The following is a 144179-nucleotide window of genomic DNA, read 5'->3' as shown; positions in this document are numbered from 1 at the left end:
TGAGGTCCCCAAGTGGGCAAAATATCCTTGGTTGGGCAGGAAAAATCGCTTTCAGTTCTGGCAAAAACTAAACAGTCTCTGCACAGAAAGTCCAAAATCCCCTCTCTTCCAAGAGGATGAAGACTCCAAGTGGGTGTCCTCAAAGGATTCTTGCTCACAGTTAATTGATATTCCTTTTTTCTCGTTCTTGTTCTCTCTCAATTGAATCCCTCATAGGTGGGGGTTCTCTCAGGAAATTAAAATTGGTTTTTACCTGCTAATTTTTGTTCCTGTAATACCACAGATCAGTCCAGAAAAGTGGGTTGTGCATCCCTACCAGCAGGTGGAGTCAGAGAACAATTAGAACTTTGGGCACTGCTACATAACGAGAGTGCCACCTGCAGTCACTCACTATTGACCTGTACCCAAGCCCATGCTAACTGAACTAAATAACGAAGGGTAGCACCCAACCAAATTTCCGGACTACCACTTCGTCGCTGGCAAAAACCAGACCAAACAACTGCTAAAAACTGCTCCATGAATCATGTCTGCAAAAAAGGAGCTTCAACAATAAAAAACTTAAGCAGGTATTGACCAAGACAGTCTTTCGGTATCTGAAGAAAGGGGTGGGCCTCTGGACTGATCTGTGGTATTACAGGAACGAAAATTAGCAGGAAAGAACCAATTTTCATTTCCTGAACATACCCAGATCAGTCCAGAAAAGTGGGATGTACACTGGGTGGAAACCCAAAAGACCCGCACGAAGCACACTCTCCCCGAAGGACGGTTCATCAGAAGCCTTAACGTCCAATCGGTAATGTTTCGTAAAAGTGAGAATAAATGACTACACCGCCGCCCTACAGATCTCCTGAGGCGACAGTAACTGACACTCTGCCCAGGAGGTAGCCTGAGCCCTAGTGGAATGAGCTCTGAGACCTAAAGGCACCTGATGCCCTCGGGCTATGTATGCCGCGCAAATGGCTTCCTTAATCCACCGAGATATGGTCGCTTTTGACACTTTGTCCCCCTTCTTTGGACCACCAAAGAGAATGAACAAATGATCAGAACGTCTGAAGACATTGGTAACCTCCAGATAACGCAATAAGGTGTGCCGCACATCCAAAAGATGAAGGTCACTGTTCTGAGAAGACTCCCGGGACCAGTTAGGGAACCCTGGAAGCTCCACAGTTTGATTGACGTGAAAGGCTCAAACCACCTTAGGGACAAAGGACGGAATCGTACGTACCCGATCGAGGTAAATCCGAAGAAAGGGATCCCAACAAGACAGCGCCTGAAACTCTGAGATCCGACGGGCCAAGCAAATGGCCACCAAAAACACCATTTTCAAAGTCAGATCTTTCAGGGAAACTCCACGAAGAGGCTCGAAAGGAGCACCACATAGAACTCGCTGGACTAAATTCAAACTCCAATCTGGACACACCGAATGGATGGGAGGGCGCAAATGTTTGACCCCCTTAAGAAACCGAGCAATATCTGGATGCACTGCCAGCGAACAGTCGTCAAAGTTTCCCCACAAGGCACCTAGAGCTGCAACTTGTACACGAAAGGAATTGAATGCCAAGCCCTTAGCGAGGCCCTGTTGCAGAATGTCAAGAACCCAAGGAACATGCACAGCTAAAGGGTCACATGAATGCTGATGACATCACGTTTTAAAAAGCTTCCAAACTCTCACATAGGCCATACAGGTGGCTGGACATCTCGCCTGTAGGAGGGTGGAAATGACTTGCTCTGAATAACCCCTCAAGCATAAATGTCGCCTCTTAAAAGCCAAGCCGCGAGAGAGAAGTGATCCTCCTGATCCGAAAATATGGACCCCTGACAGAGCAGATGCGTTAGATGAGCCAACTGAAGTGGACCCTCTAGAGCCAAGCGTACCAGATCCGCGAACCATGGATGACGAGGCCACTCCGGCGCCATCAAAATCACCCTTCCTAGGTGCCGCTCTATGCAACGGAGAAGCCGACCTATGAGGGGCCAGGGCGGGAAGGATTACAGCAGAATCCCCTTGGGCCAAGGACACATGAGAGCGTCTATACCCACCGAGCCCTGTTCTCAGCGACGGTTGAAAAAACAAACTGTTTTTCCGTTCGCCTGCGTTGTCATCAGATCCAGCTGAGGAGTTCCCCATCTGGCGCAAATGAGATTCCACGCCTCGAGAGTTAGTTCCCATTCCCCTGGGTCTAGTTGCTGATGGCTGAGATAATCGGCTTGCACATTTTCTACTCCTGCGACATGGGATGTGGCATTGCCCTCGAGATGGCGCTTCACCCAGGTGAACAGAAGACGAGCCTCCAGTGCTACGGCGGGACTTTGAGTCCCACCTTGTCGGTTGATGTATGCCACCGTTGTCGCATTGTCCGAGAAGACTCGCACCATTCTGCCCTGGATCCAGGGAAGAAACTGCCGCAGGGCCAGACATACAGCCCTGGTCTCGAGCTGGTTTATGTACCAGGATCTTTCCATCGCCGACCAGAGCCCTTGGGTGGACCTGTCTGCACACTGCCCCCAACCTGAGAGGCTGGCATCGGTGGAGATTATCAGCCAATTCGGAGTGTCCAAATCCACCCCCCGTTCCAGATTGTCCAGTGACAGCCACCATGACAGACTGGCTCTGGATTCCGGAAGTAGAGGCATTGATAGATGGAATTGCTCTGACACCGGGCTCCAGCGAGACAAAAGCACACGCTGTAAAGGTCTTAAGTGAGCAAACACCCAAGGAACCAAGTCCAAGGTTGAAGCCATGGAGCCCAGGACCTGAAGATGATGCCACACTGTGGGATTGTTCCTTCGAAGAAGGGAATGTATTTGTTCCTGCAACTTCCCTATTCGGTCTGCCGCTAGAAACACTTTGCCCAGCAAGGTATCGAACTGTGCTCTGAGATAAATCAACTTCTGAATGGGTTCCATGTGACTCTTCTGCACATTGATTACCCAACCTAGGGATCGCAATATGAACATCACCATGTGCACTAATCTCTTGCAGTCCTCCCGAGACTTCACACAAATCAACCAGTCGTCCAGGTACAGGTGGACAAAGATTCCCTCCTGACGAAGAAAGGCCGCCACCACTGCCCTCAGGGTTTCCATACGAAAGCGAGGAACCCGAAGGCAACGGTTTACCATCTGAAGATCGAGGATGGGCCAAAACGTGCCCTCCTTCTTGGGGACCACAAAGTACATGGAGTACCGACCTCGTCCCTGTTGAGCCTCCAGAACTGGGACAATAGCTTTGAGCTTGAGAAGTCGTTGTAGAGTCACCTGGACCGCCTCTTGCTTGACACTTCAGGCCATTCGGGACTCCACAAAAACCTCCCAGACTGGGCGCGAGAACTCCAGTGCATACCCGTCTTTGATCACTTCTAAGACCCAGCGGTCTGATGTAATCCTTGCCCATTCCGTGTAAAAATTGGATAATCTGCCTCTGACAGCTTCGACGACAGAATGGGTGCTCGTGGCATCATTGGGGGTTTTTATTACTTCCTGCACCAAGATGTCCCGAATCTCTTCCGGGCTGGCAACCCCCTCGAAAGGACTGCTGGCACCCTGAAGCAGGTTTAGAAGCAGGAGGTGCGGAGTATCTACTTGCTCTGAAGCGGTGAAAGTCCCGAAGCCTAGCTCGAGGAGGGAAGACTTTCTTAGAAGATCTTTTATCTTCCGGCAACCGATTGCCCTTGGATTTGGCAAGCAGCTTTACTAGCTGATCCAGATCCTCCCCAAAGAGAAGCTTGCCCTTAAAGGGTAGATTACAAAGCTGGGACTTGGAGGACAAATCCGCCGCCCAATTTTGCAGCCCAAGGAGACGCCACATTGACACCAAGGACACCATACCTCTCACTGAGGTCCTCACCAGATCATACGAAGCATCTGCAACATAAGTGATGCCTGCTTCTAGGTGAGCGGACTGCAGAGCCCCACTGTCGCCCGTACCGGCCCTGGCAGCCGACCCAACACAGACAGGCCTTCTGCATGAGACTAGCGCAAATCGCCGCCCGAAGGCTTAGCACTGCAACCTTGAATGCTCACTTCAACTGGATCTCCAGCTTGCGGTCCTGCATATCCTTAAGGGCAGCTGCCCCAGCAACCGGGATAGTGGTCTTTTTCATGACTGCCAAGACCGCGGCGTACACCTTTGGAATCGTCAGTAAATCCAAAACATCAGACGATAATGGGTACAGTTTCACTATAGCTATGCCCACCTTCAAGCCGGAATCTGGAGTCTCCCACTCCCAGGTCACTAGTTTGTGAACCTTCTTAGGCAGAGGAAAAGATGTTGTGGGACCGCTAATGCTGACGAGGTCTGGATTGATGCCCTCGTTTAAGTCCCAGAACTTCAAGGACCTGGGGAATAAGGGGTCTTAACTCATCACGCTTGAACAAACACACCTCGCTGGGGTCATCCCCCTCCACAGGAGGGTCATCGGGCTCATCCAGATCATCAGTATCCACATCAGCCGGATACGGCCGCGGATCCGGGTCTGCCGCCCCTACTACCCTAGAAGCCGGCGTCGCCCCAGACCCCGGGATCGGATCTCATGTACCCTGGGGAGAATCTCCTGTGGGGTGAGCCTGATCAGAGAGGTGCTGACAAGGATCCGTACCCAGAGCTCTTTTCTCAGGCGGGTCTGAACCTGCCCCCATGAGACCAGGCCGCTTTACCGCTGAGCGTTCCTTGCCAGGAAAGCCTGGTGCATAAGGAGGACAAATTCTGAGGAAAACCCCTCCGGGTCCCTCACCCCCACTGGAGAGTCGGCTGGGGTGATATCATCAGTTCCTCCGGTGAGGTCTTCCCTCACCGGGGCTAGAACAGATGGAGAATCCTCTTCCCGCGAAGCTGAAGGTGAGACAGATGTTCCCTCCCCGAGGGAGGAGGCAAGAAGCCCTGAAGAGCCCTCTAACCCCGGGGACCACGCTGCGCATAAGGAGGCCGCATCTAATGCCTGGCCGCGTGACCCATACGCGCGGCAGGCCTGCGATTCTGTTTTCGGTCCCATCGGCAGCAGCGCGCCGACAGTCTGAAGTGAAATAGAAAAGGGTGCGAATAAAAAAAGAAACGCTCGGAGCTATGAAGCGGAGAAAATTTCAGTCAGGCAGGACCAGAAAAAACAAACTTTTTGTGCTGTGGGCTAAGAAACTACCGGCTGAGGAGAAAAGAACCCCAAAAAAATGCGCGCAGCTGTGCCGAGGGAAAGGAGCCTATCTATAGTGAAATCTCAAGGCCCCCAGCAGGCAAGCGGCGAGTAAACGAGGCACACGGAGAAAAACTCACCCTTGCCCTCAGAAAACGACCTGGAGCCCCGGGAGCTGAGGGGAACACTGCTGACAGCTTCCCCGGCCGGCCTTAAAAGACCCGGTCCCTCCTGCACCTCTCCTTACCTCAGCACTGAAGACTGTCAGTCAGCCTCAATGAAAACAGCTCTTTTTTTTGTTTTTTTAAATTAAACTTTACCAAGACACAGAGAAAAGCTGTTGCAGGAGACAAGGGAGCAGCTGTAGCAGAGACAGTGGTGAGTATCCAGGAGCCCCGGTCATCAGACACTGAACTGTGGCGGGCGAAACCCTGACAGGAATATCCAATTCCCCGGACACCCAGCTTCTACTGAGGGATGGCCCACAAGGCGCCTAACACCTCAGGAAGTGACCGTAAACCAAAATTAAATTCAAACTAACTAAATAAAAAATATCACTAAAGACTGCAGGTGTGCATCTGTACCACCTGCTGGAGTCAGAGAAATGCTGAGTGACTGCAGGGGGCACTCTCATTATGTAGCAGTGCCCAAAGTTCTAATTGTTCTCTGACTCCACCTGCTGGTAGGGATACACAACCCACTTTTCTGGACTGATCTGGGTATGTTCAGGAACAGGCTGATCTCTGTGTTCCTTGGATGGGCAGGAAGAGGGGCAGTAAAACATTCCTCCCAGATCTTGAATCAAAATCTGATTCCCAAAACTGAGGCAAAACACCAGAAGGCCCTGTCCTTTGTCCTCAGTGAGATAGCAGAGGGGTGGGTCTTCCCTAGCCTGGGTCTTCCAGAGAGAGGGTTCCCCATGCCCCCCCCCCCCCCCAAGTAGTGCTCAGGGGATTCACTAGGCTTTGTACAATTTAAGTCTCTGATAAAAAGCCCCATTACAACCTGGATACAGTCTCTACTTACCAGGGAATGGATGGACAGAGCAGATCCCAACCTATTTCACTCCAGGTAGGGTTTGCCCGAGTCCTAAGAGAAGACTCTAAAAATTCCAAACTCAGTAAAGGCTCCAAACACCTTCTATATTGCCAAAAATCAACTACACTGCCCCCAGAGCTCTCATGAGAGAGCTGCTTATAAAACCCAGAGGGGGATGGCTCCCAGCGCCCTAAAAGGGAGAGGCTGTCAAGAATGGCACCTCCCTCACCATTCTAATCTCTACCATCCTACGCTAAAATGAACTTATCCAGGGGACTACTGGTAATGAGCCCAAGGGGCCATTATAATTGGAAGAATGCTTTGTTGTTGTTGTTGCTATTGATGTTGCTGCTAATCAATGCTGTGAACTCCGATTTATTCAATCTCTGACTCCTAGAAACACCAGAATTTTAAAAAAAGGACTTTGGCTGTTTGAAGATACATTTGGAATAAGACGTTCCTTTTTCCCAAGGTGTGGATTCGTAAGAGGAATCTTTCAGTGACAGAAGACTGAGGTTGAAGATTTTGGATTTAATGGGGTGCAGTCAAAGGGGCCACAAAGAGGAACAAATTTATTTTGCTTTTTATTTCCCTATTCAGGTTGAGAAATACAGCCCTTGCCTGTTCTAGGTTCACTACACCATCTATTCAACCATAGTTTTGTTTTGAACCCACAGACAAGTGCTTAGCTCCCAATAGGCATCACTCTCTCATTTTATGTATCTTAAAAGAGGGTTACCAAGCAAAATCCCCCAGTCTGATGATAATCAAATCAACTTCATACAGCCCAAAAAAAACTAATGATTGGGCCCCAGTTGCCACAATTGATTTCTAAGACACTCCACAATTATTAACTTGCATCATCCAACAGAAAACACAGGCACTCATGTAATCAAGTATGTCTGGCAGGATATATGCTGCTTGTGTTCATCTGATGAGGTGGACTGGTGGCAGCAGGGTTCAGTTGGGAAAAGTCACAGGAACCTGAAAGACCAAAATGCTCAGGTAACAGCTATACTGGTGTTGATGATTATTTGGACAATTGGACATGAGAAGCGATAGATACTTGCTGTGAACTAAAAAAGGGATCTTGCATGCTCAGTTATCCAGAAAGGTGGATTACAATGAAGAAAAATGACAAACACTGTCTTAGAAGTGTTATCCTGTTACACTCTGTATCTGAAAAATGGGATATATCCTTGGCAGTATCAACAGGAATAACTGGGCAGACGGGATGTATCTATTGTTCTTTTTTTGCTGTCATCCAAATAATTTCATACTTTAGATGTAGCAACAACTCCTCAAGAGAAAGTTCAGTCCACCAAAGCAACACAAACTGAGCTAGAACAGCACAAAGAAGGACCTGACAGATGGATAAAGGAAAATTAGTTTCTTACCTGATAATTTTCGTTCCTGTAGTACCAAGGATCAGTCCAGGACACCTGGGTTGTGACTCCGCACCAGTAGATGGAGACAGACTAAAACTTGTGGGCGGAGCCATATATGCCCCTGTGCCAGTCACAGCCCCTCAGTCATACGGAATGTCAAAGTAGAACATAACCAGAGAACCAAACTAGCTAGTAACCACACACAAAACGGGGAAGAACACCCCTTCTGGAAACAGACTCCCCAACCGAGAGAGCGAACCAGCGGAACAGAGTAAGTTAGAACAATGAGCGGACTCTCCATTACTTTAGCGCAGCACTGCGGGCGGGATCCTGGACTGATCCTTGGTACTACAGGAACGAAAATTATCAGGTAAGAAACTAATTTTCCTTTCCCTGTACGTACCAGGATCAGTCCAGGACACCTGGGATGTACCAGAGCAAACCTACTGAGGGTGGGAAGCAGAGAGTCCCGCTCGGAGTACCCTCTCTTCAAAACACCCGGGATCTGTAGCCCTGACATCCAACCCGCAATGCCTGAACAAGGTATGCAACGACTTCCAGGTAGCTGCCCCGCAAAGCTCTTGAGGCGACACCTGCGAAGCTTCTGCCCAAGACATTGCTTGAGATCGAGTCGAGTGAGCCCTCCGGCCCACAGGAAGTGGCTTTCCACGCATCAAGGAGGCCGAACCAATGGCCTCCCTGAGCCAACGGGCGATCGTAGTGCGAGACGCTGCGGCCCCTTTCCTTGGACCAGAGAACAGGACAAACAGATGACCCATGATCCGAAACGGATTAGTGACCTCCAGATACCAAAGGAGGGATCTCCGCACGTCTAGCTTCCGTAAGTCCCTTGCTTCTGGAACGGAGGTCGCCCCACCCGCGAAAGCGGGCAGTTCCACCGATTGATTCACCTGAAAAGACGACACAACTTTCGGAAGAAAGGAAGGAACCGTCCGCAGAGAAACACCGAAATCTGAAATACGCAAGAAAAGCTCCCTACAGGACAGGGCCTGTAGCCCGGAGACACGCCGCGCCGAGGCAATCGCCACCAAGAACGCCGTTTTTAAAGTGAGATCCTTAAGCGTTACGCGTTGCAAGGGCTCAAACGGTGCCGCACAGAGAGCGGAGAGAACCCAATTGAGGTTCCAAGCCGGACAAGGGAGCCGTATAGCCCCCCGAAGAAAACGAGAAACATCCGGGTGAAGCGCCAAGGACGCACCACGGACCTTACCTCGCCCATTCCTCAAGGACCACCCAGACACGGACATAAGCCAGAAACGTCGACTGTTTCCTGGAACGCAGCAACGTAGCCACCACCGCATCCGAGTAACCTTTACTCGTCAGGCGCCTCCTCTCAAAAATCATGCCGCGAGACAGAAGTGATCCGCCTCTTCCAAACAGACGTGGTCCTGGCGGAGAAGGCCCGCCATTCCTTGGAGCCGAAGGGGCGCCGTTACCGCCAGCTGGACGAAGTCTGCGAACCACGGCCGGCGCGGCCACTCCGGTGCCACCAAGAGCACCTTGGCCGGGTGCAACTCTATGCGCCGCAGAATCTTGCCGATCACCGGCCACGGGGAAACACGTAGAGCCACCCGTCCGTCGGCCAGGGAAGCACCAACGCATCGACGCCTTCTGCCCCCCGTTCTCGACGTCGGCTGTAAAATCGCGGAGCCTTCGCATTGTGCCATGTGGCCATCAGATCCAGGTGGGGCACACCCCACGTTTCGCAAATGAGAAGGAACGCTTCGTCCCCCAGCTCCCACTCTCCGGGATCTAGATGATGACGGCTGAGAAATCCGCCTGAACGTTGTCGACTCCCGCAATGTGAGATGCTGCTATGTTGCTGAGATGCAGCTCCGACCAGGCCATCAAGCGTTGAGCCTCCTCCACCACCTGGGGGTTCCTCGTTCCGCCCTGGCGGTTGACGTAAGCCACGGTGGTCGCATTGTCCAACAACACCCGGACTGCCCTTCCCCACAGCAACGGAAGGAAGTGTTGTAAGGCCAGACGGACCGCTCTGGTCTCTAGGCGATTGATAGACCCTTGGGTTTGCGACACCGATCATTGGCCTTGGACCGAACTCCGTAGGCAGACCGCTCCCCAACCAGAGAGGCTGGCATCCGTGGTTACCACTGTCCAGTCGAGTGCCGGAAGGGAGACTCCAGAAAACAGATGACTGGGATCCAGCCACAAAAGCAGGCTGGACCTCGCGTGACCCGCTAGAGGAAGCGGAAGGTGGAAGTCCTCCGAGCCCGGCTTCCAGTGGACCTCGCGTGACCCGCTAGAGGAAGCGGAAGGTGGAAGTCCTCCGAGCCCGGCTTCCAGCGGGCCCATAAAGAAGACTGTAATGGTCGCAGGTGAGCGAACGCCCAGGGGACCAGCGCCAGCGTGGAAGCCATAGATCCGAGGACCGTAAGGTAGTCGCAGACCCGCGGTCGACGGAGCGACAGTAAACGCTGTACCTGAGATAGCAGTTGGCATACCCGGTCGCGTGACAGGAACACCGTGCCTTGCTTCGTGTCGAACCCCGCTTCTAGATATTCAAAGGACCGCGTGGGTGCCAGATGACTTTTGCTGAAGTTGACCACCCCTCCTAGGGACTGCAGGAGATGGAGAACCCTGTCCACTGCCATTTGACACTGATTCCCGGACTTCGCCCGAATCAGCCAATCGTTCAGATAAGGATGGACCAGGAGACCTTCCCGGCGCAACTGCGCTGCCACCACTACCATCACCTTCGTGAATGTACGAGGAGCCGTTGCGAGCCCAAACGGGAGCGCCCGGAACTGGTAAAGCCGTCCTAGAATGCAGAACCTGAGGAAGCGTTGGCACGCCGGCTGAACGCCTATGTGAAGATACGCCTCCGTGAGATCCAGGGAGGCCAGGAACTCGCCGGTCCTACCGCGGCGATGACCGACCAAATCGCCTCCATTTTGAAGTGAGGAACGCGCAGGTATCGGTTTACCCCTTTGAGATCCAGGATTGGTCTGGACGAGCCGCCTTTCTTTGGGACGATGAAGTAAATGGAGTAACAGCCCCTGCCGTGTTGGCTGACCGGGACGGGGAAAATGGCTCCCAATGCTTCTAAGCGTCGAATGGTGCCTAGCACCGCCGCCCTCTTCTCGGGGGCCTTGCAGGGCGAGACAAGGAACTTGTCCGCTGGAGTGCGAGCAAAAATCTAACGCGTAGCCGTATAATATTACGCTGAGGACCCACTGGTCCGACGTTACACCGGCCCATCTCCCGAGAAGACATCAACCATGCCCCGACGTTGGCAACGGAGTGCTGGGGCTGCGGCGGGAGATGGGCCGACCACTCTTCATTGTGACGAGTTGGGCCCCGTATCGCCAGGGGGCCTCCTTGCCTCCCGAAGCGCTTTCCCCGAAAGGACTGCTGCTGCCACTGCGGAGTACGGGAGGAAGCAGACCTATATGCGTGCCCGGACGACCGTTGAGGACGCGACTTCCTGGGACCCCGAAAGCGGGACCTAGCTGAAAAAGAGACCGCGCCCTGGATCTATCCTCGGGCAGCCGAAAGCCCTGTTTTCCCCCAGGGAAACCATCAAGTCATCTAACTCCTTGGCAAACAGCAACTTGCCTTTGAACGGTAGCGCCCCGAGGTGAGCCTTGGAGGAGCCGTCTGCCGCCCAGTTGCGTAGCCACAGGAGTCTGCGCCGAAACAGCAGCACCATGGATCTCGCCGAAGTGCGCAGCAGATCGAGGAGCGCATCTGCGCCATATGGTATTGCTGCTTCCAACCTATCCGCCTGCGCTGCCTCGCCAGCAGAAAAATCCGCATTGGCCTGGAGAACTTGGGCCCAGCGCAAGCTAGCTCTCATAGCGAAATTCGTACGGATGGCGGCTCGAATACCCAGCGCGGACACCTCGAAAATCTTCTTAAGTTGCACTTCCAGCTTCGTGTCCTGAAGATCTCTGAGGGCTGTCGCAACTGTGACTGGAATAGTGGATCTCTTTGTTACCGCAGAGACCGCCAAATCCACCTTGGGGAGCTTAAGAAGGTCCAGCGCCTCCCCCGGGAGCGGGTAAAGCTTGTCCATGGCTTTGCTGACCTTCAGACCCAATTCCGGGGTGTCCCATTCTGTCCGTGGAAGAAAAATGAAACGGAAAAACCACTGCAGGGCCCGTGAGGCCTAACAGGACCGGATCCATGTTCGCCTCCTGCCGAACCGCTACCGGAGGTGCTTCTATTCCCAATTTCTGGAGGATGGCCGGAACTAGGGGAGGCAGTCCCTCCCTGCGGAAAAGCCGGACCACCCTGGGATCGTCTTCCTCCGCTGCTTGTGATGCCTTTCCTGCTCCGGATGGAGCGGATCCGTCCCCTGCCACCTCATCGGCCCCTGTAGGGGCTCTCCAGGGGAAGCAGTGTCCGCCCCCGTGGAGGAATCCGGGTCTGCCTCCTGTGGGACGCCACGCGGAGGCCGTTTCCCCCTGAAGCACTCGGGGGCACATCCGTAATCCCCGAGGGTCTGTTGGGGCTCTTCGGCGGTGGAGCCCTGCGGGACTCCCTCCGGCCGCGCTTGCTCTTACCTTTCTAACACCTCAGGACTTTGCGCAGCAAAAGCGCAAAATCCTAGAAAACGAGCTGGAAACAGAATCAGCCTCAGCTGGGCTCCCCGGGGACCCCGGGTCCCCCGAGGTACTCCCCCCCGCCGGGCCCCGCTGAGGAGACAGCGCGGGAGGCAAGGCCGCTGAGGAGACAGCGCGGGAGGCAAGGCCACAGGCCCTGCCGCTTCCTGCGCCATTTCGCGGCCCGTGGTTAAAATGGCCGCCACTCCCGCGCTGAGCGGGAAACAATCCTGGGGCCTCTCCATCGCGCCCCCCCGCTCGGCGGCGGTCGCGCGGGCCGTACTCGAGCCCCCCCGAGACGCCCCCGGACGACCCTTCAACGCCGGGATACCGGAAGCGCATAGGCCGTCGCGCGAGAGACGCGCGCGCGCCGAGCCACAGGCCCGGCAAGCGGAGCCGTGAGGCATGCCGGCGAATCGGCGCGAAGACGGCAGTGAAAGGAAAATCAAAAAGTAATAAAAATCGCGCGAACAGCCTCCCCCCTGTGAGCGGTGCCCCCCTGAGAGCAGCGACGCAGAAACAGAGAGCCGGCACAAACAAAAGACAACTTTTTTTTTTTTTTTAACAACAAAACGCCTGTCGCTGTCCGCGGTCCTGGAGCCCTAGTCCAGCAGGGGTGAGTGAACCGGGCTCCCCGGTGTCACCCCTGACGCTGCTACTTAGAGAAGCCGGGTCCTCGACCCTAGCAGCGGCCTCAACCGGGGGGGGGGGGTAGTCCCCTCAGGACCTCTCAACCCCCCCGGGAGGTAGGGCAGACAGACGTCAGCGACAATTTGGCAAACAATTCCAATTAAAAGACACTAAAGCCTAAACTGGCCTAAACCAAAAGAAAAACCAACCCTGACGGAGTACCAGAATCAGGGCAGGGAGGAGCTGTGACCGGACCTGCACCACCTACTGGAGACAGAGTAAGACTGAGGGGCTGTGACTGGCACAGGGGCATATATGGCTCCGCCCACAAGTTTTAGTCTGTCTCCATCTACTGGTGCGGAGTCACAACCCAGGTGTCCTGGACTGATCCTGGTACGTACAGGGAACTAATACATTTCACACTCGTTATAAAACAGTGTACAGCCCATCTGTTAGAAACATAGAAATGACGGCAGAAGAAGACCAAACGGCCCATCCAGTCGATTAACTTAGAAACAATAGGCATGTGCCTAGGGGCACCTGAAAAGTGAGTTAGTAAGCTTATTATAAAAACTACAAATCATTAATACTGGGAATCCTGGATAACTTTTGGGGGTACCATGGGTCAACATCATGTCACTCTTCTCCCTCATGATGGCAGGAGAGCTGCCACTGTGCACCTAACAGCATCACATCTTCAGATATTATTGTGGCAACCCCCAAGTCAGCTACTAGATGGCCCTAGATCCCTGCACTTAGGATTTAACAACAGAGAGGGAGATACCACACTGATGCAGCAACCCCCTAAGGATGTCTGTGATTGGTGATCTCTTAGTTACTTGGGGAGGCTAGTACTAGTGTGAACATTTTGGTTGAGCTCTCAAGGAGGAGCTGTTTTATTTTTGCCTTATGCTGAGTTAGGTCTACTGCCCTAACTTGGTGCTTTCTTTCAGAGGAGATCCTTTATCAGATCCTTTCCTGGGAGGGTCTGCTTCACTTTAGGAATCTCAGCTAGTTGATAAGGTTGATCTGGAATGAAAACCTTGGATCAATTCGGTGAAGGTCATCCCGAGATCTGTGAGCTATTCTTCTAATCCCTAGAAGGTGCAAGGCCAGTGACAGAATCACCCAGCATGTGAGAGGTTTTTGGCTTGAATGTATTTCCCCTTTTTTAAGAACATAAGAACATGCCATACTGGGTCAGACCAAGGGTCCATCAAGCCCAGCATCCTGTTTCCAACAGTGGCCAATCCAGGCCATAAGAACCTGGCAAGTTCCCAAAAACTAAGTCTATTCCATGTTACCTTTGCTAGTAATAGCAGTGGCTATTTTCTAAGGGGTAGATTTTAAAAGCCCTGCACCAGCACGCCTATTTTGCATAGGCCGCCGGCGTGCACAAAGTCCCGGGACGCGCGTATGTCCCGGGGCTTCATAAAAGGGGCGGGAGGGGGCATGTCCGGGGGCATGTCGGCAGGCTGGGGGTGTGTCCGGGGTCAGGGGGCGGTCCAGGGCGTGGTGGCGGTTCAGGGGCAGGCCGGGAAGGCGGTCCAGAGTCTCCCGGCACTGCAGCCTGGGCCGGAGGATGCCGAAGCGGCGCACGCAAGTTACGCCTGCCTCAAGCAGGCATAACTTGCACAACAAAGGTGGGGGGGATTTAGGTAGGGCTGGGGGGTGGGTTAGATAGGGGAAGGGAGGGGAAGGTAGGGGGACACGGAAGGAAAGTTCCCTCCGAGGACGCTCCGATTTCGGAGGCAGGCTGCGCAGCTCGGCGCGTGCAGGCTGCCAATTTTGCGCAGCCTTGTGCACGCCGACCCCGGATTTTATAAGATATGCGCAGCTACGCGCGTATCTTATAAAAATCCAGCGTACTTTTGTTTGCGCCGGTTGCGTGAACAAAAGTACGCGCGCGTGTACTTTTTTAAGATCTACCTCAGCGTCAACTTAATAGTAGGTAATGGACTTCTCCTGCAAGAACTTATCTAATCCTTTTTTAAACACAGCTATACTAACTGCTCTAACCACATCCTCTGGCAACAAATTCCAGAGTTTAATTGTGCGTTGAGTAAAAAAGAACTTTCTCCGATTTTGTTGAGAAGGCTTTTGATCCACTCCCTCCTCTCTGGGAGGCTGGGCTGGTATAGCCAGTTTCCAATTCTACATCAGATCTCTCCTCCAGAGAAGTCGTTTCATGAGATTGGAGATAATGACCATGATCTGGAGACCCGCAAACTGGATCTCCACCCTGAGGGACCAGGACACAGGCTGGGTACAAGAGATTGAACAACTGGATTCAGTTAGTATTTTTCCAGGATTAAGGGGATCCCCTTAAACATAGGATTTCCTTGTCCCATTGGGACAGTTTATGCACCCAGAGAAGTGGTAAGCTCCATCCCAGGACCCTAAGAGACAGGACATCTACCCATAGAAAGAGAAAGCAGTGTAAACTCTTGGAATCAGTATCAATCCATGATAACTCATAAAAGATATGGTTGCACTGGAAAAAGTGCAGAGCGACCAAAATGATAAGTGGCATGGAAAGACTGCCCTGTGAGGAAAGGCTAAAGAAATTAGGGATGTTCAGTTTGTAGAAGAGACTGTAAAGTTTTTGAATATAAGTATTGAGGTTTCTACCACTAGCAGAATTTAAAACCAGGGAATCCTGCTTAGATAAAAACCCCTCACTTCTATTCTCTTCCTTACCCTTTCTGCCTAGAGACAAAAAGTGTATTTTCAGAGGTGTGTGTTCATATCTACCACAGAACTTTATTCACCAATAATTCATGCAGCACAACATGCATTTAAAATAAACCAGTCAGTTTGTAGTAAAATATATTTTCTTTATTTCAGATAAAGAAAGGTATGAATAAAAATCTCTAAATGACTAAGAAACATTTTTATGTTCAAATCTTAACTTTACCAGAGTATATCCTACAATCAATGTGATAACCATTAATAAAGTAACCGAGATTATTAAAATCAGATAAATGTCAATCAATGTCATCTTTTGCTTAGTTAATCAATGCATTTCTAATACATCTGCCAATCTAGAAACAATAGCAATTTAAAGGTTCTCATATACTTGAATAAATGATTAAATGTTTACCAAATATCTGAAGCAGCCCGCTGTGGTCCCTCTATAATCACGTGCAAAGAAAATCAAAGTAGCACTCTTTCTTCCTTCTGACTGCTTCAAGTTTTTATACCCTATAAAATTCTTTGAATTCTTTGATCCAGAGTAACTGTATCTTTTCTGTCAATACATCTATCTTTTTAGCCTTTGAAGAACTTCAGTTCTAAAACCTTGAATGAGGTTCAAGCAATTTTTATCCATATCAGGATATTAAAAATTAGGAGTTATTCTTACCCTGTTTAAAGCTTTGCCCATTTTTCCGGTCTTTTATTTATCAATACTTTTGTTCCTTCTACTTCAGAGAGAAGAGACCAAGCACTCCCCTCTGTCCTAGGATTCACGCCTGAGTGACCACATGTTTAATGATGCCCAAGGCCATAAAATGCAGACTTCTTTCTTGCTTAGAGATAAGCATTAGGTGGAAAACAACTTTTCTCAAGGTCTGTAAAAGGGGGGTAGAGGAGGGTGCTGTTTGCTGGAGTTTTTCCAGCACAGGCCTTGACTAAAGCCATGGCTTTTAAAAGGTAAAGGCTTATGGGTATTAATGCTAACATGTCTCTTTATGGCTAATTGATTACTGACTTCACTAAATATAAGTAATTATCAATAAAGCACAAAATATTAAAATATTTTCTGACAAGACGATTGAGGGGGGATATGATAGAAGTCTACAAAATCATGAAAGGACTTGTTCAAGTTAATGTAAATTGGTTATTTACTCTCTCAGATAATAAAAGGACTAGGAGCATTCCATGAAGTTAGCAAGTAGCTCATTTAAAACAAATCAAAGAAAATATTTTTCACTTAGTGATAGTTAAGCTCTGGAATTCATTGCCAGAGGATATGGATACAGCAGTTAGTGTAACTGGGTTTAAAAAAGGTTTGGATAATATCCTAGAGGAAAAGCAAGTTTGCTTACCGTAAACGGTGTTTCCATAGATAGCAGGATGAATTAACCATGCTGTCATGGAATCTGTCAATCAGGTCCGGGAAGCGGAGCTTTACCAAAGCAGAGATTTAGATTTTAGCTCTCTGCGGCTGCGCATGTGTTCCCGCGCAGGAAAGTAACAGATTCTCCTCAGTCTGTGATTAAGCTGTAGTTTGGAAAGACGGTGACTGCCAGGGAGGAGGGTGGGTCAGCATGGCTAATTCATCCTGCTATCTACAGAAATACCGTTTACGGTAAGCAAACTTGCTTTTTCCTGTCGATAGCAGGGCTGAATTAGCCATGCTGTCATGGAAGTCCCAAGCTCCCGATCACGTTGTTTATGGTGTATATGTTTGTATGTGATCATGAACAGTGTGGCATTCACCGTGTACAAGAGGATAGAGATTGCAGGATTGCATGCCCTATCTTCGCATCAGTAGCTGCTTGTTGATCGAGGCAGTAGTGCGATGTGAAGGTATGGAGCGATGACCATGTAGCTGCCTTACAAATGTCAATAGGTTGCACATGTTTAAGGTGTGCCAAGGAAGCCGCCGCTGCTCTAACTTGGTGAGCTTTGGGAACAGAGTGCAGCTTTAGGTTTTGTTTGTCATAGCAGAACTTGATGCACTGTGCTATCCAACTGGAGATGGTGCGTTTAGCCACCGGTAGTCCAGGTGCTTTCGGGTCGAAAGAGACAAAGAGTTGAGAAACACGGGAGTCCGAGCTTGTTCTTTCTTTGTAATATGCTAACGCTCTTTTGCAGTCTAGCGTATGCAGTAATTTTTCCCTGTCATTTGCATGAGGTTTAAGGAAAAAGATGGGTAGTTCTATGGTCTGATTGAGATGGAATTGAGACACCACTTTTGGTAGGAAGGATGGGTGAGTTCGGAGAATCACTTTTTGGTGATGAAATTGTAAATATGGAGAATAATGGACCAAGGCCTGTAATTCACTGACTCGTTGTGCTGATGTTACTGCCACAAGGAATATCACCTTCCATGTGAGGTATTTAATGTGTGCCGAGTCCATGGGTTCAAACGGGAAAAGCATGAGGTGTTCAAGAACTATGTTCAGGTTCCATGGAACTGGAGGCTTAGAGATCATAGGGTGAAGGTGAGTTAACCCCTTGATGAAACGAGATAGTAAGGGGTGATTGGAAATAGGAATATTGTTAAGTGGTCTGTGATATGCTGCTATGGTACTGAGATGGACCCTGATGGATGAGGTTGCCAGACCAGCTGTGTACAGTGTATGTAGATAATCCATGAGTAATTCAGGTGAACAGTCTAAAGGTGGTACACCATTAGAAGTGCACCAGGTAGAGTAGCGTTTCCATTTATAGCTATAGTTTTTCCTCTTTGAGAGTTTCCTGGATTCAAACAAAATGGATTGTGCCGAAGTGGAAACTCCCTGTTCAGTTAAAAGGAGCCTCTCAATCTCCATGCTGTCAAATGAAGAGATGAGTGTAGTGGGTGTAGAAGCGTTCCTTGATCTTGGAAGAGAAGATCTGGGCGATTCGCTAATCGAATGGGGTCCATGATGGACAGTCGGAGAAGGAAACTGTACCATGGTTGCCTTGGCCAGGCTGGAGCTATGAGTATCAGTTGAGCCTTGTCTGCTATGCTATAACTTATATATATATATATATATGCTATGCTATAACTTATAGTTTTAAAATCATTATTATTGCTTTCTCTACCCATGACCCTTCCCCTACCCTTGACCCTTCCCCTGGTTTTTGTTTTCTCTGGTTATATGTAAGGGCTCCACCCAATAGTTAACTGTATATTTTCTGTTTTATGTAAGGGCTCCGCCTAAAAGTTCTTGTTTATTGTGAACCGATGAGATGTGCGAACGGACATCGCTATAGAAGAGACTTTAAATAAATAAATAAATAAAAATAAAATAAATATGCACTTCTGAAGTGTCCTAGTTATGAGTGGTATGGGACGAAAGGCATACAGGAGGCCTGTCATCCACAGAATGAGGAAGGCATCTTGGGCGATCCTGAACTGACTTAGTCTTATCGAGCAGTATTTGTGAACCTGAGTGTTGATCTCGGTTGCAAAGAGATCTATCGCAGGTGTCCCCCATTGAATGAAAATGTCTTGGGCTACCTCCAAATTGAGTGTCCATTCGTGAGGATGAAAGATGCGGCTTAGCCTGTCCGCTTTTGTATTTGCTACTCCTGGTAGATAAGTTGCTTGCAGATGTATGCAATGTTGGTGAGCATGTTTAAAGATTGTCAGGGTCTCCTTGCAAAGGGGCCATGAACCGGACCCTCCTTGCTTATTGATATAAAACATTGCCACTTGATTGTCTGTGTAGATCATGAATCTGCGGCCCTTTAAGTGATCTTGAAACACTTGTAGCACATTCCGAATTGCTCTGAGCTCTGATAGATTTATCTGTAGGGACTGCTCGGAGATTGTCCATAACCCTTGGGTTTCGTAAATCTCGAGATGTGCCCCCCATCCCTTGCGAGACGCATCTGTGGTTAAGACTGCGTTGTGAGGAGGAGGACTGAATACTGCTCCTTTTGACAGGGTGGAGTGTAGGAGCCACCATGTTATGTCCTGTTTCATCTCAGAAGTCAACGATAGCTTCTGTGTCAACAGTTGTGAGTGTTGTTTCCATTGACATTTTAGTCCCCATTGCAGGTGTCTCACGTGTCTTATCATTTTGGTAGCCCTTCTCTGTACCTTCTCCATCGCAATTATATCTTTTTTGAGATGCGGCGACCAGAATTGTACACAGTATTCAAGGTGCGGTCTCACCATGGAGCGATACAGAGGCATTATGACATTTTCCGTTTTATTCACAATTCCCTTTCTAATAATTCCCAACATTCTGCTTGCTTTTTTGACTGCCGCAGCACCCTGAACCGACAATTTCAATGTGTTATCCACTATGACGACTAGATCTCTTTCTTGGGTTGTAGCACCTAATATGGAACCTAACATTGTGTAACTATAGCATGGGTTATTTTTCCCTATATGCATCACCTTGCACTTATCCACATTAAATTTCATCTGCCATTTTGATGCCTAATTTTCCAGTTTCACAAGGTCTTCCTGCAATTTATCACAAACTGCTTGTGATTTAACTACTCTGAACAATTTTGTATCATCTGCAAATTTGATTATCTCACTCTTCTTATTTCTTTCCAGATCATTAATAAATATATTGAAAAGTAAGGGTCCCAATACAGATCCCTGAGGCACTCCACTGCCCACTCCCTTCCACTGAGAAAATTGTCCATTTAATCCTATTCTCTGTTTCCATTCTTTTAGCCAGTTTGCAATCCACGAAAGGACATTTTACTTTTCCTAGAAGCCTCTCATGAGGAACTTTGTCAAACGCCTTCTGAAAATCCAAGTATACTACATCTACCGGTTCACCTTTATCCACATGTTTATTAACTGCTTCAAAAAAGTGAAGCAGATTTGTGAGGCAAGACTTGCCCTGGGTAAAGCCATGCTGACTTTGTTCCATTAAACCATGTCTTTCTATATGTTCTGTGATTTTGATGTTTAGAACACTTTCCACTATTTTTCCTGGTACTGAAGTCAGGCTAACCAGTCTGTAGTTTCCCGGATCGCCCCTGGAGCCCTTTTTAAATATTGGGGTTACATTTGCTATCCTCCAGTCTTCAGGTACAATGGATGATTTTAATGATAGGTTACAAATTTTTACTAATAGGTCTGAAATTTCATTTTTTAGTTCCTTCAGAACTCTGGGGTGTATACCTTCCGGTCCGGGTGATTTACTACTCTTCAGTTTGTCAATCAGGCCTACCACATCTTCTAGGTTCACCGTGATTTGATTCAGTCCATCTGAATCATTACCCATGAAAACCTTCTCCGTTACGGGTACCTCTCCAACATCCTCTTCAGTAAACACTGAAGCAAAGAAATCATTTAATCTTTCCGCGATGGCCTTATCTTCTCTAAGTGCCCCTTTAACCCCTCGATCATCTAACGGTCCAGCTGACTCCCTCACAGGCTTTCTGCTTCGGATATATTTTAAAAAGTTTTTACTAGAATAACAATTGTTATTCTAAAATGTATTTTTAGTGTGCACTAACTCAAAATAGTGCACTTTAATTTGACCTATTGCTCATGAAATATTTCAAGTTAGTATGTGCTATTTTTGAATTAGTGCACATTAAAAATTAAAAGAATGAAAATTGTGGAGGGCTTTTGTAGTTTCTTATTAAATACGACATAAAACAACAATTTAGACAATGTTGTTTCAATCTCTACTATACATGAACGTCATTGTCCTTTATGGAAATGATTTTCAAAAGTACCTTCAATAATGAAAAGTCTGCTTTGCATCAGTTCTGAAACAGAAAATATGAACATACTTTCCCTTTCAAAAATGCCCCTGGAAAAAGGACCCTTAGCCATTTCCACATCATTTTTCTCTTGAAAAAAACACATGTAAATTTGAAAATTGATTCATGCACGTTATTTCTCTCCCCTGACATAAACGCGGCCCCACAGAAATCTACTTTGTCCCTGGCTAGGGGTTACATTTGCTATCCTCCAGTCTTCAGGTACAATGGATGATTTTAATGATAGGTTACAAATTTTTACTAATAAGTCTGAAATTTCATTTTTTAGTTCCTTCAGAACTCTGGGGTGTATACCATCCGGTCCGGGTGATTTACTACTCTTCAGTTTGTCAATCAGGTCTACTACATCTTCTAGGTTCACCGTGTATTGATTCAGTCCATCTGAATCATTACCCACGAAAATCTTCTCCAGTACGGGTACCTCCCCAACATCCTCTTCAGTAAACACCGAAGCAAAGAAATCATTTAATCTTTCCGCGATGGCCTTATCTTCTCTAAGTTCCCCTTTAACCCCTCGATCATCTAACGGTCCAACTGACTCTCTCACAGGCTTTCTGCTTCGGATATATTTTAAAAAGTTTCTACTGTGAGTTTTTGCCTCTACGGCCAACTTCTTTTCAAATTCTCTCCTAGCCTGTCTTATCAACGTCTTACATTTAACTTGCCAACGTTTATGCATTATCCTATTTTCTTCTGTTGGTATTTGTGACTTGAATTGGCCACTGTTGGAAACAGGATATTGGGCTTGATGGACTCTTGGTATGACCCAGTATGGCATATCTTATGTTCTTATGGAAAAGGTTACATGTTGAACCCAAAATAGACACAGTTAAGAAGCACAGTTCTGTTGTGCCAGCAAAAAGGAGGGGTGGGTGGGGGGAATATCCATATTTTATGAAAAGAACCAAGGTCAACTGTGTGTATGTACATGTGGAAGGTGAGGGTATTAAAATTCCTGTGCCTAGTATTTCCATAACCAGTGTGCCTTCAGACCAGCTCTGGTGTGCTACAGAAAAATTGCCATTTTCTAATGCTCAGATCCAGACCAGCACCTGGGCTCTGCACACAGCACTTCATATTAACAAGTCAACAGCAGTGGATCTTAAACATGTATAATTACACAATGTTGGGTTCCATATTAGGTGCTACAACCCAAGAAAGAGATCTAGGTGTCATAGTGGATAACACATTGAAATCGTCGGTTCAGTGTGCTGCGGCAGTCAAAAAAACATCAGAATGTTGGGAATTATTAGAAAGGGAATGGTGAATAAAACAGAAAATATCATAATGCCTCTGTATCGCTCCATGGTGAGACCGCACCTTGAATACTGTGTACAATTCTGGTCGCCGCATCTCAAAAAAGATATCCTTGTGATGGAGAAGGTATAGAGAAGGGCTACCAAAATGATAAGGGGAATGGAACAGCTCCCCTATGAGGAAAGACTAAAGAGGTTAGGACTTTTCAGCTTGGAGAAGAGACGACTGAGGGGGGATATGATAGAGGTGTTTAAAATCATGAGAGGTCTAGAACGGGTAGATGTGAATCAGTTATTTACTCTTTCGGATAGTAGAAAGACTAGGGGGCACTCCATGAAGTTAGCATGTGGCACATTTAAAACTAATCAGATAAAGTTCTTTTTTACTCAACGCACAATTAAACTCTGGAATTTGTTGCCAGAGGATGTGGTTAGTGCAGTTAGTATAGCTGTGTTTAAAAAAGGATTGGATAAGTTCTTGGAGGAGAAGTCCATTACCTGCTATTAAGTTCACTTAGAGAATAGCCACTGCCATTAGCAATGGTAACATAGAATAGACTTAGTTTTTGGGTACTTGCCAGGTTCTTATGGCCTGGATTGGCCACTGTTGGAAACAGGATGCTGGGCTTGATGGACCCTTGGTCTGACCCAGTATGGCATTTTCTTATGTTCTTAAGTTCCTTTCTGAAAACATGCCTTTTCTTCCTAGCTATACCAGGAGCCCCAGAATGTGTTAATTAATAGGCAGTATAAATAACATGGATAGCTGGGTTCTGCTTTTGTTAGTGTACACACACCTCCTCGTTGTCCCTCTCCGAGACCTTAGCTCTCTTATCCCTAAACTGAGTGAAACAGGGAGAGTGTACACTTAACCTTGAATGTGTCTCTAAGTAATGGGAGCAAAAGCAGTGGAGCTCTGGCAGTCACATGGCAGCTGGGTGCTCCATCATATCCCTTCTCCTGTAGTTGTATATAGAAGAAACTGGCCCACTGTGATAAGTTCATGTGTGTCTCTGCCCTCTCTCTCCATTTTTAAATTTGAAAGAGAAATTGGTGGAATTTTCAATGCATCTTTTCACTAAATGAGTCTTTTCCATGTCCACATTGCATGCCGCATATAATGTGCCACACATTTTTATTACAGTAGTTGTGCCTTGGGCTTGAAATGCTTGGGAAACAATGCCCTAGGGGCATGTCAAATTTAATCCAACCCTCTGCACATCCAAAAATGAACTTTACTATGAAGCAGGAGTCTAACATGGTAAAAAATAAATAAATAAAGCTAAAAGCGAGTGACAAATGCTAACCTTAAAAATAGTTTGATAGCCACAAACTGTATTTACCCCAGATAAGAATATTACAAACAAACAAAAATTACATGGCAGATTTTCACGAAATTTGTATTTTATTTTGGGATCCCACCGGGCACAGCCGAAAAAGAAAAATGGATTATACTGGGATTTTTTTCCCCCTCTCAAAAAAAAGTTAAAAAGACTGTTGCACAACTGTGCAGCGTTTAAGCCCTGGAAGCAGGAAGCGCTGGAGCAGGGCGGGAAGGCGGCACTGCAGCCGAGCACTACAAATCCTGCGAAAGCGAAAGAGGGCGCACCCAACTGCCCAAACCACTCCCCCCACCCCCAATGAATTTCTTCTTTCACTCAAATATCGCGGGGCTTTTCTGATCAGTACGGTGGATTGATCGCACGGAGTTTCATGTCGCTTCTTGTGCTTTTCTCCGTTTTCCTCCTCTGCCTCCCAGTTGGGGCCTCCCCTAAAAACGGCACGAAGGCGGTGGGGGACGACCCCTTCCCGCGCTTCCTCCGCAGCCACACCCGGCGCTACAGCCACGGCAGCCTGGAATTCGCGAGGAGGGAGCGTCTCTTTCGGGTAGGCGGGAAGTCTGGATGGGGGGAGGGGTGGAGTGTCGCTGCGGGAGGGGGAGGGGCGACTTGTGGGAGGAGGAGCAACAGCAGCAGTTCATCTCGCGAAACACATCTCTTTTTATTGCAAGCATAAACCTTTGAAAACTTATCCTTTTTTAAAATGTATTTTTCTCCCCCGGGGATGAGGGTCACCGTGCTTTGATGTGCCTACAAATACAACTGGGTTTCATTTCTATTATTTTTGCAAAACTAATAAGGTCTTTCTCTCTAGATCGTATACAATTCAGTTTTTATATTGAGGAAGATCAACAAATAATTTGTAGGTGAAGCCTGCTTATTGGACTAATTCAGACAATACTTTGGTTACTAGCTTTGGAGATTCATGCTTGGCTTATTTATTTACTTTGGAAATCTTTTACTTTGCTGTCTACGAAAATGCACAATGCCGTTTACATATTTGCATACACAATAAAAGGTCTCAAAGTTCATCTGATGAAGAGAGCATAGCTCCTGAAAGTTAAACTACTCAGAAAACACAAAGTATTGAGTTAATCCAATAAAACGATATCACAACTTGTTTGTTCAAGTGGTCTAATGTGGCAACCACAATACGGGGGGAGGGGGTTAGAATGAACCAGTGTGGCAAGTGTAGGTGCCAGCCAAGATTGGTGATACAAAACATATCCTAACTTATGACCTTATGCTGAAGTCTGTAAAACAAACTATGCTTAGGAGCTCCATTGTTTGCCAGTGTAGGCATATCTATATTAATAAAAATTTGTGGCCCATCAGCCTCCTTGGGGCATGCAACATGGACATGGAGAATACTCATTTGGTTAAAAGAAGAGCTTGGAAAACACGGAAAGGTCCACCAGGCTCTCAAATTTTAAAATGGAGAGAGAGAGCAGAGACACACATGAACTTATCACAGTGAGACAGTTCCTTCTATGTACAAATTCAGAAGAAGGGAGAATTTGATATTATGTGAGCAGCAGCTGCCATGTGGCTGGCTGCCAGAGCTCCACTGTTGCTCTGGTAGCCGGAGATGTGAATGAGTCACATCCAGTGTTCAGTGTGTGCTCTCTCTCTCTCTCTCTCTCTCTGTTTCACTCAACCTGGGGATAAGGACTCAGAGAAGAAGCCATGTGCACCGACAAAAGCAGAACCCTGCTCTCCATGTCCTATATGCTGCCTCTTAATTACCACACTCAGAGGCTCGTGCTGTAGCTAGGAAGAAGAGGCATGCATGATTACACATAGTCCCAGAAAGGAGCTCCTACATATTTTAGGAGCCTACGTTGGTGACTCTTGGTGTGAGGTGCTGAGAACAATGCTCAGGTGCTGGTCTGGGTCTGAGCATCAGGCAATGGTGTCTGAAGACACACTAGTTGGGGAAACACAGTCCCCAACTGAACTAGAATATTTGCTGCTCCTGGGCTCTGCTACATGAAATCCAAAAAGGATTCCGGATGACAAGTCAGAATATTACTGACCTTTGGGATGGACAGTAGTGTAATTTTTAAAATTGATTCTACAGTAGATGTTTCCATCATTACTGGTCTACATACCATTCCTTAAGAGTGAAATTGTGGAGGAATCCAGAGATCTGAGCCCATTATAATCCCATGGGAAAATAAAAAGCCAGATCCCTGTGAAAGTTTACGGGACCATTCCAGGATTGTCTAATGGAATTTTATTTTGGATCGTTTTAGCACTGGCAGATGGAGAAAATCTGTTTGGAAATTCAGCAGCAAGATTGGGCTTGTTGAGGAAGCCAGCGAAAATGTATTTAGTTGAATTATGCCTGCCCATATAGCATTTCAACAGTCTGCAGAGTTTCTATTTTTTTATTACCCAAAGTGAAAAGGAGCTGCAAAATGGAAAAGTTGGGGGAATCATCACTGAAGTGACAAAGCCTACAGAATAATGTGCCCCCATGGTGCCAGTAACCAAAAGAAATGGGAAAGCATGTATTTATGTAGCGCTGAATGGAATGTAAAGTGAGAAAAATACATATCACCCACACTAGATGACCAAGTAGCATGCGGTACCATCCTCTGTGGCCTAGATGTTGCTACTGGATCTTGCCTTATACCCATTTGAAAGGGAAAGTGGGGAAAGCTATTATTTTAGAGGTTGTCATTTGGGATTACATCAGCTTTTAAAATCTACAGTGCATATATCAAACATAAAGAAAATTGTAAACAGCCAGCCTTACGGAGTTCAACCCCCCCCCCCCCCCCCCCCCCCCCCCCCCCCCCCCCCCCACTTTCCATCAAACAAAAATTGCTGTATTCTTAAGAGGTAGGACAGTTAAAACATGAGACTCAAAAGTTGTTTGCTGACTTGCTTCCTCCTCTTTGGTCTTCAAAGGTTTCACAGCATTCATTACTGCAGTTTCCTCTCAGCCACTCTGCCATTCTTGTGTATACTGCTACTCTTTAAGAACATAAGAACATAAGAATATGCCATACTGGGTCAGACCAAGGGTCCATCAAGCCCAGCATCCTGTTTCCAACAGTGGCCAATCCAGGCCATAAGAACCTGGCAAGTACCCAAAAACTAAGTCTATTCCATGTTACCATTGCTAATGGCAGTGGCTATTATCTAAGTGAACTTAATAGCAGGTAATGGACTTCTCCTCCAAGAACTTATCCAATCCTTTTTTAAACACAGCTATACTAACTGCACGAATCACATTCTCTGGCAACAAATTCCAGAGTTTAATTGTGCGTTGAGTAAAAAAGAACTTTCTCCGATTAGTTTTAAATGTGCCCCATGCTAACTTCATGGAGTGCCCCCTAGTCTTTCTACTATCCGAAAGAGTACATAACCGATTCACATCTACCCGTTCTAGACCTCTCATGATTTTAAACACCTCTATCATATCCCCCCTCAGTCGTCTCTTCTCCAAGCTGAAAAGTCCTAACCTCTTTAGTCTTTCCTCATAGGGGAGCTGTTCCATTCCCCTTATCATTTTGGTAGCCCTTCTCTGTACCTTCTCCATCGCAATTATATCTTTTTTGAGATGCGGCGACCAGAATTGTACACAGTATTCAAGGTGCGGTCTCACCATGGAGCGATACAGAGGCATTATGACATTTTCCGTTTTATTCATCATTCCTTTTCTAATAATTCCCAACATTCTGTTTGCTTTTTTGACTGCCGCAGCACACTGAACCGACGATTTCAATGTGTTATCCACTATGACACCTAGATCTCTTTCTTGGGTTGTAGCACCTAATATGGAACCCAACATCGTGTAATTATAGCATGGGTTATTTTTCCCTATATGCATCACCTTGCACTTATCCACATTAAATTTCATCTGCCATTTGGATGCCCAATTTTCCAGTCTCACAAGGTCTTCCTGCAATTTATCGCAATCTGCTTGTGATTTAACTACTCTGAACAATTTTGTGTCATCTGCAAATTTGATTATCTCACTCGTCGTATGTCTTTCCAGATCATTTATAAATATATTGAACAGTAAGGGTCCCAATACAAATCCCTGAGGCACTCCACTGTCCACTCCCTTCCACTGAGAAAATTGCCCATTTAATCCTACTCTCTGTTTCCTGTCTTTTAGCCAGTTTGCAATCCACGAAAGGACATCGCCACCTATCCCATGACTTTTTACTTTTCCTAGAAGCCTCTCATGAGGAACTTTAGTTAATTAAGGGCATCCACGATCATCTAGAAATCCCTGACTGGACTTTATGCAAAGTCAGCTGTCTTCTGTAACTTGTGGCTCTCCTACCTTCCCAGGATAACTTTGTTCCAGTGTGTTTCTGCTTCTCCGTTGCCATTAAACTGTAGCTTCTTTATTGGTTATGACATATTTATATTGGGCAAGTAGGAGAACTATCCAGGAATGTAAATGAACTCTTGAGACCACAGAGGCCCCTTCTACATATACATGACATGGTGTGTATTAAATGATTTCAGTTCTACTCCTTGTGTACCAAAGGCGTGGTGAATGCCTTGTTTTTGAGTGCACGGGTTGTACACATTTCCACTCAGTTGTCTGTTTCTACTTAAACAGAAGTGAGGCATTTGGGCCATGCCCAACAGTTCTTAGTTGTGTGCAAACGGCTATCGGTGTAGAAGAAACTCCAAATAAATAAATAAATAAATAAATATTATGGTGCCAGGTTGACATTATCATAACATAATTCTGCTTTATAAAGAAACAGGCACCTAAGCACCTGCATTTTGGCACCTTGTACTGGCAACCAAAAGGTTTTGGTGATCAAGATTTCTAAATATTTTGCAGCCCTTAGTATATATGAGGAATACATTATGGTTCAGTGAATTAGGTGAAAATAATGCTGCTTAAACTAAAAGCAGGCTTTAAAATAGCAAAATATGACTTTTTTTTTTACTTGTGAATTTTAAAAGTCACTGCAACAATTTTTTTGTGTCCTTGTTTTAGGAAAGTATACAGAGGCATATTTATCTGAATTCTGTTTTCTCATCATATGAAAACAACAGTGCTATTTATGGAATAAATCAGTTTTCTGATTTATCACCAGAAGAGTTCAAAGGTAAGATAAATTATTCTAATAATCCATTCATGTTTGCATATTTCTTTTCTTCTTTGCACTTTTGCTTCTAAATGTTTCAGTAAATGTGAATTGGTTCTTTACTCTTTCAGATAATTCAAGGACTAAGGGGCACTTCATGAAGTTAGCAAGTAGCACATTTAAAACAAATTGGAGAATGCAGAATTAAGCTCTGTAATTCATTGCTAGAGGATGTGGTTAAGGTAGTTAGCTTAGGACAAATTACTGGAGGAGAAGTCCATAAAATGCTATTTATCAAATTGTCTTAGGGAATAGCCACTACTTATTACCGGGATTAGTAGCTTGGGATCTGTTTAACATTTGGGAGCTTCCCAGGTACTTGATTCCTGGATTGGCCACTGTTAGAAACAGAATGCTGGGCTTGATAGACTGTCAGTGTGACTCAGCTTCTTATATTCTTAGTAGCACTGCAGTTTTTGTACTGTGGGCTTTATTTAGCAGAACAGACCGATAGTGGCCTCCAACCCAGTCCTAGAGGAGCCCCATACCGTATGGTTTTCAGGAAATCCACAATGAATATGTATGTATGTATGAGTTAGATTTGCATCCACTTCCTCAATTTTCAAACTATAAATGCATAATTCGCCCACGTTTCTCAGCTTTGCAAGGGCAAAGTATGCAGTTAATGTCTTTTATAAACTTTGTTAACACATGCACAGGTACAAAAGTTCCTGCGTATCTTATTTATTTATTTATTAACTTTTCTATACCGATGTTCCTGTAAAGTATACATATCGCACCGGTTTACATCAAAACTGAATGGTCACTTGGAGGATAACTTTTAAACAACTATGCATGGCGGTATATATGTGCATATATGGCCAAATGTAGATTTATGATAGTATAGTCTAACCGACCTGTTTCATTTACTCATGCATTATAAAATGTGTATCTCTACCCTGCAACATACACGTGCATGTAAACTTACATGTAAATACATGCAATGCATTGAAAGTGCATATTTTCCTACCTATTTTTAAAAATATGCACATTTATTTATTTAAAAATTCTTATATACCGCCTATACAAATGAATTATAGATCTAAGCGTTTACAAAAATGTCCATACATAAATTCATAAACATCAAATAGGAGTGAATGCTGCTCTCCACAATCAATGTCTAAATCACCACGGAGAAACAGAAAAATTAATTCAGTCTCGAAGCATCCAAATTTTTGATTAATTGAATGTTTTTATTCATTGAGTCGGCAACTCCATTGCTCAAAAGTACAGAATTTACTCAACACCGGGTCCCGGGTCCGGGACCCGGTGTTGAGTAAATTCTGTACTTTTGAGCAATGGAGTTGCCGACTCAATGAATAAAAACATTCAATTAATCAAAAATTTGGATGCTTCGAGACTGAATTAATTTAATCATACATAAATTCAAACATCACAAACAAATTAAAAACCGAAAATTAAAAGGAGATAAAAATAAATATGCAAGTGTAAATAAACATGGAGAGTTATAAGAGTTGGACATTTAGTTAAGAATTTATAGATTAAAAAAGAGAAGTTTTAGGATGCTTTAGGCTTACTGAACGTGAGGATGCATAAATGTGTTTTGAGTACTTTCTTAAATTCTCTTGAGTTTGAAATAAGATGGATATAATCTGGAAGTGAGTTCCATAATATTGGGCCTGCGATTGAAAATGCACGCCTATGGGTCAAGTCTAGCCTAGCCATATTTTTCATGCCAAAATAAAGTAGGACCTATTCGCATAAATTGGTATATTTTAAAACATGCTCGCATAATTGACATTGTAAACTACTAGGGAAAAAACCCTGGTGAATTGTCTTAAATCCATCCTCAAATATCTTATCCTCAGCTAATTTGGTGTAAGACTAACCTAATAAACTTCCATTGTTTATTTCAAAGCCCCACCATACACCAAATACAACAAAAATAACCACACTATTGAACACAAAAAAAAATAAGAATTCACCCAGATTGACTGATAAAGTTCCCTAACAATAAACAAAATATGTTTCAAAATAGCAGTCAAGATAGATCGTCACAGGTCTTTATGACAAATTTTCAGGGATCTCCAGTTTGATTTTAAAAACCTTATCGCTGGTGTATTAATGTAAGGTGACAGACATGTACGGGAAGGCCCCATGTATATGTGAAAAGTATGATCAGAAGTAGTTATAAGATATGATAAAACTATGTTCTTAAAATGGTGAATGAAGATGTGAGAGACAGACATTATGGCGCCGGCACTAAATTGTTAGAGGGTACTGCATATATTTGCTAAGAAAAGATAACACTGACATACAGTACTGTATAAAGAAAATACAGGCTTGTGGGATGTTAGGCAACGTTCCTCCTCCCTCCCCCTTATTAGAGGTAGCTTGGAATACTCTACAGCTTCACCCTCCCTTCCTCCCCCAGTATCCTTCCCTTTCTCTACCTTGAAGTCTGCAAGCTTCAACGTCAGGATAGATACTGAGCACAAAATGGAAATATGGCTTAATTAAAAGCATAAGATAACTACTTATTTAAAGCCAGCTAGCAGATTAAGAGTTAAACATAGCTTAATACGGAGCTTTGCAGGGACTGAAAGCCGAAACATCTAGCAATTGCCCAGCATAAACTGGACATAAGTTTTATGGAACTTTTGAGATACACATTCTTTTAACAGTAATGATTACCTGTTACCTGAAACATGACATCAACGATTATACATATGCTGATTTTTCTTTAGACTTTTAGGGTTAGAGAAAGTACATAGCTAGTGGTCACAATATGGCGAAGTAGTGGATAAAGACCAGAAATCCACCATCTTAGAGAACATACGCAGTAAGGGGTAGATTTTATAAATGTACGCGCAAGCGTACTTTTGTTCGTGCACCAGGCGCGAACAAAAGTACGCTGGATTTTGTAAGATACGCGCGTATCTTATAAAATCCGGGGTCGGCGCGTTCAAGGGGGTGCACATTTGTGCAACATGCGTGTGCCGAGCCCAGCGCGCACTGCCTGTTCCCTCCGAGGCCGCTCTGAAATCAGAGCGGCCTCGGAGGGAACTTTCCTTCCGCCTACCCTCACCTTCCCCTCCCTTCCCCTACCTAACCCACCCCCCGGCCCTATCTAAACCCCCCCCTACCTTTGTTGGCAGATTTACGACTGTGGAAAGCAGGTGTAAATCTGTGCGTGCCAGCGGGCTGCTGGTGCGCCATCACCCGACCCGGGGGCTGCTCCGGAGGCCTCGACCACGTCCCCGGGTCGGCGCCACGCCCCCGGGCCCGCCCCCGAAACGCCGCGTCACTTGCGGCAAGCCCCTCGACACGCCCCTCCATGGAAGCCCCGGGACTTACGCGCGTCCTGGGGCTTGCGCGCGCCGCCGAGCCTATGCAAAATAGGCTCGGCGCGCGCAGGGGGGGTTTGGCGTAGGTTTTCGGGGGGTACGCGCGTATCCCTTTGAAAATCTACCCCTAAGTTTTTCCTTATCAGTAGCTTGCCAATATTTCAGGAAAATGAGACAAAGATATCCCTTCTGAGCATGTGTCATTCAAAAGGTATATAACCCCAGAACACAGTAAAACTTATAAAATCCTGCTAGGAGCTACACAGGTTAGCACGACAAGCTTGGCAGAGACCCAGAGTTCCCTGCGCAGTACAGTCTTCTACAAGAGAATCGCTTGATTACGAATAACTGAGAAGTTTTGGAAGGCACTTTTCAGGAAGGTGGAAACTTTTGCTAGGCCTTTGTATATAATTCTACCCTACTAGCTGGGGAAGTTACTCTTGCTTATTGTGCAGATGTATTGTATATAGTCTGTTTTGTTATTTGTTTCAGGTGTTCTCATAAGCACCTGTTTTATATTATACAGAAAAATATAGCTTTTCAGTATTTCACATATGACATGGTAAGTGTTATTTTCTTTGTCTGTCTGTGTGATAGAGACCAAAGAGCAATTATCCCATACAAATGGCGATGAGGCTGGGGTAGTATTCCTTTTTTGTTTTAGAGTGTGAAGGCCAGATTTGTGTGCTTTGATGTCATGTATTTTGTGTTACTGATTTTTCTAGTAATCTGCATAATATAGGATAGACCCTAAGAAAATATTTTGAGTACAGACTTTTGTGTGTATTTAAATGGTGAGGCCTCACCTGGAGTACTGTGTTCAGTTCTGGAGACCGTATCTCCAAAGAGACAGAGGCAAGATGGAAGCGGTCCAGAGAAGGGCGACCAAAAAGGTGGAAGGTCTTCATCGAATGACTTATGAGGAGAGATTGAAGAATCTAAATATGTACACCCTGCAGGAAAGGAGGAGCAGAGGTGATATGATACAGACTTTCAGATACTTGAAAGGTTTTAACGATCCAAAGACAACGACAAACCTTTTCCGTCGGAAAAAAGTCAGCAGAACCAGGGGTCACGATTTGAAGCTCCAGGGAGGAAGACTCAGAACTAATGTCAGGAAGTATTTCTTCATGGAGAGGTTGGTGGATGCCTGGAATGCCCTTCCAGAGGAAGTGGTGAAGACCAGAACTGTGAAGGACTTCAAAGGGGCGTGAGATAAACACTGTGGATCCATAAAGTCTAGAGGACGTGAATGAAGAGTGGGTGGCTCGCGGGAATGACGGTTACTGCCTGGAGATAATACCCTTATTCAATAAACATACACATGGTTAATGCGACTCCAACATTGCTCCAAGCTTTAACGGCAAGAGGAAATGTGGAAAAAGATTTTCATTCACAAAAAACGGGGAGTAGCTTGCTTGTTACGGCGGCTACTACCCCAAACCAAAATAAGCCTGATACTTCACTTTCAATGCATAACCAGCATAGCTCTCTGCTTCAACGGCAGGGGAGAAAGTGTGATACTACGTGCATATCCAGCATAGCTCTCTGCATCAACGGCAGGGGAGAAAGTCTGGTACTTCGTGCATATCCAGCATAGCTCTCTGCTTCAACGGCAGGGGGAATGAAGAAAAGTGGATCTATATACAGACAACAACCAACAAGGACTGAATCACATAGTCTGGGTAAACAAGCATGGGTGTAGCTTGCTTATTGCGGCGGGTACTACCCCTAACTAAGCTAGATATTTCAACCCCTAACTAAGCTAGATATTTCACTTAGATGCAGCTCCAACACTGCTCTTTGCATTAATGGTGGGGGTGGAAGGGAAATAGAACCAAAGGATTACTAAGAGCCAAGAGTAACAGATAAGTATGAGAAAAAAAAAGTGCGAAGCTTGCTGGGCAGACTGGATGGGCCGTATGGTCTTCTTCTGCCATCATTTCTATGTTTCTATATCTTATAGTCTCAGAGTCATTTGTGAAGAGTCCAAAAAAATAGTAAGGTAGTACAAGCAGAACCACAGGGAAATACCTTTTGGAGATTGCCACAGCATGTGGGAAAAACCCATTGGGTCCTAATGTCACGCTACAATTAAATTCTTTTGATGATCTGGTGAATACTTTTTCTCAACTCCACATTGGTCAGTAGAAATAAAAAAACAACAGAGTTCAGCTGCTAGAAAGTGTGACAGCATGGGCCAAATGTCTCATTGATTTATCTCCTGTCCCGATAGCAGATGACAGGCAGTGGAATGAGAAGCATGGGGCTGATTTTCTTCTGAAGCTAAAGTGCTAGTGCCCTGAATAAGATGTTACAGTGTGAAAATGAACAGTTTCTTACCTAGCATGAGTCTTTAAAGTCTGAAATTTCCCATTTACTTGAACAGTTGCTTTATAAAGATATACACCTACATTCTCCTCTGATGCTGAGGATACAAGAGATAAGAATGAAGATACCACTGGGGAGAGTGGAAAAAGTAATCCAGCAGAAAGGGGAAGTGAAGATGTCACCACTGTTTGCATTCCTGACAAGATTTTTAAACTGTAGCCTTGCATTTAATCAGGAATCTCAGTCTGCCCCTAAGAAGTTTCACTGTATTTGCTTTTGATGTAAAAGGAAGGGCCATATAGCTAGGGATTGTTACAGTACAGGCTCCCAGTATTTGGTTTCCCCCCCTCCTGACAGGCTTGGGGATTATTCCCAGATAGAAGATGGAGTTGGCTGATGCCATTCCTTCTACACTCTATGTGGCAAACTCAGTGTTTCCTGAAACAGTATGGTATCTGGCCTCAGTTTATAACTTGAAATGGAAACCCAGTCAATTTTCGGAGTACCTTGATTTTTGAACAAAGCAGATATGTGTTCTTTTTGTATGTGCCAACATGATTGTTGTGAGACTAAGTTATAGAAATAAGGGATGAGATAAGGTTACTTACTTTTCTGCTTCCTAATTGAGAAATTACAGAGAGCTTTCTTTTTCCTTTTCAACTGTGTAAATTAATTGATGTGGGTGTTTCGTACTTTGTTTAGAAATGACGATGTTTCTAGTTAGCTAAGTTGTTTACAGCTATTCTTGTCTTGTGATGTGATTTGATTTTAAAGATAGGTTAATTGAGTCTTTAAAATCATTCTTCATATGTGGTGTTCTGTCCCCATTAAATGGGTACATATTGCTTTAGATCGATCCAGACCGGGGGCATTCACGGCTAATCCTCCAGGACAAATCCCGTCTCTGTCGATGATGGGGAGTGTCCTCTGGGTATTGACTGGTTGAGGATATATCAGAGGGGCATGTAATCTCCATTCTTCCCTGAGGGGGCAGATGAGTATCACTGGATGGTCCGAAGGAGGCTTTAACTTCCCCTGTTGGTTGAAATCTCAGTGTGGTCTTTAGTTTACACAGCAGGTCCCGTCCGATACTACTATTAAGTTCCTGGTTGCAGGGACGGCCCTTTTCTTCTCTTCCTGATCCCTGTTCCCATACACCTCAAAATATGATGAAAAGATCACAGTCCATCTGGAAATTGAATAGGTGACCTGCGCCTGGAGGCAAATCAGTTCTGACGATGCTGAGAAGCTGCAAAACATTGCTTCCTACATACTTGTAAGTTTGGCATTGGGTTAATTCAGTAAAGTCACAGGCAAGGATCCAGGGGCGCATCGAGCCCTGACTGCTGTAACCAGCCCCCACCAGTGGTAAAAGAACATAATTGCAGTATATATATATGTGTGGGGGGGCCACTACTTTGTCATTTGGGCCCGAATCATATTTGATCTTGTTCCTGATCTTGCATAGTGGCCCCTCCTCTTGCCCACAACTTCCAATAATCCTTATCTTGCGCCTGCCACTGAATCAAAATTTTTAATATTAAGTCTTTTCTCTGTGTTTTTACAAACGGCATCCTGTAATTCCCACAGTCAGAACTGCATGCTTGGCTGTCTTATCTTGCCAGTTCGGCATATTTAAATACTGCTAGCCCAAGAGGCAACAAGAATTTGACAGACATAAGATTGGACATTTTATAGCAGCAAGTTAATTATTACAGTACAAAAATGTAATTATAAAATGGCAGTACGTTCCACTGCGTGTCAGTACGTCAGTACATAGTGCATTCCAGTGCGTGTCAGATATTAGTGCATTCAATATGGCTGTGCGTTTCAATGCTGGCGTTGTTAATCAGAAGTTTTCAGTTTTCTCACATTCAACGATTGTTCATAGGAATCTGAGCTAGTAAAGCTTTAACAAAGGACCCATTCTTAATCATTTCTCCTCTCATTTTCCCAGAGACAGCTTCAAAATAAACTGCGTCAGCAAAAGAGAGTTTATACTTTATCATGCGTTCCAATGTAACTGCCTGAGTGCATTATTATCATTATTATTGTTTTTGGTTTTTTTTTATATATACCGATCAATGCAGAACTTTTAAATAACAGATAATATATAGGAAACAAGTAAGAACAATAATTAACATGGTATTAGAGAATATTCCTATTGTACAGGTGCTTTGCAATAGGCTGATGAAAAAAAACAATAAATAATTGACTAACCTGTGGATGTATCGAGTAAATAGGCAAGGGAGCAAGAGAAGGATAAAGCTTAGTGAGGACACTGGGATGGAAGAAGGAGGAGGGTTTAATAGGGAGGGTAATAGAGCTAAGCAGAACATATTTGCAGATCATCTTGTGAGTAATCAAGGAAATGCAAAACGCAATATCTTACTTATAATTGACACATTCGAAGTTTACCTTTTAATATAATGAATGCAGGAAACACATCTCTACTTTAATAACAAACTAAAATATCTTAACTCTCTGGAATAAGTAATGAAGGATCTTGTGCGGCATCTGTAAACCAAAAATCTCTTCCTATTAGGGTTTAAAACAATTAAAAACAATTAAAAAAATCCCTGGTACATGTGCTTGCAATTCACAGATAGCAGCTACATACATCACAATCCTTAATTAATAATTTGAAAACCCAAACTTACCAGAGAAATGTTTTAGGGGTTAAATTGTTACACTGAGAAGCAGACTCTTCATTCTTCAGACCCATAAATCAATTACCCTGCCAAACTAGTTAACTCTGCAACTCCCAGTGCTCTTTGTGCATAACAATTGTAATGCATTATACTACAGCAGAAACCGGACATAAATAAAAAAACAGATTGCAAGCTACACGTTCAGCCTAAATAATTCACAATCCCTTTTAATAAGTTTTCCTTAAGTAAAAATAGTCTGCAATGGGCATCACCAGAGTAGATCAAAAGAAATAATGCATTTGACCACAAAAAGAAATTTCTCTAACCGATCTACCACAGCAGAAATTCTGTTTAACTGCTATAATTTTTCTAAAGGTACCTTCAGATGAAAATGCAGTGATTCTTTGTCTGATTACCGCTCTTGCGGACACATCTGCCCAGTTGCCCCCCTGTTTCAGGCGGTTCTCTGAACTGGCAGCAATTCTGTGTCTGATTACAGACAGACACTCTCCTTCACACAACAAGAAACCAATACCTCCCAAGCCGCTGTGGGGTTTCAGAACCTAGAATCTTCTGATTCCTACTCGGCCACTTGGCAGGGCTTGATCAGGGCCCCCTTCGATCCGTTAAGGGATCGGAATAAAATTCCCAATACTTGCCTGCAGGGTTCCAGATCCCGGGTCGTCAAGAAAGCCTTCTTTCCGGATCACCAATCCCAGAGGTCTCCGAGGATCTCCGTGGAATGACCCCCTCAGAAACCTGATCACTGAACTCAGCAGTGGCCACTCACCAGGCAAGTCTGGGGGATCACTCCGCCACAAAAACTCCCGGACCGATTGGGGGGCCAAATGTGGCGTCCCCAGGGCCCCGGTCCCATCTGGGTCGCCAAATGTTACCGTCAGAAAAGAGGCCCCAGACAACTGGTCCGAAAAGAAAGACCTTTATTGCATGCAAGACACAGCTGAGAACAATGGCTCAGAAATCTGTGTGCCCCTCCCCTTCAGGAGCTAGCTTTTATACATTCCACATTTCTTATCTTTTACACATGCGTTCTACGCATTGCTGAGCAAGCATATCCTGGCTGAGGGGCTATACTGACCCCCTCCCTAAACACCCTGGAACTTTCGTGAAACTTCTCCCATTCTGCAGGAGAGGCTGCCGGGACTTGCAGTTCTGGAAAGGAATACTGTCCTGCACATAATACATTCATTGTTCTAATCTAGCAGACTTGACAGGCAGTGAAATAAGAATAGCGAAGCCAAAAATGAAAACGTGCTGACAGATTTTCTCAATGTCCTAACTACAGCTGTATTGCAGACTGTAAGTAAACCCGTCATGAAGCAGGGAATTCTGGTACATGAAGTCCTGCTGGTAGGAATTTCAGGTTGTCCTCTGTCAGGGTGGAGTCTCCGCCCACTACACTTCCCCTGCCTTCTCCAGCTGCAAGGATCTCTGTCTATGTCACAGAAGTTGGAAGCATCTCTTGTAAGTAGTTATGAATTAGTTTTACAATAAAGATTTTCAAACATAAGGATCTTTGTGTGAGGACTGATTAGGTGGAACGTTGGCTGCTTTGAATGAGGGAACTTAGAAGTTTCTGTGAAACAAAGCTGTACAAAGAAAAGCTGTGCAGTTCGCTACTGTACAGTAAAAAGCTGCTCTCTAAAGAGATACCAGTAAAAAGCTACTCTACAAAGAGTTATCAGTAAAAAATGGTTTCTACAGAGGGTTACAAGCAAAAGCTAGTCTGCTTTAACAAAGAATATTACTGGGAGCTGCAGAGAAATCTCAGATCACACAGAAGGTAACAAAAGTAAAGCTGCTTGGAGAAAAGCAAGGAAGGAACTCAGTTAAATTCACTTGTACAATCTGTGAAACTTTGAACTGAAAGCCTTTCAGGGAACCTGTGTGCAGTAGTAGGAAAAAGGAATTTGTCTGCCACAGAAGGTATACACTGAACAGGAGAAAGTTGGCTTTCTGTCTGCAGAGATGAGGCGGGAAGTTTCTAAGCTGAGGAACTCACCCTTCCCCCTTGCAATTGCTACAAGCAGAAGAGCAGTCAGTTACCATAGAAACCAAAGCACAAGTCCTTCTGTTACAGGGACTAGAGAGAACAGAAGCCACCGTAAGCAGGTAAGATAGAAGTTATTCTAACCCTCCACACATCCCTGTGTTACACTTTACTGCTATAAATTCCTCACCCTTTTTCACTACGCTCTGACTGGCTAGCAAAATAAACTTTTGTAGTGTCAATTAAGAGAAAATCAGCCTGAACAGATATAATTACAGAGATCATCATGACTGAAACTGCAGAACAGCTGGTCAAAGCCATCACAGTACAAAGTGACACACAACAGGGGAAGGAAGGCAGACAAGAGAAAGATGAAAGCAGGGATTCAAAGAGATTGTGTGCGCTTACAGAAAGAGCTGCACAGAGATATGAGGAAAAGAAGCTGAAATATGAAGACAAGCTAGAGATGGAATGGTATATTATTACTAAGAAAAAAGAAAAGATCTTAGAAAACCCCACCAATATTCAGTATCACATAGAGCAGCTGAGGCTTTATGTTCAAACTTATCAGCTTAACACAGAAGAGTATCTAGGGTTCTTAACACGGATTAATACTGCAGAAAGCCTTGAAGAAAAGGACCGCCAACAGAGTTTACACCAAATACGCCAGAGAATGGTAACAGACACTATTAACAGTGCAGAAGCAGGTGACATAATAGATGAGACCATCTCTCAGCACTCTTACACCTCTAGGTGTACAACAAGATCTGTTAGGTCACAAGGGTCAAGATACTCGAGCCACTCTCAACTCAGCTCTATCATCCTCCAAAAGAGAGCAGAGTCCCCAGCGGCTATAGCGTGCATACAGTATGCTGAACAAGCAGCAGCCCTCAAGATAGAAGGGCTCAAAATAGAAGAACAACAGAAAGCCGACGCCACAGCAGCTGCCGCCACAGCTGCCGCCGAGGAGCGCAGAAAGGCTGAGCTAGAGATCGCCTTAGACCTGTTGCAGCAAAAGGGAGAAGCAGCAGCCCTTGAAGCCCAAATTAAAGTACTAAATGCGCCCCTGGATCAGGACAGTGAGGAGGACCTACTCAAATACACAGCCCAACAAGAACCAGTCTGACGGACGCTAGAGTACGTCATAACTCACCCTTTAACTCACGCCATCGCGTCACCTCTTCCAGAGCAACCCACACATCGGGAAGGAGCACACCTCTTTTCACAAATAGAGACCTCAAACAGAGAAATCAAACCTGAAGCACAAATGACCATGAGTACCCAACCTCATGGCAGCAGTCCACCGGTTCTAAATCATGCAAATGTAAGGCAGCCACACACAGGAAGTGTTCCAGCCGAACACCTCGAGCCAACGCACAACAGGAGAGATGTGCACAGTCAACCACAGGATATCAATCCAGCGAGGCCCGTCACCTTTCAGGAGGAGCCTTCAGAAAGAAGACTTATCAAGGTACATGTCTCGCCGAGAACTCATAACCACTAGCCTCTATGTGTTCAACGATCAGCCCAAAGACTATAGGGCATGGAAAGCTAGTTTCCAAAATGTTGTGAAGGATATGGAGTTGGGATCGTCAGAAGTAGTGAACCTGATGATGAAATGGTTAGGACGTGAATCTGCAGAACACGTGAGCAGATTGAGAAACGCCCACCTAAAAAATCCCTCTGCAGCATTAAAGGAAATGTGGGAAAGACTCGAGCAATACTATGGAAACCCAGTCACCATAGAAAATGCATGGTTCGAAGAACTGGAAAACTTTCTAGAAATATTCAGAGAAGATAACCGAAAGCTATTAGAATTGGGAGATCTTCTCCAAGAGGTGGAGACAGCGAAAGCCGAACTAATTTACCCGAGTCTTAGCATCTTAGACACACCACGGGGCATGAATACCATTATAAATAAACTGCCAAGCGATATACAAGACAAATGGGCATCTCACGGTGCACAGTACAAAGAGGACAACAACATGCACCCACCATTCCATGTCCTCACAAAATTCATACGTGACTTGGCAAAGCACAGGAACGACCCTAGTTTCCAGCTCAACACGCGTGAGACACACCGAATCAGCTACCGAGTGGGTGAAAAGCCAGTCAAAGAGTATGGCAGCAACAGGAGGCCCATTTCGGTGCACAAAACGGAAGTCTCACCCAAGACATCTACACAAGATGAACTTCCTGAAATGAGTGGGGTTGAGGATCCAGAACGGCAGTGCCTCATACACAAAAACCTCAACACTCAGAAAGTGCCGAGGATTCAAAGGGAAACCCTTGAAAGAACGCAAAGAACTGTTGAAAAAGTACAGAATTTGCTACAGGTGCTGCTCTTCGTCTAGCCACATGGCTAAAGACTGTAACACAATCATCAAGTGTTCAGAGTGTGGGAGCGACCGACATAATAGCGCTCTACACCCTGATAAAGCAAAACTTCATCCTTCAAGAACTTCACACCCCTGTTCAAACCACGGCGGGGAGGAGAAGGATGAACAAACGCCAGAACCTGAAGTGGTCCCAAAATGTACACAGGTGTGCGGGAGAAATAGCAAAGGAAAATCCTGCACAAAAATATGCCTGACCAAAGTGTACCCCAAGGGGCGGCCTGAACAAGCAGTCAAAATGTACGCCATTATAGATGAGCAGAGCAGCAGGTCCCTGGCAAGACCGGAATTCTTTGACTTGTTTGATATCCACGATCACTATTCGCCGTACAGCCTTAAAACCTGTTCAGGAGTTGTCCAAAGGACGGGGAGGAGGGCAAGCGAATATGTAATAGAAGCGATAGATGGCAACTACAAGTCAAACTTACCCATGCTCATAGAGTGCGACCAGATACCTGACAACAGAGACGAAATTCCTACACCAGAAGCTGCTCAACACCATTCTCATCTGAGATCTATAATGCATTGGCTTCCACCGCTAGATCTGGAAGCAGAAATCCTACTGTTACTGGGCAGGGACGCACCGGAGTTGGTCAAGTCCCTGGAGATGCGTGATGGTCCACCAACCACACCCTACACCTATCGACTCGCCTTGGGATGGGTGATAGTCGGCAATGTCTGTGTTAATCGGACAAGGAAACCGAACATTCAGACATACGCTACGAGTGTCTTGGACAATGGACGTCCCACCCTGTTTGAACCATGCCCTAACCACCTAAGCACCAAGGAGATCCTAAGTTGCGAAGAACCAATTCTCAGTTCAGCTACCAGCAGGATCAAACCCCCATCAGATGCAGAGGAACATCTAGGGGAATCTGTGTTTCAAGTCACCAAAGATGATGACAAAATTACTCTCTCTGTAGAAGACAGAGAATTCTTAAGAATTATGAAAGAAGGGTTCTTTATGGATGAATCAAACAGCTGGGTGGCCCCCCTACCATTTCGGACACCCAGATCTCGACTCCCCAACAATAGAGAACAAGCAGTCTCACGACTTAGGTCGTTGCGGAAGACTTTAGAAAGGAAACCGGAAATGAAACAGCATTTCACTAGCTTCATGAAGGAAATGTTAGATAAGGGCCATGCAGAGCTCGCTCCACCTTTGAAGAATGGCGAAGAATGTTGGTACTTGCCTACCTTTGGTGTATATCATCCGCAGAAGCCAGGCCAGATCCGAATCGTCTTTGATTCCAGTGCGCAGTTTCGTGGGATCTCACTCAACAGTGTGCTTCTCACGGGACCTGATATGATCAACAACCTGTTAGAAGTGGTGATCCGCTTCAGGAAAGAAGCAGTCGCTGTGATAGTCGACATCCAACAAATGTTCTACTGTTTTGTCGTGCACCAAGACTACAGAAATTATCTGAGATTCCTGTGGTACCGCGACAACGACATCAACAAGGAGATTGTGGAATACCGGATGCGAGTGCACGTTTTCGGCAACAGTCCATCGCTTGCAGTAGCCACATACGGGCTCAGAAGGACAACCCAAGAAGGAGAAAAAGAGTATGGTACAGAGGCCAGACGCTTTGTGGAGAAGGACTTCTACGTAGATGACAGATTAAAGTCCTTACCTACCGCAAGGGAAGCGATTAAGTTAATAAAGGCAGAGGGGGCGCTCTAGCGCAGCGATCAAAATGGCCGCCTAAGCGAGTAACTCCGCTCCAGCCTATCTAATAAACTGGAAGAAATCCACTTTACAATACCCTCCAGCGCATGATTTTGGACTCTGTCGCTCCCTAATCGCCTCTATCCTCGATGGCAGCAAGCAAAGCCAGGAAAATTGAAACAGCCTTTGCGGCGGCGGCCGGAACAAAAAGATCAAAGACTGCTCCTCCGTCACCCGACAAGGCCCCGCCGGCGAAAGTCATGGCGTCCGCAGATGTTGTCTTAACGGAGCTGCGGCAACTTAAGGACCTGATTAATATTAATATAGATGCCACTAACGCGATACGGGGCGAACTGCAAGCGGTATCCAACCAGCTTGAAAAATATCGGGCCCGTTTAGACGATGTGGAAACTCAAGTTTCTTCGCTTTTACTTACGGCCACCTCCGTTCCTCAAATGACGAACGATCTGGAACGCTTACAGAATTCTTTGGAGGACTTATCTAATCGGAATCACCGAAATAACATACGAATCCTCGGGATCGCAGAAGGCGAAGAAGGTAATGACATTAGCGGATTTATTAGTAAACTGCTTACCTCCAGTCTCCATCTTGAATTTCAATATCCTATAGAGATTGAAAGGGCCCACAGAGTGCCTGCCAGACCTCTTCAAAATTCTAAATATCCGCGGCCTATTATTTTTAAACTGCTGCGTCATCCGCAAGTTCTTCAAATTCTGGCGGCTGCCAGATCTCAAGCGCCTGTTCAACATAAGGGCCACAATGTGCTTTTTGTTCCCGATTTTGCTAAAGATACTGCTGCGAAACGAAAAGCCTTCTTGGCTTTGCGACCGAGTCTGCAACGAATTGGAGCGAAATATGGTCTCCTATACCCCGCACAAATGCGGGTTACCCACTTGAATCATACGAAAATCTATCAACAACCCCAAGAACTTGAGGCTTTTATCCAGTCTGTGAATAATGGACAAAGTATGGTTACTTGAACTGAAGATAGCTGGGCTCATCTAACCAACACGATTTGATGGTTTCTAGCTTGCTCCAATGAAAGTGGACCAGTCACTTTTTCTTTTTTTTTTAGCTGGAATTACTACAACGCTATTTTGAGACTATTTCTTTTTATGAGTGGTTTTTTATTACCCATCAATGGAGCGGACTGGATCGCTAGGTACGGTCAGTGATCCACCTAGACACCCATCACAGGTCCCTTAGGGGACTCGCCCAGTAGCACGGTTAGTGCTAATTGTTCTTGACATTCTCTGATTTTTATTTTTTTTTTCCTCTCTTCACTTCTTTTTCTTAACTTATCTTACTTTTACTTTCCTTTTCTTCCCCTTTCTTGCTACTCTCAATTTAATTTTTCCTCTTTTTCTTTTCTCCTTTTTCTTTTTCCTTTTCCTCTCTTCATATCCTTCCTTTTTCTCTTTCTTCATCTGGTGAGATTTCTTTTGTTTTCTTTTTTCTTCTCTTTCTCTTCTTCTTTTACTTTTTATCATTTGACCAAGAGGTTTTTACTAGCTTCTCCTCTATTGCTTTTTATACTTACCTCCCTAATGACCACTGCTAAAACCTCATTCACTATGGTTTCCTTGAATGTTCAAGGTCTCTCGCATCCTATCAAAAGGAAAAAGGTTCTTACCTATTTGAACTCTTTACACACGGACATTGCCCTCCTACAAGAAACCCGTCTGACACCTCATTAATCTCTCAAACTCAGGAGACAATGGGTGGGCCAACTCTCTTTTAGCTCTGCAGTCCACAAAAAAAGAGGAACAGCTACTCTCATTAATAAAAACTTGGATGCAACGATCATTCAGCAATCGGCAGACCTGGATGGTAGATGGAATTTTCTTCAAGTATCTATAAATCAGGTGATCTACAACATTCTTAATCTCTACGCTCCAAACCAAGATGACCCTACATTTTTTCATGACACTTTTTCCCATCTTCTTGTACACGATTCTACCCAGATTATCATCGGAGGTGACTTCAACCAGACCCTAGATCCCTTCATGGATCGGAAGTCCACGGCTCGCCTCTCTATTTCAAAATCAAGCAAAGCTCTCAACCATCTTCTGTCGACCTTGGGGTTATCGGATCCCTGGCGTCTTCTCCATCCTGGAGAAAAGGAATACACTTTTTTTTCTGCTCCACATTCTTCCTATTCTCGTATAGACTTTTTTTTAACGTCGAATAGTTTAATTCCACAGATATCCTTTACGGACATTGCTCCTATCCTGGTCTCGGACCATGCTGCAGTAATCCTTCAGTGCAACTTACACTCCCCAATCATTACGGACAAAATGTGGAGATTCAATTCTTCGCTGTTAGCAGACTCAGCCTTTGTAGAATACATTCGGACTCATACTAACGATTATTTTTCTATCAATGCTACTCCTGACATTTCCTTGTCTACCTTATGGGAGGCCTATAAAGCCACCATTAGAGGCAATATCATCAGCTACTCAGCACATCAGCGGAAGCTTAAGCAAGCGGATATGGTCCGCCTGCAAGGATCGATTGCCTTATTGGAATCTGAACACATTCAGAAGCCGACCAGTGCTTCCCTAGCAGCTGTTTTGAAAGCTAAATTCCAATACAACCAGCTCCTTAGTGCTTCAGTTCGCCTTTATACTTTTCACACTAATGCTACGTATTATGCTGAAAACAACAAATGTGGTCATCTCCTGGCAACTTATTTAAAGAAGAGGAAGGAGAAACAGCGAATCACTAAAATAATATCTCCCGCTAACCAGGTTCTCATGCAAGACGTGGATATTCTACAAGAATTTCGAGACTTTTATGCCAAGTTGTATCAGAACGAAGTTCAAGCGTCGGAAGAAGACCTTCAGTCCTTTTTCTCCACTTTTTCTCATCCATCCCTATCGACACAACAACTTCAAGAGCTTGAATCCCCAATAACTTTACAAGAAATAGAATCCGCAATACAGGCTCTCCCTGGTGGGAAAGCCCCAGGGCCAGATGGTTTTACTACGGACTTCTATAGAATGTTTAGCAAAGAACTTGCGCCTTACTTACAGCAATATTACTTGATAGCACCGAATCAACCAAATCTCTTCTCCTCTTTCTCAACAGCGTGTATTGTTGTTATTCCAAAGCCAGGTAGAGATGCAGCCGAAGTTGGCAATTACAGGCCCATATCCCTTCTGAATACTGACTATAAAATCTTTACTAAGATTCTAGCCACCCGACTATCTCATATTATGCCTACCTTAATTCATCCAGATCAATCTGGCTTCATTAAGAACAGGCTTATCGCAAACAACTCCAGACTCTTTTTTCACATCCATGAAACGGTTTTTTCTGCCCCCTACCCGGTCATTGCTGTTTCTCTCGATGCTGAGAAAGCTTTTGACCGTGTAGAGTGGTCTTTTCTTTTTTCTACTCTACGGAGATTTGGTTTTGGCCCCAATTTTCTCTCATGGATTAACCTCTTATATTCTTCTCCCACAGCCTTTTTGTATCTAAATAACCGCCGGTCCTCTCTCTTTCCCTTACATAGAGGAACTCGCCAGGGATGTCCACTTTCCCCTCTGCTCTTCAACCTGGCTTTGGAACCCCTTCTCCTTGCTATTAGACAAAATACGCTTATCAAAGGTGTACAGATTGGCTCTGATGTATATAAACTATCAGCTTATGCAGATGATGTTTTACTCTTTCTATCTCAGCCTGACCTCTCTCTCCCACATTTACTCCAACAAATCAACGCCTATTCTGCTCTATCGGGATATAAGATAAATTGGCATAAAACTGAACTACTCCCTCTTAATGCTCTCGGCTCTTTGGTGAATCTCACTGACTCTGTTATAAAAAAAGTTCCTGCAAATATCAAATATTTAGGTATTTCTTTTTATTCTGACCCTCATTTAACAGTTGCTACTGCTGAAACCCATATTATCCAAGGGATTAAAGATCTTACTATTCATTGGTCGCCCCTCCACCTTACCTGGTGGGGAAGATTGGATTCTATTAAAATGGTGATTGCCCCTAAAATTACTTATGTTCTCTCGATGATTCCCATTTTTTTCTCTTGCGCTTTCTATAAGCAGATTGATCGGATACTCTCCTCCTTTCTATGGCGGAATAAGACTCCTCGGATTGCTTTGGCCAAACTTAAACTTGTTAAAGCGGAAGGAGGGGTGAGTTTCCCTAATTTTTTTGCATACCATCAAGCTTTCATGCTTCAACAGGCCCACCACCATTTTTTTCCTACCACCCAATTGGGAGGCAGGCCCAGATGGTTAGATCTGGAATGTTCCCTATTGTCTCCTTTTCCACTTACATATCTTCCTGGGATGCAACTATCTAAGCAGTTTGCGACTAACCCTATACTTCGCTCCTTACATAAGGCATACTCCCTTTTTGACTCAACCCGCCCTAAACATATGTGTTCTTGGACTTCCTCTAACATGACCCCTATATGGCGAAACTCGAACTTGACCTGTGATAATCACCCTCTCAGCTGGCCGTTATGGCAGACTAAAGGCATTTGGTTCTTAGCCTCCATACTGGAAGATGCTAAGTTGTGCTCATTTGCTCAGCTTAGGGAGAGATACGGGTTACCATCTTCCCAATTCTTCGCATGGCTTCAATTACGTAACGTTATTGCTGCCTCCACATACTCCTCCATATCGCTCACTGACTCTCCCTATCTAGTACAGGTCTACCAGGAACATGGCCCTAAGGGACATTTAGCATCAAAACTATATAAGATACTAGTTTCTGCAGAGCCTACTGTTCTTCGAAATGGGCTTTACTCTATTTGGGCCAAAGAGATTGACACCCCTATTAGTCTAGCAGTATGGAAGCATCTCTGGACTGTCACCACCCGTATTACGTTATCTTCCAGCTTGACTCAGTCTTCCTTTTTCCTGCTACATAGAGCCCTATGGACGCCTTGGCGCCTACATAGGGCTGGCCTTCTACCTACGCATAACTGCTGGTCTTGTTCCGCCCCCCGAGCGACTCTTGAACATATGCTTTTTTCATGTCCCTATGTACACACATTTTGGCTTCAAGTTTGGTCTACGATTACTTCCATTCTTTCCCTCTCACATCCACTCACCTATGCTATGCTGTTCTTTCGAGGCTCAAATCCCTCCGTTTCCTTATCTCTGCCTCATAGAAAATTATTGGATTTCTTATTTACCATTGCTATTCATACCATACTGTCTAACTGGAAACGCAGTGATTTACTATCGCAGGTCTGGTGGTGGAACTCTGTTTGTATGTATTACAAATATGAAAAAGCTATGGCTATTAAGTGTAATCGTCTCGCCTCATGGGCTCAGGTTTGGAAACCACTCGAAGAGTACATTACCTCTCTCCCCTGATAGCTTAATGCTTCTTTGGTTCTTCTTCCTTTTTCCTCTCGATTTTCCTTTCTTCTATTCTACCTAGTTTCTTTTTTTATCCCTCTTTTCTTTCCCTTTTCCTTTTTATGTTTCTCTTTCTTTACTTCCCTTCTTTCTCTTCTCTGCTCCTTTTTCTCTTTTCTCTTCACTTCTCTCTTAGTTCCTGGTAAGGTGATATTTCAGTAAGAATTACTCGATGTATGGATATATTGTTACTACTACTGTAGGATTGGCTTTATTTCTTTTCTTATTGGTTATTGTACTTTTTCTTTTCTCATACCCGACTATTTAAATGTATCATATAATGTCGGTGATTAGCCAGATTGTAGATTGGCTGATTTATGTTTACCCTTCTTACTGAAATTTCCTTTCTTTGTTTTTGTATCTTTTCAAAAATGTTCAATAAAAATGTTTAAACATAAAAAAAAAAAAAAGTTAATAAAGGCAACACAAGCAATGCTAGCAAGCGCAAATCTGAGACTCCACAAAATAGCCTCAAATAGTCCTGAAGTAATGAAAGCATTCTCTTCATACGATCGCGCCAAAGACTTGAAGAACTTAGACCTGAGAGTGGACATACCCCCTCTCCAACGAAGTCTTGGGTTAAGTTGGGATGTAAAGAAGGATGTCTTTACATTCCAAGTTTCAATCCGAGATAAACCATACACTCGCCGAGGTGTCTTAGCTACAGTCAACAGTCTGTATGATCCGCTGGGATTTGAAGCTCCAGTCACAATACAAGGAAGAGCCTTGTTAAGAGAACTCTCATCCAGCACTACCGAATGGGACGCCCCATTGCCACAAGCAAAGAAATTAGAATGGGAAAAATGGAAGAACTCCCTGAAAGTGCTCGAACAGCTCCACATACCACGTACATACGTTCCTATATCACTTAGTACACCCAGCCATAAAGAGATCTGCATTTTCTCCGATGCATCGGTCAAAGCCATAGCTGCGGTAGCCTTTTTGAGAGTAACAGATGCAAAAGGGACAGTACACGTGGGCTTCATCTTCGGCAAGGCATAATTAGCACCACAACCCGACCACACCATATCACGCCTAGAATTGTATGGAGCGGTGCTAGCAGTGGAAATAATGGAGCTGATAACAGCCGAGATAGACACGCAAATTGACGCTATTCACTTCTACACGGATAGCAAAGTAGTACTAGGTTACATTTACAACCAGACAAGAAGATTCCATGTGTATGTTAGCAACAGAGTTGAACGTATACGCAAATCAACGCACCCAGAACAATGGCATTATGTGCCCACCGATCAGAATCCAGCAGATCACGCGACAAGAAGTGTGCCAGCATCCCATTTAATGGAAACGATGTGGCTGTCGGGACCAGAATTTCTCCGAAAACCAGAACACAGGTCTCCCGAATGCTTATTCGATCTCGTAGACCCCGACGATGATTCGGAGATTCGCCCAGTCACAACTACTCTCCTCACCGGTATTGTTCCCAGGAGCGGTCTGGGAGCTCACCGTTTCCTGCGCTTTTCAAGCTGGACGACACTGAGAAGAGCGATGGCGCTTCTCATCCATATAGCACTGTCAAGACACCTACCAGCTGACGATAGGCGAAACACCTGTTGTCGATGGCACCTCTACACAGAATCCTTCTCGGTGAACGAGCTCATCCGAGCGGAGAACACCATCTTACGCTGTGTACAACGGGAAATGTACGCAGAAGAATGGAAACGCATCAGCAGAGGTGCGGGCTTGCCCAAAGACAGCCCCCTCCAAAAGTTAAATCCTTTCATTGAGAAAAACGGCCTGCTGCGAATTGGTGGCCGTCTCACCCAAGCAGAACTGGCCATGGGAGAGAAGAACCCCATCGTTGTTCCTGGTCAGCATCACATAGCTGTCCTGCTTGCACGACACTACCATGAAGTGGTACTCCTCATGCCACGTGAAGAAACCTGAACTTCGTGGACCATTGTCCACCCCAAAGACACTCTCTCTCTCTCTCTCTCTCTCTCTCTCTCTGTGTTGTCTGTCTTTCATTTCAGCCTGGTGAAACTCCTTGAGAAAGACATCATCCACCGCCTAGATGACTGGATGACCGAGACAACTATGAACTTCTCTGAACGTCGAGAAGATCCAGTTATATGTACTTTACATTGTTGTATTTTAATATGAAAATTGATGATGTGGTATCATGTGATACTAGACGGGGAGTGTTCTGTCCCCATTAAATGGGTACATATTGTGTTTCTGTAGTGCAGCTCACCTGTGTTTGCCACAGCCCCTTCCTTCCTAGTAATGTGACACCTTATGTAACCCAGCTCAGAAGTCTGAGAGCCCTGCTTTAAAAAGGGAGTATGCCTTTAACAAATGCCCCCTCCCTTCAGGTTCCCTCCTGAGTCAATGGGTCCAGGGCTTTCTGCTATTGGTTCACGCCCTTAGCTCAGCCTGAGGAGAATTTCTCCGTACTCATTACTATTACGGTGGTTTAGTTCCAGCCAAGCCAGCAGCAGACATACATGCCTGTAACCGGTATACAAGAACAGCTTTTTACGTTCTGCCCACTGCTTCATCAGAAGACTAATCAGCCTCAATCCCACATTCTCTTTCCCTGCGTCCCTCAAATCTACACCCTCCTTCCCCTGCCTTCTCCAGCTGCAAGGATCTCTGTCTGTGTCACAGAAGTTTGAAGCATCTCTTGTAAGTAGTTATGAATTAGCTTTACAATAAAGATTTTCAAACATAAGGATCTTTGTGTGAGGACTGATTAGGTGGAACGTTGGCTGCTTTGAATGAGGGAACTTAGAAGTTTCTGTGAAACAAAACAGTAACAAAGCTGTACAAAGGCTGTGCAGTTCACTACTGTACATGTGGTCTTTAAAATCATTCTTCATATGTGATATTTTTAGTTGTTTTAAATTGACAAAGATGAAGCCTGCTCTACCGAAGAGAGTGCAGTACCTAAAAGATTTATTTTTTTTCCCTCTTATTTTTGCTTTTTTGAACAGATTTGGTTAACAAATTCTGAATTTTTGTTTTGTTTAATTTTTGATTCAAATACTTTTTTTTTTGCTTTCTTTTGAAGGCCTACTTTTTGAGCGCAAATGTTTGATAACTGTTTACTATTTGTAGTTTTTCACTATATATTGTGTTTGTGTGTTATATGTTATGCATATTACATTGTGTACAGATGAAGAAAGCAGAGTTTGCCAAGAAAAATGACTGTTTTTTAACTATAGCTTGTGCAGTCAGTTCAGTGACATGGATGGTGTGTGTTGTGGTCTTCCATGTAGAGTCTGAATGAATAAGCACCTAGATCACTTGTCTCTTTGAATATTGTATGTTAACTTATAGTAAAACGGGAGATATAAATAAGTGATTGAACATTATACAGATATTAATAGTGTACATAAGGATTACTAGATACAAGAAATTGACATTTATCATAGTTTCTTTATTACTTAATTTTGAATTTTTGATCATCTTATATCCGGTATTAATCCATAAACACAAACTTCTGAGTTAAGGATAGAAGTGCAGAAGCTGTTCTTCAATGACAGCTTCGAGAGTGCAGTGCTGAGTAAACTGTACATATCATTTGTCAGTGACCCTATAACTCAGTAGAGGCAAACATCACACCCTTTTCAACAGAAGGACCCCTTCAACCTTTCATTTTATAGAGTGAGGTGCTTAGAAATTATGCATAAGCTCTGCCTTCATGTTTTCTTGCTCTGTAGGTGTAGTCTTACTTAGATATATTGCTTCGTAAAACAAATAAAAACCTGTCTGAAGTGTAATAACTGATTATCATGATGACATATTATGATACATAGGGGCGGATTTTAAAAGGCCCGCACGCTGGCGCGCCTAAAGCCCCAAGACGCGCGTAAGTCCCGGGGCTTTCAAAAAGGGGCGTGAGGGGGCGTGGTGTTTCGGGGGCGGGCCCGGGGGCGTGGCGCCGGCCCGGGGGCGTAGTTGAGGCCTCCGGACCAGCCCCCGGGACCAGAGGACGGAGCGGGGCTGCCGGTGACGTGCGCAAAGTTACGCCTGCTGAAAGATGGGGGCGGGGGGGTTAGATAGGGCCGGGGGGGTGGGTTAGGGAGGGCGAAGGAAAGTTCCCTCCGAGGCCGCTCCGAAATTGGAGCGGCCTCGGAGGGAACAGGCAGCGCGCGCTGGGCTCGGCTCGCGCAGTTTGCACAAATGTGCACCCCCTTGCGCGCGCCGACCCCGGATTTTATAAGATACGCGCGGCTACATGCGTATCTTATAAAATCCAGCGTACCTTTGTTCGCGCCTGGTGCACGAACAAAAGTACGTGATCATGCAAGTATTTAAAATCTACCCCATAGTTAATTAATATCTAGTTACTGTTATACTGGTATTTTGTGGATCCTTGGTTCAGCTGATCAATATGAATTGATCAGTTGATAGGCAGTTCAAAACAGGAAACAGTTCAGTTATAGATGAATTTAATATCACTTGTACACAAAGTTAAAACAGAACAGTCAGATGGGGTACAAATGATTAAAAACAAATCAAGAATCTGACTGCAGTCTTTAGTTGTCAAAGAAAAATACTTGCTTCAGAAAAAAAAGTATATTCATATATATATTATACTAATTACTAAAATATTTAACAAGCAAAACTCTTAAAATTCAGAGAATAACATATTAACTTGTATTCAAAATAATTGAATTAAAATAACAAAAGCAACAGACAAGGAGCACAAAAGAATACCAGCCTTACTCCATTGAAGTCTGTTGCCAAGGCAACCTGAACGCCACAACGAAGCTGTTTATATTCCTCAGCTGTTCCTCAGCTGTTAAAGCTAACAGCTGAGGGATATTTTCTGTCCCACGCTGAATCTCCCCACCAATCAGCACAGGAAACTGTCTAGTGCCTCAAAACCCCCTCGGCATGCGAGTACACGCGCAATGACGTCACTGACGCATGAGCATGTAAAAATAAACACAGGAATGAGGAAAGTCCCAGCAAAGGACTAATGTGTGCGCGTGCGCCCCGTGACATCACTGACGCCCGCGCACGTGCAAGGCCAGTGACGCCGGTCCCGGTCAAGCCGACTCCGAGACCGACGCGCCACAAGCCCCGAGGCAGCCAGACTAAACCCCCGAGAGAAGGAAAGAGGTAAAGAACCCCTAACAGTTACTTACGTGCAGATTCTACTATTTTGATCTCACATAGACACTCTGAATTGATGCAATTTTATTGGTCATTAGTTGCTTCTCTCTGTGTTTATGGTTTAGCAGAATATGCTATCTGCATGTCCATCTGGCACCCAGATAGTATTTTTTTTTCTTTTTAGAAAGATCTAGAGTAGATTTTTGAAAAACGGGGGTGGGTTTGGTTTTTTTTTTTTTTTTTTCACTTCTTGCACCACTAGTGGGTGGAGGGGTTAGGTATTACACTTAACTCTTGCAAATACCTAAAAAATAATTAGCAGGCTGTGCACGGCCAGTGTGGGATTCTCATGAGCAAGGAACAGCGACCATAATTCATATTGCAGGGTGGCGAGGCATCCAAATAACTGCACATGTGGAACTTTTGTTAAGCAGGCCATGGTGAGCACAATAAGCCTGACATTGAACAATCCAGGATAGGTGGCCTATACACTGATGAGCCAGGTGTCCCCTGAAGTCAGAGAGGCTAACCATATATACAACTACCAAAATGGAGATTGCAACGCATGACAGAAGATACTGACACCAATTGCCGTGGACGTTCCTGGCATCTCAAGAGATATGCTTTGTTAAGGATTTTAAATTGGGCAGACTTCTGTGTCAAACTCCAAGGGCACCTGAGCTTAGATGTGACTTAGGTATTCTTGATGAGTGAGCAATGGGCTAATGGAATTTCTTTCCCTCTTTAGTGAAAGTATTTTGTATGTTGCAGACTGAGTTATAGAATGTAGAACTGCTTAGAAGATTCCTGGAGAAAACCATAGAGAGAGATTAATACTAGTTGAAGAGAAAATAGTACATAGAAACTGATAGTATTAAAAGTTTGGACTTTTGGTGATTAAATAACTTGTGTATGATACTTCTCTTTTTTTTAGTATTTTTCTCTCATATTTTGGGGGATCAAATATAGTAGTTCTGGTTTTGTGTGTAATTTTGGCCTTTATGAGATAAATATTGTCATATAGTTAAAGCATAGGCCCACTGTACTCTTTGCTGCAGTTACTGGAGAAATTTAGTGGTAATATCTGATCATCTTTCCCAGAAAAGACCCAATATATGTGAAAAGTATGATCAGAAGTTAGTCAGAGAGATGATGGTAAAAGTTATGTTCTTAAAATAGTGAATAAGGATGTGAGAGGCAGACATTATTGTGCCACCACATAACTTGTTAGGGAATACTGCATATTTTTGCTAAAAAAAGATAACACTGTCACGCAGTATTGCATAAAGAAAATACATGCTTGTGGGATGTTGGGCAACTTTACCCCTTCCTTCCCCTTATTAGAAGTAGCCTGGAATACTCTACAGCTTCACCTTCCCTTCTTCCCCCAGTAGCCCTTCCTTTCTCTGACTTGAGGTCTGCAGGCTTCAAGGTCATGATAGTTACGGAGCACAAAATGGAGACATGACTTACTTAAAAACATAAGATCACTACTAGTAGATTAAGAGTTAAGCATAGCATATCTAATCCCACTCCTCCGAAATATGTTAGTGAATTTCCCGCAGTGTAGATGTGGTTACCGGTGTGTAAGAGGTTTCATTTGTTATTCAAGGAGTCACTATGTATAAACCTCAAGAGGGGGAAAATAGAAGAAAAAGGTAAACCTCTCCCCACTGGGTCTCCTGTATAATGGAAAAAGGGGTCCGGAACCCACACAGTAAGTCTCCCAGGGGTAGGGAAGGAAGGCAATATCCAATTAAATAAAATAAATTTTGTTATAATAATTAACAGATGAAATCACTTTAAGCAATGTAATCACTGCAGAAAGGATATATTTTTATTAAATAAAAAATGTTATTGAACTTTCTTTAAGTAATAATATAACACAACTTAATAAATATATTAGCTGTAAACTAATAAGAGCTCTCTTATATTTATTATAGTTTAAAAACTATTAGAACCGGTTCTGACTAAATATATATTGTCAGCTAGTCCTTTCCTGGTGTTGATGTGACCAATTGTAGTAATTTTGATCATGCATTGTGATGATACTGAATCTCATAGTATATTTGTTTTGTCTCCTGGTATTTCATTCTGCTATTGTCTAGACTTTAGTCTTATATCTTATTTTTGTTTACTGTTTCTCTTTATCTGTGTGTCTCTCTGCTATTTTTGTTGCATGTGATAGTCTTTCCTCTCCTCTCCTCTTTATCCACTGTAAGAATTAATGGTTGCACAACTAGCTAGTTTTGTGGTAGTTTTAGTGTTGCGTACTTATCTGTATTTTTCTGAGATAAATCTGGAATATGATTAATTGTGGTCCAGATGTTCTGTTCTTCATCCTCTCACCGCAGCTAGGGTTCAAATGATAGGGGGCGTCGTTAGCATATGCAGCTTGATTAACTGAGAGGCTTCATTGGCTTCTGTCTCAGGAATTTTCTGTACGTACTCAGGGATGATTTTATCCTAGCTTTACTTTAAATATAAAAATAGGACTCCAAGTTACTCTAACGTGATAAAGTCTTCCGCAATATATACTATAGTGTAAACTCAGTGTGGTCCAGGATGCTTGGTGACACTTTGGGGCTAACTAGGGCTTAAAAAAAAATTAAACTTCCCTACAGCACTAAAATGATGAAAGGAACTCTAGCTGGCAGCTACTGCTAGTATTGGCTCAGAACTCATACAGTTCCAGACACTATGGGCCTCATTTTCCAATATCGCAGCAGTAACGCATGAGGGGGCGTGTCCTATGCAAATAAGGCATTTGTCGTGCAGTGGGGAAACATCGCCGCACGCGATGTTTTCGCCATTCGCGGAACTGGAGTCACAAATTGCGAAAACATCGTGCACCGCGATGATTCATTGGTTGTGTTATCGCGGTGCACGATGTTGTCAGGAAAGTGTCCAGCCAGGAGTATCGCGGTCCACGATATTCCCAGCAGCCCGTTTCAGAGAGAGAGAGAGAGAGAGAGAGACAGACTTCCTATAATGCCTATGCCCTAGACAAGTATTTGTATCCCTATGGGAGGGCCACCTAGTAACTCGAGGTGGGGATTAGGTATGAGCGTCGGGGGTTGGGGGCCACTTTCGCATTCCACATGAGACGTACGGAAAGAACAGTGGTCTCTAGTGAAGATTTGCTGGCCGTCGGAGTGAGGAAACTCACTCCAAGAGGAGATTTGGGCAACGTTCTCTCCACCTAGCTTGTTGTTGCCCAGGTAGAGTGTCCATCAAGCTAGGTGGAGAGAACGTTGCCCAAATCTCCTCTCTCTCTCTCTCTCTCTCTCTCTCTCTCTCTCTCTCTCTCTCTCTCTCTCTCTGCAACAGGCTGTCTGGACATATCGTGGACCGCGATAACCCTTTACTGGCCCGTAACGCAAATCAAAGGGTTGTAGTTATTAGCCGCGCTAGCACTGCGGCTGTTTCGCCGCACACGATAACCTGGTTCCCGCTTTACATATGCTCCGCCCCCTGAATACCAAATTACTAATTTGCATTTGCAAATCGCGTTAACGGCTGTTAGCGCGAATTTATCGCACGCGGTAAACTGCTTGGAAAATGAGGCCCTATGACAGCGTTCAATCTCACTGTTAATGTAGAGACTCAGATAACATTTTCACAATATATGAATTCCACTGTGTCAGCTGTTATTGCTTATACAAGTGCAGCTTTACTATGTTGAGAGGCTTCTGCACTCTAGCGCTGCTGTTCTCCTGCACTGCATTCTTATGTTATGTATTGTGTCCTTTACCCACACCCACAACAGAGGTAAACTCTGTGTGACTTTTCTGGTAGGTTGTTCAGTATATGATAACTCCTTTCTGTCTCCAGGTAGATTTCTTTTACCAAAGTGATGGTTTTAGGATTTATACAATCACTGTTATTCTTGTTTTTTAAAATAACAGAGTTATAGCTTCACTTTTTATAAATGTCAACCCTGTTTTTCACTTCCAGGCTAACTGATTTACACTGTTTTATTCCACTCAGCAGATGGATTTTTTTTAAATCTACGACTGTAATATAAAAACAGTATCTTTCTCAAATACTATATTCCTTTCGGAGAAATTTTATCTGTCCTGGTCCTTCAGGATGGTATAAGGGCTTCAATATCTCAACAGATTTGAATCTGAAGGATTTCTCTTTTCTCTCTGAAAAATATGCTTGTCACTTTTTCAGACACTCCTTTTTAATTATCCACAACTCTTTATAAAACCAAATAAAAAAAATTCTGTGAACTTGGTAACTGTTTAAAAACTGTTCCTGCTCTATGCTTACCTTACTGGAATCACTAAAATTCCCAAATGTTCTTTAAAAACTTAATAGAAACTAGAGGGGTTGTTTATAAAAAGATAATGTTCAAACTCCTCCTAAAAGTCCTTACAGAACTATTTGTGATGATGTCAACATGTGCGGAAAGCGAAAACTGTAACTAGTTTTTCTTCACTGAGAGAGAACAACCATTGCCAGGGCTGAGAGAAAATTACGGTTGGCAGAGCTGAGAGGAGGAGACAGCTTGGGTGCTCCCTCACATTACAGCTGAAACCTGCCATAGTTAAATAAAAACATGCCTACACTGAGGAACGTGTAGGCATACTGTATGGTTTGAATGTGAAAATTGTGTGTGCGTATAGAAACTTGTAGAACTATTATTTTTTTTTTTACATAGAAAAATCCATTCACTTTTTAAGTCATAGGAACTTGTGTGTGTAAGTCTGTCAGACCCTTTGCAACCGCACTTTCCAGCATAGCTCACAAAATGGTGATATTAGCTCATTTACATAGACACAGAAATCCTGTCTCAGAATTCCAATCAGGAAATGGAGTCTGTTTAAGGGAAAATCAGAACCAATGGGGTCATTTATGAAAGGCTTATCGCATGCTGTATCGCAAATTAGGGGGAAGGGAGGAGTCGGGCCAGGGAGGGGGCGGAGTCAGCGGTGTCTTCACTGCCAGCGATAATGTTAGTAACATCGTCGGCAGTAGCGCGCCGAATAGCACCACCTTTCACGGTGCCAGACCACTACACCCCAAGGCAGATAAATATAAGCATGCTACTATATTTTCTTCACTGGAGCCATGACAGCTTCTTCACTGGAGCCATGACAGCTTCACACTCACAGCACAGCAATATTCTCTTCAGGAGCCCAGGTCATTTTTTTAAAGTATTTTTTATTTCATTGCCAACTCACTCTGTGTTCTTTCATTTAAAAAAAAAAAAATCCCATCCCCAACTTTATTTTTTCTCCAGGGGTTACATTCCCCCTAACTTAAAGTACATATTGCCCCCAACATGCCTCACTCCATCCTTTTTCACTTTCACATATATACAGGTAAGAGTCAGAGCAGTAGCAGTATAGTACATCTTAATCAACAGATGTTACACTCAGTGTTTTTCATATTCAAAACATGTATGCATACAGGAGCTAGTTCCCTCAAAGGATCATTAGTTTGACGAAACCTCAAAATCATTCCTTCTATGGCATCAGCTTAACTCCCCTCACAGAGAGGGTACAAAGTAACCAACTTCAATTCCATAATTAAAAATGTAAACAGTACCTAATACATTACATAAGTAAGAAGGTAGTTTTCTTCTCGTAGACCTAAGTGGTCTGACTGGTCTACTCACTGCTTCAGCAATTTCATCTGATCCCCCCTTCTTTATATTGCCTTGTTTCTAGTTCATTATCAGAGATCCCTATGCTATTTGTCCTGGGAGACCCCAAAGTGGACCCCGGACCCCCACTACAATCAGGTACTTCTACCCATATCCAAATTCCTTCAAGTTGGTTCTCTCCACTCTCAACCTGACTAGGGGTACTAATTTCGAGTTCTTCTTCAATATCTAAATTTTGCCCACTATCTGATTCTGGTGTCACGTCCTCAGGAAAATTAAATAGTAAAGTAGTTCATCAGAACCACATTCGCCTATCTATCACCTTTAGCCGATCTGATTTTGAGACACACACATTCTTTTAACAGTAGTGATTACTTGTTACCTGAAATATGACATCAGTGATTATACATATGCTGATTCATGGTTACAGAATGTGTTAGATTTAGGTGAAACAGAGGACAAAGACCAGAAGTCCCCCACCGTAGAGAACATACGCAGTAAGTTTTTCTTATCAATAGCTTGGCAATATTTCAGGAAAATGAATCAGAGATATCCCTTCTGAGCATGTGTAGTCCAAAAGGTATATAACCCCAGAACACAATAAGAACATATGAATTCCTGCTAGGAGCTACACAGGTTAGCCCGACAAGCTTGGCAGAGACCCAGAGTTCTCTGCATATTCCAGCCTTCCACAGGATAACCGCTTGATTACCAATATCAAGTTTTGGAAGGTACTTTTCAGGAAGATGGTAACCTTTGCTAGGCCTTTGTGTATAGTTGTACCCTATTAGTTGGGGAAATTAATCTTGCTTAATGTGCTGATATATTGTGCATATCTTAGATTTTCTCAAAAGCACCTGTTTTGTACATGTATTATACAGAAAAAGTATAGCTTTTCATTGTTTCATATAAGACATAGTGCATATTGTTACTTTTTTTGATCTGTCTGTGTCATACCACAGGGCAAAAACCCCATGCTAGCAGAACCCACTACAGTTGGCCACGACAACAATTCAATACAGTATTTATTTATTTATTTTTCATTTTTATATCTCAGCAACTCCCAGTTTAAAATCAAACATTTTAAACTGGTAGCAGCACTTAAATGTCAGTAGGCTTTTAGTACGGTATCTGGACCATTCATAACCGGTGCGCAAGACGAACCACTTGTTTGTTCTTCACGGTGGAAAGAAACAAAGCGAAGCGGCTTTGCAAGCTACCATAGAGGCCGATGCAAAAAAAGCGTGGAAAGCGGGCACTGAAAAGTCAGCGCCCACTTTCTTAATGTGCGCATGGCGCCCGCAAGTTGGGGGCGCCATGCTATATTGTAATTAGGGGGTCACGTTAGCAAGGAGGCGCTAGGGTCGCTTGTGCAACCTTAGCGCCTCCTTGCTAACTCGACCCCGCAGTTACCAGCGTTCTGCCAGTTATGAACACTGATGCCAAGCATATCCGTGTCGGTATTCAGTGCGGCCAGCTGAGTTTTTTTTTTGTTTTTTTTTAACTTTTAAATGCACTCAGCTATTACCTCCTGCTCCAGGCAGGCGTTATTAACTGAGTGATAAATGTGCGTCTGAAACGCACATTTATTTTTTTGCATTGGAGTGAATGAGTAATAGCCTCATTCACATGCATTTGCATGTAATGAGCGTTATCCCATTCATTCTGTGTCAGAAGCGCGTTAAATAGGCGCTAATCCCCCTATTGCATTAGGGGGTGGATTAGCGCCTATTTAACCCGCGTCCGACTGCGGGTTATACAGTGTGCTCGGCTGAGCGCACTGTATTGCATCGGCCCCAAAGCTCGCTGGATCAAGGAAGTGATCGTGGGAGCTTATGTAGAGGCAGGGAAGTCTTTACCCCTTCAAGTTAAAGCTCATTCCACTAGGGCCCAGGGAGCATCCTGGACAGAAGCTAAGCTACTGTTTCCCGTCTCATTCTATCGAGCAGTGATGTGGTCCTCCTTGCACACCTTCTCCAGGTTCTATCACCTGGAAGTCCAGGCCTGAGAGAATGCAGCCTTTGCGAGGGCGGTGCTAACTGGACTTACTGCAGCCTCCTGCCCCATTCGGGAGTAGCTTTTGTATATCCCATTGGTTCTGAGTCCTTCTGGCTACACACTAGGAAATGGAGAAATTATTTTCTTGATGATTTCATTTTCCTTAGTGTAGACAGATGGACTCAGCATCCTGCCCGTGGCTGCCCATGAACGGTACCAAGGAGTCGCCCATGAGGTAAATCTCAATTCCAAGAGGTTACGGGTAAGCTGTTGCCCTATCCCTAGATCAGGCCATCTATAATATTTCTGGGATTCAGCGTTTGTTTGGTTGAGTACAGTTACGGTCATCAGTTTTTGTATTCAAATGTTGTTCAAGTTTTTCAATAGTATGTCCACAATGGCTTTTGAAGTGAATACTGAATGGCTGAGGTCACTGCAGGGGTATATCTAAGGTGACGTCAGCTTTGAAACCTGACGCCGTCTCCATATGCTAGCAGAGGAGGACATAACCCATTAGTCCCGAGACCATCTGTCTACACTAAGGAAAATTAAATTATCAGGTAAGTAATTTCTCCATTTGATGAGTTGATGTCCACTGACATACTTCAGACAATTTCCCAGCCTTTGTCTAATTAACATTTCAGCTTGTGATTTACTATCTAAACCCACCCTCTGCTTAAGAAAACTGGTCTTTTCCCTTTTCCTTATCTCACAGAACAGAAAAGTAGCTTGAAACAATAAAGGTAAAAGGTCAGCTAGACAGAGGAAACCAGGACTTCTGTTAGAAGTCAGCAGAATTCAAAGTAAGAAATGGGAGAAAAACAAGATTACATGATTTTACCTACAAAAAATCACTAACTGCTAATGTTCAAAGAAAAAGGAATATGTAAAAATTAGGCCAAAAGGAATTACATGTATGCATTATAATTGACAACATTACCAGTTTTACCAAATATTCCACCAGTTCGCCCAGGTTTTCTACAGGTCATGGAGACCCTTCTGGTTCTTCAGCCTGAACGCCCCTCAATTTATCCAGACTTCTCATCTGGCCAATAGTACACAATAAACATGTCTAATATCACTTGTGCAAGATAATTAGCAGGTGTAAAATTCCACGAGTAAGTTGGCAAATCTATGTGCATGTCTTTTAAAATAGCAACTTATGCACATAAATGTTGGTCCTAGACCACTCCCTTTTTATATGCATATATTTGTGTGCAAAATCAAAAATACATTTGTATATTTGATGATTACAAAATAGCATGTATGTGGGTGTAGCATGTATGTGTATGAGAAAAACTGCCCTCTTTGGTACTAAATTAATGTCCTTGGTGATTGTGATATGAGGATACCGTAGTTCTAGATTAAGGATAACATAAAGGCTGTGATGGAGAAAGAAGGTAATGTAAAATGAAAGGCAAGAAGGCAGGCAAGTTAGAGGCGATGGGGAACATCTTACTTACAAAGAAGTAAAAAATCTTAATCACAGGTAAATTATGAAATGCAGGCTCTCTAAATGAATCAAAAAGCAATGCACACTCAAGTGTCACTGGCCTGTAAATGGCAGCTGAGGTTAGAGGATCAAATAAATTACATAAGAAAACGGAATTTGGTAGAGCAATGTTTGAATATGGCAATGTGTACTCTATATAAGAGTGTCTGTAAGTGGAAGTTAAGTCAAATATTTTGAATGCGTAATTTATGTTTCTGTTTAGCTGTTTATCTACGAAGCAAAGCTGTCAAACTTCCCAAGTACATAAGCTCTGTCAAGACTTCTACAAAAGAAACCTCTTTACCTGCTAAATTTGACTGGAGGGACAAGAACTTTGTGGCACCAGTGAGAAATCAGCTGTCAGTAAGTTCAAAGTCTTCTTACCAGACTTTTGTCATGACCAGAAAAGAAATATTTGCTGGTTTTTATTTTGGTCTATGAATGCATAGGTACATTTTTAGCCTCTTTTGGTTCATAGTGCTTTTGCTGATAGTAGCAAATTTGTAAATTTGCACAAGCACTTAGTTTAATTTTTTATAAACTTTAAAGTACTCATCACAGATATGAAATCACTTATGTTTGGTTAGAGAGGTATTATTATACTTACTTCAGCTTTAAGTTAATAGATACCCGATTTATTTATAATCATTGCTCTCTTTTTGTATTTTTTTTATGTCCATTTTCTTGGGCATTAAAAATACTCCAAGGAAATAAATAGTTAAAAGATACTTATCTTAAAGTTCTTTGTAATGCACCAAACTTAGTAGCCTTTAAAGTATATAACGCAGACAGCCAAAGAGCCCGACACGATTCGTGTTTTGAAAGAGTCTTCCTTTTTCAGGGGCTAAGAGTGTGGTGAATATTGTAGCAATATATCTGAAAATACGAAAACATAAGACATAAAAACTCCTTTATAGTGACAAGTTGTAATAGATCGTAAATACTACATACATGTCTATGCTATAGAGTCCAGAATCTCCCAAAATTTGCCAATCGACAGAAAGGACAATGTCTGTGTCCTGAAACTGGATCTGCCATCTTGGAAACATACATTGATATCATTGAAACGGATAGGAACCGACCAATGAAAAGTGGGGAAGTAGCTATGTTGTCCACTCCACGGAGGTTATTAGCTGCTGCTGCTGCCGTTGCTTCCAACAATAAAGGGAAGTAACTAATTTTATTCTGCACTTAAAAATTTAAAAAATAGAAAAAAGGAAATATTTTCTTGTGACAGTAATGGACCAGTGATTAAAGATGACCCAGGCATTTCATGCTGAAAGTCTTATTGCACATATGGGTGTCACAAAGGTCCCATTGCAGCTCTTTGTTTGGAGTCTCACTATGATAAAGCTCTGTTGATATGAGCTTTGTTTAAAACAAGGCTGAATGCTGTGTATGGATATTGAATACTTTGTGGTTGCATTCATTGTGTTTGATTCTTTTTCTACTTTCTGGTATTTTAGTGCCCAGACTATGAGCATTTGTGATCAGCTTTCCAACTTTTCTCCCTAGGACTGCTGCTCTTCCTAGTCCTCTTTTCTGCTATTTTGATCTGTTTGACTATTGTTTTCTCTTCCCAATTCCTATATTGCTTGGGGGTGATATGGTGATTTTTTAGTTACATCCTGCCACCCCCACCCTCTAGTTAATATATAATCTGAATTTCTCACTTAGCATCTTCTGTCTGGCCAAGGACAAATGTACACTATGCTCGTGCAATACCTCTGTCTAATGTCTAAACTGTAACAACATTCCAGAGGAAACTAGGCAATGTAGAATGCCAAAGAAATTTTTTATTGTATATACAACATTATCAATGCATATGTCTGCATCCGAGCTTTATATGGGACTCTTATGCATATATGATTGATTAAAATCCAACCAATACAAACATATCTTAACTGTTAAACCTACACACATACAACATTCACACCATTCATTCATAAAATCCTCAATACATATGTATTCATATAAATTTATACATACATTTTCAACAAACAATGTTCACCAGAAAACCCACTGACATGATTTACAATACTCTGATGAGATTTCTCGTTTCGCCTGCGTTGTCAGGCTTCCTCAGGGAAACTCAATAAATTAAACTCTGTGGGGCAGATTTTTAAAAAGTACGCTGGATTTTATAAGATGCGCGCGTAGCCGCGCATATCTTATAAAATCCGGGGTTGGCGCGCGCAAGGGGGTGCACATTTGTGCAACCTGCGCGCGGCGAGCCCAGCACGCGCTGCCTGTTCCCTCCGAGGCCGCTCCGATTTCGGAGCAGCCTCGGAGGGAACAGGGCCTCGACCACGCCCCCAGGCCGGTGCCACGCCCCTGGGCCCGCCCCCGAAACCTTTGCCCTCACTATGTCATAGGGGCCGACGTCGCCCGTATGACATAGTGAGGGCAAAGATAGCGCCGGCGCCATTTTGAATATTGGCAATACGGCCCGCGTGCAGGAGGTCACTCCCGGACCCCCGCTGGACTTTTGGCAAGTCTTGTGGGGGTCAGGAGGCCCCCCCAAGCTGGCCAAAAGTCCCTGGGGGTCCAGCGGGGGTCCGGGAGCGATCTCCTGCACTCGAGACGTCGGGTGCCAGGAACCAAAATGGCGCCGGCGCTACCTTTGCCCTGTCACATGATAAGGGCAAAGGGCCACCGGTGCCATTTCTATTAACGCAGCCGTGGCCAGAAAGCGGGAGATCGCGCCGGGGACCCCCCCCCCCCCACTGGACCCCAGGTAATTTAAAACATTTTGGGGGGGTTCGGGAGGGTGGGGGATTTGTTTTAAAGGGTTGGGTGGGTTTTAGGGTTGTTTTGGTGTGCCGGTTTTCCCGCCCTCTCCCGATTTACGATTTTTTGCGATAAATCAGGGGAATTGCTATTGTATCGCGGCTCTAAGGATTTTTGACAATTTAAAATATATCTGACGATTGTTTTAAATCGTCAAAAAACGATTCACGTCCCTACTGACTATTAAAAGCACAAACACACTAAATAATATTCCCAAATAGTTAACTTTGTCTTTTTTAAAAGTATTGGGGCAATGTCCCAAGCAAAAACTTACTGATTCCTTTCAGCCACCAGCAAGGTGATCCTCTCCTCTCAGTGCTCCCACTGGAATAATGCATTAAATGGGTTTACTCAGTGGCAGCCTTCTGCTCTCCAGGTCAGCTGCAGCTGTGGATGCATAGGGAAAGGAATCATAGTCATTGTGCAATGGTAACACACAAAGGCTGGATTTAAGGCCCAGTATTGCAGGGTTCCAGAAGGAGCCATAGTGCATAGCCTCTGGTCTAGGACTGTTGCTGCATATATTTTTTTCTTAACTACAGTAAGTTGGGAGGGGATTTAAAATTTGGAAAAAATTCCTATATAGTTGCAAATGAATACTTATGCTACCAGATTCTGGCACTGGTTCTGTTTGAGCTGGAAGTAGAAAAGAGGAAATTACTGGATCCAAAAAAATGTAAAAAGAATACTATAACTACTATTCATCTTCTTGGAGATTAATTTTGCTTTCATGTTAGTTAATGAAGAATTTTGTATATGTGCATGTGTGAAAGCAGGTGAAACAGTTGCACCTTCTCATCGCAGTAACTAGTAGGCTTGGTCTTGCAGCAGATAAGAGCACTGAAATTTAGCTAGAAAGGATGGGAACTAGTGGTGGAATTGAGCTCTTAAGTGAGGTTAGAGAGTAGGCAGTGCAAAATGGAAGGGGAGACCTAAGTCAGTATTGGTGGAAGGGGCAAGCAGGAATGAGTGGAGTTTCATGCTGCCTGGAATCAGAGAACACCCCCTCAGGAGCAGTGCAGGACCACAGGGCTAGGCTAGGGTTTTATCTTCTGCTTAGCCATCCCCCTCCCCCACAGATTGAGCCCTTGGATTCTGAGGCCAGTAAGGCTTGGCTTTGTTGGTTGAACATAGTTGCAAGCAAGAACAGGCTGGGCAGACTACACAGGGCTAGACACAGACTCAGCCTGGGGACTGGATACAGGCTGAGCTGAACCAGGGACAAGGGCAAGCACTGGGAAATGGACAAGGAACTGGGCAGGGTGGCTCAAGACAGAACAATGACTAGACAAGGACTAGACTAGAGAAAGACAGGTCGGGACTAGACAAAGACAGGCAAAAATGAACAAGGAAGCCCAAAAGGTAAAGGGCTAGTTAGAAGAAACTAGCAGGCCCAGAGGTCTTAAGGAGGCCAGAGAACAAGGAAAAGAGGCCCAGGAGGCCAAGAGAGCCACAAAACAGGGCACAAGACAGCGAGGCCTGGCTAGGCTGTAAGGCAAGACAGAGTAGCATGAAGGTGGCCAGGTCAGGGAGCTGAGGTGACTTGATGAAGAAGCACTGAGTTACTGACAACGTTGGGTTAAATGGGACTAGAGCTTGGGTGTGATGTGAACATTAAGGAGATACTTGGCAAGACTTGATGGGGTCACCTGGTGGAACCGAGCTGAACCTTGGCATGGAGAGACTGTGAAACAGGTAAAACTGTGACAAGACCCCCTCCTCTTGAGTCCCATTTGCCATAGGGGTTACGACCAGCAGGTATTTGATTTGCTTTTGATGGCAGACAGTGGAGTCCAGAGTTTCCTAGAAACCAAAGGATCTGGTCCCAGAAGTGCTATGCTGGTGGCCCTCTAAAACAGAGTTCTGGCTCAGAGTCTTTCTGGAGCCATGGTCTAGGAACAGTGCTTTGTTGACCTGAAGCGCAAAAGGGATGAGACAAGGTTTCTTGGGCCTAGCAATATGGGCCCAGAAACTCCCTGGTATTGGTGCTGAGAGTTAGTCTCTGGACAGTTGAGGTGCTGGACCTAAATTCCTTTTCGCTGAGTGGCCTTGATATAATCATTAAGAGATTGTAAAGTGGGCTTCGAACTCCTTCAAGGCTGGGTGGCAAGACCGGAGCCTCTCCAGGGATGGACTGAGGACTAAGCATCTTCCTGGAACTGGGCCTCAGGCACAGTGCATCTCACTAGAACTGAGCCCCTGGCACAGTGCCTCCCTCTGGATGTTCGGTGTCTGTAACAGTACCTCCCTCTGGGCACTTGGTACCGGAACAGGACCTCCCCCCAAGGTGTGCCTCCCCCTGAACACTGGATGTCTGGGACTGCGTTTCCCTGGTCCTTGGCATCTAGAACATCACCTCTGTCTGGGTGCTCGGTGTCAGGAACAGCACCTGCCTCTTGGAGGTCAGTGTCGGGAATAGCACCTCTCTCTGAGAACTCAGGTAGAGGACTGGTATCCCTCAGGTAAGGCTGGTGAAACAGACACCCTCTGGAGTAAGGTAGTTGCCTCAGGCTCTTCCTGGAGCGGCTGCTCTGAACTGGACTATGCCTCCAGAAGTGACTCAGCTGGATTGAACTGCTTCTCCTGGAACAGAGGTCGAGATGGAACTGGTAGAATTCCAGATGAAATTGCAATTCTGTAAGGCTGGGAAGAAAAAACAGCATTGCAAACAGCATCACAGGATTTTTTTTTTTCCATTGCCTGATGACTGGAGAAAAGCATTAACTTTCCTGGATGGCAGAACTGCAGCTGTGGTGGAAACAGAAAGCTTAAGAGGATATGGTGTTGCCGGAGTGGAGCTAATCACTGAAATTTGTTAATATTCAGGAAAGGTGCCAAGATGGCGCCTTGAAGGAGGGACTCGCTTGGATTAGCTCCGCTCTGAGCATTTTTTTCCTCTTTGGCTGTTACTAGCAACCATACCTCATACAAAGCATAAGGGTAGACTGAGAGAGGTAGCCCCAATTTCCTCACCAGTTGGCCTGATTCAGCAGAGGATTGAGGGTTTCTTTTCAGCGTAGACCCTGGTCGAACTCCAGATGTAGGAAATGCTGTGACTCCCGCCATGGAGCATATGTTGGCGTCACTTGTTTCGCAAACATCGCTGAGTCCTGGAGTACCTCCCCCCTCTTCCGTGACCCGACCCTTAGATTGGACTGGCCGGTGGAATGCCTGAGTACAGAGCAGTCAACACCGGAGGTTGTTGGGGCGAATTTTTCGGTCCAAGTTGGGATATCTGAATTAAGTGAAAATCCAGCTCCCTTACTTCAGCCGCCAGTTCAACATACCCCGGCGGATTTAGGGCACCGAGATTTGTTTGCTATGGTGCCGATTCTCATGGGGGACAGAGGACCTGCTAGTGGCCACGGTAACGTGGGAATCCCTAGCGGCTTTGATACGGTTGGCTCTATTTTCAAAGCAAATTTGGTTAAACCTTCTATTATTACACTAGATTCAGTATGGTCTGCTATAATGCCACTGGAAAAATCCATTTCTTCTTTAATTTCCTTAATTCTGGATATAAATAATTGTATACAATCTTCAGAACGTTTGATTGCCTCACGTTCCTCTAAGATAGAGAATATGGAACAGAGAGTGACCCAAATTCAGAAGGTGCAATCCGGACTAATACAGAGAGATACAGTTCATTCAAAAAGATGAGAATATTGAAAATGCTATGAGATATCTGAATCTGAGAGTTGTAAACTTTCCTCAGGTCTCTCCACAAGATCAATTTAAAAAATATCTCCAAGAAATTTGAAAATTTCATCAGATGCGTTGCAACCTTTGGCTAAAAATTATTTCGTATCTTTTGATACCCATAGAACAAAGAGTACAATTTAAAGCACTATGCACAATACATAAACTGATTCATGATGAAAAAGCAGAATGGCTTAACACAGCACTACGTGTACACGTACCACAAAGAAATCTGCGGTCGGCAAATGAAGTGCTCTTAACCATTCCATCTGTCAAAACAGCACGATTTACCCAAGTCAGGGACCGAGCATTAAACCCTAGGCGGTTCCACCCTGTGGAATACAATGCCTCCTGAAATAAGATTACAGAGAAACTTCAAACTAGTCAAAGTAAGTTTGAAGACATGGCTTTTTAAACAGGCATTCTATAAAGAGAGAGAAGAAAGTAAGTAAGGGAAAGCTAACATCAGCAAATTTGCACCCGGCACTTAACCTGTATGTGCTTGACTCCTTTTCAATCACTCTGTTAAACTTAGTTAAAATTTAAAATTGCAGGTGAGATTTACATGTACCTCAACCATGAAGCATGTACCAGAAGGAAAAATATACGTAATTCATCAATTAGTCATTATATTAGAATTCTTTGTAACCGGAGCATCGTTGGCACTTCTATAACTTTAACGATTTTTTTATTATTACTATTTGTGCCTACTTTGTAAACCTTTGTGATGGTAAATAACTTAACGAAGGTATAGAAAAGATTTTAAATAAATAAATGTACCTTCTCAACCATCAGGTTTTGCACTTCCTATTGCCGATTTATCCGCTTTTCTGGAAACTTCGGGTGAAGAACAAGTTGAGAAGCATGGGACACCACTGGTTTAAGGTTTGTTTGTTTTTTTCCCATGTGATAGAGACTTGGTTCTTAAGTTATTTTTTCACAATAGACAAGTTCCATATTATGGTCAGAAGTTTTGGATTTTCCCTGACCTTTTAAGATCTCCTCAGCAAAGCAGAAAGGAGTTTCTAGCCTTATGTCATCAAGCTAGACAAATAGGAGTGTTGCGACCGTCGCTGCCCGACATCTCCACTCCGCCCACCTTACCTCTTTGGCGACTCCCTCTTTGGTTGATGGAAGTTTGGCTGCCGCGGCATCATCTTGCCGACCTCCTCTGACGTCCCCGGACCGGCTAGACGCTGCCTTCCGCCATGTTCTCCTGAGGCCTAAGGGTGCACGTGCAGCGCAGCCCCAATTCAAGTACCAGCTGTGACGCGAACCTCAGGGCGTCCCCCTGAGACGACGTCATCATCACCAGATATTTAAGGTCTCTTGTTTTGCTAGCTAATCGAGTTAGCAAAGGGTTTCCTACCTAGCTGCCTCCAGGTATCGCTGCGGATGGGATTCGCTCTCTGCTTACCTTGCTACTCTTCCTTCTCGCACTTTACCAGGGGTACCGACTCCTCGGGGGTCTCGCTCTCTCTCTTGCTTTTCAGGTCGCAGTCTGGAACCGGTACTTGCTCCTCGAGGGCCCACGTTCCCGGACCTGCTACCGAATATAGCTTCTGCTAGGAAATCACCGCTGCCTACAACACCAGTGAGTTACCATCTCTCTCTCAGAGCTTTCTCTGGAACCAGGTACTCGCTCCTCGAGGGCCTACTTCATTCCAGCTCCTGGGCTGCTTCAAGAGGCTATTATGTGAGTGTTACCATCAAGGTTCTGTTCCTGAACTCTGCATATTCTGCCTACTCACTATCTCAGTTTTTCTACAGCTCAGCCTTCCTTGGATCGCTGTTCCAGTGACTGAGGGACTACAGCCCAGCCAGGCTCTTCCAGCTCACTACTGCCACCTCTGGTGGTTCTCTAAAAACAGTTTAATAAAAGAACTAGTGTGTGTCTGTCTCCCAACTCCGAGCCTGACCGGTAGTCCCTCTCGGGATCTTCCCCAGGGAGCGTGGTCACCTGCCACCGGCCCAAGGATCCACCCACAAATATCACAAATCATAACAAGGAGCTCAGATCACAATACCATACCCATGAAAATGTATTATGAAAATTAATAATGTCAGATACATATATTTTGATCCAGCTCAGTTGAAGCTTTTTCTAGATTCTCATATCTCTCCAGAAAATACAGCCAACTAAATAGTTATCGCATTATAGGAATACCGAGGATATCCCTCTTTAATTTCCTAATTTTTCTTTTGTTTTGTCTGGATGTAACACTCCTTAAATCTTGGCTCCTTTAATTGCCTGGTACCTAGGATAATGTATTGATTTATTTCCTTAAGATTTTGCTTGTATTGTATTTTATTTCTATACTAATATTCTTTATCTGTTGACGAGTTTGTTTATTGTCAGATTATTATTATATTTGATAAAGAGAAAATTACAAAAAAAATATTCAGGAAAGGTTCAGAAGTGATGGGGTTAAGAAAGCTACACACTGCTCTCCTGGGAAATTCAGTTAACTTCCTAAACTGCTTGCTGCTTGCAGATGAGACAGCTGAAGGGCAGCCTCATACAGCTGCTTCTGCGGCAAAACCTCTCTGTGATTCAGAAGCAAGATTGATGGGCCTTTGCTGTCTCTTGAGTTTCTGCTATCTGATATTTAAGCAGAGAACCTCACGGAATACTGCAAATTGAGGCAGAGTTTGTTCTTCTAGGTAAAAAAAAAACTGGGTTTAAGTTGGTGATAGTTCATTATATTGGTTGTGCAATTTAAATTAGTCTGACAACCTATGCGCCTCCTTAGCTTGAATGCTGGAAGGCTCCGGTGTGAGCAGCTTGGGGTGTTTTTTTTTTTTAACTGTAGGGTACTCTAGGTTTCTGTGGAATGAGGATTTACCCTACTGACATTTTTCCCCTTCCTCTTAGCAGAAATAATGAAGAGACAGTGGGAGCATTTAGGAAAGATTGGATGATTCTACCTTTGGCAAACAGAACAGGCATAATAAACCTGGTCATCTACAATGGCGTGTGGTGCAGAAGCAGAAAGACCATTGTTAGTGTATACATAAACCAAATTAAAATCAAACTCAATGGACTGGTAAAGAGACTTGCTTCCATTCCTGTGGAGATTTTTGGGCCTCTTCATACTTTCATGCTGCCTGGAGTCTGGGAACACCCCCTCAGAAGCAGTACATGACCACAGGGCTGGGCTAGAGTTTATTGTCTGCCTAGCCAGCTTCTGGAAGCCAGTAGGACTTCACTTCGTCGACCGAACATCATAGTTGCAGACAATAGCAAACTGGATGAATCTAGGCAGGCTGGGCACAGACTCAGATTGGGGACTGGATGCAGACTCAGGCTAGGAACTAGATACAGGCTGAACTGAACCAGGGACAAGGGAAAGGAATGGGGAAACAGACAAGGAACTGAACAGAGTGGTGCAAGACAGAACAATGACTGGACAAGAACAGGACAGAATACAAGGACAGGACTGGTACAAGGACAGCAGGGTAAATCTCATTCCACTGGTACATGGACAGGACGGAACTAATCAAGGACAGGCAACAATGAACAAGAAAGTCCAACAGGGTACAATGCCAGTTAGGAGAACCTACCAAGCTCAGAGGCCATAAGGTAGAGCAGAGAAACCGAAGAGTCCAGAAAGCAAGGCAAGGAGGCCGAGAGAGGCCACAAGGCAGAGTACAGAGCAAGGCAGGAAGCCTGGATAAGCCTCAGGCAAGATAGAGTAGTGAGAAGGTGGCCATGTCAGGAAGCCAAGATGTCTCAATGAAGAGGTACCGAGGTACTGACGAGGCTGGGTGAAATGGGATAGAGCTTGGGTGTGCTGTGAACATTGAGGAGGTACTTGAAAAGGCTGTAGGTGAGACTTGCCGAGGTCCCCTGGCAGAGGGAAGACTGCATAGCAGGCTGAATCTTGGCACAGAAAGACCATGAAACAGACAAAATTGTTACAGGAATGAGCAGTGTGGCTGTGGGACCAATGGGAGAGTTGAAGACATCAACACTTTTTTTCAGCAAATGTTAAGGTGCTAGATAGTGGCAGGAGAGCTGCAGGAGTTCGGGGAAGTCCAGCAACAATTACATTGAGAGAAATTTATGGGGGTCAGCAAAAGAGCTGCAGGTGTCAATGGGTCTTGGTGGTGGCAGTGAAAGGTTGATGCAGGAGTTGGTGGAGGCTGAGTGTTTTTGTTTTGATTTGTTCTCTTCTCAATCTCAGTTAATCAAATGATGGGTTTCAGGGGGCAATATTGTAGACAAATGATTTGACTGCCAGTGTGAGTGTGTAGTGTGGGTGGGAGGGAGGATCAGATAATGTGCACAATATGCTTACAATCCAATCTGTTTGTCCTTTTTATCTAGTAAAATCTGTGCTAACTATATTTAGCAAAATGTCTACTAACCAATACCGATTTTTGTGGTTATTTTTTTGTTTTCCAGTGTGGCGGCTGTTGGGCTTTCAGCATTGTAGGTGGAATAGAATCAGTCCATGCAATCAAAGGAAATTTACTGGAGGAACTCAGTGTTCAGCAAGTCATTGACTGTTCATATGAGGATTATGGCTGCAACGGCGGATCTACTGTCAGTGCTTTGGATTGGTTAAATAAGGTTAAAAGTCTTTCATCAATACAGAGCTATTATTATGTGAATCCCTTCCTCATGTAATGGTAGTTTGATAAGGATGAACTTTTAGCATAATTTATGTAGATTTGTCATAATTGCTGTAATGGGCTGCTGCACAATGGTCAGGATTCTGTACCTCAGGGTCCTGAGTCCAGCATGGATCCCAAATCTCCTGATCGTCATCTGCATCCTGCAACTCTGTCTAAGGGGCCTTGCTAACTCAGCATCTTCACTGCTTTACTATAAGGGAAGCTCATTCCCTTCAGGTTTTCATTCCCTGTGTTGCTATGCTCATTGCTGCTTTTGTCTCTGACCCAGCCTGGTCCTTGACCTTGGCTTGGCTGCTTCCTGTCCTGATTTCTTGTTTGTCCCTTGAACTCTGCCTGCCCCAACCTTTGGCCTACCTCCTGATGTTTCATGAACTCTGCCTACCTCTACCCTGCCCATCTGACTACACCTTTGCTTCCTGATTCTGTTGTGGAGCCTCGATCCTGACCATCAGATGCAGTGAGTCCACCTTTAACGTGTGACAATTGCAGTCTAGGCATGAGGAGAGTAATAACGAGTTTCCCCTCATGGCATGAGTAAAAAGTACTTTATACCTGCGGAATTTTCTCATGAAAATTCTACCAGCACGCACTGTGTTGGTGCAAAGTACTTATTTTCTGCCCGCATTAAAGCAGGTATGAAGTATGTGTGGTGGTTTGAAAATGCAATCCTGGCCCATACTTTCCCTTCCTCAACCTGTACCTACCTCTGTTTTTTTTAAGCAGATAAAAGTATGCGCACTGGGCCGGATTTTCAAAGGCCTACGCGTGCCGGGCCTATTTTGTAAAGGCCCGGCAACGCGCGTAAAGGCCCGGGAGACGTCTAAGTCCTGGGGGTTTACTAAAGTGTGGGGCAGGGGCGGGGCCAGAGGCCTCCGACCCACGGCCATTGCTGCTCCAGGCAGGCGCAAAAGGTTTGACAAAGGTCATGGGGGGGTTAGAATAGGGCTGGGGGGGGGAAGGTTAGGGGAAGGGGTGGGAAGGTTAGGTTAGGGGGAAGGAACAGGGGAAGGCAGCGTGGCTCGGCACAAGCAAAGTGCACAATTGTGCACTCCCTTGCGCGCACCGGGTAGCGCGCGCACATGTACACCCGCACGCTGCTTTGAAAATCTACCCCACTGTAAACAACTGGGGAAGGGGGGCAATAAAATATGTTCTAATGTATTTAAATACATGCTTGCCTGATAGAGAACTCTTTGATTGGTCCTGTAATGTATTTCTTTAGAGACCTCAGTCACAAAAGTCTGTGTAGTGTAATCTAGAATTTCTAATGTGAGTATTTCTTAAAAATGCAGCAAAACTGCATGTTGAAGTTGAGAAGCGAAAGGGGTAAGGAGATAGATAGCAGGAATTTGTATTCCTCTAAAGTAGTGAATCAATTATATGTATTTATATATAGAGCCTTTTTTCCAAACAATCTTGCAAGTACTTTACAATTAACACGTGCAGCCACTCAATGTGGTTAACCATGTGATATTTTTCAGCTCTTGTATGTCAGTTTCTCCATTAGAGAGAGGGAAACTGGGGCATTTTCACTTCTAACAATTACTTATTGGTAAACTGAAGCTTAATACTGAGACAGATTCTGGGCATGCTTGAGGCTGATAAACTAGGCAGTGGTAGGAAAAGGATTGAAAGTTCAGGTAAAAGACAGGAGGGATGGGGAGCTGGTGTTGAGTTGAGTTTGGGAATTTGTGCTTATCGGGGTCGATTTTAAGACCCATGTGTGCAGTTCCTGGTTGCTTGTACATGGACGCAGCTATTTTATTATGCAAGCTTCGGACTGGGAGCGAACTTCCCTGTACCGCTACCTAAACTTCCTACCCTTTCCCCTCTCTTCCCCGACCCCTAACCCCTTCCTAGCTACTTAACTTTGTTTTTGTTAGATTACTTCTGCTCCAGAGGAGTAGTAAATAATCTCTGGAATGGCGCTGTCTTGGCCCGGCACTTCTGCACGTAACGGGGTCTTATGTATGGAGTCAAATCCTAAACTACATGTCTTCCTCTCAAAGATTCACAACAGTAAAGTGCTGGGCAAGAAGATGGTCTGGGCTAATTTTTTTATTCTGACTACATAAGTTTTCTGTTCATACATAAATTTGCATTCCACTTTGACAAGTGATTAGACTAGATGGTACGGGCAACTGCAGTTGTGTTTTACAAAAGTGATGGCTTGTTAGATGGGGCAGCAGAAGTTCCTGGGTGGCCAAGATAAAACCATTATGTCGTGTTAGACCTTAATTAGAATTACAATTGTATTTTGTGCTGCTGGGAGGAGGAGGGAAAAGGGCATGAATAATAAATGTAAAACCTCTAGACTTTCTGGAAGAAAATAATCACCTGCACAAAATCTCTAACTTTGGACTGGTCCTTGGCCAGCCTCTAATTGCATCCTTTGACCCAATCAAAAGTATTTTGAAGAGGGTGGGAGTTGCTCTTGCCACGTCTTCCAGGCCTTTTCTTCAGATGGCAGCTAGAGAGGCCTCTGTGGTCTCAAAAGCTTATGCATTGCAATATCTATGGTTAATTCTTTTGCGGGTCCAATAAAAAGTATCATTTCTTGAAAATAATCCATTTTGTTTTCCAAGACCATTACAGCTAATAGAATTCTGCCTTCTTATCAATTGATGCCACAATCTTAACCATTTTACTGTAGTTCTAGTTAAATGCACTTGAGTCCTTGATTCATTGTTTTCCTGTGTGTCCCATAAATGTGTTATGCTTATCTGTAATTAGATCGACTGACATTAAAATGAGATTAAACCAAGTTACCATCAGCTCAAGTAAAGTTATTCTGTGCTCCTGTGTGTTTTTTAAAATGTAAGTGGGAAAGGGTACCACAATTTTAGCATCTACTTATGCTATCTATGGGGCAATTTTCAGTAGTCTGCCTAGGTGCAAGGTTAGTGGATACTTTTTTTTTCTGTCAATAATCAGTCCGAATTAGCCATGATCTCTGGGTTGATACCAACTGGTGGCAACGAACAGACTTCCCTCTCATAGCTAATTGAGCTTTTAACCTCTACTGAGCTTGTGCGGGAGTTCCCGTGTGGCCATTGCCCTGCAGTCTCCTTAGTCTTTTGTTCCTCCACATGGGAATAGAAATGGATTTCACTCTCTCTCCTCATATTTTTACCTCACCATTTGTTTTTTTCTCATTTTTTTCAATTGCGCTTTTTTGCCTGCTGCTTCTGCAGCCCCCAAAGGGCACTTTCCAGTGCTATCGCGCAAAAAAAAAAAAAAAAAGCAAGGAAAGGAAAAATTTCTTCAAGCTGGTAAGCAGCTTCAAGGCCTATTCCTGTAGATGGCTGATGTCAGTGACAGACAACAGACATCCATAATGCTTGCTAATGTTGCCTAAGACTGGATCATGACCAGCCTGTCCATGCTGTGGCAAAATGTCCTTACGAGTTCGAAGGAAAAGAGCGGGCAATAACAAGGAGCTGAGACAGACCAAGTAGAACGCAGTCGCTTCTCATCTCCTTCCCCAGTGAGCATCATGTCCTTGTCTGCAACCGCGCCCCCCCCCCCCCCCCCCAGACACCCAGATTCCCAACATAAACATCAAAAAAATAAAGGGAGAATCATCGATGCACACCTTGAAAGAGCCAATGCACTGAAAGACTGTGGCATTGCAAAAACACAGAGCAACGAGTGACCAAGGAGCATCAGAGAAGCTGGTACACACTTCAAGTAAACCAACACAAAGCAAGTGCCCGAAGCCATGCTGACTTTGTTCCATTAAACCATGTCTTTCTATATGTTCTGTGATTTTGATGTTTAGAACACTTTCCATTATTTTTCCTGCCACTGAAGTCAGGCTAACTAGTCTGTAGTTTCCCGGATCGCCCCTGGAGCCCTTCTTAAATATTGGGGTTACATTTGCTATCCTCCAGTCTTCAGGTCCAATGGATGATTTTAATGATAAGTTACAAATTTTTACTAATAGGTCTGAAATTTCATTTTTTAGTTCCTTCAGAACTCTGGGGTGTATACCATACGGTCCAGGTGATTTACTACTCTTCAGTTTGTCAATCAGGCCTACCACATCTTCTAGGTTCACCGTGATTTGATTCAGTCCATCTGAATCATTACCCATGAAAACCTTCTCCATTACGGGTACCTCCCCAACATCCTCTTCAGTAAACACCAAAGCAAAGAAATCATTTAATCTTTCCGCGATGGCCTTATCTTCTCTAAGTGCCCCTTTAACCCCTCGATCATCTAACGGTCCAACTGACTCCCTCACAGGCTTTCTGCTTCGGATATGTTTTAAAAAGTTTTTACTGTGAGTTTTTGCCTCTACAGCCAACTTCTTTTCAAATTCTCTCTTAGCCTGTCTTATCAATGTCTTACATTTATCTTGCCAATGTTTATGCTTTATCCTATTTTCTTCTGTTGGATCCTTCTTCCAATTTTTGAATGAAGATCTTTTGGCTAAAATAGCTTCTTTTACCTCCCCTTTTAACCATGCCGGTAATCGTTTTGCCTTCTTTCCACCTTTCTTAATGTGTGGAATACATCTGGCTGTGCTTCTAGAATGGTATTTTTTAACAATGACCACGCCTCTTGGACATTTTTTACTTTTGTAGCTGCTCCTTTCAGTTTTTTTTAACAATTTTTCTCATTTTATCAAAGTTTCCCTTTTGAAAGTTTAGCACGAGAGCCTTGGATTTGCACACTGTTCCTTTTCCAGTCATTAAATCAAATTTGATCATATTATGATCACTATTGCCAAGCGGCCCCACCACCGTTACCTCTCTCACCAAGTCCTGTGCTCCACTGAGAATTAGATCTAAAATTGCTCCCTCTCTCGTCGGTTCCTGAACCAATTGCTCCATAAAGCTATAATTTATTCCATCCAGGAATGTTATCTCTCTAGCGTGACCCGACGATACATTTACCCAGTCTATATTGGGGTAATTGAAGTCTCCCATTATTACTGCACTACCAATTTGATTAGCTTCCCTAATTTCTCTTAGCATTTCACTGTCCGTCTCACCATCTTGACCAGGTGGACTGTAGTATACCCCTATCACTATAGTCTTCCCCGACACACAAGGGATATCTACCCATAAAGATTCAATTTTGTATTTAGTCTCATGCAGGATGTTTATCCTGTTGGACTCTATGCCATCCCGGACATAAAGTGCCACACCTCCTCCCGAGTGCTCCTCTCTGTCATTGAGATATAATTTGTACCCCGGTATAGCACTGTCCCATTGGTTATCCTCTTTCCACCATGTCTCTGAAATGCCAATTAAGTCTGTCATCATTCACTGCTATACATTCTAATTCTCCCATCTTACTTCTTAGACTTCTGGCATTAGCATACAAACATTTCAAAGTTTGTTTTTTGTTTGTATTTTCATTCTGCTTTTTAATTGATAGGGATAAGTTAGAATTTTTTAGCTCAGGTGAGTTTTTAGTTACAGGCACTTGGACTACTTTTCTAATTATTGGAACCTCACTGTCGGGATGCCCTAATTCTAATGCATCATTAGTATCCTGTAAAGATACCTCTCTCCGAACCATGCGCTGCTGAGCGACTGTCTGCTTTCCCCTTTGTTCTAGTTTAAAAGCTGCTCTATCTCCTTTTTAAAGGTTAGCGCCAGCAGTCTGGTTCCACCCTGGTTAAGGTGGAGCCCATCCCTTCGGAAGAGACTCCCCCTTCCCCAAAAGGTTCCCCAGTTCCTAACAAAACTGAATCCCTCTTCCTTGCACCATCGTCTCATCCACGCATTGAGACTCCGGAGCTCTGCCTGCCTCTGGTGACCTGCGCGTGGAACAGGAAGCATTTCAGAGAATGCTACCCTGGAGGTTCTGGATTTAAGCTTTCTACCTAAGAGCCTAAATTTGGCTTCCAGAACCTCCCTCCCTTTGTCATTGGTGCCCACATGTACCACGACAGCCGGCTCCTCCCCAGCACTGTCTAAAATCCTATCTAGGTGACACGTGGGCAAAATCCTATCTAGGTGACCCAGGGCAAGTCTTGCCTCACAAATCTGCTTCACTTTTTTGAAGGAGTTAATAAACATGTGGATAAAGGTGAACCGGTAGATATAGTATACTTGGATTTTCAGAAGGCGTTTGACAAAGTTCCTCATGAGAGGCTTCTAGGAAAAGTAAAAAGTCATGGGATAGGTGGTGATGTCCTTTAGTGGATTGCAAACTGGCTAAAAGACAGGAAACAGAGAGTAGGATTAAATGGGCAATTTTCTCAGTGGAAGGGAGTGGACAGTGGCGTGCCTCAGGGATCTGTATTGGGACCCTTACTTTTCAATATATTTATAAATGATCTGGAAAGAAATACGACGAGTGAGATAATCAAATTTGCAGATGACACAAAATTGTTCAGAGTAGTTAAATCACAAGCAGATTGTGATAAATTGCAGGAAGACCTTGTGAGATTGGAAAATTGGGCATCCAAATGGCAGATGAAATTTAATGTGGATAAGTGCAAGGTGATGCATATAGGGAAAAATAACCCATGCTATAATTACACAATGTTGGGTTCCATATTAGGTGCTACAACCCAAGAAAGAGATCTAGGTGTCATAGTGGATAACACATTGAAATTGTCGGTACAGTGTGCTGCGGCAGTCAAAAAAGCAAACATAATGTTGGGAATTATTAGAAAGGGAATGGTGAATAAAACGGAAAATGTCATAATGCCTCTGTATCGCTCCATGATGAGACCGCACCTTGAATACTGTGTACAATTCTGGTCGCCGCATCTCAAAAAAGATATAATTGCAATGGAGAAGGTACAGAGAAGGGCTACCAAAATGATAAGGGGAATGGAACAACTCCCCTATGTGGAAAGACTAAAGAGGTTAGGACTTTTCAGCTTGGAGAAGAGACGACTGAGGGGGGATATGATAGAGGTGTTTAAAATCATGAGAGGTCTAGAACGGGTAGATGTGAATCGGTTATTTACTCTTTCGGATAGTAGAAAGACTAGGGGGCACTCCATGAAGTTAGCATGGGGCACATTTAAAACTAATCGGAGAAAGTTCTTTTTTACTCAATGCACAATTAAACTCTGGAATTTGTTGCCAGAGGATGTGGTTAGTGCAGTTAGTATAGCTGTGTTTAAAAAAGGATTGGATAAGTTCTTGGAGGAGATGTCCATTACCCGCTATTAAGTTCACTTAGAGAATAGCCACTGCCTTTAGCAATGGTAACATGGAATAGACTTAGTTTTTGGGTACTTGCCAGGTTCTTATGGCCTGGATTGGCCACTGTTGGAAACAGGATGCTGTGCTTGATGGACCCTTGGTTTGACCCAGTATGGCATTTTCTTATGTTCTTATGTTCTTAAGCAGACTGCTTCGGTTCTGCCAACGCAGTTGAAAAACTTTGTGTCAACTACACCGGCCACTACACCTGTGATGAATGATTTGGTTGTGAGCTCTTTATGCTGTGGTGTAGTTGACACAGCCTCATAGGTGAACTTACAAGGCCAATGCTGACTGCAAGTGAATGCATCCTGAAGTGGGACAGGCTGGAACTTCGCAGGTTGATCCCTTGGGTTCTGTTGGCGGCAGGACTTAGGTCTCAAGAGCAGTATAGAATTGCAAGAGTCCAAGGGCACACTAGGATCAGGACAGGCAGCAGGCTAGAGATACCAGGGTAGGCGGCAAGCAAGCATAGTTCAGATTCAGGTAGCAGGTAGTCAAGGTCAGTTTCAGGCAAGAGGTCATATTCAGGCAGCAGGCAATCGAGGTCAGATCCAAAGCAAGAGGACTATATCAGGAAGTCAGGCCAAGGATGGACGAAGACATACAAGAGACACTGGACATGCCAGCTGGGAAGGGCAAGACTGGATGAGACAGGCAAGGTAGGACAAGTCTAGATGAGGCAAATAGGGCTAGGCAAGATTTGATGAGATAGGCATGGCTATTCAAGGCTAGATCACAAGAATACAGGAGCAAACAGAAGCCAGAAATGCAGGAACAATCGGGACCTTAGGAGCAACACATATTGCTTTAGGCAGGAGACCCATTGCTGAGGCGATGTAATGCTGTGGGGCTTTTACTTAAATAGCTTGAAAGAGCTGACATCATCAGGAGGCGCCGCTCTGAGTTTCTTGCTGCGGGGCCTATATTATTTGCGCATGTGAACACACCTAAGGGGAGGTGGCAGCCTGGCCGGGATGTCAGCAACGGTTGGCAGCGTGCAGCTATGGTGGCATCTTGCTGTGACAGGAGGCCTTCAGCAGTGGTGGTCAGCAGTTAGGGTGAGTGCGGCGGCTCGCAGGACATTCTCGTGAGCCATCAAATATAACATTATTGGCTGACCCCCACTGCAAGTGCCACCACAACAATCCCAACAGCCTTCAGTGGGGAAATGACCATGTGATTGTAGACCATCAAAACCACCTCAACAGTCACAGTCAAAGACTACCCAGAGTTTTCAGCGTAACCACTTCTGGAAAAGCAATTTCCTACGGGGGGCAAGATAAAGAACTTCCTGCCTGTGTGGCAGTCAATCATCAAGGACCAATGGGTCCTGTCCATCATGCACTAGGGATATTGCCTTAATTTCTCATACTTTCCTCAACTACCACATGCAGTTACAGAGTACACCGATTGTCATCAACTACAGCTTCAGGCTGAGGTGCAGAGTCTGCTGTTCCACAGGGCCATAGTTCCTTCGCCTCAGAAAGGGTCGAGATTCTACTCCTATTACTTCCGAATTTCTAAAAAATAAGGGGGGGGATCCCATCTTAGACCTCTGACAATTGAACATCTTCCTTCTGAAGGAAAAGTTCAAGATGAATTCCCTGGGTACAATCTTTCCTTCCTTCAGCAGGGAAATTGGATGTGCTCCTTGAACCTCCAAGATGCATATACGCACATCCCGAGTCATCCATCCTGTTGGAAATACGTTTCCAGGTGAGCTGCACTCGTTACTAGTACAAAGATTTGGTCTCTCCTCAGCACCATGAGTCTTCACAAAGTATCTGGTGGTTGTTGTGGCATGTCTTTGCCACCAGGGTATTCAAGAATTCCTTTCCTGGACGATTGGTTGATTATTGCCGCATCTCAAATAAAGATACAACTTCAGAAAACCATCATGCTTCTCCAGGACCTAGGGTTTGTTGTAAATTTCAGAAATTCCTACATGATGTTATCCCAATCACGCCAATTCATAGGAGCCTACTGGAAACACACAGAGCCAGAGCATGTCTCCCTCGGCATAGAATCTCGAGTCTCCATCTTAATACAACTGCCCTACACAGCAGGCCTTGGGCAACAGCCTGTCAGATTTTAGTGACCCTGGGACACATGGCAGTTGAAATTCATGTGGTGTCCCATTCAAGAATGCATATGTAACATCTACAATGGGATCTCAAAGCACAACGGGATCAATGAAGACTAGCTCTGTCCCATTTAGTCACAATCTCAGAGAGCATGAAAACATATCTATCATTGTGGCTGCAACTACCCAGAGATACAGTAGGAGTGAGTTTTTCTCTGAAACTCTATCAAATACTCATGACTGATGCATCTACAATGTGTTTGGAGGCACCAGACACAAGGGAAGTGGGCGAAATTCGAGCAAAGACTTCATATCAACAGACTCTAGCTATAAGCAGTGAAATATGCTTTAAAAGGTGGCTTTTAAGATCCACACACAGACATCCGTGTGTGCGTGGTTGCCAGTGTGCACACATGGACGTGCCAGTTGTATAATATGCGTTCGTAAACACGTGCATGTTATAAAATTGCCAACCTGTGTGCACATGCGCACCCAATTTTTATATCAGCACGTGCGTAAGTGGGGGGTATTTTTTTGTAAAAAAAAGTATGCCCGCAACAGTGTTGCGTCCGTCAGTGCTAGATGGCTTCACCCCGTTTGCCTCACCTTATTCACGGCTCCTCCCGCTTACCTAGGAAAGATGGCTACTGCCGCATCTACAAGCCGACCACTCCGGCGTCCCCAGAACGGCTATGGTGCAGCCTCCCGCCATGCTCCTCCCACCTACTAGGGTGCGCTTGCGTCACCCACGTCTTTATTCCAACCTTGGCGTGAACCTCGGGGGCATTCCCCCCTTGCTGAATTCACGCCATCTGGGTATATAACCTATTCTAATTTGCTAGCTCGTTGAGTTAGCAAGGACTCTAATCCGTTCCTGTCTACGCTACTCTGCCGCTTCTGTGCTGCCGCTGAAAGCTCTCTCCTTGCCCTACGGGGCAACTTCTAATCTGGGTACCTGCTCCTCGGGGGCCCTCTGCTTTATTTCAGGTGCCTTACAGGGAACCAGTACAACTCCTCGAGGGCAATCCCTGCGGCACTTCTCCATCGCCATGGGAACAGAAGAGAAGAAATAAATATCACCTGAAACTGAAAAAGGAAAAAAAACAGAACTGCAATGTGAGGAAGAGACCCGATTGGAAGCCCCCACCCCCCCAAACATCACCAGGAGCAGCTCCGACCGCCGTTGAAAGGCGCCCTGCCTTGGTGCCTGTACCTTCTTCTACAACCTGGTGGAATCGCATTCTTACAGCAAACACCTAATGAGTACTCTAATTCTCAGTCTATCTCATCCACAGTACTACCTTGCTGGGAAACCTGCTGCAGAGACTAACAGGGTGAGAAGGGCTCCCTCTGCTGAGGTCCCTGAGACTGCAACTACCAGACTGCCTCACTACTGCCACCTCTGGTGGTACTCTTTAAGCTGTATAATAAAGAACTAACTGTGCTTGTGCATTGAGTCTAGCCTAGTACTGTGGCTCCTTAAGGGGCTCCTCCCCGTGGGCATGGTCACCTGCCACAGTACCCAAGGATCCACCCAAACACCACTCAACCATAACAAATAGCCCGACATATTTGTGTGTATCCTGGTTTTGGGATGCACCAGCCTTTTAAAATTCACCTTTTATTTTTTTATATCTGTGTATAAAAATATATATAGCAGCTAGGTAGAAAGTGCATCAAGGTAGGTTGAGAGTACATTGTACAAATCTCATTTTTTATACCTTTCATCACTCCAAATCACATAAAATCTTTATTGATGTTAACTGTGCTGTTTGTGTCTCTGGCTGTGCATGTAAAACTGCCCCCAAAACCTAGCACACCACCAAAATCTCGCCCCGAGTTCAGAATGTCCCCTCTTACAGTGGCATAAAAAGTTGAGTAATTTGTGTACCTCCCCAGAGGTTCTCCCTCCCCTCCCTTGCCTCTCTCCTCTCCCCTCTCGAAACGGGATTTGTGATAAATCCCGTTTCAGCTGTAACGCACAGCTATCGCAGGCATAATGCTGGGAAAAAAGGTGTAGTTATTTCCGGTGTTAAATCCCACGATAGTGTGCGTTACGTTATCTCGTGTAACATTAAGCAACCCTCATTTTCATTAACTCTACCTAAACTCCTCCCACTTGACTAAATTTTTCAAATTTGCATGCTCATCTCGCAATGTGTTATTTATCATATGTGTTGTGGCGTTATCGCAGGCGTTAGGGCTCTAACGCCGGCGATAAGACCCTATCGCAATTTGAAAGATGACCCCCTTAATGACATCCAAATACCTCTTTATCTGGTGGATGAAAATCTGAGCTAGTCAGACTTGAAAGTGTTTTGCCATTGACAAAATCCCATTGCAAAACTAAGATCTTCAGGTTATCGGTGTATAGCTGCTCTCTGACTTCCAGCCTATTGATATATTTGTTTGTTAGTCCGAAATCATCCTTCCTGTGTTCTTTAGAATGAGTTCTTGAGCTTATTCCTTCAGAAGCTGACATTATTAGGCAGTGATCATCCTATGCTTATGTTTCATAATGGTGATTGTTTAATTCTTTTGATATTAAAAGAGAGGTTTTCATTGAAGGCTTTGCATTACTATATGGAAAGAAAGCGAAATAAAACGTTATAGTCCTTACAGTTGAGCATTTGTTACTAATTTTTTTTATTTCTTTCAGACACAAGTAAAATTGGTGAGAGCCTCAGAATATATATTTAAGGCTGAGACAGGAATTTGCCACTATTTCCCAAGCTCAGAATTTGGTGTTTCAATTAGAGGCTATGAAGCATATAATTTCAGGTAAATGAAAAATATTTTGGTATTACATTTTCAGTTATATGTTGATGGGTACATTTTGAAGCAGAAATTAAAAACAGAGGTGGGCATACCACATTGTCAGCAGACCACTTCCAGGCCATGGAAGGTTGCAATCTGGGCCACAGCAGCGAGTTAGGTACCAGTCCACGGAGGCAAGAGCATGCTATTTTCTGGCCAGAAAAGACATTGTTGGTTCTGAAATGATACCATCCCTCATTCTACCCCTCATTAGACAGACCCTCATTGCCCACCCTCAAACTGACCAGGCCCACAGAATGGCCCTAGGGCCAAAAGGTTGAGTTTTTCCTATGGATCAGCTCCTTGCTCAAAATATATAATCCCACGAAGGCATTGATATCTGTACAGAAAGGCTTGTTGGATGTCTCAACTATATGTCAGTCTCTGTTAGCGGACACCAGGGAGCATGCATTTTCGATAGCCACTCCTATCATTTGGAATACATTACTTCAGGAGCTCAAAAAAAAGTATTGTCATAAGACTTTTAAGAAATTTCTGAAAACCTTTTAAAGGTAGGTTTTAAAAGGGCCGCAAGTGCGCCCATAAATGCACGTATCTCGCTGTGCACATAAATATGCGCTATTTTATAACCTACGCACGTAGGTTATAAAATACTATTCACGCACGCATATCTACAGCTGTACGCAGATATCTTACACGCGGCACTTTGCTACAGCTTCCTGCTAGGCACAGGAGTCTGCTGAACATGTAAAATTCACATCATTAAAGATTTTTTGACTTTATGAGTAATGAAAATTCTAAAAAGAGTTGATTTGTGCAATGCCTCTGCTAGCTGCATTGTACAAATCAACTCCTTTTCAACACTTATAAGGTCAAAAAATCTTTAATGATATGAATTCTACAATGGATACCTCTGAATGTGTCTGTAGCAACACCCCCCCACCTCCTGAAAACTCACCCTGAATGAAAGTGCCCCCTTACAATAGTCCATATATAGAGTATCAGACTGAGCCCTATAAAAAGTCTGTCTCTCTACCTCTCTATCTATCTGTACCTCTCTCTTTGTTTCACTCTACCTTTCTACCTCAATGTACGGGTGCCCTTCCCGGGCATTTAAAATTCACACAAGTGGTCGTCTTTGCACAAGCAAGGATATTAAAATCTACCTTTAAGTGTAGATAGGCATTTTTGTGAACCCACAGCTATTTCTTATTTGAGGCATATGGTTTTTATATATATATAATTTTGTTTCATTCTTGTTTCTTTTGTTCTCTTAGATGATAACATTCAAACCGGTGTGTGTGCATACATTTGAGCACATAATTAAGCCCGTGCCCAGGTATGTGGCCATTTTATAACATACATGCACATATGCGTGCATGTTATAAAATAGCCTGTGCCAAATTTTAAGTGGGTACACACATGTGCACACAAATCCCAATTCTACCATGTAAATCAGATAATTTTAAAAGGGGGGCGCATGCCAATGCCATTCCTAGTTTTTTCCAGGTCATCCAGTTAAGAGAGAGGTTCTCCAACTGCCCATGGTTTGGCAGCCTTCACTCCTCCAAGTTTGCCCCGACCCTTAAAACCCCACAGACCTACCTTGTTTTCTTTAAATATTAACATACACAGCATCCATAGCAGAAGTAAAGCTATGCAGCAGGGGAACTTGGCAAGTGCCAGGTCATGTCAGTATTTACACGCACATTTTAGGCTCACTCCCCAAAACTCCCATGGCCCACCCCAAACCACATCCACACCCCACCCTTTTTTGAAAACTTTTAAGACGTGTGCACTGCGGGAGATACTCAGTTTCTCAGTGGCTTTTAAAATCCGTTCAGTGCGTGTGAACCCAACTTCTTCACGTGACCTCTAATTAATTAATGCTTGCCTCTGGCTTTAAAAATTAACCTCCTAGTTTTTAATTGAATGTGATTGCTTTTATGTACACCCCCCAAGGCTTTGGTGTGGGCACATAAATAAATAAATACATAAGTTTGCCCATCATGAGTTAAGGTCTGCATTATGGGAAATGTATATGTTGATATTCATAAGGCTGTATGTTCTGTAAAGATTAGGGTTGGAAAGAGGGTGATAAGCAGGGAGAAGAAGAATAGTGTGACAGAAGAGTATCTTAAGAGAGAAAATGGAGCAGGGGAAAGGTGAAAGGAATCCAAACAAAGAAGAGAAGGAAGGGAAGAAAGAAAAACATGTAAATGATTATTAAATGTTATAATCCATAGAAATCTTGCCAAAAATATATTGTACATAATGCTGTAACTTACTTCTCGGGCTCCTGGTAACATTCTGAAACCACACCTTTTGCACCTTGTGCTTTAACCAAAAGTCTACACAACTAATGGCAGTCTGGTTGTGTATAGTTGAGGAATGATTTTTCTTTATATCGCATAGATGTCCTATAGATTCCCATATCAAACATCTTTTTCTTTCAAAACATGATATTCACTTCTCCATTGATAAGCAGACATGAATCGTCCATAATGCGTGGATGACATCATCCAGCAGTACCCACACACACAGAACCAGCTCTCAGATCTCAGTAAAAGTCTTGGGGTAAATTTTCAAAATTTTACGCATGTAAAAATTAGCATATATATGTGTAAGTCATCTCGGCTTGCGTATTCCATGTTATAAAAGTAAAAAATACACATGTATTTTCATTTTCACATCCACATATATGCAAGTAAAAAAGAAACAGTTTAGGGATATGTCCAACACTTATGCATGCAAATTTTAAAAGCATGTACATTTTCCAGCTTCCTCATGTATTTTTACACCTGCTAATTTTCTGGCATAAGTGATATTAATCATGTTTTTTGTGTAGTACTGACTGGGTGGGAGGTCTGGATGACCTCTGGGGAGTTCAGGCTAAAGAACCAAGAAGATCTTGACGATCTGGAGAAGGACTCTGTGAACTGGTTGATTAATGGGTAAATTGGTTAATTCCCTTGACGCACTCATATTTTAAAAGTGGCCAACTTACGCATGTAAGTCCTACTTTAATTTCGATCATATTGTATACGCACGTATAGTTTTAAAATAGGTAGGAAAAGTACACATGTTCTATACTTTGATATACATGATTTCAGTGCATTGGATATATTCACACATAAGCATAAATCCATGCATATGTTCTGGGTAAAAATGTGCAGGTTATAAAATACTGTCATAGATCTACATTCGGCCATATACGCTTGAACATGCTGCTGCGAGTAATTTCAAAGTTATCTTTCCTCTCAGTATGTACGGGAGTTCCTGCATGTACATGCTGCCTTGTGAGCCTCTCATTCTTCATCCAAGCTACCGTACAGATGTGTTCCCAGTATTCCTCTACAATTTTGTTGGCCTTTTGTTCTCTGACCTAATTTTTTGTACCTTGTTGCATCTTTTACTCTTGCTGCTGTCTCAACAGCATTGATGGGTGCTGGATATTTGTTACAGATACCCACTCTATTTGCTATCACTACCTGGGCCTGGATCATGATGCTATTAACTTTTATGGTTATGGTCGGATGTCCATGAGGGTGCAGCAGTATTGCTTCTAGAAGATGGAGGCCCTGCAGAAGGTGCCATCAGGTAAGAGCCCAAAGTCTTGGAGTGTGGACGGATAAGGATCTATTCCTCTTCTTAGAGTGAGACATTGTTGAAATCTTGGCTCTGCAAAATTTTGAGGAGGGACTCTGCTCCCTCTCATTCCCTCAACTCACGGAGGGCTTCTCCTTCACCATGGCATCATTCTTGGATCCGCCACAGGTCAGGGTTGAAAGAGTGTGGAAGTCTAAGACACTAGATGAAGGTCCCAGAAGAGTGTCTAAGCAGCTCAGGGAACCCCTCTAGGGCCACTCCATTGATGCCAAAGAAGACAGGGCTGTCAGCTAGTGTTCTGCCAGAGCAGACTTGTCATCGATACCAAGACGAGGGCCCACTTAGCATAGGTGTCATCGTCTTTCATGGAGTAAAAAGGCCCCATGGCTCTGAGCCTTTATTCTTCCAGTATTCAACACTGACCAGGATGCTGCCTTATCTGCGTGGACTTTGCATTCCAGGATATAGTCAGCCCCTTCAGTGCAGCAGATTAAGGTCCCTTTGATTTCATCAGAGCAGAGCATCCCAGCACATAAACACAAGAGTGTCTTCACCATGGAGAGTACAGAGTTGGTGCAGAAGAAGACTTTACCAGTACCACAATCAAATCTAATGCCAAGTAGTAGGAGACGGCATAGCTGGGGTGGAGTGTATCAACATCTGCTGCTGCAACAATTGCAACCACTGTAGCACCAAACTCCTACTTGTGCCACTGGCATCAGCAGTCTTTAGTAAGAATAATCCAATCTGAGTTTCTAAAGAGGATCTCTCTCCTGCATTCTCAACATAAAGAGTCCCTCATTTAGTGGGAACCCAGTTGTCAAAGCTGGTGAAGAATTTATTTGACTCCTTAAGCCCTGAAAACTGGAGAGCGTGTCTGGAACTTCTCTTTTCCAAGATGGAAGAGTGTTTTCTCAAATAATGGAACTGCTCAGTCCACCAGAGGTTCATAATTCAATTCAAGGGTTTCCAACAGTGGGAGCAAGTCCCATGTCCTGAGTTGGCTGATTTACCCCTCTCCAGGGGAGTTCCTTTATGAATCCAAAGGGGAAGAAGTGTGATCAGCCCATTTTGAGTTCCTACCAGATTGTTCCCTCTTGGACCAACAGAGGTCCCCTGCTTTCTCTCCCTGTTCGTCATTGTATTCTTGGTTTCAGATCTCCTGCCAGACCTACCTCAGCATACATCTCCTCTGGAGGATCTAAACTACTCATTCTTTTAAGATAAGCTAGCAAAGACACACTCTATCATTGTTAGGAAAGAAAAATAACCAAGGATGGATGTCTTTTGGCTACTACAGTTTCTCTAATCTCAAATATACTTTGCATCCATTCTAGTGCATAGCTTCAAAAACTTGCAGATTAGTACATGGCAAGCTCCAGCATTATGTCCAGTGACCTGAAAGTTGGATCTGGCTTTGGAGTGGTTCATCTACCATTCCAAAGCTAAGGATGCTAAGTGAGAAATTCAGATCATTCATTATCAGGCATTTATACCACAGTGTGGGAGTGGCAGAAGGTGGTCAGTGAAATTGGCATGTCACCTCAAGCAATACACAAAGTGGGAGGTGAAAATAACAAAATCCACCAGCTCAAAAAAGAAGGCAAGGTGACTAGGAAGAGCAGCAAACTAAGGGAGAAAAGTTGTAAAGTTATGACCACAAATGCTCGTAGTCTTGGCAATAAAATCCCAGACCTGCAGGCCCTAGTGATGGAGGCGTACTTGGACATTGTTGCTGTTACAGAGAGACATGGTTCACTGGGTCTCATGATTGGGGTATGGCCATCCCTGGCTATAACTTACTAAGACAGGACAGAGAGGATAGGAATGGGTGAGGAGTAGCTCTTTGTCAAAAACAATATCTTTGCAAATGAAATGCAGGGGAAGTGGGATATGGAAAAGAAGCATTATTGGCTGTCCTAAAACAAGAAGATGGTGCTTCCATTTACATGAGTGTGGTCTACATACTTCCGATTTCAACAGAAAACTTGACAGAAATCTAGTCAAAGACATCCAAAAGTGGGAAAGAAGGGTGACGTTTTGCTCATTGACGATTTTAATCTGATGAATATAGATTGGAGTATCCCTTCTGTGAAATCTACAAGAAATGAAGAGATAGTAGATGCCCTTCAAGGGATTATGCTCAAACAAATAGTAATGGAATCTATGAGGGAGGGTGTGATACTTGACTTAGTACTCACAAATAGGGATAATGTTTCTAAGGTCCGCATGGGTGCCCTCCTGAGCACTAGTGATAATCAGATGGTAGACAAAACTCAGTTTATAGAAGAGAATGTATGGAAAGAGTTAGGAAAACTGAAAATGGACAAGGCCATGGGGCTGGATGAGATACATCTCAGGATACTGAGGGAGCACAGAGATGTTTTGGCGGGTCCACCGAAAGACATGTTCAATAGATCCAGACACGAGAGTGTTGCTCTGTGACTAGAGAAGAGCTATGGTGGTGCCGCTTCGCAAAAGTGGTAGCAGTGAGGAGGCTAGAAACGAAAGGCCAGTTAGCCTTACCTCAGTGGTGGGAAAATTAATGGGGACGCTGCTAAAGGAAAGGATTGTGAACTATTTACAATCCGGTGGGTTGCTGGACCCAAGGCAGCATGGATTCACCAGGGGAAGGTTCTGTCAAACAAATCTGATTTTTTTGATTGGTGACTAGAGAATTGTATCGAGGAAGATCACTGGATGTGATTTACTTCTATTTCAGTAAAGCTTTTGATATGTTCCCACACTGGAGGCTATTCATTAAAATGAGAAGCTTGGGAGTCTGTACCAAGGTGGAGTGGATTACAAACTGGTTGACTGACAGGAGACAGCGTGCAATGATAAATGGAACATATCCTGAAGAGAGAACTGTGTTAAGTGGAGTGCCAAAGGGATCAGTTTTGGGACCGGTTTTGTTTAATATCTTTGTGAGTGCCATTGCAGAAGGGATAGAAGGTAAAGTTTGTCTATTTGCAGATGATACTAAGACCTGCACAGAGTGAACATGCTTGAAAGGAGTAGAGAGAATGAACAGTGATTTAAAAAGCTTGAAGAGTGGTCAAAGACTTAGCAGCTGGGATTCAGTGCCAAGAAGTGCAGAGTCATGCATTTGTGGTCTGGTAATCCATGAAAGATTAATGTGCATGGCCCGGGAGAGGATCTTGGAGTGATAGTGTCTGATTATCTGAAGGCAGCAAAGCAATATGTCAAGGCGATAGCTAAAGCCAGAAGAATACTGGGCTATATAGAGAGGAATAACTAGTAAGAAAAAAGAGGCGGTAATGCCCTTGTACATGTCCTGGTGTGGTCTCACCGGGAGTATTGTTTTCAGTTCTAGAGACCGTATTTGAAAAAGGATAGAGTCCGGATGGAGGTGGTCCAGAGAAGATCTACCATAATGTTATGGGGTCTGTACCGGAAGACTTCCGAGGATAGGCTGAAGGATCTGAATATGTATATCCTGGAAGAGAAGAGGTGCAGGGGAGATATGATACATACCTTCAGGTACCTGAATGGTTTTAATGATGCATGTTCCTTGAATATTTTCCAGAGGAAAGCAAACACTAGAGCTCAAGATCACAATATAAATCTTCAGGGGTGACGACTTAGAGCCAACATCAGGAAATATTTCTTCCCGGAGAGGGTGGTTAAAGTCTGGAATGCCCTTTTGGAAGAGGTGGTGAAAACTAAAGCAGTAAACAAATTCAAAAAGACATGAAATAAACACTGTGGATCCCTAAAAGCTAGAGTTGGAAATGAAGAAGAGGGCATGGGGTAGCCAGCATTGAACGGCAGTTGCTACCCCTAACAAGGCATGGGGATTACTACCCTCAACCAACTAATTTCCATGATTTTGACACATGGGGCTTACTAATCTTAACCAATTAGCATACATGATTTTGACACAACTGCAGCATCACGCTCCACTTTGGCGGGGGAGAGGTGGAGAAAAGAGTAATAAGATGTAGATGACAACTAACGCAGGTCCCTGGGATACTGAATCATCTGGGGTACTGAATTGTAGTCATTAGGGAAAAGGCACAGGATTGCTTCTACGGCCAAGTCCAAAAGCAAAGCACGTTCAAGCAGCAGCAATGTATGAATTATCAGGAAGGCTGCTCCCTCTGTAAAAATGTTGCTAGCAGTAATTTTGATGGGGTTTGACAGTTGCTTGGTTTTCATTTTTAATATTACTTCCCTTAACATAAAGCTCGGGGATAACCTGCATGGACAGGCAGTTACTACCATGAGAAGCTGGATGGACCTTTTGGTCTTTTTCTCCCATCATTATTATACTACCACACCACTCCATGGCAGTGGAGTCAGAATTGAAGCGTGTGAAGTATGCTCAAGATCACTCTGACCCAAGGACAATGAATGCATTTGGGACGAAAGCTTCCAGGGAGTCTTGGCTAGCACTTGGATTGTTGCTCAGTTGTACATAGTGCAATATTTGCACAAATGTATGCAAAAATTGAAGCCTTTGAAGGCTTAAGTTGAATTAGAAAATAGCCACTGCTATTACTAGACTTAGTTTTTGGGTACTTGCCAGGTTCTTATGGCCTGGATTGGCCACTGTTGGAAACAGGAGGCTGGGCTTGATGGACCCTTGATCTGACCCAGTATGGCATGTTCTTAATCATTGAACTTGTGCATGCTCAGTTCCATCGAACCACTGAAGATATGGAGGCATATGAAAAAATTATCTTATCTGTTCTGTGTATGAAACATTTGACACCGTGGCCAGAACTTCAGTTTTACATATAGAAGCATAAAGGTTTGCCTATTTGCCAGTAAGTGGCCATCATTAAAATGTGCGCAATCATCTGTCTGATGTACCCTGTACAGGAGACTATTTGTTTGGGGATAAGGTGCAAGAGATGGCTCTGATTAAAGAGCATCAATCCAATGTATGGTTGTTGCCAGCAGTGGTGGAGTACCAATCCATCACAGCCCGGTGGCAGTACTTCTCCTATAAGCATCTATTTTTCCAGAAATATCCTTTCCGTCCTTTGCAGTCTCATTGAGCTCTTCTCACTTTCCAGCAGCAAAAGTTGCTTGCTAGAGGTCAGCATTAAATTTCATCTGCATCCAAATGGCAGATTAAATTTAATGTGGATAAGTGCAAGGTGATGCATATAGGGAAAAATAACCTATGCTATAATTACCCAATGTTGGGTTCCATATTAGGTGCTACCACCCAAGAAAGAGATCTAGGCGTCATAGTAGATAATACATTGAAATCGTCGGTTCAGTGTGCTGCCGCAGTCAAAAAAGCAAACAGAATGTTGGGAATTATTAGAAAGGGAATGGTGAATAAAATGGAAAATATCATAATGCCTCTGTATCGCTCCATGGTGAGATTGCACCTTGAATACTGTGTACAATTCTGATCGCCGCATCTCAAAAAAGATATAATTGCGATGGAGAAGGTACAGAGAAGGGCTACCAAAATGATAAGGGGAATGGAACAGCTCCCCTATGAGGAAAGACTAAAGAGGTTAGGACTTTTCAGCTTGGAGAAGAGACGGCTGAGGGGGGATATGATTGAGATGTTTAAAATCATGAGAGGTCTAGAATGGGTAGATGTGAATCGGTTATTTACTCTTTCGGATAATAGAAAGACTAGGGGGCACTCCATGAAGTTAGCATGGGGCACATTTAAAACTAATTGGAGAAAGTTCTTTTTTACTCAACGCACAATTAAACTCTGGAATTTGTTGCCAGAGGATGTTGTTAGTGCAGTTAGTATAGCTGTGTTTAAAAAAGGATTGGATAAGTTCTTGGAGGAGAAGTCCATTACCTGCTATTAGGTTCACTTAGAGAATAGCCACTGCCATTAGCAACGGTAACATGGAATAGTTTTTGGGTACTTGCCAGGTTCTTATGGCCTGGATTGGCCACTGTTGGAAACAGGATGCTGGGCTTGATGGACCCTTGGTCTGACCCAGTATGGCATGTTCTTATGTTCTTAATGTCATTCTAAAGCGCAGCAGCAGTTGCAGCTTAAGCCTGGGTCCAGTTTTTGACACTCTTGAGGCCTGCCTTCTCTAGTGGGGGTAAGGATCCAGTTTTACTTTTCAGAATAAATCCAGTGCACAAAGGACAAGTAAGTCCTGAAAATTGTGGAATATGGCTACCATTTACACTTGTCTCGTCTCTCCAAACCCACTGATGTCAGTCTTCAGTTCCAATTTCTCCAAGTCTGCTCAACTACAGTTGAAGCTGGTATTTCTTTCAGTAGAAGGCAGGTGTTCATTTCCCAATCTTTTGAAATCCCCAGAAGGTCAGGGGGATTGCATTTATGGAAGCTGAACAAATTGGTTTAAGAACAGTTTAAGGTGAGCTCCCCAGACAATTCTTCCTTCATTCATCTGAGGGATTGCATGTGTGGTTTGGATCTTAAAGATGTGCTTATGTGCACATTCTCATTCACCCCACCCACCAGACATTTCTTAGGTTTGTGATGATGGATTTGCACTAGCAATACAAAATGCTTTTTTTTTTGGCCTTTCTGTCCCCCAAGATTGTTCACAAAATGTCTACCAGTTATAGCTGCACAGTTTTTTCAGCAGGGAGCCTGGTATTCTCATACCTGGACAATTGGTTGGCGACAAGTCCATTTCCAGGAGGAGCCCTGGAGTCCCTCAAAACAACCATCCAGCTTCTCCACTCCTTGGGTTTCCTGGTCATCCTCTCCAAGTCCAACTTGATCCCGTCTCAAAGAATTCAATTCATAGGAGCCTGGATAGACTTGCTTCAGGAGAAGGCATTTCACCTGGACCGGATGGTATACACCCCAGAGTTCTAAAGGAACTCAAAAACGAAATTTCAGACCTATTAGTAAAAATTTGTAACCTATCATTAAAATCATCCATTGTACCTGAAGGGACGATCGGGAAACTACAGACCGGTTAGCCTGACTTCAGTGCCAGGAAAAATAGTGGAAAGTGTTGTAAGCATTAAAATCACAGAACATATAGAAAGACATGGTTTAATGGAACAAAGTCAGCATGGCTTTACCCAAGGCACGTCTTGCCTCACAAATCTGCTTCACTTTTTTGAAGGAGTTAACAAACATGTGGATAAAGGTGAACCGGTAGATGTAGTGTACTTGGATTTTCAGAAGGCATTTGATAAAGTTCCTCATGAGAGGCTTCTAAGAAAAGTAAAAAGTCATGGTATAGGTGGTGATGTCCTTTCGTGGATTACAAACTAGCTAAAAGACAGGAAACAGAGAGTAGACTTAAATGGACAATTTTCTCAGTGGAAGGGAGTGGGCAGTGGAGTTCCTCAGGGATCTGCATTGGGACCCTTACTTTTCAATATATTTATAAATAATCTGGAAAGAAATACGACGAGTGAGGTAATCAAATTTGCAGATGATACAAAATTGTTCAGAGAGGTTAAATCACAAGCAGATTGTGATAAATTGCTGGAAGACCTCGTGAGACTGGAAAATTGGGCATCGAAATGGCAGATGAAATTTAATGTGGATAAGTTCAAAGTAATGCATGGAGGGAAAAATAACCTATGCTATAGTTACACAATGTTAGGTTCCATATTAGGTGCTACCACCCAAGAAAGAGATCTAGGCGTCATAGTTGATAACACATTGAAATCATCGGTTCAGTGTGCTGCGGCAATCAAAAAAGCAAACAGAATGTTGGGAATTATTAGAAAGGGAATGGTGAATAAAACATAAAATGTCATAATGCCTCTGTATCGCTCCATGATGAGACCACACCTTGAATACTGTGTACAATTCTGGTCGCCGCATCTCAAAAAAGATATAATTGCGATGGAGAAGGTACAGAGAAGGGCGACCAAAATGATAAGGGGAATGGAACAGCTCCCCTATGAGGAAAGACTAAAGAGGTTAAGACTTTTCAGCTTGGAGAAGAGACAGCTGAGGGGGTATATGATAGAGGTGTTTAAAATCATGAGAGGTCTAGAACGGGTAGATGTGAATCGGTTATTTAGTCTTTCAGATAATAGAAAGACTAGGGGGCACTCCATGAAGTTAGCATGTGGCACATTTAAAACTAATCGGAGAAAGTTCTTCTTCACTCAACGCACAATTAAACTCTGGAATTTGTTGCCAGAGGACGTGGTTAGTTCAGTTAGTATAACTGTGTTTAAAAAAAGGATTGGAAAAGTTCTTGGAAGAGAAGTCCATTACCTGCTATTAATTAAATTGACTTAGAAAATAGCCACTGCTATTACTAGCAACGGTAACATGAAACAGACTTAGTTTTTGGGTACTTGCCAGGTTCTTATGGCCTGGATTGGCCACGATGGAAACAGGATGCTGGGCGTGATGGACTCTTGGTCTGACCCAGTATGGCATGTTCTTATGTTCCCATCTATACAGCCAGAATTTTGAAGGGCCTGGCAAGGTCCTTTCTACAGCAGGACTGGGAATCAGCAAGTTCGATCCTGGTTCTTCCCAGGCACTTGGCCACAGCAGTGTACATAATTTCTGTGACTCATCTGCACATGTATGGTCTTCAGTAGGTACTCTGAAGATAGTGGGATTAGTTTAATCAACTATTATCCCGCTAACCGGCCGATACAGTAAAAATCGCCCACTGTCCTGTGCACGCGATTCAGTAAGTTAATTTATTTAAATTAGGGCCCGCGGTAAAAAGAGGCGCTGGGGACACTAGCGCATCCCTAGCGCCTCTTTTTGGACAGGAGCAGCGGCTGTCAGCGAGTTTGACAGCCGACGCTCAATTTTGCCGGCGTCTGTTCTCAAACCCGCTGACAGCCATGGGTTCGGAAACCGGACGCCGGCAAAATTGAGCATCCGGTTTTCAACCTGCGAGCCACAGGCCCATTTTAAATTTTTTTTATATTTAACTTTTTTTAACTTTTGGGACTTAACTTTTTTAACTTTTTTAACTTTTTTTTTAACTTTTGTATCTCCAGAGATGAGAGCATCTCTTCAGTGGTGGATGAACCCAGAAATTCTAGCTATGGGTCTTTCACTATGCATTCCAGTGTACCAAATAACCCTATCCATCACTGTCTTTACCAGGGGGTGAGGAGTGCACACTCAGATGAATTTTCAAAGGAGTTATGCACGTAAATGTAAATACTATTGTAGCAATTTTCAAAAGCCATTTACCCATGTTAAGTGCACTTAAAACCTATTAATAATTCAATGGCATACTTTGTAGCAATTGGTGAAAACTGTTCGTGTACCTGAATTTTAGAATGGTTTGGACAAGCTCCTGGAAGAAAAGTCCATAATTAAGGTGAGCTTGGGGACAACCACTGCTTATCCCTAAGTTAAGCAGCATTAAATCTGTTTACCTTTTGGGATCCTACCAGGTACTTAAAATCTGGATTGGCCACTGTTGGAAAAAGGATACTGGGCTTGATGGGCCTAAGGTCTGACCCAGTATTACAAATCTTATGTTATAAAAGCCCATTTATACTGGTAAAATGCATTTACACAAATAAAACCCAGTTTTAAGCATACAGATGCTTTTGAAAATCAGGCCCACTGGTGCTGAATGGACCTAGGGGTCATAGTCACTAGTGGAGAGTCCTCTGGAAGTCAACCTTCTGGAACTACTAGCCATCTGTTATGCTCTGAGAGTTTCCTGTCACCTACCCTCGGGAAAGAGAATCTTGATCCAGATGGACAACCAGATAGCCATGTTCTATGTGAAAAAGCAAGGGGCCTTGTACTTGTACACCCTCTGTGAGGAAGCCCTCCAAATCTGTGGACCGGTTATCACAATGCCCATTTCCAAGTGACTTAGTATCAGTGACTATCTCAGCAGAGAGCTGTGGCCAGACGAATGGCCCTTAGATCAAGGGGTTGCGGGGGAGCACCGATAATCAACCTGTTTGCCTCAGAAGGCAACAGGAAGGTTGAGAAGTTCTGCTCTATGCAACCAAGCAGCTACTGATCAGCTTTCAATGCAGGTTTTCTTTATGCATACCCACCAGTTCCTCTTATTACCAGGAATGTCCAGAAGGTCCTTCAGGACAAGACAGAGGTAATCCTCATAGCTTTGGCCTGCCCTGACGAGCATGATATCCATCTCTCATCTGTCTATGAGTTCCATCTCCAATTCCATTGACTCTTTTCAGAAGAATAGCAGGCTTTGCAATCTATACATACCAATGCAGGCCTTAAAAGCATGGATGTTGAACACCCAGTAGTCTCCTTCTTATTCCTAGCTAAGGAAGTGGAGGATGTATTGAATTCAACTAGGAAAGCTTCAGTCAAAACATACTACAATTTCAGGTGGATGAGGTTTTTGACATGGTCCAGGACTAGCAAGCTGGATTCCTTCTCTTGTGACCTAAGGGACTTTTCAGTACTTCTTCTTTCTCTTGTCCTCAGGTTTCAACACCTCTTCAGTTAAAGTTCATTTCAATACCATTGCAGCATATCACTAGGATCCCCACACAGGATTTCCCTTTAAAATTTGACTAGGAGGGGACAGGAGGTCTAGTGTAGCTGCGTACATTGGCTCCTACTTTCAAGCAGGTGAAATGTACCCATGAAAAGTCCATGCAGGGCTTTCAGAATGAAAGCTCCACACGAATTTCCTCTTCCCTGCTCTTGCTTACCTATCCTGTTTTTGAAAACGGGTGAATGTGCCTATGCTGTGAACAGCATGAGTACTTTTTTAGTGGGATTTTACTGCAGATAATCCACTGTTTACCCTCAGGAAAAGCTTTGAAAATTGCTCTCCATAAATTAACATGGATCTGTAATCCCAATCTCTCCCGGTTTTATAAAGGGAGAATAGTGCGTAAGCTTACTATTTGTATCTACATTTAGTGTAATGTTTATTTTTCATCATTATCATTTACATGTGAACATGCTGCATGAAGGTAGTTTTGTGATTTAGGACATACTTCACAAAGCTCCCCCCCCCACGAGACACAAAATAGGAGAAACATTTAGTGCATAAAGTCCTTAATCTAATTACATAGATGCCTATTGTGATTTGGGATTCCTAGGTATTCATTCTGGCTTCCCTGACCCTATAAAAGATTTTCTTTTGATAAATGTCCAATGCAAAGACCAATCCAGACATGTGAGTTATATCATCCTACCAGCAGATGAAGATGGCAACCACAGCCTTTTCAGTGACATCAGTATATCACTAGGATCCCCAACAGAATGCAGAGGAAGGAGAAATTAGTACTTACCTGATAATTTCCTTTCCTCGAAGGAAGGCAGGCCAATCCACCCTGGGCTGCCTACTTGCTTTTAGTTCATCCTTTATATGTGAACAATGAAGAGTGTTATTTATGAACATTCATTTGAAGGACTGATAAGTAGTTACATACCCAGCCCCTAAGATTAATTGATGTTAACTTTTTTGCTAAGCTCAGTGTTTCCCAGTTGGTTGGAAGCATGAGTGGTTAACTGTTAATAGTCACATTCAAATATATTCAGTTTGTCCACAGTTTGGCTTTTCTAGAGATACTGGCAGGCTGATGTCGGGGCAGGGCTGTATGTCAGTGACATCAGCAAGTCAACTTTACTCCATCTCCATGTGCTGGTAGGAGTGCATAACCCTCTGGTGTGAATTGGATGCCTTCCTTAGAGGATTGCAAATTATCAGGTAAATAGTAATTTCTCCTTAATGATTCAACTTTGATATGTCACTTTAACTTTTCTTCCAGTGACAGTGAAGAGCTAATGATGGCACAACTTCTCGATCTGGGTCCTTTGGCAGTGATAGTGAATGCAGTTAGTTGGCAGGACTATCTTGGTGGCATCATCCAGCATCACTGCTCAAGTGGAGAAGCAAATCATGCAGTTCTCATTACGGGCTTTGACAGAACAGGTAAAGCATTGCTGCATTTGATTCATAGTATGCTAGCATTATTTTCCATTGTATATCGTTATATTCAGAAAGGGAAATGAAAGATGCTTAGAAGGTCTTTTGGATTAAATAAAAATCTATGTGGGCCTTTGATATTTAATACAGTGTTTCCCAACCTTTTCATGCCAAAGGCACACCTACATTAACAAAAATATTGTGTGGCATACCAGCTTCCATAGAGAAGGCAGTGTAGATAAGAAGACTCATATGACCAAAAGAAGAGCTAGGAAAGCACTGAAGTGCCCACGAGTCTGTCTTCCAAATTTTAAAACAAAGGGGGAGAGAGGGCGAAGACACACATGAACCCTCCAAAATGGACCCAGCACCCTCTCTATAAAAATGGAGGAGAAGGGAGAAGTTGCTGTGGTGCAGGCAGCCAGCTCAGTTAGTTAACCCTGGATATCACATGCAGCTGCCAGAGTTCCTCCATTGCTGTTGCTCCCAATGCTCAGAATGAATCACATCCAGTGCTCAATGCACACTCTTCCTGTCTCATTCAGTCTGGGGAAGAGGCAGAGACTAGAAGGACTCAAAGACAGAGGGGGATGAGCTGCTGTGTGCAATGTTTGTACTGCACAAAGTGGGTCTCGGCTATCCGTGCCCTGCATGTTGTGCATTATTTATTTATTTATTTAGAACATATCTAACCTGTACTGTTCATGATTCTAGGAGGAGTACAAAGCATACTCATCAGATTCAAACAGGCGACAATCAGAAAATGGCAGAACATGTATCATTTATGCACAAGATAAAATTGTTGCTAGTAGGGTGTACATAAATCAGTTATGAATGTTCCATTCATCACCGGTTTTTAGACTCTCTTTGAATGTCTTTAATCATGGTTCTGCCTGCATTTTATCAGGAAGGGAATTCCAAAGCTGAGGCTCAGCCACCGAAAAAGTCTCTCCCATGTTTTTACTAACCTACTCTGTCAAGAGGAGGCACATCTAACACATTTTGCTCCTAGGATCTTATAAACCACTACTGGGGATGAAACCCTGGTGAATTGTCCTAATTCACTGTCCCAGTAGTAGTTTACAATCTCAGTGCTCTAAGAGGTTTATATATATCTTTCAAAACTGAGCTGACCCAGTTTGGAGTATCCCCACTCATTGCTCTATGGATGAGGGATACAATCCTGAATTGAACATGCCACTGTATCGGAAGCTAATTAAGAGAATATAACACAGATGTGATATGTTCCCTCAAGGCAACTTCTGTTAGTACCTTGGCATCTGAGTTCTGCACCTCCTGCAAGGCCTTTATTGCAGCTACCAGTAATCCAATATAGATCAAGCTGCAGTAGCCAAAACCTGATATGGATAAGGCCTGGAGGATGATCTGGAAATCAGGGGCAGTTAAAAAAGATGTAAGTTTTTGCAATGTGCACAGTTTGAAAAATGACTTAACTTGTATTTAGGCTCAAGAAAAACTCCTAAACTCTTTACATGTTAGAAAACTGGGATTAGCCATTCCAAATTGAAAGGATGAAGGGGATGAAGGAATCTTAGAAGACGGAAATCTACTCATGGATATTCGACAGTAGATTCATGTTTCCCCTAAATTCAACATGAGTTGTTGTCATTTCCTGATAGCAGTTAGACATTGGAACACTATAATCGGCGCATCATACAAGGAGAATACAGGAAGAAATAACTGAATGTCATTTGCAAGCAGTCTGTATCAGACTCCTAGATTACCTTACTTTGGGGGATCATGCTATCGCTAGGAAGAAGAGACATGCCTGATTACATATGTTCTCAAAAAGGAGTTCTTACAAGTTTAAGAGCCACTACTAGTGTCGCTTGTGTCTGCAAAGTGCTGAGAGCGGAGCCCAGGTGCTGGTCTGGATCTGAGCATCAGGCAGTAGTGACTTTTCCATGGCACACCTGATCAAGTTTGAAAGCATATCAATGTGCCATGGCACATTGGTTAGAAAACACTGATTTAATAGCGTTACTGTAACAGAGGACTCAATTCACTCAAATTCAGGACTTTCTAGAAAATTCTAGTAGAAATATTGTGTTATAGAAAGTTGACTCTGAGGTGCTACTGTTGCATCCGTCGGTCTCAGATGGCTTCGACCTCTGTGCCTCACCTTTCTTCTCAAACCTTGGGAAGATGGCTGCTGCCGCATCTTCATGCCGCTCTCTCCGGTGTCCCCGGATAGGCCACGGTGACGGTGTTCACCATGATTTTCCTGAGGGTCTCCTAAGGTGCACACGCCACCCACGTCTTTATCCACATAATGGCGGAAACATCGGAGTTGTCCCCTCCGAGTGACGTCATCACATCCTGGTATTTAGCCTGCCCTTCGTTTGCTAACAAACTGAATTAGCAAGGATTGGATTGGATTGCCTCTGGTCTAAGCTGCTCTGCCGTTTCCCAGCTGCTGCAGGAAGCTCTCTATGCCCTTCGGGGTAATTCCTCACTAACCTGGGTACCCACTCCTCTGCTCTATTTCAGGTACCTATCTTGGGATATCGGGTACTCGCTCCTCGAGGGCCTGCTCTCCCTAATCTGGTGCCTGCCACTGAATAACTTCTGCCTGCCAGGACCTTCAACCATACAGCTTCTGCTTCAGTGAGTACTAACCCTTTCAGTCTGTCTCAGCTTCAGCGCTCTGTGTCTACATCCGGGACCTGTCCCTGCAGTGCCGCGCAGCCTATCACCTACTCGAGTGTGAGAGTGGTCTCCTCTGCTGAAGACCCCTGGACTACTTCACTGAGTTACCTTCACTGCTGTCTGCTCCTCGGGCAGTACCATCGAGCTGTACAATAAATACAACTTCTCTGTGTCTGCGTGTATAGAGTCTAGCCTAGTACTGCGGTTCCTCACGGGGCTCCTCCCCGTGAGAGTGGCCATCACCGCAGTACCCAAGAATCCACTCCAACACCTCAAAACCCAAACAGCTACATATCTAGGAAAAGTCTAAATCCCCGTTCCTGCAACAGTTTTGGCTGGTTTGCCAGTATGAATTTTGCAGCACAATATCAATCTTAAGAACATAAGAAAATGCCATACTAGGTCAGACCAAGGGTCCATCAAGCCCAGCATCCTGTTTCCAACAGTGGCCAATCCAGGCCATAAGAACCTGGCAAGTACCCAAAAACTAAGTCTATTCCATGTTACCATTGCTGATGGCAGTGGCTATTCTCTAAGTGAACTTAATAGCAGGTAATGGACTTCTCCTCCAAGAACTTATCCAATCCTTTTTTAAACACAGCTATACTAACTGCACTAACCACATCCTCTGGCAACAAATTCCAGAGTTTAATTGTGCGTTGAGTAAAAAAGAACTTTCTCCGATTGGTTTTAAATGTGCCCCATGCTAACTTCATGGAGTACCCCCTAGGCTTTCTACTATCCGAAAGAGTAAATAACCGATTCACATCTACCCGTTCTAGACCTCTCATGATTTTAAAGACCTCTATCATATCCCCCCTCAGTCGTCTCTTCTCCAAGCTGAAAAGTCCTAACCTCTTTAGTCTTTCCTCATAGGGGAGTTGTTCCATTCCCCTTATCATTTTGGTCGCCCTTCTCTGTACCTTCTCCATCACAATTATATCTTTTTTGAGATGCGGCGACCAGAATTGTACACAGTATTCAAGGTGCGGTCTCACCATGGAGCGATACAGAGGCATTATGACATTTTCCGTTTAATTCACCATTCCCTTTCTAATAATTCCCAACATTCTGTTTGCTTTTTTGACTGCTGGAGCACACTGAACCGACGATTTCAATGTGTTATCCACTATGACGCCTAGATCTCTTTCTTGGGTGGTAGCACCTAATATAGAACCCAACATTGTGTAATTATAGCATGGGTTATTTTTCCCTATATGCATCACCTTGCACTTATCCACATTAAATTTCATCTGCCATTTGTATGCCCAATTTTCCAGTCTCACAAGGTCTTCCTGCAATTTATCACAATCTGCTTGTGATTTAACTACTCTGAACAATTTTGTGTCATCTGCAAATTTGATTATCTCACTTGTCATATTTCTTTCCAGATCATTTATAAATATATTGAAAAGTAAGGGTCCCAATACAGATCCCTGAGGCACTCCACTGTCCACTCCCTTCCACTGAGAACATTGTCCATTTAATCCTACTCTCTGTTTCCTGTCTTTTAGCCAGTTTGCAATCCATGAAAGGACATCACCACCTATCCCATGACTTTTTACTTTTCCTAGAAACCTCTCATAAGGAAGGGCAACCAAAATGATAAAGGGGATGGAACAGCTCCCCTATGAGGAAAGGCTGAAGAGGTTAGGGCTGTTCAGCTTGGAGAAGAGACGGCTGAGGGGGGATATCATAGAGGTCTTTAAGATCATGAGAGGTCTTGAACGAGTAGATGTGACTCGGTTATTTACACTTTCGAATAATAGAAGGACTAGGGGGCATTCCATGAAGTTAGCAAGTAGCACATTTAAGACTAATCGGAGAAAATTCTTTTTCACTCAACGCACAATAAATCTCTGGAATTTGTTGCCAGAGGATGTGGTTAGTGCAGTTAGTGTAGCTGGGTTCAAAAAAGGTTTGGATAAGTTCTTGGAAGAGAAGTCCATTAACTGCTATTAATCAAGTTTACTTAGGGAATAGTCACTGCTATTAATTGCATCAGTAGCATGGGATCTTCTAGGTGTTTGGGTAATTGCCAGGTTCTTGTGGCCTGGTTTGGCCTCTGTTGGAAACAGGATGCTGGGCTTGATGGACCCTTGGTCTGACCCAGCATGGCAATTTCTTATGTTCTTATGTTCTTTGTCAAACGCCTTCTGAAAATCTAAGTATACTATATCTACCGGTTCACCTTTATCCACATGTTTATTAACTCCTTCAAAAAAGTGAAGCAGATTTGTGAGGCAAGACTTGCCCTGGGTAAAGCCATGCTGACTTTGTTCCATTAAACCATGTCTTTCTATATGTTCTGTTATTTTGATGTTTAGAACACTTTCCACTATTTTTCCTGGAACTGAAGTCAGGCTAACCGGTCTGTAGTTTCCCGGATCGCCCCTGGAGCCCTTTTTAAATATTGGGGTTACATTTGCTATCCTCCAGTCTTCAGGTACAATGGATGATTTTAATAATAAGTTACAAATTTGTACTAATAGGTCTGAAATTTCATTTTTAGTTCCTTCAGAACTCTGGGGTGTATACCATCTGGTCCGGGTGATTTACTACTCTTCAGTTTGTCAATCAGGCCTACCACATCTTCTAGGTTCACCATGATTTGATTCAGTCCATCTGAATCATTACCCATGAAAACCTTCTCCATTATGGGTACCTCCCCAACATCCTCTTCAGTAAACACTGAAGCAAAGAAATCATTTAATCTTTCTGCAATCGCCTTATCTTCTCTAAGTGCCCCTTTAACCCCTCGATCATCTAACGGTCCAACTGACTCCCTCACAGGCTTTCTGCTTCGGATATATTTTTAAAAGTTTTTACTGTGAGGTTTTGCCTCTACAGCCAACTTCTTTTTAAATTCTCTCTTAGCCTGTCTTATCAATGTACATTAGGGATGTGCTTCATTTTCTTTAATTTTTGTTTTTTTATTGCTGCTTTCTTTAGTTTAATTTTAACAATTGTTATTGTAAAATGTATTTTTAGTGTGCACTAACTAAAAATAGTGCACTTTAATTTGACTTATTGCTCATTATTTCAAGTTAGTATGTGCTATTTTTGAATTAGTGCACATTAAAAATTAAAAGAATAAAAATTGTGGAGGGCTTTTGTAGTTTCTTATTAAGCACGACATAAAACAACAATTTAGACAATGTTGTTTCAATATCTACTATACATGAACTTCATTGTCCTTTATGGAAATGATTTTCAAAAGTACCTTCAATAATGAAAAGTCTGCTTTGCATCAGTTCTGAAACAGAAAATATTAACATACTTTCCCTTTCAAAAATGCCCCTGGAAAAAGGACCCTTAGCCATTTCCACATCCTTTTTCTCTTGAAAAAAACACATGTAAATTTGAAAATTGATTCCATGCACGTTATTTCTCTCCCCTGACATAAACGCGGCCCCACAGAAATCTACTTTGTCCCTGGCTAGGGGCATGTATGCTCTTCATCCTTGTACGTACTTTTAGCCAAGTAAGGAATGAGAAGTTTTCAGATAACCAGTTTACCCAGGTAAATGGCTTCTCAAAATTGCCTTCCCTTTAATATATAAAGCATCTCTGCAACATCTGCAGCAATCTGATGGTGGATGGTATTCTAAAGAATGCTTCCCTTTATTTAAAATTTAAAAGGTCTTCTCCATAGAAAGCAGGAAAAATAAGTCACACAAGTGGATGACATCGTACGACAGCACTGAAATGGAAGAGTTCTCTGGGAACCCAGAAAAACCAAGAAGGTTTTTATGAGCATTTATTTATTTTATTTATTTATTTAAAAACTTTTAATATACCGACATTTGTGGAGCACATCAGGCCGGTTTACAAAAATCTTAGAAAGGCAGAAAATACAATGAACATGGTGGGGGAAGAGGGGAGCAGTCGAGAAAAGGGAGGAGAGGGGGCAGGGGCGAGCACAGCTGGAAAGGATAGGGCAGTAGAGCGAGAAGAGAAAGGAACCATAATAAATCGGAATGCAAAGAGAACAATATGCAGCAATTTCTTAAAAAGATAGCTATACAGGGGAGAGTTAATTTACATCATTTCCAAGATTCCTCTCAAGGGGGCGGAGGAAAAAGAGGCAGGGGAGGCTGGGAGAGTTACAGAGGGTAGGGGGAAGGAAGGGGAGCAAGGCTATGTCTGGTTGACATCCGGGTAGGCTTGCCTGGGTTGACATCGGGTAGGCTTGCCAGCAGCATGGGTTTTCCCACCTAGCTGCTGCCATGTGATTATCCTCACTCTTTTATAGCAAGAAAGCCATCAACTGTACAGAGGAGGAGGACTGGATTTGTCCTGCTCTCAATGGAAAATACTTGTTACAGGTAAGCAAGTTTGCTTTCTCCGTGGGCAAGCAGAACAGTAATCAGTCAAAAAAGTGGGGAACCCAAGCTGAGGGTTGCCAATAAGTATGTTTTTATATCTGCATTGATAGAGACTAGAGCAGGGGTAGGCAGCTCCAGCCCTAAAGTGCCACAAACTGGTCTGGTTTGCAGGGCATCCACAATGAATATGCATAAGATATATTTGCATACACTGCATTCATTGTGTATATACTGCATTCATTGTGCATATTCTAAAAACCAGATCTGTTTTTGGCACTCCAGGACCCACATTGCCTATCTCTGGGCTAGGGGAGAGTGGAAGGAATTAGTTAAATAAGCTTTAGAGAGCTGCTTGGCCAAAACTGCTGTCTTGACATGAAGCATTTTCTAAGCAGAAATGAGTAGTGAAGGTGTGGATAATAGACCAGATGGAAGCTTTGCAGATTTCTTCTCTGGAAGCAGAGCAGAGATGGTCTAAGGATGCTGCCACAGCTCTGTCCTGATGACCTTTTATCTTATTTTGAAGTTGATGTTCTCATGGATTATAACAATAAAAAATGCAATCAGAAATCTAGGTAGAAAATGTGTTTTGTAACTGTTAACCCTTTTTTCACTGGGTTGAAGGAGATGAACATGTGTAAAGATTTTCTGTAAAACTTTGATCTCTCCAAATAGAAAAAGCTGTTCTGCAGTATAAGCTATAAAGAGCCTGTTCACCTTTATTGGCACATGGTTTCGGTTGTTGGCAATACAATGGATTGATTCAAGTGAACTTGAGACTTTTGGCAGAAATTTAGAATGAGTTTTCAAACCACCTTTGTTTAAAATTTGGGTATATGGAGAACATGAAATGAGTGCTTTTAACTCACCTACTTTGTGGGCAGAAGGTACAGCTATCAAAAATAAAACCTTCCAGGAAAGACATTTTAGTTCTACTCTGGCTAGAGGCTCGAAAGGTAATTTAATGAGCTGAGCTAGAATTCTATTTACATCCCAAGGAATAGGAGGTTCTCTACGGGCGAAGATGATTCTTGCAGCTGTAGACTGCTGAGGAATAGGAATGCCTCTTAAATCCTGGTGGTATGCTTCTATGGCAATCGGGTAAAATCTGAATTATTTTTCAATCCTGATTCAGAAAGTCTTAGCAGGTATTGGTTACACACACTTTAGTACATTCAACGTACTCAGACATGGAGTTTGGGTCAAGTACAGGAATGCATAAACCATGTGGACATTGTATAGTGTGAAACCATACTTTTACTGCAACTGAATTTGTATACCCCTTCTCTAAGAAAGTTTATCAATTGTATAATGACACAGATTGCAATTCTCAGGGGGTTGTGTATATAATTAGCTGCCCGTGTGAAAAACTATATGTGGGGAAGACTTCCCGAAAAATTAAAACCCGCATTATTGAACATAAATCTTCTATAAAGACAGGTAAGGAGAAAGCTCCTTTGGTTTCACATTGGATGCAGTTTTCACACACAGTGTCAGATATACGATTTATGATAATTGATGTTGTTAAACCCACGGTGAGGAGAGGGGATCTTGCGATCACCTTGGTTAGAAGGGAACAAAAGTCAATATATACCCTTGACACCGTCTCTCCGGCTGGGTTGAATGCTGAACTTGAGTGGCACCACTTTCTTTGATATCTCATATGTCATGGTCCTCCTCAACTGTGATTGGTTGAAAAATTCCCATCAGCCCCGTGGGCACTTTTTGGCGCCACAATTGAGGGTTTAAATGGCTGTCAGTGTTATATAGCGAAGGCGCTCCTGTATCAAGAATTGGGATTTATTAACAAAGGTATGTTTTCTGTTCTTGGTTTATAACATGATATTGTCATGCCTGGTTGCCCAACAATATTCTGGTCAGTGTTTATGTATTTGTGTTCTAACAGATCTTGTTGTAAAAAATTGGCCCCCCCACCCCCGAAGCAGCCGGATGGGCGAAACACGGTCCGTGTCGGGGGACTGCTGTATAAATTTGCAATTACTATGAAGGAGTTGCCGTATTGAAGAATAAATTATTATATGAAAGCTGTGACCAGAAAAGACTATTTTTGCACTTATATGTGTCGAATTATAGCTGCTAAGTGCAATTTTTGCTCCTGTGTGTGTTTCAAAATACAATTCTAAACATTTATCATGAATTGCCTTACGACCGTTTTGGGCATATTGCACAGCTTAAAGCAAGGAAAAAAGGTGTAGTTATTTCCGGTGTTAAAACTGTGCGATAGCATGCATTATGCTATCACACGGTGTGATACTGCCCCTCATTTTCATAAATCCCGCCCAAACTCCTCCCTAATCCTGCTCCTTCCCAAAATTTGCATTCACACCGTGCGCTAGCATTATTATCGCATATGTTAATACCTTAAATCATACATGCCAGGCAACCGGGAGCCAATATAGTTTGAATAATAATGGTGATACATGCTCTCGTAATGAGGCACCTGTTACCAAGCATACATGGAATTTTGAACTAACTGCAAAGTGTTTAACATTGATGATGGAAACCCAAGGTAGACTGGGTTAAAGTAATCTAGTGATGATAAAATGAATGCTTGGGTAATGATGCCGAAGCCAGATGGCTTAAGAGTGGCAACGAAGCATCCTCATTTTAAAGTATGAGGACTGAATAACTGAATTAATCTTTGGGCAGAATGAGAGGGAAGAGTCGACCAGGACTTCCAAGTTGCAGGCTTGTATAGGAATTGGGATTGACTGACCTTCAGAAGTTTGAGTCGATAGTCTGATAGACTATTTTTTTCCACCAATAGTGTAGCCTTCCGAACATCTCTTTTTTTTTTAGCATACAGCTCAGAGATGTACTTGGATTGTTTAAGACAAAATGTCCTAACCGGGGCCTGAGCATCTAATATGTTATGTAATATTGATTGCCATTTCATTACAAGACTGGAGACATCAACACTAAATGGCAGATGGAGATTTGGAATTCTCTGGTTTCACAGTTGATCTGAATTGATTGGGAGCTGCCTGAGTGTACCTTAAAGGATTCTGACACCCTATGAAAAATAATACAAACTTGTTTTATCAGGCAACTCACTAAATAATGGTCTGACAAAAGTACGTCTGGGTACCTACAATTGAAGGCTTCGCTATGAAGCCAACTGGTGTGTACAAAATTAAGATCCATGATATGACCTCGCCGGTGTGTTGGCTTATCCAGAAACTGAGACCAACCAAAGGCTTGCATAGAAGTCATCAAAACTTTATATGTAGTTGATGAAGGTTGAGCATCAGTGTACAGCTTAAAATCACCTAAAATAATCACATTTTTTAGATCAGCCTTACAAAATAAGAACATAAGATTTGCCATACTGAGTCAGACCAAAGGTCCATCAAGCTCAGTATCCTGTTTCCAACAGTAGCCAAGCCAGGTCACAAGTACCTAGCAGGATCCCAAGGGATAGATAGATTCCAAGTTGCTTATCCCAAGAATAAGCAGTGGATTTCTTCTACTCTTCCTTAATAATGGTTAATGGACTTTTCCTCCAGGAAATTGTCCAAACCTTTTTTAAACGCAGCTACACTAATAGGTTTCACCATATCCTCTGGCAACGAATTCCAGGGGTTAATTATGCATTGAGTAATAAAATACTTTCTCTTATTAATTTTAAATGTATTACTTAGTAACTTCATTGTGTGTCCCCTGGTCTTTGTACTTTTCAAAAGAGTAAACAACTGATTAACATTTACTAATTTCATGGTACTCAGTATTTTATAGACCTTTGTCATATCTGCCCTCATCCGTCTCTTCTCCAAGCTGAAGAATCCTAGCTTCTTTAGCCTTTTTTCATAGGGGAATTGTTCCATCCCCTTTATCATTTTAGTCGCCCTTCTCTGTACCTTTTCTAATAGAGATGAGCTTCGTTTTTCTGGCTTGGGTCGGGTTTCGGTTCGGGCGCTTCGTGGGAAAACTCTCATTTTTTACCAAAAACAAAACTGGAACCCGAAACTGGAAAAACGAATAAAAAAAAAACACGAATCGGGGAAAAAACCGGGAATCGGGAAAAAAACCACCCCAACCCTTAAATTTTACTTTCTTACACCCCTCACCACCCTGATCCCTCCCCAAGACTTATTAAAAGTCCCTGGTGATCCAGCGGGGTCCCGCGGGCGATCTCTCCCTCCATGCCATTGGGCTGTCGAGCCTGCTATGACTCAAAATGCCCTTACGATGTCACAGGGGCTATCGGTGCCATTGGTCAGCCCCTGTCACATGCTCCTACCACTACACTGGAAGACCGTTGGGGGGGGAGGAGGAAGGATGTTTCTGAGCAAGTGCCGTCATTGTACAGATAGCGGGTGAGAAAAGGAATCAAGAAGGATTCAAATAGGAGGGACAGCCATGGAGGTGGGAAGGAAGGATTCAGATAGCAGGGACAGTCATGGGGGAAGCAGGGAAGGATTCAGATAGCAGGGACAGTCAAGGGGGAAGCAGGGAAGGATTCAGACAGTAGGAGCAGCCATGAGGGAGGGAAGGATTCAGACAGCATGGACAGGCTTTGTAAAGGGAGGGAAGGATTCAGACAGCAGGGACAGCCATGGGGCGGGAGGGAAGTATTCAGATAGCAAAGGCAGCCATGGGGGAGGGAGGAAAAGATTCAAACAGGGGGGGCAGACATGAGGGAGGGATGGAAGGATTCAGACAGCAGGGACAGCCATTAGAATAATGACATCTTACCCTCAGGAAAATGAGCTCTGAGAAGAAAAAGAGAGCATTTTATACCACATTTCTGAAACTGAAAGTTATAGGCAAAAGAGGCCAATAATTCTGTAACTGCAAGAGAATTTCACATTAGTGAAAAACTCATCAGAGATTGGCGAAAAAATGAAGAAAAGCTGCTAGAAATGCCAAAGTAAAAAAAAACCTTACATTTCAAAATTGCGCCTTTTGAAGAAATGGAAAAGGATTTTGAATGACGGGTAATGGACTGCAAACAGAATGGCTACATTGTGACTCGCTTGAGCATTAGAATTCATTCCCTTCAAATGGCAAAAGAAGAAAAATATTCAGCGACCAATGGTCTGTAGGAATTCACAGCAGTGTCTGGTTGGTGTTCGCAGTTCATGAACCAATAAAAACTGTGCCTTCGTCAGCATATAAAGATTTCACAGAAACTGCTTAAAGAGCTTGATGAAAAGATCTGTTTGTTCAACAAATTCATTATTTAGCAGAAAATAAAGAATCATTTTGATATGAATAACATTGAAAACACCTATGACATTTGATATGCCTGGCAATTGCACTGTAGCTGGTGCTGGTGAGAAGACCCATTTCACGGTCTTGCCTGGCAGATGGCATAAAACTGCGTCCGGTGATAATATTCAAGAGAAAAATGATGCCAAAGAACCTAAAATTTCCAGCAGGTGTAACTGTTCAGGTTCATCCTAAAGACTGGATGGATGAGGAGGGAACGAAATAGTGGCTGTGTGATGTGTGGTGTAGGCGACCAAGATCAAGGCTAAGAAAATGACTGTAACTATTGGTGTGGGATATGTTCCGCACACATATAACAGAGGATGTGAAGGACGATGCAAAGAAAATGGCAATCACATTAGCAGTGATTCCAGGAGGTCTGACATCAATGCTCTAGCCATTAAATGTCTGTATCAACAAGCCTTTGAAGGACCAATTGTAGTATATGTGGCAACAATGGATGTCTTCTGGTCAAGAAAAGTTAACGAAAGGAGGGAACCTGATGAAACCAGACATTGATTTGGTAGTGAAATGGATAAAAAATGCCTGGGAGTCATTTCCACCAGAAGTGGTCAAAAAGTAATTCCTAAAGTGCGGCATTAGCAATGCTATGGATGGATCAGAAGATGACGCCATCTATAAAGACAAAGTCAACTCAGAATTGGATGATGATTCAATAGATGGAGACAGCGAAGACAATATTTATGCTGATGGCATCACCAAAGAACAGTTCCACAATTTTATTCGGATATTCCAATGATGAAGAATTGGACATGGAAGGATTCAAACAGCAGGGACAGCCAGGGGGGAGGGAGGCAAGGATTCATACAGCAGGGATGTTTTCTTAAGTTGTTAAATGATGTTTCTTATGAGACACTTTTTTCTGCTTTTAAAAAATAAATAAAAGCGATTTTCTTACGTTATTGGTTTTTTCTTAGTATGATTTCACATTTTCATAAGCCCCCTAGGTTTTGCCCTCGACTTAGCCATGGGTAACAGATAATTCTTGATTTTAGGGCCCAAAAATGCCCTCGAATTATACATGAGACTGACATATACACGAGCATATAGGTACCTTTTTCCAGGACTTTTGCGGTAGCCATAGGAGCCAGAAGGCTAGCATGGCTTCAGACATCAGGCCTTTAAGAGGATGCTCACAAAAACCTGGCTAGAGGAACAGGATCTTTCAGTCTATGTCTAGAGGCTTGCAGGATATGGAAATGGGCAATTTTGCAAAAAATGACCCTCATGGCTGTCCTACTTTCCAGGTAACAGACACATTAAGTCGCCAACTATAACCACAGTAGAAGTCATTGGACCAATGTGTAGCCAAAGAGCTGTTTCAGTTTTGGGGAACTTCACACACACATCTTTTTACAGCCTCATTCAACAACGGAATTCCTACCTACAGTTACAGTGGACTAGCAAAGAACAGTCTAGTGAAGGAATCTTTTTCAATCCCATGGAATCAAGGACTTCTTTGTGTGTTTCTCCCAGTTCCCTTCATAGCCAAGGCAATTCAAAGGTTAAGAAGAGAAAATAGATTAATGATTTTATAGCCTGTTTTTGGTCTTATCAAATTTGATTTCTGATGCTTCATTGCCTGGCTGTTCAACAGCCAATAATTGGAATTGGAATCTTCTCCACCTGAATCTTCAATCTTTTGTCTCTGCCTGGATGTTGAAAATTACTTGGTCTCTTTCATGCACTTATGTAAGGAAGTGAGCGAGATTATTCTAGCATCAAGAAAATGCTCCACTATAAGATCTTACAAATTTATAGGGAAAACATTTTCTATCTGTTGCACAAGTGTCAGTTAGGACCACTTTAAGTGTCCTGCCCCCTTCCTGCTTCAATACCTGCTAAGCCTTTCTGAATCAAGGTTCAAAACTAATTCAGTCAGATTTCACCTGATGGCCACAGGAGCATATCACTAGGATTTAGGAGGCATTCCTATTTCTCAGCAACCCACAGTTGCAGGATTCATGATAGTGCTGATTCATCTTCATCCTCCAGTTAGAGATCCTCCTACTTCTTGGGATGTAAATACCTCATTCAACTCATTAATTCACCCTTTGAGGCTTTAGCTGCAGCAGAACTAAAATATCTTTCATGGAAGGTTTTATTTTTGATAGCTGTAACTTCTAGCTTGGGGTTCCTTTATCCCATGCGATAGGTGTGATTTGTGAGTTATGTAGTATTAAGCAATACCTTGAATAAGGTATTGGATATTATAGTTTCCATGAAACTAAAGGTTTTTACTGTTTGTTAAGTCTATTGTTGATGTATATGATATTTCATATTTTGCATGTTTTTTTTTACTGTATATTGCCTAGGCCTGTTTGTGATCGGCGATTAATAAATTTTAATAAAATGAAAAAAAACAAAAAAAAATGTATATGAACGATTACTGTCCTGCTTGCCCACAGAGAAAATTGTGTTGCTACCTGTAACAGGTGTTCTCCATAGACAGCAGGACAAATCAGCCATACAGTCTCACCCTCCTACCCGGTAAAGAAGATTAGCTTGCTATAAAGGCTGAGAAGACTCCTGTGATAGCAGCTGTGCAAGGCTCCCAGTGCCGCCTTTGTTTTTCTAAGTTCTCAGAGAGCTTTTCTGCCTTGGGTGCCGTCTGATGATGTCACTTGCATGATTGATTTGTCCTGCTGTCTACGCAAAGTGGGGCGGATTTTAAAAGGAGCGCGAATAGCCTACTTTTGTTTGCGCTCCAGGCGCAAACAAAAGTACGCTGGATTTTAGTAGATTAGCGCGGAGCCACGCATATCTGCTAAAAACCTGGATCGGCGCACGCAAGGCTATGGATTTTGTATAGCCGGCGCGCGCCGAGCCGCGCAGCCTACCCCCGTTCCCTCCAAGGCCGCTCCGAAATCGGAGCGGCCTTGGAGGGAATCCTCTAACGCCCTCCCCTCACCCTCCCCTCCCTTCCTCTACCTAACCCACCCGCCCGGCCCTGTCTACACCTCCCAGAGGGAGGCGTAAACCCCCGCGCGCGAGCGGGCCTCCTGCGCGCCGGGCAGCGACCTGGGGGCAGGTATGGAGGGTGCGGCCACGCCCCCGGACCGCCCCGGGCCGTAGCCACGCCCCCGTACCTGCCCCCAAAACGCTGCCGACACGCCCCCGAAACGCCGCGACGACCGGGCCCGCCCCCCGACACGCCCCCCTCGGAGAACCCCGGGACTTACGCGAGTCCTGGGGCTCTGCGCGCGCCGGGAGGCCTATGTAAAATAGGCTTCCCGGCGCGCAGGGCCCTGCTCGCCTAAATCCGCCCGGTTTTGGGCGGATTTAGGCGAGCAGGGCTCTTAAAATCCGCCCCAGTATGTATTACAGGTAAGCAACTTTAATTTACCTGCATACATCTTTTGCGTATTTACCTCCTAGTGAAAAGTAGGAGTTCATATATGGATCCCTTACCTCCATTGTTTTCCATAAAACATTAAATGCTGAATCTGCTAAATGCTAGTTATATTCTTCACATTGATTTTCTTTTTTGCAGGGGATGTTCCTTACTGGATAGTGCAAAACTCATGGGGTACTACTTGGGGGATAGATGGCTATGTCTATATTAAGATTGGAGAAAATGTCTGTGGTAAGTTACTACTACTACTACTACTACCTCTAGTAGTAGCACTACTACTGCTATTACTACTACTGTGGTTTATCATTTCTAAAGGACTGCTAGATATATGCAGAGCTGTACAAATAGATGTAAGAGATTGTTCTGAAAACAACGAAATGTGTAACAGTTTAAGTCCAAGGATAAATAATTTAGGGTTTTCTTATATACTATAGTAATAGAAATTGCAAACATTTCATAGAGTGGTAAACTCTGGCTTTTCATACATTTAATATTTATTTACCTACATGCAAGACACTTCACACTTGCTAAATCTTTATTTATATATTTGATGTTATTTTAATTATTTAAATGTATTTTGTTAATTTTATGGTAGTTAATTTTAGTTATTTATATATTGTATAAACATGTATTATGGATGTTTATTATTTAATATGTAAATTGTTTTAGTTTGTGAACCATTTTGATTTTAATAGAGTTGCTCTTAATCTAATCAAATAAGAAACACAAATGAGAGCACTAGTTACTAAACTTGTTCTGGAGGACGTCCACTAGTTCCTAAACTTGTTCTGAAGGACCTCCAGCCATTCAGGTTTTCAAAGTAAACTCAATGAATATGCATGAGATAGATTTGCATATACTGTCTCAATTGTGTGCAAATTTATCTCATTCATATTCATATAATCCTGAAAAGTTGACTGCCTGGAGGTCCCTCAGGACAAGTTTGAGAATCACTGTCTTAGAGTAGCCAAGAATTAATTTCATAGAGGTACATTTTAAAAAAGAGCGCGCGCGTACTTTTGTTCGCGCACCAGGCGCGAACAAAAGTACGCCGGATTTTATAAGACACGCGCGTATCTTATAAAATCCGGGGTCGGCACGCGCAAGGGGGTGCACATTTGTGCACCTTGTGTGCGCCGAGCCCTGCGCGCGCTGCCCGTTCCCTCCGAGGCCGCTCCGAAATCGGAGCGGCCTCGGAGGGAACTTTCCATTCACCCCCCCCTGCACCTTCCCCTCCCTTCCCCTACCTAACCCACCCCCCCCGGCCATATCTAAACCCCCTCCCTACCTTTATCTTAAAAGTTACTACTGCCTCCGGGCAGTAGCAACTTACGCACGCCGGCGCAGCAGGCCTCGACACAGGCCGCTGTGTCAGGGCACTTGGCCACACCCCCGAGCCGGAAACACACCCTCGGACACACCCCGAAAACACTGTGTCACTCCGACACCCCCCCCCCCAGGCAAACCCCGGGACTTACGCGCATCCCGGGGCTTGTGCGCGCCACCGAGCCTATGCAAAATAGGCTCGGCGCGCGCAGGGGGGTTTTAAAAGGGTTACGCGCGTACCTTATGCGTGTAACCCTTTTAAAATCCGGCCCATAGTGTTTAGACAGGTGGATACAGAACAAGTGGGTTATGCATCTCTACCTGCAGATGGATACGGAGCAAAGCTGACATCATGATATATATATCCCTGCAGTGACATCCCGCCAGTATTCTCCATCTCCAGCAGATAGTGGGCATGTATCTCCCTACTTAGTTTTCAGAAGGAGAAAAATAGAAAATTAATTTGCCCTGCTCTCCTATGGTGATACCATATGGTCCCTCTCTCAGTTGAGAATTCCTGAGGTGATATATATTGGATTTTCCCTCAGCTGAGTGCCTTGGTCCGATAACTGGTTTTCAGCCGGCATGGACTTAGCTGCAAAAGACAGCTGAATGGCAAACAGGTGCAGGAAGCCGAGCATGATTATGTATGCCCTCTCCCCCCTCAGCTGGAGACTGATTCTGTACTCAGCCAGGACGGGCTGAGCTCAGGTAAAGCAAAAAAAGAACAGAAGGAGGGTTTTTTGTAGGGATTTCTCCTTCCTCCGGTCTCTGTGCTCGGCATGCTGATCCGACTTTCGTTCCCACCTCCGATGGAATTTAGGGGACGTGGCCAGCCTAGCAGGTTGAGCAGCCTTTTTAGACTAGGCCCTGCTCTTAGGATTATCGCTGTGTGTCGCGTGGTAGTCCGCAGTGGCTTTTTAGCGCATTTTCCAGCACATTAGGCTGCCCTCTTCAGGACCGTCAATTTGTGCGAGTACATCCAGCTGTTCACCCAGTTGTGCGCCCAATTTTTGAACGCTTAGGTGGGCACCTGCTTGGGTTTCCAATTGGTAACGGCGTCTATTTTAGGCGTGCGCTTACCTTTCCCTGTACGTACCAACAACCCAGGTGTCCTGGACTGATCCTTGGTACTACAGGAACGAAAATTATCAGGTAAGAAACTAATTTTCCTATATGCACAATCTAACTGGCATTCAGGGCGATCAGTTTTTGGGCTCTCATCGAGGCACAGTGTTGTGAGTTTCAATTTTAGATGCCTAAATTTTGGATTCCTATTTTTTGTAGTGCAAATACAGCTGGATGCACACCTTCAGTCACCTGTTAAAGTGACTGACAGTCTGATGGCGCCTATAGCTAAGAAATCTAAGTGCCTTACCCTCTGTGCTGCTTGTCATATTCTGGCAACTCAGCCTGGCATTCCCTCTAACTTGTGCCAGCACTGCTTGAAGGCTCAGGGAGAATTGCCTTCATCTTCTTTTAATAAGCCCAGTTTTTCCCAGCCAGATGTGGGCCTGGGTAAAGACATGCCAGGGGGGGTGCTTGACTTTGGAACTCCCCTAACTAGTTCGTCAGCAGGGGAAGTAGTTCAGTGGGCATAGGTCAGGAGCCTCCTAGTTTTGGCATGGATCCTTCTGCCTTTTCTTGGGTGGAATTTTTTCAAGGATTGCAGTCCTTTATTCAGGCACAGTCCTCTGCCATGACCAATTTTGCAGGGTCAGAGTTACAGGTGGTGAACTCTCACATGCCTGGTGCTGCGGTTATGTGTCGAAGTACACGTAGATTAGTGGCTGATCTTCCTGATAGGGACCCGGATGGTACAAATGAAGAAGCCGATCCTTACTCCATGAAGGATAGGGAAATTGCTCCGGGATTGGAACTGTATAGGATTATGTTGCGGTTCTTTCATAGAGATGAGTTACCAGCTATGATTTCCTAGACATTAAAGATGCTGGGCGACCCTGGGGCTGAATCCATGGCTGAGCCAAAGAAAGATCCCATTTTGATTTCTTTGCGTAAAGCCTCTTGTTTATTCCCTATTATGGAGGCCATTCAAGAATTGATTGATATTGAGTGGAATACCTCTTCAGCTAATTTCAAAGGGGGATGAGTCTGGAAGGACTATACCCCCTGAATCCAGCTCCGAGAGAGCAATTACATTTTCTGAAAGTGGATGCGTTTGTGTGTGCTGTAACCAAGCGGACCACTATCCCCATGGAGGGAGGAGTGGCCTTGAAGGATGCGCATGATTGAGAATTGAGGCCATCCTTAAGCATTTGAAGCAGTGCAATGACTTTGCAGATAGCTTCTTGTTGTGCCCTGGTGGCTCGCTCCTGTTTGCTTCTCTCAGGAGGTCGATGAATCTGGTGTGAATTCCAAGGGCAGTGATGGAGCCAGCAGCCACCTTTTTGGTAGATGCAGGATGCAATTTGCTCTGCACTTCAGCCAGAGGGGTGGCTTCGATAATAGTGGCCAGGCATCAGTTATGGCTGAGAAATTGGTCGACCGATGTGACATCCAAGTCTAATCTTATGAAGTTATTCTTTAAAGCTCGCTCTTGTTTGGAAGCGAGTTGGAGAAAATGGCCAGTAAGTGGGGTGAGTTCCCAATTCCTTGGTTACCAGAGGATAAGAAGCAGACGCCACGCTCCTTTAGCTAGGGGATCCAAGTGTTTTTAACCCTACAGAGGAGAGAGGCCTTTCAGAGGACTCGACCTTTTGGTAGGTCTCAGTCCTTTCAGCCCAGACGGAACTCCCCAGACAGCCCAGTGGAACCCCCCAGGCCTCCTAATAAAGGTGTGCCACCCAATTCCCGAGAACAGGAAATAGGGGATCGCCTCTTTCTCTTCTATTGAAGGTGGTTCGAAATCACGTCAGACCAGTGGGTCCTGGAGGTAATACGAGATGGATATGCACTGAAGTTTTGCAGTGTTCCTCGGGACGAGTTCATGGTGTCTCCTTACCTCTTCCAGCCGAAAAGGCAGGGAGTGGAGTGTACATTGCCAAAGCTCCTTAGTTTGAGGGCTGTGGTTCCACTGCCCATGTCTCAAGAAAATATGTCTCGATATTCCATTTATTTCATTGTGCCCAAGAAGGACGACTCTTTTCATCCTATCCTGGATCTCAAAAGGATCAACCCTCATATTCGAGTGACTCATTTTCTCACGGAAACTTTGCGCTCTGTGATAATGGCCATGCAGTCGGATGAGTTTCTGATGTCCTTGGATCTGTCTGAGGAGCACCTGCATATTTCCATCTGGCTAGAGCATCAGTGTTTTCTGTTATTCGCGGTTTTGGAGTGTCTTTATCATTTTCAAGCGCTGCCACTGCATCCAGAACTTTTTCCAAGGTGGTGGCGGCGGCTGAGTTGAGAAAGGATTGGATTCTGGTACACCCATACTTGGATGATTGACTGATTTGGGCCAAGACTCTGGAAGAGACTCTCCTGGTGTCGCGCAAGGTGATATCCCTGTTACAGGAGCTCGGGCGGGTGGTGAACCTGGCTAAGAAAAGTCTTCAGCTATCTCAGTCACAAACAAGAGTATTCCGGTGTTCGGTTCAACACAAAGCAGGGTAGGGTGTTCCTGATGGAGGGTTGTATTCAGAAGTTGATGGTAGGTGTGTCTGTTGATGAACACAATACGCCTGACAGTATGGTCCTGTCTACATGTGCTCAGTTTGATGGCGGTGACCCTAGAAGAGGTGCCGTGGGCGAGGGTGTATATGTGTAATCCTCAGCAATCCCTGCTGTCTTGATGGAGCCTACAGTCTCAGGAGTATTCGATTCGGCTTCACCTGCCGATGGAGGTCTGCAGTGGTGGTTAAAGGCGACTCATCTGAGAAAGGGCTTTTCACTAAGCTAAGCAGACTGCTAGCCTCCAGGGTTGGGAGCCTCACTGTCAGGAGCTGACAGCGCAAGAGCACCGGAGTCCAGAAGAGTCTCTCTAGAGTATCCATTCATTTGGCATGCTTATGGTTTGGCGACCAGTTGCAGGGTCAACCAGTCCAAATAATGTTGGACAATGCAACAACAGTGGCTTTCATCAATTGGCAGGGAGCAAGTATCACAGGAAATAGCCCAGCTTAAGGAATGGGCAGAAGTGCATATTCAGGAGATCTTAGCCTCACACATTGCAGGAAAAAACAATGTCAGAGCAGACTTTCTCAGCAGTCAGAGTTTGGATCCAGGAGAATGGGAATTGAAAAGCCTTGTTTGACAGCTAATAGTGGATCACTGGGGCCTTCCATTTCTGGACCTACTAGTGACTTCTCGCACTGCAAAGGTTCCTCGTTTCTTCAGTTGCAGGAGAAATCCAACGTCCTTGGGAATCGATTCCCTCATGCAGGAATGGCCGGAGGGTGAGCTGTTATATGCCTTCCCCCCATGGCCCATGTTGGGCAGAGTTATCCGGAAGATCAAGGGCACAGAGGAATGATGCTTCTAGTGGCACCAAATTAGCCCAGGAGACCATGGTATGCAGATCTGTGAAGACTCCTAGTAGACTCCCCCCGGCTTTCAGTGCACAGGGATCTGCTGTGGCAGGGGCCTGTCCTTCACGAGGATCCGAATTGATTTTGTCTTACAGTATGGCCCTTGAGAGGGCTTGCTTGCTGAAGTCTAGATATTCTACTGCGGTGATTGCCACCTTGCTGCGAGCAAGAAAGTTCCCCATTTCCTTAGCCTGTGTGCAGGTTTGGCGAGTGTTTGAGGCTTGATGTGAAGATTGAGGGTTTGTTCCTCATTCTGTTAAGATCACACTCATTTTTTAATTTTTGCAGTATGGATTGAATAAAGGGTTGGCCCTTATTTCCTTAAAGGTACAGGTAGCGGCTCTTGTCTGTTTCAGGGTCAGGTGAAACGTGAACCCTTGTCTGTTCATCCAGATGTGGCCCGTCTCTTGAATGGAGTGAAATATCTTCATCCTCCCTTATGGTTTTCAGTGCCCTTGTGGAGTCTTAATCTGGTTTAGGATTTTTTAGCTGGCCCCTACTTTTCAACCGATACATAACCTTTTCTTGCGGTACTGACTTTGAAAACGGTGTTTCTTGTGCATAGAGTATCCTTATCTTGCCGGGAGCTGTTCCTTCGAGTGAATCTGGGGGCAATACAGCTGCATACTGTTCCTTCCTTTTTGCCAAAATTGGTCTCGGATTTTCACTTGAATCAGTCCAATTCTCTGCTGTCTCTGGATAGGGAGAGAGATGTGGAGGAATGTCATCTGTTGCAACCCTTGGATGTCAAGAGACATATTGTGAGATATCTGGAGGTTTCTAAACCTTTCCGGAAGATGGATCACCTGTTTGTCCTCCACGGTGGAAGTAAACAGGGCGAGCTGGCTTCGTGGGCTATGAAAGCTCGCTGGATTAAGGAGGTAGTCACGACTGTATATGTGGATGCTGAGCAGCCATTACCTACTCAGGTATGGCTCATTCCACTAGGATGGAAGTGTCATGGCCAGAAGTTAGATTGTTGTCTCCTGTCAAGATTTGCCAAGCTGCAACATGGTCTTCCTTACACATCTTTTCCAGACATTATCGTCTGGATGTGCAGATCCGGGAGGACGCAGCCTTTGCATGTGCGGTTTTGAATGGTAGCCTCTCGCCCTGTTTGGAAGTAGCTTTGGTACATCCCACCTGCTCTGGATCCACCTGTCTAAATGCCAAGAAATGAGAAATTACAACTTTCCTTTTCCTTAGTATAGGCAGGCGGCTGCCAGTGGGTTGTGCTATTGGCGTCTCTGCGTGTTTCCAGGGATTACTGGTAATTGTTAATCCAATCTCTAGGCTAGTGTTAATTCATTCTTTGTCTGAGCTCAGTGTTTCCTGTTGGCTGACTGCTGGAATGATTATCTGTTATTAATCAAGTTTTGTAAGTCTGTCCACAGTTGGCTTTTGCAGAGAATACTGGTGGGCTGATTTCACTACAGCAGTATATGTACTGTGATGTCAGCTTTGCTACTGTGATTTGCTCCGTCTTCATCTACTGGTAGAGGTACATAACCCCTTGTGCTACTTGTCTATACTAAAGAAAAAGAAATTATCAGGTAAGTAGTAATTTCTCATTTCAGGAGGAAATGATCTCAGATGCTGCTCAGTGCTCAGATTAATGATGACACTTGGCAGAAAAGCTTTTAATCACTGGTCAGAGAATTCTTCCCCCTTCTAAAGGGCTGCACCGATCACCAGGAAAATGTTTAATAAAACAATCCCAATTTCCAATTCTATTCGATCAATAAATACTTGCTCAATTTTGTGGATAAATGCATTTAGAAAACACGAACAGGTGAGTCTTTGCTGATCTTGATCTCAAATCATCAATGCAATATCATTTCATCTATTTTTCTGGATTTTTAGATCTCTAAGACATCCCTGGGCAGATTAAGTACAACTATGTTCTGGAAACAAAGTGAATGAAATACTTTTTACATTGCAGTCGTGTGAAAAAGTTTAGGTGTCTCTGGTCAGATTGTATGTTTCAGTGAATCTCTAAGAGGTAGATTTTAAAAGCATTGCTCATGCAGAATTGGCCACTCGCGTGCGAGCAGCGCAAATTTTAAGAATCCACAAAGTACGCGTATACATACCCATGCACGCATCAAGAATAAGGGGGTGGAAAAACAGGCGGAGCTAAAACTTACGTATGTAACTCTGAATTTTAAAAATGCTGACCATGGCGTGCGTCCATGTGTTATCCATGTAACTTTGCTGCAGGTCCTGATGAGAAGCAAGTCTAGAGATCTCGAATTTTAGGGTTTTCAGCACAGTGTGACGGTTCGGGGTCAAGTGGGAAGATTACAGGATGAAGAACTAGAGGGGTCTTGAAGACCTCAATATCAATTAGACAAACTGGTGGACTAATTGGAAAACTGTTTTTTTCCTCGCACGAGCGTGTTTTAAAATCCACCTGCATATGCGCATAAAAGCCACTAAAGCCCTAGTGGAAATAGTGGGACATTTATTCAAGCCACCTCTTAAGATTATGCACACACACACACGTAGCAAAGAGATTTTAAATGATACGCACATACTTGCACGCACACATACTATATAAAATCACAACGTATCTTCGCTCACGTGCCAATACGCGCGTTTATGGGCATACGTGCATTCCTTTTAAAGTTAGCCAGTAAGTGGCCAGTAAACCAGTAACTTTGTACATGGTACAAATTTAAACACATCTTTCAGCAGTGTTTAATGCAAAATTACTGTTCAGTTGCTGATTTTAATAGATTGAAAATAATAAAACAGGAAATAGTTTGGACACCCTTCCAGTTGATTCATTACTACTTATTTTAAAAAGTTGTTAAGGCCCAAAACCTTAATTGACTCATTAGGCCTCATTTATTTATGTGAAGACAATGCCACAATTGAACAAATACTCTGACCCTTCTAATTTCTAATCATGGGTTCCTCTATGCAGCTGTCTGAGCATTTTAAAATAAAGATACTGTATTTTACCTTTTTTTTTTTTTTTTTTAAATCTCTATAAACACATCCAGCTAGTAGTTTCAGGTATCACAAACATTGTTAAATGGAATTTACATGGAACTATTGAAGTCAAGACAAGATCTGGAATACCTAGAAACATTTCTGATAGAACTTCCTGAAAACTGATTATATCTGTAAATCAGATCCCACAGTTCACTGCAAATCAACTTGCTGAAAGGTTTAGCTGATTCTGGAGTAATTATCCACAAAACAGCATTACTTACACAACAGTGTCCTGCATGGGAGATTTGTCAGAAGGAAAGCTTTTATACACCTCATCACAAAAGTATGTCTAAAGTATGCAAAGCACCACCTTAAAATGCCTGAAACATTTTGGAACAATTTGCTTTGGTCTGATAAAATGAAAATTGAATTGTTTGGCCACAATCATATAAGATACTGTAATTTCCATTTCTTAAGAATGGAGAGACTCATTTCTGCCTCCCCGCAAGAATCTGAGGATGGGGAACACGAGGCTTCATGGCTGATTCCAACATGGCTGATTCCCGGACCTACCGCTGATGTCATCCAGCTGTGACCGAGGCCCATAAGTCTCGCGGCTTGGCAGCATTCAAGTCAGGGTTAACCTAGAGAGACCAATTTCTGCCTCCCCACAAAAACCCGTGGAAAGGGAGCACAAGGCCTCGCAGCTGATTCCCGGTTACTGCTGACATTATCTAGCGGCGACCAAGGCCCATAAGTCTCACAGCTTGGCGGCACATAGCCAATGGCGTGCAGCCGAAGCCACGCACCAAAGGTGCACGCCCCTTCTAACTGTTTTAGTTTGGAACTTTAGAAGTGGTTTATATGAGAAAGAAGAGAAAAGCTAAAGCTTGGATCTCTTTCCCGAATTCCAGTGCTGTATGTGGGCCTATGGACTTCGTTCTAAGGCGATCGTTGCATCTGCCTAGTTTGGGCATGAGTGGGGATGTCTCTACTAGTTTTAGGGCCTCCCTGACTTAGGGAGGAGAGTTAGGATTTCCAACCCCACCTCCCTTATGTGTATGTACTTCCTATTTACCTACTACAATTAATTTTTAACCTATCATCCATTGTATCTGAAGACTCGATATTTAAAAAGGGTTCCAGGGGTGATCCGCGAAATTATAGACTGGTGAGCCTGACTTCAGTGCCGGGAAAAATCATGGAAATTGTTATAAAGTATAAAATCACAGAACATTTGATAGACATGGTTTAATGGGACACGGCCAGCATGGATTTACCCAAATTGAAGTCTTGCTTCACAAATCTCCTACATTTTTATGAAGGGGTGAATAAACATGTGGACAAAGATGAACTGGTAGATGTAGTGTATTTGGATTTTCAGAAGGCGTTTGACAAAGTCCCTCATGAGAGGCTTCCAAGAAAACTAAAAAGTCATGGGATAGGAGGCGATGTCCTTTTCTGGATTGCAAGCTGGTTAAAAAGCAGGAAACAGTAGGATTAAATGGTCTGTTTTCACAGTGGAGTGCCTCAGGGATCTATTCTTGAACCAGTGTGTTTTGATATATTTATAAATGATCGGGATATTTCAAGTGATGTGATCAAATTTGCAGATGACACAAAATTATTTAGAGTAAATTGAATCACAAATGGATTGTGATAAATAGCAGGAGGACCTTGCAAAACTGGAAGATTGAGTGTCCAAATGGCAGATTCTAGCTTACCAAATCAACAATATTTTTTTTAATTTTAAATTTGGGAAATGTAAATTGGATTGTAGACTTATATTAAAAATCTGCTTGTGTAGAAATAAGTGTTGAACATGTATCCATGCGCTTCGCTCGTAAACAAAAAGTCAAGATTAGATATAGAAAGAAATGACGGCAGAAGAAGACCAAACGGCCCATCAAGTTCACACTTTTTTTTTCCTCATACTTATCTGTTACTCTTGGCCCTTAGTAAACTTTTGGTTCTATTTCCCTACTACCCCCGCCATTAATGTAGGGAGCAGTGCTGGAACTGCATCAAAGTGAAGTATCTAGCTTACAGGCCGATTCAGAAAAACACGCGGGAGAGCTGGCAAGCGCCCGCTCTCCCGGCGTGCGCACAGGCCACTCTCCTGGGTGTGTGATTCAGGAGGGTGGCCTATGCAAATTAGGGCCCGCAGTAAAAGGAGCGGCAGCTGTCAGCGGGTTTGACAGCCAACGCTCAATTTTGCCGGCGTCGGTTCTCAAACCCGCTGACAGCCACAGGTTCGTAAAACGGACGCCGGCATAATTGAGCGTCCGTCTTCCGAGCCGCGGGCCGATTTTTAATATATATTTTTTAAATTTTTACTTTTTTTTTTACTTTTGGGGCCTCTGACTTAATATTGCAATGACATTAAGTCAGAGGGTACACAGATAAGCAGTTTTTACTGCTTTTCTATGCACTTCCCTGGCGCCGGCAGAAATTAACTCCAGCCTTTGGGCAGGCGTTAATTTCTGAAAGTAAAATGTGCGGCTTGGCTGCACATTTTACTTTCTGTATCGTGCGGGAATAACTAATAGGGCTATCAACATGCATTTGCATGTTGCACTATTAGTTTCGGGGGGGGGGGGGGGGGGGGTTGGATGTGCATTTTCGATGCGCTATTACCCCTTACTGAATAAGGGGTAAAGCTAGCGCGTCGAAAATGTGCGTCCAAAATCGGGTTAAAGAAATTTTAAAAAATTCAACCAAAAAGAAAACCAGAACTTCAATACAGAAATTTTTGGTTGGGAACGTAACAGGTGTAGGTAAAAGTTGATTACATATGCATTACTAAACTTCTCAGAAAAAAACTGAAGTTGTGGCTTATCTACCTTCCTTTCTAATTGTCAACACTTGTATGTGCATTTTCAGAAGCCACCAGTTGTAGTTAAAAGTGGAAAAACTGTGTTACTTCATTTTTATTTCACTCTTAAAATGTTCTTTTATTATTGTTCCTGTTTGTTGACCACTGAACTAAAAGTCCAGGATAAAATGCAATTCTGTATACCAAGTGAATTCATATGTTTAAAGGGGCTTCACAAAACAAGTAAATCATATTCAGCTTGCTTTGAACATCTTCTCTTGTTAATCAAATAATAGATTTAATAAAACAAATTTTCCTTCTGTTAATTTAGGGATAGCAAATACAGTTTCAGCTGCACTTCTCTGACGAGTGATTGTGGTATTGAACATAAGGAACAGATACTGGTACATATCTCAACAAGAAGTATGTAAAGCGCCCATTGTTTCAAGAATTGCTTCCAGTAGCTGGATGTTGGTCCTAGCATTACAAATGGGAAATACCAACTATAAAGTCTATGCAATAAAAACAGGAAACAGATCTGAAAGGAGGAATATGTAATGCAACAACTTTTGACTCTATCGGCATCATCTTAATGATCTAGTCTCCGTTTCAAAACAGCAAAGATATTTGTAAATTTAAAGGGAAGAAATAAACCTCAGGTGATTACATTAAATGAGTGATAGTCTTAGGACATGTACAATTTTAGAGAGGCACAGAGGGTTTATTTTCAAATATACATGAGTATGTATGTATATATAGATATTCTGTGTGTATATTGAGGTTTTGACACAGTTTAAGCACAAGCCTTCAGATAAACGTTTTATACACTATATCTGATCAATAAGGGAATCTAGTTTCCAGACCTCAAGGGAGGCCAGTTAGGCACAGATAGAAAGCTCTTTCATCCCAGGCCAATGGAAAACTTCTCTTAGAAAACCAGCTATTCTTCCTCCTGCCATTAATGGCTTTGTGATAACCTGAGCATGCTAGAGAATAGCTGGGAAAGAAAGCAAGACAAGAGTGTTATATTCACATACTGGTCTTACCAATTTGTTCTTCTCTGATACCGGAATCTTTGTAGTGAGTGATACCTTTCTAAAGCACCAACTGAATAGATGCAGTATGTGAGCTTATGAGGTCTCATGGCTCCCTTCGTCAGTATGAGTACAAGAATTCTCTTTCTGATGGCTTAATGCAGAAGGCCAAGTTTCAATGTGTTTTATTGAATATTGTTAATAGAAAACCATAAAAGTAATTTAGTAGACAGGATTCCTGGTAAAGGAAATTAAGATACTATCTATGCTCAACTACTTTATTAGTTTTAACAAATGTTACCTTTTTCCAGCTAACATGATCCTACTTTTCTAATTTTTCTGACTAGACTCCTTCATAATTTATTTGAAAGTAGAATTATATTGAGGGTTTTATGAGAATTGCCATGTATATATTCACTTGGAAAGTTTGAAAACAATCTTTTTAATTGAGAAATAAAACAATAAATATACCCCTGCTTTACTGATTGCTTTATATGTTTATTGTGTTTCTCCCTGATGTGAAATTTTTCTGTTGAGCTGTGAAAGATAAATAAAAACTAATTACTTTCAAGTAATGAAATACATTTGCTAAAAACAAACTTTACTTATGAAGGTATTGCATATGTGTTTTGTTGTCCTTTTAAATAAAAAAAAGTAAATTCAAAACCTTTTGTGTTACTTTGTTCTTTCTCAAATGTATTCTTTAAACAAAATGAGTGTGGAGGAGGACTTGCAAAACCATATCCTACACTGAACAGATTTGATTCATGTGCAGATGGCTGTTGAAAGGGGCAGGTAAGACAGGCACGTTCCTGGTGCATCAGCATGCCATGCATCAATACAGCAGAGCAAGTAATCTCCCGTATAGCTATTGGAGAACCACAGAGAGTAGAAGGGAGGCAGGAGCAACTCAGGGTTGAAGAGAGACAAAGACAGTAGTAATCCTGGCCCACAGGAGAGAGTGAAGTACAGAGTCGGCAGAGTGGAGTCAGATGGTGGCCAAAGGGCACAAGACAACAGTGGCTACAGGAGAGCATATTGTAACTAGCATAACAAATTTAATTCCTGGAATTCTACTTTATCTTTTTATTCTGTTACCTTGTCTAAAATATTTTATCTAAGGAAATGGACAGGAACTGTATTTTCTCTTAGAGGGTAATTTTCAAAGGTATTTATGCACAAAAAACATAGTTTTACACATGTAAATGAACTTTTTGAAAATTACCCTAGGGCTTGTACAATTAAACGTATGCGTGGAAGCAGTTTTGCACATACTTTTACATGTACTTGAAAGAGGCATTCCTGGGAGTAAAGTTGCAGTGGGGAAACCATTTACATGCATACTTTCAGTTTTCAAAAGTATGCACATAAATTTAAACCTACACTTTTACACTTGGTCCCAGGCAGGTGTAAATGTGTGTGCATATGCCGCTCTGGGGTATATGCATATTTTGAAAATTAGGACTGAGGACCACATGTACTTTCTACATATGGACTTCATCCCTACACAGGCTGGAGTTTTGTTGTATATTATGAAGACAATTTTCAAAGCTGTGAAGGCACGTACAAAGTCTACGGATACTTTTTCCTGAAGATTTTGAACCAGTTCTCAAAGGGAAAGTATGCATTTTATTTATTTATTTATTTATTTATTTAACAGCTTTTAATATACCGGCGTTCGTGTGGCACATCACGCCGGTTCACAATGAACATGAGACAGGATGGAATTACAAAAAACAGGGAGCGGGGGGAGGGAGCAGGCATGAGAAAGGGGTGGGGGGAGGGTGGGATAGACAGCGAGGAAGAAGAGAGAGCAGCAAAGAAGGTAGAGAGGAGTAACCAAAACTGATTAGCAGGTTATTTACAACAGAATATAAAAATACCAAAAGCAGAGATTAACTTATTTACAGCAGATTATTGGATACAGAGACATTCTTATTGAACGAGAGTTAAGGTGCAGGGGAGGCATGTGTCTAAGGGGGGTTGGTTTCAGGGTAGGCCTGCCTGAACAACCAGGTCTTGATGCCTTTTTTGAAGGCGGGCAGGGAGGGTTCGAGACGGAGTTGAGTGGGGAAGGGAGTTCCAGAGGGCAGGGCCTGCTATGGTGAATGCTCTTTCTCTGGTGGTGGAGTGGTGTGCGATTTTTAGGGGGGGGGGGGGGTGTAGTGTGCCAGCAAGGGTGGATCTTGCGGGGCGATTGGAAAAATTACCCACAGAGAAATGCACCTGCTTTTTCTTGCAAAAATAATATGCATAGATTTGAATATGAAAACCAGGGAATGTACCTTTTAAAGAACCATGCAGTCATGCATGTATGTGCCATTTTATATCATACACGTGCATAGGTGCGTAGGATATAAAATCGGCTATACGCGGATATATGTGCATGCAGGTTTGTATTGATGCGCACTTGTGTGAGCAAATGCAGACTCTACTGCGTAAGTGGGGGGATTTTGTTTAAGATATGCTCACCGATGAAATTACCATTTTCCCCAGTCCATTCCTAGTTCATCCAGGTAAAGGCTCCTGACTTCCTAACCCGCCCTAATTAACCTTCCTTCCTTTTACTCTGCTAGCTCCAACCCTTCAAATCCCACTGATTAGCCCTGAATTTTTTATTTTAAAAGTTACAATCCATCTATAGCAGAAATAAAGTTATGGAATAGTGGACCTCGGCACACGCTTTTGCATGTAAATAAACACACATTTCAAGTGACCTTCCCAGAATGCCCATGTCCTACCCATGCTCTGCCTGGACCACACCCACACTCTGCCTCTTTATTGCACTCTTGATTTGTGTGTATACCGGGAGATACGCGTGTACTTTTTTTTTTTTAAACCCACATGGCACATGCCAGCCCAAGACACATCCGGCTTTTAAAATTCAGCTTTATATGCATTTTTGCCACCCCAGCCTAACTCTGTTTTGGGAATGCCTTCACAAAAATGTGGATAAAAGTATACACATTGTGGCACAATGTGCAAACTTTTGCCTGCATATAGGGTAGGTAATTTTCAAAAAGCCCTCTTATCTGGATAAATAGTCATTTCTTCAGTGACAAGCAGAGCCGAATTAATCACGACTCATGAGTGATGTCATCCAATGGCACTGAAAGGACCCATCTTTCATAGCTCAGTAAATAGTTACTGAGCAGGTGCAGGAGTTGCCATACATACACTACCTTGTTTGCCCTTTAGTCTCTTATTTTTTTTTCATTCAGCAATGTCCTCCATCATCCGACGAAGGCGATTGAGCAAGAAAGGAATAATGCAGGGTCCTAAAAGACAAAACAGAATTAAACTGGCTAGGATAACAAACAAGCTCTTAAATCCACCGATCATGGAAAACCAACCATGGAATCCATTGGCCCATCCCAAGCACTATTCCACTGCTGGACAGGGACGTGTGCCATCTTGACCATGCGATCAGTGATGTCTTGGATAACCTTGCTTTGGTCATCTACCTGTAAACAACAATTGGAGAGGTTAAATGTTCCACAAACCTTCCTTCCTGGGCCAGAAGGTAATCTAAAACCAGTCTATTCTGGTACACTGCAGTCATGATCTTGGTATTTTGTTTTGCCCAGAGTTTAAGAGCGAAAGCAGTGTAGTTGGTGATGAGCTCCAGGACTGCCTGAAACCTGATGATTCGATGCAATTAATGCTGCTTGGAAGGGTTCCTGAGCTGCTCTTTTTTGCTGCTTCATCTGCTCTCTGATTTCCTTGACAATAGGGTTTGATTTCCTGGTGTGTGCTTTGCAATGCATTACAGCCACCTTGCGAGGTAGCCAAACTGCGTCTAGTAATTCACGTACTTCTGATGCATTGTTCAATTGTTTTCCCTCTGCAGTCAAGAAACCTCGTTCCTTATATAATGCTCCATGCACTTGAATTGTAAGGAAGGCATATTTAGAGTCTGTATAGATATTTACAGTTTTTCCTTCTGCCAACTGCAGAGCTCGAGTAAGGTCAATTAGTTCAACTTTTTGTGCAGACGTTCCTGGGGGAAGAGGTTGAGCCTCAATGATTTCATCTTCGGATACTACAGCATATCCAGCAGAACGTATCCCATGAATGATTTGGCTGCTCCCATCAGTGAATAAAGTCCAAGCTCCTTGCCAGGGTTGATCCCTCAGGTCTGGCCTACTGGAATGTATTGTAGTCATGACTTCTTCACAGTCATGGGCAACTGGTTCAGGTGCCGGCATAAGAGTAGCCGGATTCAAGTTTTTGCTGTCTTGTATTTGAATTTCAGGTGTTTCACACAGTAAAGCTTGATACTTAACAAGACGTGAATTAGTCATCCATTTTGGTCCATGAGTCTCGAGCAGTCCCCGTACAGTATGGGGAATTGTTATCTGTAAAGTCTGACCAAATATTAATTTAACAGCTTCAGGTATCAATAAGCTTGCGGCAGCAATGCTTCGAAGACAACCAGGCCATCCTTTAGCAATATTGTCCATTCCTTTTGACAAATATGCAACAGGTCGTTCCCATGATCCTAAAGTTTGAGTCAATACCCCAATGGCCATGCCTTTCTTCTCATCTAGATGAAATGGTTTTGTTATATCAGGTAACCCTAGAGCAGGGGGTGAGATCAAGGCTTCTTTCAGTTGATGTAAATTCGTTAATTCTTGTTTTTCCCATTGAAAGGGCTGAGATTCTGCTTCTTTGCCTCGTAATTTATCATATAATGGTTGAGCAATAATTGCATAGTTTGCAATCCAAAGTCTACAATATCCTGCAGCTCCCAAAAACGCACGGAGTTCCTTCTTACAGGTTGATGTCTTATAGAACTAGTACGAGAGATTCCAAGTCGACAAGTGCCTTCTCTGAGACGAAAACCCAAATATTCCACTTCTACTTCACAAATTTGCGCTTTCTTTTTACTCGCACGATACCCTTTTGAGTACAAAGTTTTCAACATGTATAGGGTTGATATCGCACATTCATGGTATGCTTCCATAAATATCAAAAGATCATCCACATATTGTACAACTGGCCCATGTGTGGTCCTTGGCCAGTTGCTCCGAGAACAGAGTGGGTGAATTTTTAAATCCTTGGGGTAGGCGAGTTAAGTATACTGCTGCTTTTCTCCAGTTTGCACATTTTTCAAGTGAAGGCAAAAATTTTCTGATATTCCTCTGCTATTGGAACAGAGAAGAAAGCATCTTTAAGATCAATAACACTGTACCATTTGGAACTAGAAGAAACTTGAGCCAGGATTGAATACGGATTTGGCACAAGTGCTACCAAATCTGCCACTTGAGTATTCACTTTTCTTAAATCTTGTACAGGTCGATAGTCGTTAGTACCAGGTTTCTTTACTGGTAACAAAGGCGTGTTCCACTCAGATCTGGTTGCTTCCAGGACTTCCTGTTCCAGGTGTTTCTGACTCAGATCCGATTACTGCATCTGGCGGCATATGACATGGGGTATTGGGGTTGGTTAACTATTTGGGCGCCTTGCTTTAGTTCGATCCAGACCGGGGGCGTTCACGACTAATCCTCCAGGACAAATCCCGTCTCTGTCGATGATGGGGAGTGGCCTCTGGGTATTGACTGGTTGAGGAAGTAATCTCCATTCCTCCCTGAGGGGGCAGATGAGTATCACTGGATGGTCCCTGAAGGAGGCTTTAACTTCCCCTGTTGGTTGAAATCTCAATGTGGTCTGTAGTTTACACAGTAGGTCCCATCCGATAAGGGGAACTGGACAATCAGGGACGTGGATAAACTGGTGGGATACCATGGTCCCGCCTACTTGTATAGTTCATTCTTTCTGCAGAGGGGCAGTGAGTACCTGACCTGAGGCACCCACTATAGAAACAGTCTCTTTCGTCGGGGGGGGGGGGGGGGGGGGGGGCGCGATTGGTACAGTCATGACAGATCGTTGGCCTCTGAGTCCAACAGGCTCCTGATTTTGTTGTGTTCCCTCATGGATTTCCACCAGAGGGTCAGTGGGGATTCTTCCCTCCCGGTCTCTTCAGGCTGTATGCTCCTTGTCGCCTCCCCCGCCATCTGCCAGTGGGGGTTGTCTGATCTCCTTCCTCCTCGGCCCCTTTGTGTCGGTGCAGGTCCATTTTTATCGTTAGTATTCACTGCAGGGCTCCCGTATTTCTTTTGCCATTCTTCACAGTCTCGCTTCCAATGGCCTTCATTTTTTCAGTACGTCCGATTGTCCTCGAGAGCGGCGGCTAACAGTCACTTTCTCCTTCATATGTCTACTTGCTTCTCTCTTTTCTCTTCCACTTCTCTATTTCCACATACCTGGTCTGCTATAGCATTTAACTGGCTGAGGCTCATGCCTTCAAAGCCTTCGGCCTTCTGCAGCTTCTTTCGGATGTTGGGTCTCTATTATTAAGTTCCTGGTTGCAGGGACGGGCCCTTTTCTTCTCTTCCTGATCCCTGTTCCCATACACCTCAAAATACGATGAAAAAATCACAGTCCATCTGGAAATTGAATAGGTGACCTGCGCCTGGAGGCAAATTAGTTCAGACGATGCTGAGAAGCTGCAAAACATTGCTTCCTACATACTTGTAAGTTTGGCATTGGGTTAATTCAATAAAGTCAACCTGGATCTGCAGGCAAGGGGGGCGCTTTAGGTGTGCAGGAGTGACCCTTGGAAGCCTTGTACCAATTACATTGCAAACACTAAGAACATATGGTAATAGCCAGAGCCCTAACTGCTGTAACCATCCCCCACCAGTGGTAAAAGAACATAATTGCAGTATATATAATGTGTGTGTGTGGGCCACTACTTTATCATTGGGCCTAATCATATTTGATCTTGTTCCTGATCTTGCATAGTGGCCCCTCCTCTTGCCCACAACTTCCAATAATCCTTATCTTGCGCCTGCCACTGAATCAAAATTTTTAATATTAAGTCTTTGTTTTCTCTGTGTTTTTACAAATGGCATCCTGTAATTCCCACAGTCAGAACTGCATGCTTGGCTGTCTTATCTTGCCGGTTCCTTGCTATGCCCTGCATATTTAACAAAGCTTTAACAAAGGTCCCATTCTTAATCATTTCTCCTCTAATTTTCCCAGAGACAGCTTCAAAATAAACTGCGTCAGCAAAAGAGAGTTCATACTTTATCATGCGTTCCAATGTAACTGCCTGAGTCATTATTATCATTATTATTGTTTTTTTGTTTGTTTTTTTTATATATATATCGATCTTCTTATATAGAGAACAATTAAACTTGCTTGAATAGCATTACATATAACGCAGAACTTTTAAATAACAGATAATATATAGGAAACAAGTAAGAACAATAATTAACATGGTATTAGACAATATTCTTATTGTACAGGTGCCCTGCAATAGGCTGATGAAAAAAACAATAAATAATTGACTAACCTGTGGATGTATCGAGTGAATAGGCAAGGGAGCAAGGGAAGGATAAGGGAGGACACTGGGATGGAAGATATGAGAAAACTGAAAACTTCTGATTAACAACGCCAGCATTGAAACGCACAGCCATATTGAATGCACTAATATCTGACACGCAATGAAATGCATTACGCACTACGTACTGACATATTGACACGCAGTGGAACGCACTACCATTTTATAATTACATTTTTGTACTGTAATAATGAATTTGCTGCTATAAAATGTCCATCATATTATGTCTGTCAAATGACATATGCAATGGTCTGATTGTAAACTACGCCAGATCATCTTCTGAGTAATCAAGGAAATGCAAAACGCAATATCTTACTTATAATTGACACATTCAAAGTTTACCTTTTAATACAATGAATGCAGGAAACACATCTCTACTTTAATAATAAACTAAAATATCTTAACTCTCTGGAATAAGTAATGAAGGATCTTGTGCGGCATCTGTAAACCAAAAATCTCTTCCTATTAGGGTTTAAAACAATTTTAAAAATCCCTGGTACATGTGCTTGCAATTCACAGATAGCAGCTACATACATCACAATCCTTAATTAATAATTTGAAAACCCAAACGTACCAGAGAAATGTTTTAGGGGTTAAATTGGCCCGCTGAGAAGCAGCCTCTGCCCAGCCAAACTAGTTAACTCTCCAGCTCCCAGTGCTCTTTGTGCATAACAATTGTAATGCATTATACTACAGCAGAAACCAGACACAAACAAAAAAACAGATTGCAAGCTACACGTTCAGCCTCGCAGGCTTTTAAACCACAGGCTAACTGGCACTGGTTTTTTAATTTTCCTTGTATCAGTATACATTTATTAACATATATACAGATAAATAATTCACAATCACTTTTAATAAGTTTTCCTTAAGTAAAAATAGTCTGCCATGGGCATTACCAGAGTAGATCAAGAGAAATAGTGCATTTGACCACAAAAAGAAATTCCTCTAACCGATCTTGCACAGCCGAAATTCTGTTTAACTGCCATAAATTTTTCTAAAGGTACCTTCAGCTGGAAATGCAGTGATTATTTGTCTGATTACCGAAACTTGTCTGATTACCGAAACTCTCCTTGCGGACACATCTGCCCAGTTGCCCCCCTGTTTCAGGTGGCTCTCTGGACCTGGCAGCGATTCTGTGTCTGATTACAGACAGACACTCTCCTTGCAGACCCACCCCCGCCCATCCTGTATCTCAGGATAGAAGACGGACAAAGAGGGGGAAGGGAAGACGGATAGGTAAGGGGTCCGTATCCGCCAGACACAATAGGATTTCATACAACAAGAAACTCGTACCTCCCAGAGCTGCTTATGGGGTTTTGGAACCTAGTTCCTACTCGGCCAAGCAGCGGGGCTTGATCAGGGCCCCCTTCGATCCGTTAAGGGATCGGACTAAATTCCCAATACTCGCCTGCAGGGTTCCAAGTCCCGGGTCGTCAAGAAAGTCGTCTTCCCGGACCACCGATCCCAAAGGTCTCAGAGGATCTCCGTGGAATGACCCCCTCAGAAACCTGATCACTGAACTCAGCGGTGGCCACTCACTCCGCCACAAAATCTCCCGGACCGATTGGGGGGCCAAATGTGGCGTCCCCAGGGCCCCGGTCCCATCTGGGTCGCCAAATGTTACTGTCAGAAAAGAGGCCCCAGATAACTGGTCCGAAAAGAAAGACTTTTATTGCATGCAAGACACAGCTGAGAACAATGGCTCAAAAATCTGCGTGCCCCTCCCCTTCAGGAACTGGCTTTTATACATTCCACATTTCTTATCTTTTACACATGCGTTCTACGCATTGCTGAGCAAGCATATCCCGGCTGAGGGGCTACTGACCCCCTCCTTAGACAACCTGGAACCTTCGTGAAACTTCTGCAGGAGAGGCTGTCGGGACTTGCAGTTCTGGAAAGGAATTTGCGAGTCTGCAGCAATACAGCCCTTCACATAATACATCCATTGTTCTATTCTAGGTTACAGACTTGTGAAAGCTTATCAGACATAACGTGCTGACAGAGAGTTTCTCAATGTCCTAACTACAACTGTACTGCAGGCAATAGACCCTCTATGAAGTAAGGAATTCTGGTACATGAAGTTCTGTTTGGCAGGAGTTTCAGGTTGTCCTCTGTCAGGTTGAAGCCTTCAGCCCCCTACAGAAGCTCCTCAACAACACTTTTTAAGTGCCATCCAAAAAAAAGTAAAAGCTCCTTATACAGCCATAATGATGTTGAAGGAAAAGTCAAAGTCCAAGAAGCCTGCCATTAATGGCTTCAAGGCCTGCATATGTCCATTACTAACTCCATGAGGTGTGCTACTAGTGCCTGGGCCTAGATTATGACATGGTGAGCTATTACAATTGTGACTTCATGTTTTCCAGGATGAAACAGTTTAGAGTATGGAAAATGTGGGATCTCAGAAGAGTACATGAGGTTAAGCGCTGGCACATAGTCTGAGCATTGGAGCCACTCCTCCCAGTACAGGATGTCATTGGGCGAATTGAGCCAGGCCGATGTTTCTCACTCCATTTCCTGCTTGGTCAGGAGAGCTCTCCCATCCCTTGTGATGGTTCCTAGATCCATCTCAGGTCAGGAATCTATCAAGGCATGAAGGTCTATGGCACCAGAAGAGACACGGAGCAAGATGCCTAAATGGGGCCTGTCTACAAGGCAGATTTCATAGGAGCTAAAGAAGCAGAAAATTAGAACCTAGGTAGGGCCCCACAGCTGCAGATCTATCTATGGTGAAGAGGAAGGATGAAGCCACATCTGTGCAAGTGTCATCTTCATAATGCACATTTTTTTACCCATACCCTAACCCTACAAGAGCAATGTTTGCAGCATCAGTGCAGAGCATCCACTTCAAGGCATCATTAACTTGTTCTGCATGGAGACCCTTAATAATGCCATCTCTGGTGCCATTGACTCAAGAAACTGGCACTATCAAGGAAGGCAACAGTCCAGTCTCTGCCTGAATGGAAGATTTCAGGAGAGGCCCCTGGTACAGAAGAATGGTCAAAGTCCAGTTCCATTGGTTTGGAACTTCTCTAAGCCAATGTATTACTGTGGAGCCTAGCATGTCACATTTTTTCAACAGAGTAGAGAGGAAGCCATATGGGTCTCTGAAGAGGAAGTTTCTCCTCCAACCTCTGCCCATGAACAAGTTAACAGAGTTAGTGAAGAATTTCTTTGCCTCTTTAACATCAGAGGACAGAAGAAGTAGTTTCAGCACCAGTGCTTGCTTCACCATAATTACCAGCCAGAGGCCTAAGCCCACAGCAAATGAGGCAGGAATCACCTCTTCTTGGATAGTCTTGACATGTGTCAAGGACAAAGAGGAGCTTCAGCTCAGTCAGGCTACATCCCTGAATCCAAGGCAACAGGGGTTTCTGCCACATTGCCACCTTCATCATTGGATTCTTGATTAAGCATCTCCCCTTGGTTAGGAGTAGAGGAAGATTTTAAGGGAATTCAATCAGATCCTGCCTTAGTATACATTTCCTCTTGAAGACCTCTGCTACACATTCCTGGACAAGCTAGCAAAGTGCTTAACATCAGTGTTCAAAAGGGAGCTGAGCTGAGGATGGATGTCTTCAGACTATTGCAATCCTACAATTGAATGATTTTTCAGCCTTCAATTCAAACCAATCTCAATCCACCTAACTAGCTAGAATTGGAGTCCCTCTTTCAACAGAAGGCAATTAAGCTGGTGCCTTTCCAGTAGTGTGCTCAAGGATTCTATTTCTGGTATTTCTTTATTCTCAAAAAAATGGAATGATTGAGACCCATTCTGGATTAAAGGCTGAAGAATCTGCTGGTCTAAGAGAAATTAACACAATCCTCCCTTTCATTCAGTTGAGGAATTAGATGGGCCCCTGAATCTCAAGGCTGCTTACTCACAGGAAGTTCCTAAGATTTATGATGAAAGACCTGCATTATAAAGCCAATTTCCTTTTCTTTGGCCTGTCAGTGGCTCCAAGTGTTAATGAAGTGCCTACTGATAGTATTGGCACAGCTTTGATGATTGGGTGTCTGCATATTCCCTTACCTAACTAATTGGCTAGTGACGGGCCCCACCTCTTCGGGGTTTTTAGAGTCCCTCAAAGTCCATCCACTCCTCCAGTCCCTGGGATTCCTGATCAACTTCACCAAGACAAGTCTTGCCCCCAATTCAGTAGATTCAATTCATGAGTGCATAGATTGACTCTGTAAAGGATTGAGTGTTCTCCTCAAACAAAAGGGTCACAGAATGAAGGGGCCTAGTGAAGATTCTTCTTCAGAGGGACTGTTCTCCTTTATGACATGGCAGCTGCAACGCATGTAATTCCCACAATTTGGTTAAACATTCTTTTGCCTGCTGTGAGGGCCTTCGAAACCAATTATACCAATCATTGTCCCATCTGATATTAGTAACTGCTGGAATGAAAACATCCCTGATGTGATGTTTGACTGTCCTGAGCGTTTCTCCCTCTGCGGATTCTGCCTTTTGAGATGATTCTTTCCGCTGAAGCCTCCATCAGGGGAGGTAAAGGGCTTACACCGGTATGCACACAAGGAGTGTGGAGGGCGCTTTCAGATCAAATTACTAGAGCTGTGTGCCATTCACTATGTCTTGGAAGCTTTCTCTCATGTACTGTTGGGAAAGAGAATCTTAATCCAGACAGAGAATCAAGTGGCCATAAACAAGCAAGGGGCCACAGGTTCATTCACCCTCTCTCAGGAGATCATCCAGATATGGTCATGTATTCTCTGTCACTGGGCCCATCTGCAGGGCACAAATGGTCCTTGGATCAAGTAGTAGCAGATAGTTTTTTCAGTCTCTGGGAACAGCTAATGAGAGACCAGTTTGCTTCAGAAAGCAACCGCGAACTGAAATGCTCCAGACTTCCAAGCAAGTACGCTTCAGCTCTAGATTCTTTTATACTAGGCTGAGACATCAGGCTACTGTGTGCATATCAATTGATTCAATTAATTGCAAGGACAGTTCAAAAGGTCCTCCAGGACTGGGCATGGATGACCCTCATTGCTCCAGCTTGACCACCGCAAATATGATTTCCATATCTCATCCACTTGTCAGTTCAATCTTCAGTTCCTCTGGGAGTTTCTCTGGCTCTCATCACGCAGGAGCAGGGCAGGTTTTGCTACCCAAATTTATCCTCCCAGGCCCTCACAGCATGCAATAATCTCTTCTTTACTACTCCCAAAGGGGTAGAAGCTATGGGCCTGATTTTAAAAAGCATTTACACACACAAAACTGGGTTGTACTCAAGTAAATGCACTTTACTCAAGTAAGTAGGTTTTTGAAAATTGCTACAATGTATGCCATTGAATTGTCCATAGGATTTTGTCGCGTAAGTGCACTTTACATGCGTAAATAGCTTTTGAAAATTTCTACATGGTTACATTTGCATGTGTAAACCCTTTTGAAAATTCACTTGTTTATTAGTATTGGCTAGGAAGTTTTCAACTAGAAAATACTATAATTTCAATTGGAAGTTCTCATCCTGGCATCAGTTCAGCTCTCTAGACCCTTTTTCCTGTAGCCCATGAGATTTACTCCGGTACTTACTCATTCTGCCTTTCATCTTCAGGTTTTAGGACCTCATTAATGAAAATTCACCTCTGCTCTATCACAGCACATCACTAGCAGGTGAAAAGAGGTCCAATCCCGATCTACTCTCCAAGTTTAAGAAATAGCTTTGACATACCATGCTTTAGGTTTGTAAAGCTCCAGTGTCTTTAGATCTTAATGTAGTACTAGCATAACTCATGAAGCCTCCCTTTAAATCTCAGGAGTGAGTTTCAGGTTTCTCACTTGGACAGTCGCATTTTTTATAGCAGTTACTTCAATTTAAGAGTCAACGAATTGTAATTGCTGGTCTCATAATCACCACACCTTCAGCTCTTCCACAACGTACTTGCCTTAAGTTTCTGGTAAAAGTGTCGGCTTTTCACATTAACCAAACTATTAGGTTGCTGATATTCTCTCTGAGATCACATGAACATAAAAGAGAAAAGACTCTTCATTCCTTGGATTGTAAGACAGTTCTACAATATTATTTGAGAAGGACTGAACCTCATCATCAAGTTTCTCAACTATTTGTGTCATTTGATCCTAATAGCTTAGGAGTGGCAGTAGCCAAGAGAACTCTGTCCAGTTAGCTAGTGGTCTGTATTGTGCACTGTTGTGCACTAACTGGCTTACAGATTACAAACCTTGTAAAGACTCATCAAGCAAGAGACAAAACAGCTTCAATGGCTCACCTTAAGGCCGTTGAGGACATTTGCAAAGCTGCAACTTGGTCATCTGCACACACCTTCACATCCAACTATTGGATGGGCAAGCAGTTTTGTTCAGACTGTTGTCAGAGTAGTCCAGTTTTCACTGCTGGAGTCTGGGTTGCTTTTTAAGTAATTGTTTTGCAGTGCAACCCTCAAAATGGGCTTCCTCATAAATCAAAGCTAATGGCCCTGCTTATCCAAGGAGAAAACAATTTTGCTTACCATAAATAAGTGTTCTCTATAGATAGCAGGATGAATTTTCCATACTTGTACTCACCTACCTCACTAAATCTTAAGTAGTGCAGGTGTGAGAATTCCTACGCATGCTCAGTAAAGATTTTACTGAGCACCCATGACACCACCATCTGGCACCCAGGAGCAAGATTGCACTGCTCTGATTCCTGGACCAGCAGAATAGGGTAGACAGTTGGCTAGATATTTATCAGGACCAGTTGATCTAGTTCTGGTTTTAACTCATTGCATGCATGGACTTCTAATTCTGATTTTTCTAATTGATTTTATGAAGAAAAACAGAATTACACCTTCGTGTGGTGTAGTGGAAAAGAAAGCAGCAAGCTGAGAAACAGAGACGCTAAGATTCAAATCCTGCTGCCTTTCCTTGTAATCTTGAGCAAGTCACTTAACCTTCCAGTGCCTCAACTACAGTCTAAAGGCCTGATTTACTAAGGCTTTTCCCCTGAAAATGCTTAGTAAAGGAGGCCCTTAGACTGTAAACTCTCTGGAGACAGGGCTGTACGTACTTGAATGTAACTTACCTTGATCTACTAAAGAAAATACTTGAACTAATTC

At 43.6% G+C, this 144179-nt stretch overlaps 1 protein-coding gene across 3 annotated transcripts; it reads left to right on the top strand.

The window, feature by feature from the left end:
- Positions 1-24010: 24010 nt before the first annotated feature.
- On the top strand, positions 24011-130357 carry CTSO (cathepsin O). Of its 3 annotated transcripts, XM_029614557.1 has the most exons (9): positions 24019-24329; positions 28761-28872; positions 63110-63249; positions 70171-70260; positions 73784-73951; positions 85940-86061; positions 101329-101492; positions 117231-117323; positions 128995-130357. In XM_029614557.1, exons 1-9 carry the CDS (start codon positions 24156-24158, stop codon positions 129027-129029), a joined length of 1098 nt encoding a protein of 365 aa, XP_029470417.1. In that variant the 5' UTR covers positions 24019-24155; the 3' UTR covers positions 129030-130357. The 3 variants fall into 3 exon arrangements, with proteins under 3 accessions (XP_029470582.1, XP_029470417.1, XP_029470500.1); XM_029614722.1 differs by lacking the exon at positions 101329-101492 and having other exon boundaries at positions 24011-24329; XM_029614640.1 differs by lacking the exon at positions 70171-70260 and having other exon boundaries at positions 24027-24329.
- Positions 130358-144179: the final 13822 nt, after the last annotated feature.

This window comes from Rhinatrema bivittatum, chromosome 1 (genome assembly GCF_901001135.1).
Source record: "Rhinatrema bivittatum chromosome 1, aRhiBiv1.1, whole genome shotgun sequence".
Classification (NCBI taxonomy): domain Eukaryota; kingdom Metazoa; phylum Chordata; class Amphibia; order Gymnophiona; family Rhinatrematidae; genus Rhinatrema; species Rhinatrema bivittatum.
This window is presented reverse-complemented; position numbering and strand designations above follow the sequence as displayed.

What these genes read in the sequence shown, in the direction of transcription:
- CTSO (XM_029614557.1), top strand. Translation starts at nt 24,156, where the DNA reads ATGTCGCTTCTTGTGCTTTTCTCCGTTTTCCTCCTCTGCCTCCCAGTT. An exon ending in CTTTGGATTGGTTAAATAAG is followed by an intron (nt 73,952 to 85,939) that starts GTTAAAAGTCTT and finishes TATTTCTTTCAG; the next exon opens with ACACAAGTAAAATTGGTGAG. An exon ending in TATGAAGCATATAATTTCAG is followed by an intron (nt 86,062 to 101,328) that starts GTAAATGAAAAA and finishes CTTTTCTTCCAG; the next exon opens with TGACAGTGAAGAGCTAATGA.